Raw genomic sequence first — 144179 nt, 5'->3', positions numbered from 1 at the left:
GTGAACACCAGCTTTCAATTCTATTTAGGTCGCATTGGAGCTATTCCTGATCATTATTTTAAGTTATGGTGCGGTACAGGTCACAGTCATTTGCGAAAAGACGAATTGTCGATGAAATGTCGGAGGGAAGATCATTTATGAAGAAAAAAAATAAAAGTGTGCCGAGCAGCGAGCGTTGCGGGACACCAGAGAAGACTTTAGTTGTGGGAGAATGGTCTTTTTCGACGAGAGTGAATTGAGAGCGATCAGTTTGGAAGCGGCGAATCCAGTTTAATATCAGGGGATCAAGGCACAAGTATGAAAGATTGGCCATGTGAACACCAGCTTTCAATTCTATTTAGGTCGCATTGTAGCAATACCTGATCATTATTGGATGGTATGCGGTGGTACAGGTCACAGTCATCTGCTAAAAGACGAATTGTCGATGAATTTCGGAGGGAAGATCATTTATGAAGATGAAAAATAGAAGTGGGCCCAGCAGTGAGTCTTGCGGGACACCAGAGAAGACTTTTGTTTTGTTGTGGGAGAATGGTCATTTTCGATGACAGTGAATTGAGAGCGATCACTTAGGAAGCAGCGAATCATATTTAATATCAGGAGATCAAGGCACAAGTATGAAAGATTGGCCATGTGAACACCAGCTTTCAATTCTATTTATGTCGCATTGGAGCAATACCTGATCATTATTTTAGGTTATGCTGCGGTACAGGTCACAGTCATCTGCGAAAAGACGAATTGTCGATGAATTTCGGAGGGAAGATGATTTATGAAGATGAAAAAAAAAATGGGCCGAGCACTGAGCCCTGCGGGACACCAGAGAAGACTTTTGTTGTGGGGGAATGTTAGATTTCGATGACAGTGAATTGAGAGTGATCAGTTAGGAAGCAGCGAATCCAATTTAATATCAGGAGATCAAGGCACAAGTATGAAAGATTGGCCATGTGAACACCAGCTTTCAATTCTATTTATGTCGCATTGGAGCAATACCTGATCATTATTTTAGGTTATGCTGCGGTACAGGTCACAGTCATCTGCGAAAAGACGAATTGTCGATGAAAGGTCGGAGGGAAGATCATTTATGAAGATGAAAAATAGAAGTGGGCCCAGCAGTGAGTCTTGCGGGACACCAGAGAAGACTTTTTTTGTGGGAGAATGTTCATTTTCGATGACAGTGAGTTGAGAGCGATCAGTTAGGAAGCAGCGAATCCAGATTAATATCAGGGGATCAAGGTACAAGCATGAAAGTTTCGCCATGCGAACACCTGCTTTAAATTCTATTTAGGTCGCTTTGCAGCAATTCCTGATCATAATTGGAGGTTATGCGGCGGTACAGGACACAGTCATCTGCGAAAAGACGAATTGTCGATGAATTTCGGAGGGAAGATGATTTATGAAGATGAAAAAAAATGGGCCGAGCAGCGAGCCTCTCGGGACACCAGAGAAGACTTTTGTTGTGGGAGAATGGTCATTTTCCATGACAGTGAATTGAGAGCGATCAGTTAGGAAGCAGCGAATCCAATTTAATATCAGGAGATCAAGGCACAAGCATGAAAGTTTGGCCATGTGAACACCAGCTTTCAATTCTATTTAGGACGCATTGGAGCAATTCCTGATCATAATTATAGGTTATGCGGCGGTAAAGGACACAGTCATCTGCGAAAAGACGAATTGTCGATGAAATGTCGGAGGGAAGATCATTTATGAAGATGAAAAATAGAAGTGGGCCCAGCAGCGAGTCTTGCGGGACACCAGAGAAGACTTTTGTTGTGGGAGAATGGTCATTTTCGATGACAGTGTAATGAGAGCGATCAGTTAGGAAGCAGCGAATCCAGTTTATTATCAGGGGATCAAGGCACAAGCATGAAAGTTTTGCCTTGTGAACACCAGCTTTCAATTCTATTTAGGTCGCATTGGAGCAATTCCTGATCATTATTGGAAGGTATGCGGCGGTACAGGACACAGTCATCTGCGAAAAGACGAATTGTCGATGAAATGTCGGAGGGAAGATCATTTATGAAGAGGAAAAAAAGAAGTGGGCCCAGCAGTGAGTCTTGCGGGACACCAGAGAAGACTTTTGTTGTGGGAGAATGGTCATTTTCGATGACAGTGAAATGAGAGCGATCAGTTAGGAAGCAGCGAATCCAGTTTATTATCAGGGGATCAAGGCACAAGCATGAAAGTTTTGCCTTGTGAACACCAGCTTTCAAATCTATTTAGGTCGCATTGGAGCAATTCCTGATCATTATTGGAAGGTATGCGGCGGTACAGGACACAGTCATCTGCGAAAAGACGAATTGTCGATGAAATGTCGGAGGGAAGATCATTTATGAAGAGGAAAAAAAGAAGTGGGCTCAGCAGTGAGTCATGCGGGACACCAGAGAAGACTTTTGTTGTGGGAGAATGGTCATTTTCGATGACAGTGAAATGAGAGCGATCAGTTAGGAAGCAGCGAATCCAGTTTATTATCAGGGGATCAAGGCACAAGCATGAAAGTTTTGCCTTGTGAACACCAGCTTTCAATTCTATTTAGGTCGCATTGGAGCAATTCCTGATCATTATTGAAAGGTATGCGGCGGTACAGGACACAGTCATCTGCGAAAAGACGAATTGTCGATGAAATGTCGGAGGGAAGATCATTTATGAAGATGAAAAATAAAAGTAGGCTCAGCAGCGAGCCTCTCGGGACACCAGAGAAGAATTTTGTTGTGGGAGAATTGTCATTTTCGATGACAGTGAAATGAGAGCGATCAGTTAGGAAGCAGCGAATCCACTTTAATATCAGGGGATCAAGGCACTAGCATGAAAGTTTCGCCATGTGGACACCAGCTTTCAATTCTATTTAGGTAGCATTGGAGCAATTCCTGATCATTAGGTTGAAGGTTGAAGGTTTATTTCCGCAACTGGTGTTGCGAGGACAGCCAGGGAAAAAGCTGTATAAACAGCTTGAGAGCTCCTGGCTTCCTCTTACAGAGCAGCATTGACGGCGGCGGAGTACAATACATCAAACAAGATGTGAGGAAAAAAAAATCATCGTCGGCACAAAGAAAGAGACGTACTTTTAGTACGCAGTGCATTGTACTTGTACAGTACAATACTACATGAACATTTGGGGAATTCTTTCAAAGAAATATCGATTAAATCTATATTTTCGGAGCAGTACATCTGGTTCAGAAGGGTCGGTAAGGTATGCTGCAACATTTGTTTGCCATAGTTTGTGCGGCATTTCTTAACATGCCAAGGTTCTGCTGCGCGGGTGTCATATACAGTTATGCTTTGCTCTAACTCAGCAAGTGTAAGTAAGAAGTCATCCTTTTTCATTATGGCGAGTTTATATTTATAGCACAGCCTATAGTGATACATGGACTTCATTTGTATAACGTTGTGTTGATGGAAAAGGCTTGCAGTGTGGGAGAAATACGGCACTTTACATGCAATGCGTATAATGCGCTTTTGTAAGACAGTGAGTTTGTTAATATTTTCAGCTGTTGTTGTTGCCCACACCATACATCCGTAGTTGGCTATGGAAGAGAACAAAGAGTGGTAAAGTAACATGTTAACTGACGTAGGAAAATTAAAGCAATTTCGGCGCATGATACCAATTGTTCTGGAAAGTTTCTGAACTACGTAATTAATATGATCATTCCACGACATATCTGCTGCAAAGTAAACGCCGAGAGTTTTCACAGACTGCACAAATTCTATTCTGGTATTGTTTAATTCAATTAGAGGAGGTTCAAAATGTTTATGACGTGGGTGAAACATGACTGCTGCAGTTTTGCTAACGTTAATCCTTAAGTGATTATCAGCCGCCCAAGTATTTATTTCTTTTAAGGTTTTATTAGCTCGATTTGCGAGATCAGCTGTTGAAGTACCCGAAAAAAACAGGCTACTGTCATCTGCGTAAATTATGTACTCAGCAGTGCTGTCGATGTTGACAATATCATTAATATAAAGAACAAAAAGAAATGGACCCTAAATGCTCCCTTGCGGAACGCCAGAAGCTACCGCTTTCAACTGGGAGCATTCACCGGCAATACTAACAAACTGAGACCTATGTCGCAAGTATGAGGCAATCAGCATATGAGCTATGCCTCTGATGCCGTAGTGATCCAGTTTCTTAAGCAGAACAGAGTGATTAACAAGGTCAAACGCCTTTGAAAAATCTAAAAATAATCCAAGTACCATGTTTTTTGATTCAAAATTTTTTAGTATGAACTCTTTCTGAGCAAGGAGAGCTAACTCAGTCGATCTGTTTTTACGAAAGCCATATTGAGCGGTAGTGATAATGTTATATCTTTCAGTGAAGCAGGATAGCCGTTTAAGAGTGACTTTTTCGAGGCCTTTTGAAAACACAGGTAAGATTGATATCGGGCGATAGTTTGCCACTTCATTTTTGTATCCTTTTTTATATACTACTGTGACTTTTGCCCTTTGCATAAGACGCGGGAAAACGCCGGACACCAAAGATAGGTTGAAGATATGGGCAAGGCAAGGTGCAAGAATGTCGATAGTAAATTTTATGGGCTGTATCTGGAAACCTGACGCATCTGTAGCTTTACTATTATTAAGTGATAAAAATTCTGTAATGACTTCATTTACTGTAACCGGTGTTAGAAATATTGTTTCACTATTTCGGGCACTCATATTAGACAGATTTACGTCGCCGTTTGATGTATCAGCAAAGGAAAGAAAGTAGTCATTAAAGGAATCTGCTAGGTCGGCTCCCTTTAATTCAATCCCTTCATGAATAATTTTTGTGGTCGGTTCGGAAGAACTAGCGAAGATAGATTTTAAAACCTTCCAAACCTTATCAGATTGTCCACCGGTTGAATTAAATCTGTTATAAATATACTGCTTTTTAGCGACGCGAAGTTGCTTTGTGACCAAGTTCCTAAATTTTTTGAATGTTTTTAGCGCTTCAGGACACCTACTTTGTAAAAACTGTCTGTAAAGTTTATCTCGTTTTCTTATCAACTGCAACCTGTCTTTGTCGACCCATGGCTTTCTACTTCTCTTTGATTGGGAGAATTTCTTCAGTGGAAAGGAAGCATAATAAATGTCAGTAAATATCTCTAAAAATTTTGCGTACGCTTCATCAGGGTCACTTTCCTCAAAAACATGTTCCCAGTTAACAATAGATAAGCGTTCCTTGAACTCGCATAACGTGCGATCATTTATAACTCGATAAAATGACGTTTGGTGCGGTTGTCGTTGGGAATTCGAAGTGAGATTGACAGATATGAATGTTGGCATATGATCACTCAGAGCATAAGCGATAGTGCCAGATTTCAAGGTATCTGTTTTGAAGTTTGTTATGAAAAGATCTAAAAGTGTTGCTGATTCTGTTGTAATCCGTGTAGGTGACATGATGACATTTACACAGGAGTGAACGTTAAGTAAAGTATTAAACTCGATTGATGTGTTATTATTGGCCAGCATGTCAATGTTGAAATCGCCACCTAAAATTAACTGATATTGGTTCATGTTAGCAAATTCTAGGAATGAATCAAGAAATAAAAAGAGCTCAGCAGAACTGCTACCCGGGGGACGATAGCAGACACAAAATATCCTTGTGCCAGATTTGACTGCCAAGACTTCGTAATGGGGCGTGATGCAACAAAATTCAGGCAGCATTTCCGATTGCATAAGATTCGAAACTAACATTGAAACACCACCTCCCCTTCTTATGGATCGATTCATATAGAAACACTTGTACGTCGGTATAACATAAACGTCACCTTCACAAGTAAACCACGTTTCCGAAAACATAACAACATCGAAACGAGTTTCCACTTCGCTGAAAAAACAGTCAAGTTCTTCTTGCTTATTTCGGCCAGATCTGAGATTAACGTGAATACACGAGCAGCAATGAGGATTATCAAGCTTAATGGAACTACTGAGGTCACAAAGATCAACTAGATCAGTAAAAAAAGACATTGAAAAAAAGATTGCCGCGCATTACCGCCCATTACTGGCCTCACAACTGGTCTAAATCTGCTGCACAACGGATGACAATCGCAGAATCGTATTGTTTCCTTCTAACGAACACTTTTCCATTCCGGTGCCAAGCGTACTGGTACTCATTTTCACCTTCCCAAGCCTTTGCATAGCGCAACAGCTCACGGCTTTGACGAGTCATGTTTTCAGTGACTGAAACATCCGACTGAGCATCTCTTAAGGCTTCTGAAACCACATGTCCCGAGTTGAGAGCTTTGAAAACCGTACAATGATCCCTTCCCTGCCTTTGAAGGAAGTCTGTGCACAACATCGACGTCGTTCAAAGTGAGCTCTGGCAAATTCACAGATTTTGCTACATCATTTACCTTTTCCATCAATTCTCATCATTTGTCACCGGTATGCCATGCACCTCAAGATTCGGCTTTCTATTTCGCCACTCAAGGTCGTTCACAGTCATTTTCAACGACTCAACATCATCAGCGTCGACTCTGGTCTCAAGGGCACTAACACGTTTCTTTAAGGTACAGATTTCTCTATCATGTTTCACTTGTTGCTGAAGTATATCATCATATTTTTTTGACATTAGTTTAATGGACTTCTTCACTTCGTCGACTTGATCAGGCAGGCCAGCAAGAGCATCAAGTTTTTGACATATGCCGGCTAAACAGCTATCAAGGTCTAGCTGCGTACTGGGCGTGTCAGAGCTTCCTGCGTTTGTTTTACGACAGTCTGAACATCGCCACGCTTTGCGACCTTTCTCGCCTTTTCCCTTATAAGCTGACAAAGAGACACCAGAGCAATTGCCGAGATGGTAGGTGTACTCACATTCGGCGCACTTGATGGCGAATCCGTCACTTGGCAGACACTCTTTGCAGGAAGGGCATGTCTCCGGCATGTTAGCCTTAGTATAGCTTATGCAACATACAGGTTTAAAATGGGAAAATCCTTCTAACACTACAAATGAGAACACGGTAAAAAAACAAAACAAAAAGGAAGCAGCGAGCAACACGGCAGCAGCAGCGGTGGTGAAAGAAAAATGTCTATTAGAAAAGTAGGTTTTTTACCAACCTGTAAGACGAAAATAAAGCAGATAAGGGGGCGTCCGATCACCACCGTCGCTGCTGCTCGTGTGACCCGTTTACAGCTCGGCCGGCAGAAGCGCGGTGGCGCAAAAGTCTGTGACGTCACACTTAGAGCCGTCCTGAGGCCAGCGCAGCAGGGTTCGTCGTTGAAATCTGCAGAAGCAAGTAATTCACGGAAGCTGAGCGTCGGTAGGCACTGGAATGTACGCCTTCAGGACAGAGCAAGGCAGTGCAATATGGCAGCAGGCAGTCAGGGGTAACCAACCTGTAAGACGAAAATAAAGCAGATAAGGGGGCGTCCGATCACCACCGTCGCTGCTGCTCGTGTGACCCGTTTACAGCTCGGCCGGCAGAAGCGCGGTGGCGCAAAAGTCTGTGACGTCACACTTAGAGCCGTCCTGAGGCCAGCGCAGCAGGGTTCGTCGTTGAAATCTGTAAGACGAAAATAAAGCAGATAAGGGGGCGTCCGATCACCACCGTCGCTGCTGCTCGTGTTGGAAGTTATTGGAAGTTATGCGGCGGTACAGGACACAGTCATCTGCGAAAAAACGAATTGTCGATGAAATGTCGGAGGGAACATCATTTATGAAGATGAAAAATGAAAGTGGGCCGAGCAGTGAGCCTTGCGCGACACCAGAGAAGACTTTTGTTGTGGGAGAATTGTCATTTTCGATGACAGTGAATTGCGAGCGATCAGTTAGGAAGCAGCGAATCCAGTTTAATATCAGGGGATCAAGGCACGAGCATGAAAGTTTGGCCATGTGAACACCAGCTTTCAATTCTATTTAGGTCGTATTGGAGCAATTCCTGATCATTATTGGAAGTTATGCGGCGGTACAGGACACAGTCATCTGCGAAAAGACGAATTGTCGTTGAAATGTCGGAGCGAAGATCATTTATGAAGATGAAAAATAAAAGTGGGCTGAGCAGTGAGCCTTGCACGACACCAGAGAAGACTTTTGTTGTGGGAGAATTGTCATTTTCGATGACAGTGAATTGCGAGCGATCAGTTAGGAAGCAGCGAATCCAGTTTAATATCAGGGGATCAAGGCACGAGCATGAAAGTTTGGCCATGTGAACACCAGCTTTCAATTCTATTTAGGTCGTATTGGAGCAATTCCTGATCATTATTGGAAGTTATGCGGCGGTACAGGACACAGTCATCTGCGAAAAGACGAATTGTCGATGAAATGTCGGAGCGAAGATCATTTATGAAGATGAAAAATAAAAGTGGGCCGAGCAGTGAGCCTTGCGCGACACCAGAGAAGACTTTTGTTGTGGGAGAATTGTCATTTTCGATGACAGTGAATTGCGAGCGATCAGTTAGGAAGCAGCGAATCCAGTTTAATATCAGGGGATCAAGGCACGAGCATGAAAGTTTCGCTATGTGAACACCAGCTTTCAATTCTATTTAGGTCGTATTGGAGCAATTCCTGATCATTATTGGAAGTTATGCGGCGGTACAGGACACAGTCATCTGCGAAAAGACGAATTGTCGATGAAATGTCGGAGCGAAGATCATTTATGAAGATGAAAAATAAAAGTGGGCCGAGCAGTGAGCCTTGCGCGACACCAGAGAAGACTTTTGTTGTGGGAGAATTGTCATTTTCGATGACAGTGAATTGCGAGCGATCAGTTAGGAAGCAGCGAATCCAGTTTAATATCAGGGGATCAAGGCACGAGCATGAAAGTTTGGCCATGTGAACACCAGCTTTCAATTCTATTTAGGTCGTATTGGAGCAATTCCTGATCATTATTGGAAGTTATGCGGCGGTACAGGACACAGTCATCGGCGAAAAGACGAATTGTCGATGAAATGACGGAGGAAACATCATTTATGAAGATGTAAAATAAAAGTGGGCCGAGCACTGAGCCCTGCGGGACACCAGAGAATACTTTTGTTGTGGGGGAATGGTCATTTTCGATGAGAGTGAATTGAGAGTGATCAGTTAGGAAGCAGCGAATCCAGTTTAATATCAGGAGATCAAGGCACAAGCATGAAAGTTTGGCCATGTGAACACCAGCTTTCAATTCTATTTAGGTCGTATTGGAGCAATTCCTGATCATTATTGGAAGTTATGCTGTGGTACAGGACACAGTCATCTGCGAAAAGACGAATTGTCGATGAAATGTCGGAGGGAAGATCATTTATGAAGATGAAAAATAGAAGTGGGCCCATCAGTGAATCTTGCGGGACACCAGAGAAGACTTTTGTTGTGGGAGAATGGTCATTTTCGATGACAGTGAATTGAGAGCGATCAGTTAGGAAGCAGCGAATCCAGTTTAATATCAGGGGATCAAGGCAGAAGCATGAAAGTTTCGCCATGCGAACACCTGCTTTGAATTCTATTTAGGTGGCATTGGAGCAATTGCTGATCATAATTGGAAGTTATGCGGCGGTAAAGGACACAGTCATCTGCGAAAAGACGAATTGTCGATGAAATGACGGAGGAAATATCATTTATGAAGATGAAAAATAAAAGTGGGCCGAGCACTGAGCCCTGCGGGACACCAGAGAAGACTTTTGTTGTGGGGGAATGGTAGATTTCGATGACAGTGAATTGAGAGTGATCAGTTAGGAAGCAGCGAATCCAATTTAATATCAGGAGATCAAGGCACAAGTATGAAAGATTGGCCATGTGAACACCAGCTTTGAATTCTATTTAGGTCGCATTGGAGCAATTCCTGATCATTATTGGAAGTTATGCGGCGGTAAAGGACACAGTGCACTGAGCCCGAGCACTGAGCCCTGCGGGACACCAGAGAAGACTTTTGTTGTGGGGGAATGGTAGATTTCGTGGCAGGCATCGTAATTAGGCTTAATAAGCGGTATAAACTGAAGGTTGTACAGGCCTATGCACCTACATGTAGTTATGATGACCAGGCAGTTGAAAGCTTCTACGAAGATGTAGAATCGGCAATGCGAAAAGTAAAGACGCAATACACTGTACTAATGGGCGACTTCAATGCCAAGGTAGGGAAAAAGCAGGCAGGAGACAAGGCAGTCGGTGACTATGGCATTGGTTCTAGGAATAGCAGGGGGGAGTTCCTAGTTGAGTTTGCAGAGCGCAATAACTTACGAATCATGAATACCTTCTTCAGCAAACGAAAGAACCGGAAATGGACATGGAAAAGTCCGAACGGGGAGACTAAAAATGAAATCGACTTCATAATGTGTTCAACCCCCGCCATTATGCAAGATGTAGAGGTAATCGGGAAAGTAGAGATGCAGTGACCACAGGATGGTGAGGTCCCGAATTAGCCTAAATCTGAAGAAGGAACGCAACAGATTAGTAAGAAAGAAACCCATCAACGAATTAGCGGTGAGGGGGAGGGTAGAAGAGTTCAGGATCTCGCTACAGAATAGGTATTCAGCTCTAACTGAGGATGGCGACATTACCCTTGAGGCAAGGAACAATAGTTTCAGAAATATCATTACTGAGTGCGCGATAGAAGTAGGCGGTAGGACAGTTAGAGAGGATACCGGTAAGCTGTCTAAGGAGACGAAAGATTTGATTAAGAAACGCCAGAGTATGAAAGCTTCCACTCCAACAGACCGGATCGAATTGGCCGAGATATCAAAGCTAATAAATAAGCGCAAGGTGGCCGATATAAGGAAGTATAACATGGAGAAAATTGAGCATGCTGTAAAGAACGGGGGAAGGCTTAAAGCGGTAAAGAAGAAATTGGGCATAGGCAAAAACCAGATGTATGCGATAAGGGACAAGGCGGGCAACGTCATCACGAATATGGATAAGATAGTCAAAGTTGCCGAGGAATTCTATACAAATCTCTACAGTAGCCAAAGTAGTCAGGACCGTAATGAGATTGGCGGTAGGGAAAAACATTCAGACGTTCCACCAGTGACGAAGGACGAGGTCAAGAAAGCATTAGAAACTATGAAAAGGGGAAAATCAGCTGGAGAGGATCAGATAACTACGGATTTGCTGAAGGACGGGGGGGATATCGTGTTAGAAAAACTGGCCACCTTGTATACGCAGTGCCTGGTGTCATTGACGGTACCGGCACCATGGAAGAATGCAAACAATATCCTCATTCATAAGAAAGGGGACTCTAAGGACCTTAAAAATTACAGACCAATCAGCTTACTGTCTGTTAGGTATAAGGTATTTACTAAAGTAATCGCTAATAGAATCAGGACAACCTTAGACTTCAATCAAGCAAAGGATCAAGCAGGGTTTCGGAAACGGTACTCTACTATCGATCATATCCATACCATCAATCAGGTGATAGAAAAATGCTCGGAATATAACCAGCCCTTATACATAGCATTCATTGATTACGAAAAAGCCTTTGACTCAGTTGAAACCTCGGCGGTGATGCAGGCACTGCGAAATCAGGGGGTAGACGAGCCGTACGTGAAAGTGCTGGAAGATATATACAGTGGCTGCACAGCAACCATAGTTCTGCATAAAGAAAGTAACAAAATACCCATAAAGAAAGGTGTTAGGCAAGAAGACACAATCTCCCCAGTACTATTCACAACTTGCTTAGAGGAAGTATTCAGAGACTTGGAATGGGAGCAGTTAGGGATAAGGGTAGATGGAGAATACCTCAGTAATCTGCGATTTGCTGATGACATTGCCTTGCTAAGCAACTCGGGAGATGAACTACAAATAATGATTGATGACCTAGACAGGAAAAGTAGAAAGGTAGGCTTTAAAATCAATATGCAGAAGACTAAGGTAATGTTCAACAGCCTCGGGAAGGAACAGCAGTTTACATTAGGTAGCGAAGTACTGGGAGTAGTAAGCGAATATGTATACTTAGGACAGGTAGTAACCGCAGATCCGGACCATGAAAAGGAAATAACAAGAAGAATAAGATTGGGATGGAGCGCATTTTGCAGGCACTCGCAGATTATGTCTAGCAGCTTACCGGTATCGCTAAAGAGGAAAGTATATAACAGTTGCATCTTACCTGTACTCACCTATGGCGCTGAAACGTGGAGGCTAACCAAGAGAGTTCTACTTAAGTTGAGGACAACCCAGAGGGCTATGGAACGAAAAATGGTAGGGGTAACATTAAGAGATAGGAAGCGTGCAGAGTGGGTCAGAGAAATAACTCAAGTTACCGACATTCTAGTGGAAATTAAGAAGAAATGGACATGGGCAGGACATGTAGTGCGAAGAGAGGATAACCGATGGTCGCTTAGGGTAACAAACTGGATTCCAAGGGAAGGAAAGCGCCGCAGGGGGCGGCAGAAAGTTAGGTGGGCGGATGAAATTAAGAAGTTCGCAGGGGTCAAGTGGATGCAGCTAGCACAGAACCGGGTTAAGTGGAGAAATATGGGAGAGGCCTTCGCCCTGCAGTGGGTATAGTCAGGCTGATGATGATGATGATGAAAGGACACAGTCATCTGCGAAAAGACGAATTGTCGATGAAATGACGGAGGAAATATCATTTATGAAGATGAAAAATAAAAGTGGGCCGAGCACTGAGCCCTGCGGGACACCAGAGAAGACTTTTGTTGTGGGGGAATGGTAGATTTCGATGACAGTGAATTGAGAGTGATCAGTTAGGAAGCAGCGAATCCAATTTAATATCAGGAGATCAAGGCACAAGTATGAAAGATTGGCCATGTGAACACCAGCTTTGAATTCTATTTAGGTCGCATTGGAGCAATTCCTGATCATAATTGGAAGTTATGCGGCGGTAAAGGACACAGTCATCTGCGAAAAGACGAATTGTCGATGAAATGACGGAGGAAATATCATTTATGAAGATGAAAAATAAAAGTGGGCCGAGCACTGAGCCCTGCGGGACACCAGAGAAGACTTTTGTTGTGGGGGAATGGTAGATTTCGATGACAGTGAATTGAGAGTGATCAGTTAGGAAGCAGCGAATCCAATTTAATATCAGGAGGTCAAGGCACAAGTATGAAAGATTGGCCATGTGAACACCAGCTTTCAATTCTATTTAGGTCGCATTGGAGCAATTCCTGATCATTATTGGAAGGTATGCGGTGGTACAGGTCACAGTCACCTGCGAAAAGACGAATTGTCGATGAAATGTCGGAGGAAAGATCATTTATGAGATGAAAAAAAAATGGGCCGAGCAGCGAGCCTCTCGGGACACCAGAGAAGACTTTTATTGTGGGAGAATGGTCATTTTCCGTGACAGTGAATTGAGAGCGATCAGTTAGGAAGTAGCGAATCCAATTTAATATCAGGAGATCAAGGCACAAGTATGAAAGATTGGCCATGTGAACACCAGCTTTCAATTCTATTTAGGTCGTATTGGAGCAATTCCTGATCATAATTGGAGTTTTTGCGGCTGTAAAGGACACAGTCATCTGCGAAAAGACGAATTGTCGATGAAATGACGGAGGAAAGATCATTTATGAAGATGAAAAATAAAAGTGGGCCGACCAGTGAGTCTTGCGGGACACCAGAGAAGACTTTTGTTGCGGGAGAATGGTCATTTTCGATGACAGTGAATTGAGAGCGATCAGTTAGGAAGCAGCGAATCCAATTTAATATCAGGAGATCAAGGCACAAGTATGAAAGATTGGCCATGTGAACACCAGCTTTGAATTCTATTTAGGCCGCATTGGAGCAATTCCTGATCATAATTGGAGGTTATGCGGCGGTAAAGGACACAGTCATCTGCGAAAAGACGAATTGTCGATGAAATGACGGAGGAAAGATCATTTATGAAGATGAAAAATAAAAGTGGGCCGAGCACTGAGCCCTCCGGGACACCAGAGAAGACTTTTGTTCTGGGGGAATGGTAGATTTCGATGACAGTGAATTGAGAGTGATCAGTTAGGAAGCAGTGAATCCAATTTAATATCAGGAGATCAAGGCACAAGTATGAAAGATTGGCCATGTGAACACCAGCTTTGAATTCTATTTAGGTCGCATTGGAGCAATTCCTGATCATAATTGGAGGTTTTGCGGCTGTAAAGGACACAGTCATCTGCGAAAAGACGAATTGTCGATGAAATGACGGAGGAAAGATCATTTATGAAGATGAAAATTAAAAGTGGGCCGAGCAGTGAGTCTTGCGGGACACCAGAGAAGACTTTTGTTGTGGGAGAATGGTCATTTTCGATGACAGTGAATTGAGAGCGATCACATAGGAAGCAGCGAATCATATTTATTATCAGAGGATCAAGGAACAAGCATGAAAGATTCTCCATGTGAACACCAGCTTTCAATTCTATTTATTCGCATTGGAGCAATTCCTGATCATTGTTTTAAGTTATGCTGCGGTACAGTTCACAGTCATCTGCGAAAAGACGAATTGTCGATGAAATGACGGAGGGAAGATCATGTATGAAGATTAAAAATAAAAGTGGGGCGAGCAGCGAGCCTTGCGGTATACCAGACAAAACTTTTGTTGTGGGAGAATGGTCATTTTCGATGACAGTGAATTGAGAGCGATCACTTAGGAAGCAGCGAATCATATTTAATATCAGGGGATCAAGGAACAAGCATGAAAGATTCGTAATGTGAACACCAGCTTTCAATTCTATTTAGGTCGCATTGGAGCAATTCCTGATCATTATTTTAAGTTATGCTGCGGTACAGTTCACAGTCATCTGCGAAAAGACGAATTGTCGATGAAATGTCGGAGGGAAGATCATGTATGAAGATGAAAAATAAAAGTGGGGCGAGCAGCGAGCCTTGCGGTATACCAGACAAAACTTTTGTTGTGGGAGAATGGTCATTTTCGATGACAGTGAATTGAGAGCGATCACTTAGGAAGCAGCGAATTATATTTAATATCAGGGGATCAAGGAACAAGCATGAAAGATTCGCCATGTGAACACCAGCTTTCAATTCTATTTATTCGCATTGGAGCAATTCCTGATCATTATTTTAAGTTATGCTGCGGTACAGTTCACAGTCATCTGCGAAAAGACGAATTGTCGATGAAATGACGGAGGAAAGATCATTTATGAAGATGAAAAATAAAAGTGGGCCGAGCACTGAGCCCTCCGGGACACCAGAGAAGACATTTGTTGTGGGAGAATGGTAATTTTTGATGACAGTGAATTGAGAGCGATCACTTAGGAAGCAGCGAATTATATTTAATATCAGGGGATCAAGGAACAAGCATGAAAGATTCGCCATGTGAACACCAGCTTTCAATTCTATTTAGGTCGCATTGGAGCAATTCCTGATCATTATTTTAAGTTATGCTGCGGTACAGGTCACAGTCATCTGCGAAAAGACGAATTGTCGATGAAATGACGGAGGAAAGATCATTAATGAAGATGAAAAATAAAAGTGGGCCGAGCAGACAGCCTCTCGGGACACCAGATAAGACTTTTGTTGTGGGAGAATGCTCATTTTTGATGACAGTGAATTGAGAGCGATCCGTTAGGAAGCAGCGAATCCAATTTAATATCAGGAGATCAAGGCACAAGCATGAAAGTTTGGCCATGTGAACACCAGCTTTCAATTCTATTTAGGTCGCATTGGAGCAATTCCTGATCATTATTGGAAGTTATGCGGTGGTACAGGACACAGTCATCTGCGAAAAGACGAATTGTCGATGAAATGTCGGAGGGAAGATCATTTATGAAGATGAATAATAGAAGTGGGCCCAGCAGTGAATCTTGCGGGACACCAGAGAAGACTTTTGTTGTGGGAGAATGGTCATTTTCGATGACAGTGAATTGAGAGCGATCAGTTAGGAAGCAGCGAATCCAGTTTAATATCAGGGGATCAAGGCAGAAGCATGAAAGTTTCGCCATGCGAACACCTGCTTTGAATTCTATTTAGGTCGCATGGGAGCAATTCCTGATCATAATTGGAAGTTATGCGGCGGTAAAGGACACAGTCATCTGCGAAAAGACGAATTGTCGATGAAATGACGGAGGAAATATCATTTATGAAGATGAAAAATAAAAGTGGGCCGAGCACTGAGCCCTGCGGGACACCAGAGAAGACTTTTGTTGTGGGGGAATGGTAGATTTCGATGACAGTGAATTGAGAGTGATCAGTTAGGAAGCAGCGAATCCAATTTAATATCAGGAGATCAAGGCACAAGTATGAAAGATTGGCCATGTGAACACCAGCTTTGAATTCTATTTAGGTCGCATTGGAGCAATTCCTGATCATTATTGGAAGTTATGCGGCGGTAAAGGACACAGTCATCTGCGAAAAGACGAATTGTCGATGAAATGACGGTGGAAATATCATTTATGAAGATGAAAAATAAAAGTGGGCCGAGCACTGAGCCCTGCGGGACACCAGAGAAGTCTTTTGTTGTGGGGGAATGGTAGATTTCGATGACAGTGAATTGAGAGTGATCAGTTAGGAAGCAGCGAATCCAATTTAATATCAGGAGGTCAAGGCACAAGTATGAAAGATTGGCCATGTGAACACCAGCTTTCAATTCTATTTAGGTCGCATTGGAGCAATTCCTGATCATTATTGGAAGGTATGCGGTGGTACAGGTCACAGTCAACTGCGAAAAGACGAATTGTCGATGAAATGTCGGAGGGAAGATCATGTATGAAGATGAAAAATAAAAGTGGGGCAAGCAGCGAGCCTTGCGGTATACCAGACAAAACTTTTGTTGTGGGAGAATGGTCATTTTCGATGACAGTGAATTGAGAGCGATCATTTAGGAAGCAGCGAATCATATTTAATATCAGGGGGTCAAGGCACAAGCATGAAAGTTTCGCCATGCGAACGCCTGCTTTGAATTCTATTTAGGTCGCATTGGAGCAATTCCTGATACTAATTGGAGGTTATGCGGCGGTAAAGGACACAATCATCTGCGAAAAGACGAATTGTCGATGAAATGACGGAGGAAAGATCATTTATGAAGATTAAAAATAAAAGTTGGCCGAGCAGTGAGCCCTCCGGGACACCAGAGAAGACTTTTGTTGTGGGAGAATGGTAATTTTTGATGATAGTGAATTGAGAGCGATCACTTAGGAAGCAGCGAATCATATTTAATATCAGGGGATCAAGGAACAAGCATGAAAGATTCGCCATGTGAACACCAGCTTTCAATTCTATTTAGGTCGCATTGGAGCAATTCCTGATCATTATTTTAAGTTATGCTGCGGTACATGTCACAGTCATCTGCGAAAAGACGAATTGTCGATGAAATGTCGGAGGAAAGATTATTTATGAAGATGAAAAATAAAAGTGGGCTGAGCACTGAGCCCTGCGGGACACCAGAGAAGACTTTTGTTGCGGGGGAATGGTAGATTTCGATGACAGTGAATTGAGAGTGATCAGTTAGGAAGCAGCAAATCCAATTTAATATCAGGAGATCAAGGCACAAGTATGAAAGATTGGCCATGTGAACACCAGCTTTGAATCCTATTTAGGTCGCATTGGAGCAATTCCTGATCATTATTGGAAGTTATGCGGCGGTAAAGGACACAGTCATCTGCGAAAAGACGAATTGTCGATGACATGACGGAGGAAATATCATTTATGAAGATGAAAAATAAAAGTGGGCCGAGCACTGAGCCCTGCGGGACACCAGAGGAGACTTTTGTTGTGGGAGAATGGTCATTTTCGATGACAGTGAATTGAGAGTGATCAGTTAGGAAGCAGCGAATCCAGTTTAATATCAGGAGATCAAGGCACAAGCATGAAAGTTTCGCCTTGTGAACACCAGCTTTCAATTCTATTTAGGTCACATTGGAGCAATACCTGATCATAATTGGAGGTTATGCGGCGGTAAAGGACACAGTCATCTGCGAAAAGACGAATTGTCGATGAAATGACGGAGGAAAGATCATTTATGAAGATGAAAAATAAAAGTGGGCCGAGCACTGAGCCCTGCGGGACACCAGAGAAGACTTTTGTTGTGGGGGAATGGTAGATTTCGATGACAGTGAATTGAGAGTGATCAGTTAGGAAGCAGCGAATCCAATTTAATATCAGGAGATCAAGGCACAAGTATGAAAGATTGGCCATGTGAACACCAGCTTTGAATTCTATTTAGGTCGCATTGGAGCAATTCCTGATCATTATTGGAAGGTATGCGGTGGTACAGGTCACAGTCAACTGCGAAAAGACGAATTGTCGATGAAATGTCGGAGGGAAGATCATTTATGAGATGAAAAAAAATAAAATGGGCCGAGCAGCGAGCCTCTCGGGACACCAGAGAAGACTTTTATTGTGGGAGAATGGTCATTTTCCATGACAGTGAATTGAGAGCGATAAGTTAGGAATCAGCGAATCCAATTTAATATCAGGAGATCAAGGCACAAGTATGAAAGATTGGCCATGTGAACACAAGCTTTCAATTCTATTTAGGTCGCATTGGAGCAATACCTGATCATTATTTTAAGTTATGCTGCGGTACAGTTCACAGTCATCTGCGAAAAGACGAATTGTCGATGAAATGTCGGAGGGAAGATCATGTATGAAGATGAAAAATAAAAGTGGGGCGAGCAGCGAGCCTTGCGGTATACCAGACAAAACTTTTGTTGTGGGAGAATGGTCATTTTCGATGACAGTGAATTGAGAGCGATCACTTAGGAAGCAGCGAATCATATTTAATATCAGGGGGTCAAGGCACAAGCATGAAAGTTTCGCCATGCGAACACCTGCTTTGAATTCTATTTAGGTCGCATTGGAGCAATTCCTGATACTAATTGGAGGTTATGCGGCGGTAAAGGACACAATCATCTGCGAAAAGACGAATTGTCGATGAAATGACGGAGGAAAGATCATTTATGAAGATTAAAAATAAAAGTTGGCCGAGCAGTGAGCCCTCCGGGACACCAGAGAAGACTTTTGTTGTGGGAGAATGGTAATTTTTGATGACAGTGAATTGAGAGCGATCACTTAGGAAGCAGCGAATCATATTTAATATCAGGGGATCAAGGAACAAGCATGAAAGATTCGCCATGTGAACACCAGCTTTCAATTCTATTTAGGTCGCATTGGAGCAATTCCTGATCATTATTTTAAGTTATGCTGCGGTACATGTCACAGTCATCTGCGAAAAGACGAATTGTCGATGAAATGTCGGAGGAAAGATCATTTATGAAGATGAAAAATAAAAGTGGGCTGAGCACTGAGCCCTGCGGGACACCAGACAAGACTTTTGTTGCGGGGGAATGGTAGATTTCGATGACAGTGAATTGAGAGTGATCAGTTAGGAAGCAGCGAATCCAATTTAATATCAGGAGATCAAGGCACAAGTATGAAAGATTGGCTATGTGAACACCAGCTTTGAATTCTATTTAGGTCGCATTGGAGCAATTCCTGATCATTATTGGAAGTTATGCGGCGGTAAAGGACACAGTCATCTGCGAAAAGACGAATTGTCGATGAAATGACGGAGGAAATATCATTTATGAAGATGAATAATAGAAGTGGGCCCAGCAGTGAATCTTGCGGGACACCAGAGAAGACTTTTGTTGTGGGAGAATGGTCATTTTCGATGACAGTGAATTGAGAGCGATCAGTTAGGAAGCAGCGAATCCAGTTTAATATCAGGGGATCAAGGCAGAAGCATGAAAGTTTCGCCATGCGAACACCTGCTTTGAATTCTATTTAGGTCGCATGGGAGCAATTCCTGATCATAATTGGAAGTTATGCGGCGGTAAAGGACACAGTCATCTGCGAAAAGACGAATTGTCGATGAAATGACGGAGGAAATATCATTTATGAAGATGAAAAATAAAAGTGGGCCGAGCACTGAGCCCTGCGGGACACCAGAGAAGACTTTTGTTGTGGGGGAATGGTAGATTTCGATGACAGTGAATTGAGAGTGATCAGTTAGGAAGCAGCGAATCCAATTTAATATCAGGAGATCAAGGCACAAGTATGAAAGATTGGCCATGTGAACACCAGCTTTGAATTCTATTTAGGTCGCATTGGAGCAATTCCTGATCATTATTGGAAGTTATGCGGCGGTAAAGGACACAGTCATCTGCGAAAAGACGAATTGTCGATGACATGACGGAGGAAATATCATTTATGAAGATGAAAAATAAAAGTGGGCCGAGCACTGAGCCCTGCGGGACACCAGAGGAGACTTTTGTTGTGGGAGAATGGTCATTTTCGATGACAGTGAATTGAGAGTGATCAGTTAGGAAGCAGCGAATCCAGTTTAATATCAGGAGATCAAGGCACAAGCATGAAAGTTTCGCCTTGTGAACACCAGCTTTCAATTCTATTTAGGTCACATTGGAGCAATACCTGATCATAATTGGAGGTTATGCGGCGGTAAAGGACACAGTCATCTGCGAAAAGACGAATTGTCGATGAAATGACGGAGGAAAGATCATTTATGAAGATGAAAAATAAAAGTGGGCCGAGCACTGAGCCCTGCGGGACACCAGAGAAGACTTTTGTTGTGGGGGAATGGTAGATTTCGATGACAGTGAATTGAGAGTGATCAGTTAGGAAGCAGCGAATCCAATTTAATATCAGGAGATCAAGGCACAAGTATGAAAGATTGGCCATGTGAACACCAGCTTTGAATTCTATTTAGGTCGCATTGGAGCAATTCCTGATCATTATTGGAAGGTATGCGGTGGTACAGGTCACAGTCAACTGCGAAAAGACGAATTGTCGATGAAATGTCGGAGGGAAGATCATTTATGAGATGAAAAAAAATAAAATGGGCCGAGCAGCGAGCCTCTCGGGACACCAGAGAAGACTTTTATTGTGGGAGAATGGTCATTTTCCATGACAGTGAATTGAGAGCGATAAGTTAGGAATCAGCGAATCCAATTTAATATCAGGAGATCAAGGCACAAGTATGAAAGATTGGCCATGTGAACACAAGCTTTCAATTCTATTTAGGTCGCATTGGAGCAATACCTGATCATTATTTTAAGTTATGCTGCGGTACAGTTCACAGTCATCTGCGAAAAGACGAATTGTCGATGAAATGTCGGAGGGAAGATCATGTATGAAGATGAAAAATAAAAGTGGGGCGAGCAGCGAGCCTTGCGGTATACCAGACAAAACTTTTGTTGTGGGAGAATGGTCATTTTCGATGACAGTGAATTGAGAGCGATCACTTAGGAAGCAGCGAATCATATTTAATATCAGGGGGTCAAGGCACAAGCATGAAAGTTTCGCCATGCGAACACCTGCTTTGAATTCTATTTAGGTCGCATTGGAGCAATTCCTGATACTAATTGGAGGTTATGCGGCGGTAAAGGACACAATCATCTGCGAAAAGACGAATTGTCGATGAAATGACGGAGGAAAGATCATTTATGAAGATTAAAAATAAAAGTTGGCCGAGCAGTGAGCCCTCCGGGACACCAGAGAAGACTTTTGTTGTGGGAGAATGGTAATTTTTGATGACAGTGAATTGAGAGCGATCACTTAGGAAGCAGCGAATCATAATTAATATCAGGGGATCAAGGAACAAGCATGAAAGATTCGCCATGTGAACACCAGCTTTCAATTCTATTTAGGTCGCATTGGAGCAATTCCTGATCATTATTTTAAGTTATGCTGCGGTACATGTCACAGTCATCTGCGAAAAGACGAATTGTCGATGAAATGTCGGAGGAAAGATCATTTATGAAGATGAAAAATAAAAGTGGGCTGAGCACTGAGCCCTGCGGGACACCAGACAAGACTTTTGTTGCGGGGGAATGGTAGATTTCGATGACAGTGAATTGAGAGTGATCAGTTAGGAAGCAGCGAATCCAATTTAATATCAGGAGATCAAGGCACAAGTATGAAAGATTGGCTATGTGAACACCAGCTTTGAATTCTATTTAGGTCGCATTGGAGCAATTCCTGATCATTATTGGAAGTTATGCGGCGGTAAAGGACACAGTCATCTGCGAAAAGACGAATTGTCGATGAAATGACGGAGGAAATATCATTTATGAAGATGAATAATAGAAGTGGGCCCAGCAGTGAATCTTGCGGGACACCAGAGAAGACTTTTGTTGTGGGAGAATGGTCATTTTCGATGACAGTGAATTGAGAGCGATCAGTTAGGAAGCAGCGAATCCAGTTTAATATCAGGGGATCAAGGCAGAAGCATGAAAGTTTCGCCATGCGAACACCTGCTTTGAATTCTATTTAGGTCGCATGGGAGCAATTCCTGATCATAATTGGAAGTTATGCGGCGGTAAAGGACACAGTCATCTGCGAAAAGACGAATTGTCGATGAAATGACGGAGGAAATATCATTTATGAAGATGAAAAATAAAAGTGGGCCGAGCACTGAGCCCTGCGGGACACCAGAGAAGACTTTTGTTGTGGGGGAATGGTAGATTTCGATGACAGTGAATTGAGAGTGATCAGTTAGGAAGCAGCGAATCCAATTTAATATCAGGAGATCAAGGCACAAGTATGAAAGATTGGCCATGTGAACACCAGCTTTGAATTCTATTTAGGTCGCATTGGAGCAATTCCTGATCATTATTGGAAGTTATGCGGCGGTAAAGGACACAGTCATCTGCGAAAAGACGAATTGTCGATGAAATGACGGTGGAAATATCATTTATGAAGATGAAAAATAAAAGTGGGCCGAGCACTGAGCCCTGCGGGACACCAGAGAAGTCTTTTGTTGTGGGGGAATGGTAGATTTCGATGACAGTGAATTGAGAGTGATCAGTTAGGAAGCAGCGAATCCAATTTAATATCAGGAGGTCAAGGCACAAGTATGAAAGATTGGCCATGTGAACACCAGCTTTCAATTCTATTTAGGTCGCATTGGAGCAATTCCTGATCATTATTGGAAGGTATGCGGTGGTACAGGTCACAGTCAACTGCGAAAAGACGAATTGTCGATGAAATGTCGGAGGGAAGATCATGTATGAAGATGAAAAATAAAAGTGGGGCAAGCAGCGAGCCTTGCGGTATACCAGACAAAACTTTTGTTGTGGGAGAATGGTCATTTTCGATGACAGTGAATTGAGAGCGATCATTTAGGAAGCAGCGAATCATATTTAATATCAGGGGGTCAAGGCACAAGCATGAAAGTTTCGCCATGCGAACGCCTGCTTTGAATTCTATTTAGGTCGCATTGGAGCAATTCCTGATACTAATTGGAGGTTATGCGGCGGTAAAGGACACAATCATCTGCGAAAAGACGAATTGTCGATGAAATGACGGAGGAAAGATCATTTATGAAGATTAAAAATAAAAGTTGGCCGAGCAGTGAGCCCTCCGGGACACCAGAGAAGACTTTTGTTGTGGGAGAATGGTAATTTTTGATGATAGTGAATTGAGAGCGATCACTTAGGAAGCAGCGAATCATATTTAATATCAGGGGATCAAGGAACAAGCATGAAAGATTCGCCATGTGAACACCAGCTTTCAATTCTATTTAGGTCGCATTGGAGCAATTCCTGATCATTATTTTAAGTTATGCTGCGGTACATGTCACAGTCATCTGCGAAAAGACGAATTGTCGATGAAATGTCGGAGGAAAGATTATTTATGAAGATGAAAAATAAAAGTGGGCTGAGCACTGAGCCCTGCGGGACACCAGAGAAGACTTTTGTTGCGGGGGAATGGTAGATTTCGATGACAGTGAATTGAGAGTGATCAGTTAGGAAGCAGCAAATCCAATTTAATATCAGGAGATCAAGGCACAAGTATGAAAGATTGGCCATGTGAACACCAGCTTTGAATCCTATTTAGGTCGCATTGGAGCAATTCCTGATCATTATTGGAAGTTATGCGGCGGTAAAGGACACAGTCATCTGCGAAAAGACGAATTGTCGATGACATGACGGAGGAAATATCATTTATGAAGATGAAAAATAAAAGTGGGCCGAGCACTGAGCCCTGCGGGACACCAGAGGAGACTTTTGTTGTGGGAGAATGGTCATTTTCGATGACAGTGAATTGAGAGTGATCAGTTAGGAAGCAGCGAATCCAGTTTAATATCAGGAGATCAAGGCACAAGCATGAAAGTTTCGCCTTGTGAACACCAGCTTTCAATTCTATTTAGGTCACATTGGAGCAATACCTGATCATAATTGGAGGTTATGCGGCGGTAAAGGACACAGTCATCTGCGAAAAGACGAATTGTCGATGAAATGACGGAGGAAAGATCATTTATGAAGATGAAAAATAAAAGTGGGCCGAGCACTGAGCCCTGCGGGACACCAGAGAAGACTTTTGTTGTGGGGGAATGGTAGATTTCGATGACAGTGAATTGAGAGTGATCAGTTAGGAAGCAGCGAATCCAATTTAATATCAGGAGATCAAGGCACAAGTATGAAAGATTGGCCATGTGAACACCAGCTTTGAATTCTATTTAGGTCGCATTGGAGCAATTCCTGATCATTATTGGAAGGTATGCGGTGGTACAGGTCACAGTCAACTGCGAAAAGACGAATTGTCGATGAAATGTCGGAGGGAAGATCATTTATGAGATGAAAAAAAATAAAATGGGCCGAGCAGCGAGCCTCTCGGGACACCAGAGAAGACTTTTATTGTGGGAGAATGGTCATTTTCCATGACAGTGAATTGAGAGCGATAAGTTAGGAATCAGCGAATCCAATTTAATATCAGGAGATCAAGGCACAAGTATGAAAGATTGGCCATGTGAACACAAGCTTTCAATTCTATTTAGGTCGCATTGGAGCAATACCTGATCATTATTTTAAGTTATGCTGCGGTACAGTTCACAGTCATCTGCGAAAAGACGAATTGTCGATGAAATGTCGGAGGGAAGATCATGTATGAAGATGAAAAATAAAAGTGGGGCGAGCAGCGAGCCTTGCGGTATACCAGACAAAACTTTTGTTGTGGGAGAATGGTCATTTTCGATGACAGTGAATTGAGAGCGATCACTTAGGAAGCAGCGAATCATATTTAATATCAGGGGGTCAAGGCACAAGCATGAAAGTTTCGCCATGCGAACACCTGCTTTGAATTCTATTTAGGTCGCATTGGAGCAATTCCTGATACTAATTGGAGGTTATGCGGCGGTAAAGGACACAATCATCTGCGAAAAGACGAATTGTCGATGAAATGACGGAGGAAAGATCATTTATGAAGATTAAAAATAAAAGTTGGCCGAGCAGTGAGCCCTCCGGGACACCAGAGAAGACTTTTGTTGTGGGAGAATGGTAATTTTTGATGACAGTGAATTGAGAGCGATCACTTAGGAAGCAGCGAATCATATTTAATATCAGGGGATCAAGGAACAAGCATGAAAGATTCGCCATGTGAACACCAGCTTTCAATTCTATTTAGGTCGCATTGGAGCAATTCCTGATCATTATTTTAAGTTATGCTGCGGTACATGTCACAGTCATCTGCGAAAAGACGAATTGTCGATGAAATGTCGGAGGAAAGATCATTTATGAAGATGAAAAATAAAAGTGGGCTGAGCACTGAGCCCTGCGGGACACCAGACAAGACTTTTGTTGCGGGGGAATGGTAGATTTCGATGACAGTGAATTGAGAGTGATCAGTTAGGAAGCAGCGAATCCAATTTAATATCAGGAGATCAAGGCACAAGTATGAAAGATTGGCTATGTGAACACCAGCTTTGAATTCTATTTAGGTCGCATTGGAGCAATTCCTGATCATTATTGGAAGTTATGCGGCGGTAAAGGACACAGTCATCTGCGAAAAGACGAATTGTCGATGAAATGACGGAGGAAATATCATTTATGAAGATGAAAAATAAAAGCGGGCCGAGCACTGAGCCCTGCGGGACACCAGAGGAGACTTTTGTTGTGGGAGAATGGTCATTTTCGATGACAGTGAATTGAGAGTGATCAGTTAGGAAGCAGCGAATCCAGTTTAATATCAGGAGATCAAGGCACAAGCATGAAAGTTTCGCCTTGTGAACACCAGCTTTCAATTCTATTTAGGTCGCATTGGAGCAATGCCTGATCATAATTGCAGGTTATGCGGCGGTAAAGGACACAGTCATCTGCGAAAAGACGAATTGTCGATGAAATGACGGAGGAAAGATCATTTATGAAGATGAAAAATAAAAGTGGGCCGAGCACTGAGCCCTGCGGGACACCAGAGAAGACTTTTGTTGTGGGGGAATGGTAGATTTCGATGACAGTGAATTGAGAGTGATCAGTTAGGAAGCAGCGAATCCAATTTAATATCAGGAGATCAAGGCACAAGTATGAAAGATTGGCCATGTGAACACCAGCTTTGAATTCTATTTAGGTCGCATTGGAGCAATTCCTGATCATAATTGGAAGTTATGCGGCGGTAAAGGACACAGTCATCTGCGAAAAGACGAATTGTCGATGAAATGACGGAGGAAATATCATTTATGAAGATGAAAAATAAAAGTGGGCCGAGCACTGAGCCCTGCGGGACACCAGAGAAGACTTTTGTTGTGGGGGAATGGTAGATTTCGATGACAGTGAATTGAGAGTGATCAGTTAGGAAGCAGCGAATCCAATTTAATATCAGGAGGTCAAGGCACAAGTATGAAAGATTGGCCATGTGAACACCAGCTTTCAATTCTATTTAGGTCGCATTGGAGCAATTCCTGATCATTATTGGAAGGTATGCGGTGGTACAGGTCACAGTCATCTGCGAAAAGACGATGAAATGTCGGAGGGAAGATCATTTATGAGATGAAAAAAAAATGGGCCGAGCAGCGAGCCTCTCGGGACACCAGAGAAGACTTTTATTGTGGGAGAATGGTCATTTTCGATGACAGTGAATTGAGAGCGATCAGTTAGGAAGCAGCGAATCCAATTTAATATCAGGAGATCAAGGCACAAGTATGAAAGATTGGCCATGTGAACACCAGCTTTGAATTCTATTTAGGTCGCATTGGAGCAATTCCTGATCATAATTGGAGGTTTTGCGGCTGTAAAGGACACAGTCATCTGCGAAAAGACGAATTGTCGATGAAATGACGGAGGAAAGATCATTTATGAAGATGAAAAATAAAAGTGGGCCGAGCAGTGAGTCTTGCGGGACACCAGAGAAGACTTTTGTTGTGGGAGAATGGTCATTTTCGATGACAGTGAATTGAGAGCGATCACTTAGGAAGCAGCGAATCATATTTAATATCAGAGGATCAAGGAACAAGCATGAAAGATTCTCCATGTGAACACCAGCTTTCAATTCTATTTATTCGCATTGGAGCAATTCCTGATCATTATTTTAAGTTATGCTGCGGTACAGTTCACAGTCATCTGCGAAAAGACGAATTGTCGATGAAATGTCGGAGGGAAGATCATGTATGAAGATTAAAAATAAAAGTGGGGCGAGCAGCGAGCCTTGCGGTATACCAGACAAAACTTTTGTTGTGGGAGAATGGTCATTTTCGATGACAGTGAATTGAGAGCGATCACTTAGGAAGCAGCGAATCATATTTAATATCAGGGGATCAAGGAACAAGCATGAAAGATTCGTAATGTGAACACCAGCTTTCAATTCTATTTAGGTCGCATTGGAGCAATTCCTGATCATTATTTTAAGTTATGCTGCGGTACAGTTCACAGTCATCTGCGAAAAGACGAATTGTCGATGAAATGTCGGAGGGAAGATCATGTATGAAGATGAAAAATAAAAGTGGGGCGAGCAGCGAGCCTTGCGGTATACCAGACAAAACTTTTGTTGTGGGAGAATGGTCATTTTCGATGACAGTGAATTGAGAGCGATCACTTAGGAAGCAGCGAATCATATTTAATATCAGGGGATCAAGGAACAAGCATGAAAGATTCGCCATGTGAACACCAGCTTTGAATTCTATTTAGGTCGTATTGGAGCAATTCCTGATACTAATTGGAGGTTATGCGGCGGTAAAGGACACAATCATCTGCGAAAAGACGAATTGTCGATGAAATGACGGAGGAAAGATCATTTATGAAGATGAAAAATAAAAGTGGGCCGAGCACTGAGCCCTACGGGACACCAGAGAAGACTTTTGTTGTGGGAGAATGGTAATTTTTGATGACAGTGAATTGAGAGCGATCACTTAGGAAGCAGCGAATCATATTTAATATCAGGGGATCAAGGAACAAGTATGAAAGATTCGCCATGTGAACACCAGCTTTCAATTCTATTTAGGTCGCATTGGAGCAATTCCTGATACTAATTGGAGGTTATGCGGCGGTAAAGGACACAATCATCTGCGAAAATACGAATTGTCGATGAAATGACGGAGGAAAGATCATTTATGAAGATGAAAAATAAAAGTGGGCCGAGCACTGAGCCCTCCGGGACACCAGAGAAGACTTTTGTTGTGGGAGAATGGTCATTTTCGATGACAGTGAATTGAGAGCGATCACTTAGGAAGCAGCGAATCATATTTAATATCAGGGGATCAAGGAACAAGCATGAAAGATTCGCCATGTGAACACCAGCTTTCAATTCTATTTAGGTCGCATTGGAGCAATTCCTGATCATTATTTTAAGTTATGCTGCGGTACAGGTCACAGTCATCTGCGAAAAGACGAATTGTCGATGAAATGACGGAGGAAAGATCATTTATGAAGATGAAAAATAAAAGTGGGCTGAGCACTGAGCCCTGCGGGACACCAGAGAAGACTTTTGTTGTGGAGGAATGGTAGATTTCGATGACAGTGAATTGAGAGTGATCAGTTAGGAAGCAGCGAATCCAATTTAATATCAGGAGATCAAGGCACTAGTATGAAAGATTGGCCATGTGAACACCAGCTTTCAATTCTGTTTATGTCGCATTGGAGCAATACCTGATCATTATTTTAAGTTATGCTGCGGTACAGGTCACAGTCATCTGCGAAAAGACGAATTGTCGATGAAATGTCGGAGGGAAGATCATTTATGAAGATGAAAAAAAAAATGGGCCGAGCAGACAGCCTCTCGGGACACCAGATAAGACTTTTGTTGTGGGAGAATGCTCATTTTTGATGACAGTGAATTGAGAGCGATCCGTTAGGAAGCAGCGAATCCAATTTAATATCAGGAGATCAAGGCACAAGCATGAAAGTTTGGCCATGTGAACACCAGCTTTCAATTCTATTTAGGTCGCATTGGAGCAATTCCTGATCATTATTGGAAGTTATGCGGTGGTACAGGACACAGTCATCTGCGAAAAGACGAATTGTCGATGAAATGTCGGAGGGAAGATCATTTATGAAGATGAATAATAGAAGTGGGCCCAGCAGTGAATCTTGCGGGACACCAGAGAAGACTTTTGTTGTGGGAGAATGGTCATTTTCGATGACAGTGAATTGAGAGCGATCAGTTAGGAAGCAGCGAATCCAGTTTAATATCAGGGGATCAAGGCAGAAGCATGAAAGTTTCGCCATGCGAACACATGCTTTGAATTCTATTTAGGTCGCATTGGAGCAATTCCTGATCATAATTGGAAGTTATGCGGCGGTAAAGGACACAGTCATCTGCGAAAAGACGAATTGTCGATGAAATGACGGAGGAAATATCATTTATGAAGATGAAAACTAAAAGTGGGCCGAGCACTGAGCCCTGCGGGACACCAGAGAAGTCTTTTGTTGTGGGGGAATGGTAGATTTCGATGACAGTGAATTGAGAGTGATCAGTTAGGAACCAGCGAATCCAATTTAATATCAGGAGGTCAAGACACAAGTATGAAAGATTGGCCATGTGAACACCAGCTTTCAATTCTATTTAGGTCGCATTGGAGCAATTCCTGATCATTATTGGAAGTTATGCGGCGGTAAAGGACACAGTCATCTGCGAAAAGACGAATTGTCGATGAAATGACGGAGGAAATATCATTTATGAAGATGAAAAATAAAAGTGGGCCGAGCACTGAGCCCTGCGGGACACCAGAGAAGTCTTTTGTTGTGGGGGAATGGTAGATTTCAATGACAGTGAATTGAGAGTGATCAGTTAGGAAGCAGCGAATCCAATTTAATATCAGGAGGTCAAGGCACAAGTATGAAAGATTGGCCATGTGAACACCAGCTTTCAATTCTATTTAGGTCGCATTGGAGCAATTCCTGATCATTATTGGAAGGTATGCGGTGGTACAGGTCACAGTCAACTGTGAAAAGACGAATTGTCGATGAAATGTCGGAGGGAAGATCATTTATGAGATGAAAAAAAAATGGGCCGAGCAGCGAGCCTCTCGGGACACCAGAGAAGACTTTTATTGTGGGAGAATGGTCATTTTCCATGACAGTGAATTGAGAGCGATAAGTTAGGAATCAGCGAATCCAATTTAATATCAGGAGATCAAGGCACAAGTATGAAAGATTGGCCATGTGAACACAAGCTTTCAAATCTATTTAGGTCGCATTGGAGCAATACCTGATCATTATTTTAAGTTATGCTGCGGTACAGTTCACAGTCATCTGCGAAAAGACGAATTGTCGATGAAATGTCGGAGGGAAGATCATGTATGAAGATGAAAAATAAAAGTGGGGCGAGCAGCGAGCCTTGCGGTATACCAGACAAAACTTTTGTTGTGGGAGAATGGTCATTTTCGATGACAGTGAATTGAGAGCGATCACTTAGGAAGCAGCGAATCATATTTAATATCAGGGGGTCAAGGCACAAGCATGAAAGTTTCGCCATGCGAACACCTGCTTTGAATTCTATTTAGGTCGCATTGGAGCAATTCCTGATACTAATTGGAGGTTATGCGGCGGTAAAGGACACAATCATCTGCGAAAAGACGAATTGTCGATGAAATGACGGAGGAAAGATCATTTATGAAGATGAAAAATAAAAGTTGGCCGAGCAGTGAGCCCTCCGGGACACCAGAGAAGACTTTTGTTGTGGGAGAATGGTAATTTTTGATGACAGTGAATTGAGAGCGATCACTTAGGAAGCAGCGAATCATATTTAATATCAGGGGATCAAGGAACAAGCATGAAAGATTCGCCATGTGAACACCAGCTTTCAATTCTATTTAGGTCGCATTGGAGCAATTCCTGATCATTATTTTAAGTTATGCTGCGGTACATGTCACAGTCATCTGCGAAAAGACGAATTGTCGATGAAATGTCGGAGGAAAGATCATTTATGAAGATGAAAAATAAAAGTAGGCTGAGCACTGAGCCCTGCGGGACACCAGAGAAGACTTTTGTTGCGGGGGAATGGTAGATTTCGATGACAGTGAATTGAGAGTGATCAGTTAGGAAGCAGCGAATCCAATTTAATATCAGGAGATCAAGGCACAAGTATGAAAGATTGGCCATGTGAACACCAGCTTTGAATTCTATTTAGGTCGCATTGGAGCAATTCCTGATCATTATTGGAAGTTATGCGGCGGTAAAGGACACAGTCATCTGCGAAAAGACGAATTGTCGATGAAATGACGGAGGAAAGATCATTTATGAAGATGAAAAATAAAAGTGGGCCGAGCACTGAGCCCTGCGGGACACCAGAGAAGACTTTTGTTGTGGGGGAATGGTAGATTTCGATGACAGTGAATTGAGAGTGATCAGTTAGGAAGCAGCGAATCCAATTTAATATCAGGAGATCAAGGCACAAGTGTGAAAGATTGGCCATGTGAACACCAGCTTTCAATTCTATTTAGGTCGCATTGGAGCAGTTATTGATCTTTATTGGAAGGTATGCGGTGGTACAGGTCACAGTCATCTGCGAAAAGACGAATTGTCGATGAAATGCCGGAGGGAAGATCATTTATGAAGATGAAAAAAAAAAAATGGGCCGAGCAGCGAGCCTCTCGGGACACCAGAGAAGACTTTTGTTGTGGGAGAATGGTCATTTTCCATGACAGTGAATTGAGAGCGATCAGTTAGGAAGTAGCGAATCCAATTTAATATCAGGAGATCAAGGCACAAGCATGAAGTTTGGCCATGTGTACACCAGCTTTCAATTCTATTTTGGACGCATTGGAGCAATTCCTGTTCATAATTTGAGGTTATGCGGCAGTAAAGGACACAGTCATCTGCGAAAAGACGAATTGTCGATGAAATGTCGGAGGGAAGATCATTCATGAAGATGAAAAATAGAAGTGGGCCCAGCAGTGAGTCTTGCGGGACACCAGACGAGACTTTTGTTGTGGGAGAATGGTCATTTTCGATGACAGTGAATTGAGAGTGATCAGTTAGGAAGCAGCGAATCCAGTTTAATATCAGGAGATCAAGGCACAAGCATGAAAGTTTCGCCTTGTGAACACCAGCTTTCAATTCTATTTAGGTCGCATTGGAGCAATGCCTGATCATAATTGGAGGTTATGCGGCGGTAAAGGACACAGTCATCTGCGAAAAGACGAATTGTCGATGAAATGACGGAGGAAAGATCATTTATGAAGATGAAAAATAAAAGTGGGCCGAGCACTGAGCCCTGCGGGACACCAGAGAAGACTTTTGTTGTGGGGGAATGGTAGATTTCGATGACAGTGAATTGAGAGTGATCAGTTAGGAAGCAGCGAATCCAATTTAATATCAGGAGATCAAGGCACAAGTATGAAAGATTGGCCATGTGAACACAAACTTTCAATTCTATTTAGGTCGCATTGGAGCAATACCTGATCATTATTTTAAGTTATGCTGCGGTACAGGTCACAGTCATCTGCGAAAAGACGAATTGTCGATGAAATGTCGGAGGGAAGATCATTTATGAAGATGAAAAATAAAAGTGGGGCGAGCAGCGAGCCTTGCGGTACACCAGACAAAACTTTTGTTGTGGGAGAATGGTCATTTTCGATGACAGTGAATTGAGAGCGATCACTTAGGAAGCAGCGAATCATATTTAATATCAGGGGGTCAAGGCACAAGCATGAAAGTTTCGCCATGCGAACACCTGCTTTGAATTCTATTTAGGTCGCATTGGAGCAATGCCTGATCATAATTGGAGGTTATGCGGCGGTAAAGGACACAGTCATCTGCAAAAAGACGAATTGTCGATGAAATGACGAAGGAGAGATCATTTATGAAGATGAAAAATAAAAGTGGGCCGAGCACTGAGCCCTCCGGGACACCAGAGAAGACTTTTGTTGTGGGAGAATGGTCATTTTCGATGACAGTGAATTGAGAGCGATCACTTAGGAAGCAGCGAATCATAGTTAATATCAGGCGATCAAGGAACAAGCATGAAACATTCGCCATGTGAACACCAGCTTTCAATTCTATTTAGGTCGCATTGGAGCAATTCCTGATCATTATTTTAAGTTATGCTGCGGTACAGGTCACAGTCATCTGCGAAAAGACGAATTGTCGATGAAATGACGGAGGAAAGATCATTTATGAAGATGAAAAATAAAAGTGGGCCGAGCACTGAGCCCTCCGGGACACCAGAGAAGACTTTTGTTGTGGGAGAATGGTCATTTTCGATGACAGTGAATTGAGAGCGATCACTTAGGAAGCAGCGAATCATATTTAATATCAGGGGATCAAGGAACAAGCATGAAAGATTCGCCATGTGAACACCAGCTTTCAATTCTATTTAGGTCGCATTGGAGGAATTCCTGATCATTATTTTAAGTTATGCTGAGGTACAGGTCACAGTCATCTGCGAAAAGACGAATTGTCGATGAAATATCGGAGGGAAGATCATTTATGAAGATGAAAAAAAATGGGCCGAGCAGACAGCCTCTCGGGACACCAGATAAGACTTTTGTTGTGGGAGAATGCTCATTTTTGATGACAGTGAATTGAGAGCGATCCGTTAGGAAGCAGCGAATCCAATTAAATATCAGGGGATCAAGGCACAAGTTACTCACTGTGAACACCAGCTTTCAATTCTATTTAGGTCGCATTGGAGCAATTCCTGATCATTATTGGAAGGTATGCGGTGGTACAGGTCACAGTCATCTGCGAAAAGACGAATTGTCGATGAATTTCGGAGGGAAGATCATTTATGCAGATGAAAAAAAATGGGCCGAGCAGCGAGCCTCTCGTGACACCAGAGAAGACTTTTGTTGTGGGAGAATGGTCATTTTCCATGACAGTGAATTGAGAGCGATCAGTTAGAAAGCAGCGAATCCAATTTAATATCAGGAGATCAAGGCACAAGTGTGAAAGATTGGCCATGTGAACACCAGCTTTCAATTCTATTTAGGTCGCATTGGAGCAGTTATTGATCTTTATTAAAAGGTATGCGGTGGTACAGGTCACAGTCATCTGCGAAAAGACGAATTGTCGATGAAATGTCGGAGGGAAGATCATTTATGAAGATGAAAAATAAAAGTAGGCCCAGCAGCGAGCCTCTCGGGACACCAGAGAAGACTTTTGTTGTGGGAGAATGGTCATTTTCCATGACAGTGAATTGAGAGCGATCAGTTAGGAAGCAGCGAATCCAGTTTAATATCAGGGGATCAAGGCACAAGCATGAAAGTTTGGCCATGTGAACACCAGCTTTAAATTCTATTTAGGTAGCATTGGAGCAATTCCTGATCAATATTGGAAGTTATGCGGCGGTACCGGACACAGTCATCTGCGAAAAGACGAATTGTCGATGAAATGTCGGAGCGAAGATCATTTATGAAGATGAAAAATAAAAGTAGGCCCAGCAGCGAGCCTCTCGGGACACCAGAGAAGACTTTTGTTGTGGGAGAATGGTCATTTTCCATGACAGTGAATTGAGAGCGATCAGTTAGGAAGCAGCGAATCCAGTTTAATATCAGGGGATCAAGGCACTAGCATGAAAGTTTCGCCATGTGGACACCAGCTTTAAATTCTATTTAGGTAGCATTGGAGCAATTCCTGATCAATATTGGAAGTTATGCGGCGGTACCGGACACAGTCATCTGCGAAAAGACGAATTGTCGATGAAATGTCGGAGCGAAGATCATTTATGAAGATGAAAAATAAAAGTGGGCCGAGCAGCGAGCCTTGCGCGACACCAGAGAAGACTTTTGTTGTGGGAGAATGGTCATTTTCGATGATGTGAATTGAGAGTGATCAGTTAGGAAGCAGCGAATCCAGTTTAATATCACGGGATCAAGGCACAAGCATGAAAGTTTGGCCATGTGAACACCAGCTTTCAATTCTATTTAGGTCGCATTGGAGCAATTGCTGATCATTATTGGAAGTTATGCGGCGGTACAGGACACAGTCATCTGCGAAAATACGAATTGTCGATGAAACGTTGCAGGGAAGATCATTTATGAAGATGAAAAATAAAAGTGGGCCCAGCAGTGAGTCTTGTGGGAGACCAGAGAAGACTTTTGTTGTGGAAGAATGGTCATTTTCGATGACAGTGAATTGAGAGCGATCAGTTAGGAATCAGCGAATCCAGTTCAATATCAGGAGATCAAGGCACAAGCATGAAAGTTTGGCCATGTGAACACCAGCTTTCAATTCTATTTAGGTCGCATTGGAGCAATTCCTGATCATTATTGGAAGTTATGCGGTGGTACAGGACACAGTCATCTGCGAAAAGACGAATTGTCGATGAAATGTCGGAGGGAAGATCATTTATGAAGATGAAAAATAGAAGTGGGCCCAGCAGTGAGTCTTGCGGGACACCAGAGAAGACTTTTGTTGTGGGAGAATGGTCATTTTCGATGACAGTGAATTGAGAGCGATCATTTAGAAAGCAGCGAATCCAATTTAATATCAGGGGATCAAGGCACAAGTATGAAAGTTTGGCCATGTGAACACCAGCTTTCAATTCTATTTAGGTCGCATTGGAGCAATACCTGATCATTATTTTAAGTTATGCTGCGGTACAGGTCACAGTCATCTGCGAAAAGACGCATTGTCGATGAAATGACGGAGGAAAGATCATTTATGAAGATGAAAAATAAAAGTGGGCTGAGCACTGAGGCCTGCGGGACACCAGAGAAGACTTTTGTTGTGGGGGAATGGTAGATTTCGATGACAGTGAATTGAGAGTGATCAGTTAGGAAGCAGCGAATCCAATTTAATATCAAGAGATCAAGGCACTAGTATGAAAGATTGGCCATGTGAACACCAGCTTTCAATTCTATTTAGGTTGCATTGGAGCAATCATCATCATCATCATCATCATCAGCCTGATTATACCCACTGCAGGGCGAAGGCCTCTCCCATATCTCTCCACTTAACCCGGTTCTGTGCTAGCTGCATCCACTTGACCCCTGCGAACTTCTTAATCTCATCCGCCCACCTAACTTTCTGCCGCCCCCGAATTCTGCCCGAATTGGAGCAATACCTGATCATTATTTTAAGTTATGCTGCGGTACAGGTCACAGTCATCTGCGAAAAGACGAATTGTCGATGAAATATCGGAGGGAAGATCATTTATGAAGATGAAAAAAAAAAATGGGCCGAGCAGACAGCCTCTCGGGACACCAGATAAGACTTTTGTTGTGGGAGAATGCTCATTTTTGATGACACTGAATTGAGAGCGATCCGTTAGGAAGCAGCGAATCCAATTTAATATCAGGGGATCAAGGCACAAGTTACTCACTGTGAACACCAGCTTTCAATTCTATTTAGGTCGCATTGGAGCAATTCCTGATCATTATTGGAAGGTATGCGGTGGTACAGGTCACAGTCATCTGCGAAAAGACGAATTGTCGATGAATTTCGGAGGGAAGATCATTTATGCAGATGAAAAAAAAATGGGCCGAGCAGCGAGCCTCTCGTGACACCAAAGAAGACTTTTGTTGTGGGAGAATGGTCATTTTCCATGACAGTGAATTGAGAGCGATCAGTTAGAAAGCAGCGAATACAATTTAATATCAGGAGATCAAGGCACAAGTGTGAAAGATTGGCCATGTGAACACCAGCTTTCAATTCTATTTAGGTCGCATTGGAGCAGTTATTGATCTTTATTAAGAGGTATGCGGTGGTACAGGTCACAGTCATCTGCGAAACGACGAATTGTCGATGAAATGTCGGAGGGAAGATCATTTATGAAGATGAAAAATAAAAGTAGGCCCAGCAGCGAGCCTCTCGGGACACCAGAGAAGACTTTTGTTGTGGGAGAATGGTCATTTTCCATGACAGTGAATTGAGAGCGATCAGTTAGGAACCAGCGAATTCAGTTTAATATCAGGGGATCAAGGCACAAGCATGAAAGTTTGGCCATGTGAACACCAGCTTTAAATTCTATTTAGGTAGCATTGAAGCAATTCCTGATCAATATTGGAAGTTATGCGGCGGTACCGGACACAGTCATCTGCGAAAAGACGAATTGTCGATGAAATGTCGGAGCGAAGATCATTTATGAAGATGAAAAATAAAAGTAGGCCCAGCAGCGAGCCTATCGGGACACCAGAGAAGGCTTTTGTTGTGGGAGAATGGTCATTTTCCATGACAGTGAATTGAGAGCGATCAGTTAGGAAGCAGCGAATCCAGTTTAATATCAGGGGACCAAGGCACTAGCATGAAAGTTTCGCCATGTGGACACCAGCTTTAAATTCTATTTAGGTAGCATTGGAGCAATTCCTGATCAATATTGGAAGTTATGCGGCGGTACCGGACACAGTCATCTGCGAAAAGACGAATTGTCGATGAAATGTCGGAGCGAAGATCATTTATGAAGATGAAAAATAAAAGTGGGCCGAGCAGCGAGCCTTGCGCGACACCAGAGAAGACTTTTGTTGTGGGAGAATGGTCATTTTCGATGACAGTGAATTGAGAGTGATCAGTTAGGAAGCAGCGAATCCAGTTTAATATAACGGGATCAAGGCACAAGCATGAAAGTTTGGCCATGTGAACACCAGCTTTCAATTCTATTTAGGTCGCATTGGAGCAATTGCTGATCATTATTAGAAGTTATGCGGCGGTACAGGACACAGTGATCTGCGAAAATACGAATTGTCGATGAAACGTTGCAGGGAAGATCATTTATGAAGATGAAAAATAAAAGTGGGCCCAGCAGTGAGTCTTGTGGGAGACCAGAGAAGACTTTTGTTGTGGGAGAATGGTCATTTTCGATGACAGTGAATTGAGAGCGATCAGTTAGGAATCAGCGAATCCAGTTCAATATCAGGAGATCAAGGCACAAGCATGAAAGTTTGGCCATGTGAACACCAGCTTTCAATTCTATTTAGGTCGAATTGGAGCAATACCTGATCATTATTTTAAGTTATGCTGCGGTACAGGTCGCAGTCATCTGCGAAAAGACGAATTGTCGATGAAATATCGGAGGAAAGATCATTTATGAAGATGAAAAAAAAAATGGGCCGAGCAGCCAGCCTCTCGGGACACCAGATAAGACTTTTGTTGTGGAAGAATGGTCATTTTTGATGACAGTGAATTGAGAGCGATCCGTTAGGAAGCAGCGAATCCAATTTAATATCAGGGGATCAAGGCACAAGTTACTCAATGTGAACACCAGCTTTCAATTCTATTTAGGTCGCATTGGAGCAATTCCTGATCATTATTGGAAAATATGCGGTGGTACAGGTCACAGTCATCTGCGAAAAGACGAATTGTCGATGAAATGTCGGAGGGAAGATCATTTATGAAGATGAAAAAAAAAAAAAAATGGGCCGAGCAGCGAGCCTCTCGGGACACCAGAGAAGACTTTTGTTGTGGGAGAATGGTCATTTTCCACGACAGTGAATTGAGAGCGATCAGTTAGGAAGCAGCGAATCCAGTTCAATATCAGAGGATCAAGGCACAAGCATGAAAGTTTGGCCATGTGAACACCAGCTTTCAATTCTATTTAGGTCGTATTGGAGCAATTCCTGATCATTATTGGAAGTTATGCGGTGGTACAGGTCACAGTCATCTGCGTAAAGACGAATTGTCGATGAAATGTCGGAGGGAAGATCATTTATGAGATGAAAAAAAAATGGGCCGAGCAGCGAGCCTCTCGGGACACCAGAGAAGACTTTTGTTGTGGGAGAATGGTCATTTTCGATGACAGTGAATTGAGAGCGATCAGTTAGGAAGCAGCGAATCCAGATTAATATCAGGGGATCAAGGCACAAGCATGAAAGTTTCGCCATGCGAACAGCTGCTTTAAATTCTATTTAGGTCGCTTTGGAGCAATTCCTGATCATAATTATAGGTTATGCGGCGGTAAAGGACACAGTCATCTGCGAAAAGACGAATTGTCGATGAAATGACGTAGGAAAGATCATTTATGAAGATGAAAAATAAAAGTGGGCCGAGCACTGAGCCCTGCGGAACACCAGAGAAGACTTTTGTTGTGTGGGAATGGTAGATTTCGATGACTGTGAATTGAGAGTGATCAGTTAGGAAGCAGCGAATCCAATTTAATATCAGGAGATCAAGGCACAAGTATGAAAGATTGGCCATGTGAACACCAGCTTTCAATTCTATTTAGGTCGCATTGGAGCAATACCTGATCATTATTTTAAGTTATGCTGCGGTACAGGTCACAGTCATCTGCGAAAAGACGAATTGTCGATGAAATGTCGGAGGGAAGATGATTTATGAAGATGAAAAAAAAATGGGCCGAGCAGCCAGCCTCTCGGGACACAAGATAAGACTTTTGTTGTGGGAGAATGGTCATTTTTGATGACAGTGAATTGAGAGCGATCCGTTAGGAAGCAGCGAATCCAATTTAATATCAGGGGATCAAGGCACAAGTTTCGCAATGTGAACACCAGCTTTCAATTCTATTTAGCTCGCATTGGAGCAATTCCTGATCATTATTGGAAGGTATGCGGTGGTGCAGGTCACAGTCATCTGCGAAAAGACGAATTGTCGATGAAATGCCGGAGGGAAGATCATTTATGAAGATGAAAAAAAAAATGGGCCGAGCAGCGAGCCTCTCGGGACACCAGAGAAGACTTGTTGTGGGAGAATGGTCATTTTCCATGACAGTGAATTGAGAGCGATCAGTTAGGAAGTAGCGAATCCAGTTTAATATCAGGAGATCAAGGCACAAACATGAAAGTTTGGCCATTTGAACACCAACTTTCAATTCTTTTAGGTCGCATTGGAGCAATTCCTGATCATAATTGGAGGTTATGCGGCGGTAAAGGACACAGTCATCTGCGAAAAGACGAATTGTCGATGAAATGACGGAGGAGACATCATTTATGAAGATGAAAAATAAAAGTGGGCCGAGCACTGAGCCCTGCGGGACACCAGAGAATACTTTTGTTGTGGGGGAATGGTCATTTTCGATGAGAGTGAATTGAGAGTGATCAGTTAGGAAGCAGCGAATCCAGTTTAATATCAGGAGATCAAGGCACAAGCATGAAAGTTTGGCCATGTGAACATCAGCTTTCAATTCTATTTAGGTCGCATTGGAGCAATTCCTGATCATTATTGGAAGTTATGCGGTGGTACAGGACACAGTCATCTGCGAAAAGACGAATTGTCGATGAAATGTCGGAGGGAAGATCATTTATGAAGATGAAAAATAGAAGTGGGCCCAGCAGTGAATCTTGCGGGACACCAGAGAAGACTTTTGTTGTGGGGGAATGGTAGATTTCGATGACAGTGAATTGAGAGTGATCAGTTAGGAAGCAGCGAATCTAATTTAATATCAGGAGATCAAGGCACAAGTATGAAAGATTGGCCATGTGAACACCAGCTTTGAATTCTATTTAGGTCGCATTGGAGCAATTCCTGATCATTATTGGAAGTTATGCGGCGGTAAAGGACACAGTCATCTGCGAAAAGACGAATTGTCGATGAAATGTCGGAGGGAAGACCATTTGTGAGATGAAAAAAAAATTGGCCGAGCAGCGAGCCTCTCGGGACACCAGAGAAGACTTTTATTGTGGGAAATGGTCAATTTCCATGACAGTGAATTGAGAGCGATCAGTTAGGAAGCAGCGAATCCAATTTAATATCAGGAGATCAAGGCACAATTATGAAAGATTGGCCATGTGAACACCAGCTTTGAATTCTATTTAGGTCGCATTGGAGCAATTCCTGATCATAATTGGAAGTTATGCGGCGGTAAAGGACACAGTCATCTGCGAAAAGACGAATTGTCGATGAAATGACGGAGGAAATATCATTTATGAAGATGAAAAATAAAAGTGGGCTGAGCACTGAGCCCTGCGGGACACCAGAGAAGACTTTTGTTGTGGGAGAATGGTCATTTTCCATGACAGTGAATTGAGAGCGATCAGTTAGGAAGCAGCGAATCCAATTTAATATCAGGAGATCAAGGCACAAGTGTGAAAGATTGGTCATGTGAACACCAGCTTTCAATTCTATTTAGGTCGCATTGGAGCAGTTATTGATCTTTATTGGAAGGTATGCGGTGGTACAGGTCACAGTCATCTGTGAAAAGACGAATTGTCGATGAAATGCCGGAGGGAAGATCATTTATGAAGATAAAAAAAAAAATGGGCCGAGCAGCGAGCCTCTCGGGACACCAGAGAAGACTTTTGTTGTGGGAGAATGGTCATTTTCCATGACAGTGAATTGAGAGCGATCAGTTAGGAAGTAGCGAATCCAATTTAATATCAGGAGATCAAGGCACAAGCATGAAGTTTGGCCATGTGTACACCAGCTTTCAATTCTATTTAGGTCGCATTGGAGCAATTCCTGTTCATAATTGGAGGTTATGCGGCGGTAAAGGACACAGTCATCTGCGAAAAGACGAATTGTCGATGAAATGTCGGAGGGAAGATCATTTATGAAGATGAAAAATAGAAGTGGGCCCAGCAGTGAGTCTTGCGGGACACCAGAGGAGACTTTTGTTGTGGGAGAATGGTCATTTTCGATGACAGTGAATTGAGAGCGATCAGTTAGGAAGCAGCGAATCCAGTTTAATATCAGGGGATCAAGGCAAAAGTATGAAAGATTCGCCATTTGAACACCAGCTTTCAATTCTATTTAGGTCGCATTGGAGCAATGCCTGATCATAATTGGAGGTTATGCGGCGGTAAAGGACACAGTCATCTGCGAAAAGACGAATTGTCGATGAAATGACGGAGGAAAGATCATTTATGAAGATGAAAAATAAAAGTGGGCCGAGCACTGAGCCCTGCGGGACACCAGAGAAGACTTTTGTTGTGGGGGAATGGTAGATTTCGATGACAGTGAATTGAGAGTGATCAGTTAGGAAGCAGCGAATCCAATTTAATATCAGGAGATCAAGGCACAAGTATGAAAGATTGGCCATGTGAACACAAACTTTCAATTCTATTTAGGTCGCATTGGAGCAATACCTGATCATTATTTTAAGTTATGCTGCGGTACAGGTCACAGTCATCTGCGAAAAGACGAATTGTCGATGAAATGTCGGAGGGAAGATCATTGATGAAGATGAAAAATAAAAGTGGGGCGAGCAGCGAGCCTTGCGGTACACCAGACAAAACTTTTGTTGTGGGAGAATGGTCATTTTCGATGACAGTGAATTGAGAGCGATCACTTAGGAAGCAGCGAATCATATTTAATATCAGGGGGTCAAGGCACAAGCATGAAAGTTTCGCCATGCGAACACCTGCTTTGAATTCCATTTAGGTCGCATTGGAGCAATTCCTGATCATAATTGGAGGTTATGCGGCGGTAAAGGACACAGTCACCTGCGAAAAGACGAATTGTAGATGAAGTGACGGAGGAAAGATCATTTATGAAGATGAAAAATAAAAGTGGGCTGAGCACTGAGCCCTGCGGGACACCAGAGAAGACTTTTGTTGTGGGGGAATGGTAGATTTCGATGACAGTGAATTGAGAGTGATCAGTTAGGAAGCAGCGAATCCAATTTAATATCAGGAGATCAAGGCACTAGTATGAAAGATTAGCCATGTGAACACCAGCTTTCAATTCTATTTAGGTCGCATTGGAGCAATACCTGATCATTATTTTAAGTTATGCTGCGGTACAGGTCACAGTCATCTGCGAAAAGACGAATTGTCGATGAAATGTCGGAGGGAAGATCATTTATGAAGATGAAAAAAAAAATGGGCCGAGCAGACAGCCTCTCGGGACACCAGATAAGACTTTTGTTGTGGGAGAATGCTCATTTTTGATGACAGTGAATTGAGAGCGATCCGTTAGGAAGCAGCGAATCCAATTTAATATCAGGGGATCAAGGCACAAGTTACTCAATGTGAACACCAGCTTTCAATTCTATTTAGGTCGCATTGGAGCAATTCCTGATCATTATTGGAAGGTATGCGGTGGTACAGGTCACAGTCATCTGCGAAAAGACGAATTGTCGATGAATTTCGGAGGGAAGATCATTTATGAAGATGAAAAAAAAAATTGGCCGAGCAGCGAGCCTCTCGTGACACCAGAGAAGACTTTTGTTGTGGGAGAATTGTCATTTTCCATGACAGTGAATTGAGAGCGATCAGTTAGGAAGCAGCGAATCCAATTTAATATCAGGAGATCAAGGCACAAGTGTGAAAGATTGGCCATGTGAACGCCAGCTTTCAATTCTATTTAGGTCGCATTGGAGCAATTCCTGATACTAATTGGAGGTTATGCGGCGGTAAAGGACACAATCATCTGCGAAAAGACGAATTGTCGATGAAATGACGGAGGAAAGATCATTTATGAAGATGAAAAATAAAAGTTGGCCGAGCAGTGAGCCCTCCGGGACACCAGAGAAGACTTTTGTTGTGGGAGAATGGAAATTTTAATGACAGTGAATTGAGAGCGATCACTTAGGAAGCAGCGAATCATATTTAATATCAGGGGATCAAGGAACAAGCATGAAAGATTCGCCATGTGAACACCAGCTTTCAATTCTATTTAGGTCGCATTGGAGCAATTCCTGATCATTATTTTAAGTTATGCTGCGGTACATGTCACAGTCATCTGCGAAAAGACGAATTGTCGATGAAATGTCGGAGGAAAGATCATTTATGAAGATGAAAAATAAAAGTAGGCTGAGCACTGAGCCCTGCGGGACACCAGAGAAGACTTTTGTTGCGGGGGAATGGTAGATTTCGATGACAGTGAATTGAGAGTGATCAGTTAGGAAGCAGCGAATCCAATTTAATATCAGGAGATCAAGGCACAAGTATGAAAGATTGGCCATGTGAACACCAGCTTTGAATTCTATTTAGGTCGCATTGGAGCAATTCCTGATCATTATTGGAAGTTATGCGGCGGTAAAGGACACAGTCATCTGCGAAAAGACGAATTGTCGATGAAATGACGGAGGAAAGATCATTTATGAAGATGAAAAATAAAAGTGGGCCGAGCACTGAGCCCTGCGGGACACCAGAGAAGACTTTTGTTGTGGGGGAATGGTAGATTTCGATGACAGTGAATTGAGAGTGATCAGTTAGGAAGCAGCGAATCCAATTTAATATCAGGAGATCAAGGCACAAGTGTGAAAGATTGGCCATGTGAACACCAGCTTTCAATTCTATTTAGGTCGCATTGGAGCAGTTATTGATCTTTATTGGAAGGTATGCGGTGGTACAGGTCACAGTCATCTGCGAAAAGACGAATTGTCGATGAAATGCCGGAGGGAAGATCATTTATGAAGATGAAAAAAAAAAATGGGCCGAGCAGCGAGCCTCTCGGGACACCAGAGAAGACTTTTGTTGTGGGAGAATGGTCATTTTCCATGACAGTGAATTGAGAGCGATCAGTTAGGAAGTAGCGAATCCAATTTAATATCAGGAGATCAAGGCACAAGCATGAAGTTTGGCCATGTGTACACCAGCTTTCAATTCTATTTTGGACGCATTGGAGCAATTCCTGTTCATAATTTGAGGTTATGCGGCAGTAAAGGACACAGTCATCTGCGAAAAGACGAATTGTCGATGAAATGTCGGAGGGAAGATCATTCATGAAGATGAAAAATAGAAGTGGGCCCAGCAGTGAGTCTTGCGGGACACCAGAGGAGACTTTTGTTGTGGGAGAATGGTCATTTCCGATGACAGTGAATTGAGAGTGATCAGTTAGGAAGCAGCGAATCCAGTTTAATATCAGGAGATCAAGGCACAAGCATGAAAGTTTCGCCTTGTGAACACCAGCTTTCAATTCTATTTAGGTCGCATTGGAGCAATGCCTGATCATAATTGGAGGTTATGCGGCGGTAAAGGACACAGTCATCTGCGAAAAGACGAATTGTCGATGAAATGACGGAGGAAAGATCATTTATGAAGATGAAAAATAAAAGTGGGCCGAGCACTGAGAACTGCGGGACACCAGAGAAGACTTTTGTTGTGGGGGAATGGTAGATTTCGATGACAGTGAATTGAGAGTGATCAGTTAGGAAGCAGCGAATCCAATTTAATATCAGGAGATCAAGGCACAAGTATGAAAGATTGGCCATGTGAACACAAACTTTCAATTCTATTTAGGTCGCATTGGAGCAATACCTGATCATTATTTTAAGTTATGCTGCGGTACAGGTCACAGTCATCTGCGAAAAGACGAATTGTCGATGAAATGTCGGAGGGAAGATCATTTATGAAGATGAAAAATAAAAGTGGGGCGAGCAGCGAGCCTTGCGGTACACCAGACAAAACTTTTGTTGTGGGAGAATGGTCATTTTCGATGACAGTGAATTGAGAGCGATCACTTAGGAAGCAGCGAATCATATTTAATATCAGGGGGTCAAGGCACAAGCATGAAAGTTTCGCCATGCGAACACCTGCTTTGAATTCTATTTAGGTCGCATTGGAGCAATGCCTGATCATAATTGGAGGTTATGCGGCGGTAAAGGACACAGTCATCTGCAAAAAGACGAATTGTCGATGAAATGACGAAGGAGAGATCATTTATGAAGATGAAAAATAAAAGTGGGCCGAGCACTGAGCCCTCCGGGACACCAGAGAAGACTTTTGTTGTGGGAGAATGGTCATTTTCGATGACAGTGAATTGAGAGCGATCACTTAGGAAGCAGCGAATCATAGTTAATATCAGGCGATCAAGGAACAAGCATGAAAGATTCGCCATGTGAACACCAGCTTTCAATTCTATTTAGGTCGCATTGGAGCAATTCCTGATCATTATTTTAAGTTATGCTGCGGTACAGGTCACAGTCATCTGCGAAAAGACGAATTGTCGATGAAATGACGGAGGAAAGATCATTTATGAAGATGAAAAATAAAAGTGGGCCGAGCACTGAGCCCTCCGGGACACCAGAGAAGACTTTTGTTGTGGGAGAATGGTCATTTTCGATGACAGTGAATTGAGAGCGATCACTTAGGAAGCAGCGAATCATATTTAATATCAGGGGATCAAGGAACAAGCATGAAAGATTCGCCATGTGAACACCAGCTTTCAATTCTATTTAGGTCGCATTGGAGGAATTCCTGATCATTATTTTAAGTTATGCTGAGGTACAGGTCACAGTCATCTGCGAAAAGACGAATTGTCGATGAAATATCGGAGGGAAGATCATTTATGAAGATGAAAAAAAAAATGGGCCGAGCAGACAGCCTCTCGGGACACCAGATAAGACTTTTGTTGTGGGAGAATGCTCATTTTTGATGACAGTGAATTGAGAGCGATCCGTTAGGAAGCAGCGAATCCAATTAAATATCAGGGGATCAAGGCACAAGTTACTCACTGTGAACACCAGCTTTCAATTCTATTTAGGTCGCATTGGAGCAATTCCTGATCATTATTGGAAGGTATGCGGTGGTACAGGTCACAGTCATCTGCGAAAAGACGAATTGTCGATGAATTTCGGAGGGAAGATCATTTATGCAGATGAAAAAAAAATGGGCCGAGCAGCGAGCCTCTCGTGACACCAGAGAAGACTTTTGTTGTGGGAGAATGGTCATTTTCCATGACAGTGAATTGAGAGCGATCAGTTAGAAAGCAGCGAATCCAATTTAATATCAGGAGATCAAGGCACAAGTGTGAAAGATTGGCCATGTGAACACCAGCTTTCAATTCTATTTAGGTCGCATTGGAGCAGTTATTGATCTTTATTAAAAGGTATGCGGTGGTACAGGTCACAGTCATCTGCGAAAAGACGAATTGTCGATGAAATGTCGGAGGGAAGATCATTTATGAAGATGAAAAATAAAAGTAGGCCCAGCAGCGAGCCTCTCGGGACACCAGAGAAGACTTTTGTTGTGGGAGAATGGTCATTTTCCATGACAGTGAATTGAGAGCGATCAGTTAGGAAGCAGCGAATCCAGTTTAATATCAGGGGATCAAGGCACAAGCATGAAAGTTTGGCCATGTGAACACCAGCTTTAAATTCTATTTAGGTAGCATTGGAGCAATTCCTGATCAATATTGGAAGTTATGCGGCGGTACCGGACACAGTCATCTGCGAAAAGACGAATTGTCGATGAAATGTCGGAGCGAAGATCATTTATGAAGATGAAAAATAAAAGTAGGCCCAGCAGCGAGCCTCTCGAGACACCAGAGAAGACTTTTGTTGTGGGAGAATGGTCATTTTCCATGACAGTGAATTGAGAGCGATCAGTTAGGAAGCAGCGAATCCAGTTTAATATCAGGGGATCAAGGCACTAGCATGAAAGTTTCGCCATGTGGACACCAGCTTTAAATTCTATTTAGGTAGCATTGGAGCAATTCCTGATCAATATTGGAAGTTATGCGGCGGTACCGGACACAGTCATCTGCGAAAAGACGAATTGTCGATGAAATGTCGGAGCGAAGATCATTTATGAAGATGAAAAATAAAAGTGGGCCGAGCAGCGAGCCTTGCGCGACACCAGAGAAGACTTTTGTTGTGGGAGAATGGTCATTTTCGATGATGTGAATTGAGAGTGATCAGTTCGGAAGCAGCGAATCCAGTTTAATATCACGGGATCAAGGCACAAGCATGAAAGTTTGGCCATGTGAACACCAGCTTTCAATTCTATTTAGGTCGCATTGGAGCAATTGCTGATCATTATTGGAAGTTATGCGGCGGTACAGGACACAGTCATCTGCGAAAATACGAATTGTCGATGAAACGTTGCAGGGAAGATCATTTATGAAGATGAAAAATAAAAGTGGGCCCAGCAGTGAGTCTTGTGGGAGACCAGAGAAGACTTTTGTTGTGGAAGAATGGTCATTTTCGATGACAGTGAATTGAGAGCGATCAGTTAGGAATCAGCGAATCCAGTTCAATATCAGGAGATCAAGGCACAAGCATGAAAGTTTGGCCATGTGAACACCAGCTTTCAATTCTATTTAGGTCGCATTGGAGCAATTCCTGATCATTATTGGAAGTTATGCGGTGGTACAGGACACAGTCATCTGCGAAAAGACGAATTGTCGATGAAATGTCGGAGGGAAGATCATTTATGAAGATGAAAAATAGAAGTGGGCCCAGCAGTGAGTCTTGCGGGACACCAGAGAAGACTTTTGTTGTGGGAGAATGGTCATTTTCGATGACAGTGAATTGAGAGCGATCATTTAGAAAGCAGCGAATCCAATTTAATATCAGGAGATCAAGGCACAAGTATGAAAGTTTGGCCATGTGAACACCAGCTTTCAATTCTATTTAGGTCGCATTGGAGCAATACCTGATCATTATTTTAAGTTATGCTGCGGTACAGGTCACAGTCATCTGCGAAAAGACGCATTGTCGATGAAATGACGGAGGAAAGATCATTTATGAAGATGAAAAATAAAAGTGGGCTGAGCACTGAGCCCTGCGGGACACCAGAGAAGACTTTTGTTGTGGGGGAATGGTAGATTTCGATGACAGTGAATTGAGAGTGATCAGTTAGGAAGCAGCGAATCCAATTTAATATCAAGAGATCAAGGCACTAGTATGAAAGATTGGCCATGTGAACACCAGCTTTCAATTCTATTTAGGTTGCATTGGAGCAATACCTGATCATTATTTTAAGTTATGCTGCGGTACAGGTCACAGTCATCTGCGAAAAGACGAATTGTCGATGAAATATCGGAGGGAAGATCATTTATGAAGATGAAAAAAAAAATGGGCCGAGCAGACAGCCTCTCGGGACACCAGATAAGACTTTTGTTGTGGGAGAATGCTCATTTTTGATGACACTGAATTGAGAGCGATCCGTTAGGAAGCAGCGAATCCAATTTAATATCAGGGGATCAAGGCACAAGTTACTCACTGTGAACACCAGCTTTCAATTCTATTTAGGTCGCATTGGAGCAATTCCTGATCATTATTGGAAGGTATGCGGTGGTACAGGTCACAGTCATCTGCGAAAAGACGAATTGTCGATGAATTTCGGAGGGAAGATCATTTATGCAGATGAAAAAAAAATGGGCCGAGCAGCGAGCCTCTCGTGACACCAGAGAAGACTTTTGTTGTGGGAGAATGGTCATTTTCCATGACAGTGAATTGAGAGCGATCAGTTAGAAAGCAGCGAATACAATTTAATATCAGGAGATCAAGGCACAAGTGTGAAAGATTGGCCATGTGAACACCAGCTTTCAATTCTATTTAGGTCGCATTGGAGCAGTTATTGATCTTTATTAAGAGGTATGCGGTGGTACAGGTCACAGTCATCTGCGAAACGACGAATTGTCGATGAAATGTCGGAGGGAAGATCATTTATGAAGATGAAAAATAAAAGTAGGCCCAGCAGCGAGCCTCTCGGGACACCAGAGAAGACTTTTGTTGTGGGAGAATGGTCATTTTCCATGACAGTGAATTGAGAGCGATCAGTTAGGAAGCAGCGAATTCAGTTTAATATCAGGGGATCAAGGCACAAGCATGAAAGTTTGGCCATGTGAACACCAGCTTTAAATTCTATTTAGGTAGCATTGAAGCAATTCCTGATCAATATTGGAAGTTATGCGGCGGTACCGGACACAGTCATCTGCGAAAAGACGAATTGTCGATGAAATGTCGGAGCGAAGATCATTTATGAAGATGAAAAATAAAAGTAGGCCCAGCAGCGAGCCTATCGGGACACCAGAGAAGGCTTTTGTTGTGGGAGAATGGTCATTTTCCATGACAGTGAATTGAGAGCGATCAGTTAGGAAGCAGCGAATCCAGTTTAATATCAGGGGACCAAGGCACTAGCATGAAAGTTTCGCCATGTGGACACCAGCTTTAAATTCTATTTAGGTAGCATTGGAGCAATTCCTGATCAATATTGGAAGTTATGCGGCGGTACCGGACACAGTCATCTGCGAAAAGACGAATTGTCGATGAAATGTCGGAGCGAAGATCATTTATGAAGATGAAAAATAAAAGTGGGCCGAGCAGCGAGCCTTGCGCGACACCAGAGAAGACTTTTGTTGTGGGAGAATGGTCATTTTCGATGACAGTGAATTGAGAGTGATCAGTTAGGAAGCAGCGAATCCAGTTTAATATAACGGGATCAAGGCACAAGCATGAAAGTTTGGCCATGTGAACACCAGCTTTCAATTCTATTTAGGTCGCATTGGAGCAATTGCTGATCATTATTTGAAGTTATGCGGCGGTACAGGACACAGTGATCTGCGAAAATACGAATTGTCGATGAAACGTTGCAGGGAAGATCATTTATGAAGATGAAAAATAAAAGTGGGCCCAGCAGTGAGTCTTGTGGGAGACCAGAGAAGACTTTTGTTGTGGGAGAATGGTCATTTTCGATGACAGTGAATTGAGAGCGATCAGTTAGGAATCAGCGAATCCAGTTCAATATCAGGAGATCAAGGCACAAGCATGAAAGTTTGGCCATGTGAACACCAGCTTTCAATTCTATTTAGGTCGCATTGGAGCAATACCTGATCATTATTTTAAGTTATGCTGCGGTACAGGTCGCAGTCATCTGCGAAAAGACGAATTGTCGATGAAATATCGGAGGAAAGATCATTTATGAAGATGAAAAAAAAATGGGCCGAGCAGCCAGCCTCTCGGGACACCAGATAAGACTTTTGTTTTGGAAGAATGGCAATTTTTAATGACAGTGAATTGAGAGCGATCCGTTAGGAAGCAGCGAATCCAATTTAATATCAGGGGATCAAGGCACAAGTTACTCAATGTGAACACCAGCTTTCAATTCTATTTAGGTCGCATTGGAGCAATTCCTGATCATTATTGGAAAATATGCGGTGGAACAGGTCACAGTCATCTGCGAAAAGACGAATTGTCGATGAATTTCGGAGGGAAGATCATTTATGAAGATGAAAAAAAATGGGCAGAGCAGCGAGCCTCTCGGGACACCAGAGAAGACTTTTGTTGTGGGAGAATGGTCATTTTCCATGACAGTGAATTGAGAGCGATCAGTTAGGAAGCAGCGAATCCAATTTAATATCAGGAGATCAAGGCACAAGTGTGAAAGATTGGCCATGTGAACACCAGCTTTCAATTCTATTTAGGTCGCATTGGAGCAGTTATTGATCTTTATTGGAAAGTATGCGGTGGTACAGGTCACAGTCATCTGCGAAAAGACGAATTGTCGATGAAATGTCGGAGGGAAGATCATTTATGAAGATGAAAAAAAAAAAAAAATGGGCCGAGCAGCGAGCCTCTCGGGACACCAGAGAAGACTTTTGTTGTGGGAGAATGGTCATTTTCCACGACAGTGAATTGAGAGCGATCAGTTAGGAAGCAGCGAATCCAGTTCAATATCAGAGGATCAAGGCACAAGCATGAAAGTTTGGCCATGTGAACACCAGCTTTCAATTCTATTTAGGTCGTATTGGAGCAATTCCTGATCATTATTGGAAGTTATGCTGTGGTACAGGACACAGTCATCTGCGAAAAGACGAATTGTCGATGAAATGTCGGAGGGAAGATCATTTATGAAGATGAAAAATAGAAGTGGGCCCAGCAGTGAGTCTTGCGGGACACCAGAGAAGACTTTTGTTGTGGGAGAATGGTCATTTTCGATGACAGTGAATTGAGAGCGATCAGTTAGGAAGCAGCGAATCCAGATTAATATCAGGGGATCAAGGCACAAGCATGAAAGTTTCGCCATGCGAACAGCTGCTTTAAATTCTATTTAGGTCGCTTTGGAGCAATTCCTGATCATAATTATAGGTTATGCGGCGGTAAAGGACACAGTCATCTGCGAAAAGACGAATTGTCGATGAAATGGCGTAGGAAAGATCATTTATGAAGATGAAAAATAAAAGTGGGCCGAGCACTGAGCCCTGCGGAACACCAGAGAAGACTTTTGTTGTGTGGGAATGGTAGATTTCGATGACTGTGAATTGAGAGTGATCAGTTAGGAAGCAGCGAATCCAATTTAATATCAGGAGATCAAGGCACAAGTATGAAAGATTGGCCATGTGAACACCAGCTTTCAATTCTATTTAGGTCGCATTGGAGCAATACCTGATCATTATTTTAAGTTATGCTGCGGTACAGGTCACAGTCATCTGCGAAAAGACGAATTGTCGATGAAATGTCGGAGGGAAGATGATTTATGAAGATGAAAAAAAAATGGGCCGAGCAGCCAGCCTCTCGGGACACAAGATAAGACTTTTGTTGTGGGAGAATGGTCATTTTTGATGACAGTGAATTGAGAGCGATCCGTTAGGAAGCAGCGAATCCAATTTAATATCAGGGGATCAAGGCACAAGTTTCGCAATGTGAACACCAGCTTTCAATTCTATTTAGCTCGCATTGGAGCAATTCCTGATCATTATTGGAAGGTATGCGGTGGTGCAGGTCACAGTCATCTGCGAAAAGACGAATTGTCGATGAAATGCCGGAGGGAAGATCATTTATGAAGATGAAAAAAAAATGGGCCGAGCAGCGAGCCTCTCGGGACACCAGAGAAGACTTGTTGTGGGAGAATGGTCATTTTCCATGACAGTGAATTGAGAGCGATCAGTTAGGAAGTAGCGAATCCAGTTTAATATCAGGAGATCAAGGCACAAACATGAAAGTTTGGCCATTTGAACACCAACTTTCAATTCTTTTAGGTCGCATTGGAGCAATTCCTGATCATAATTGGAGGTTATGCGGCGGTAAAGGACACAGTCATCTGCGAAAAGACGAATTGTCGATGAAATGACGGAGGAAACATCATTTATGAAGATGAAAAATAAAAGTGGGCCGAGCACTGAGCCCTGCGGGACACCAGAGAATACTTTTGTTGTGGGGGAATGGTCATTTTCGATGAGAGTGAATTGAGAGTGATCAGTTAGGAAGCAGCGAATCCAGTTTAATATCAGGAGATCAAGGCACAAGCATGAAAGTTTGGCCATGTGAACACCAGCTTTGAATTCTATTTAGGTCGCATTGGAGCAATTCCTGATCATTATTGGAAGTTATGCGGCGGTAAAGGACACAGTCATCTGCGAAAAGACGAACTGTCGATGAAATGTCGGAGGGAAGACCATTTGTGAGATGAAAAAAAAATGGGCCGAGCAGCGAGCCTCTCGGGACACCAGAGAAGACTTTTATTGTGGGAAATGGTCAATTTCCATGACAGTGAATTGAGAGCGATCAGTTAGGAAGCAGCGAATCCAATTTAATATCAGGAGATCAAGGCACAATTATGAAAGATTGGCCATGTGAACACCAGCTTTGAATTCTATTTAGGTCGCATTGGAGCAATTCCTGATCATAATTGGAAGTTATGCGGCGGTAAAGGACACAGTCATCTGCGAAAAGACGAATTGTCGATGAAATGACGGAGGAAATATCATTTATGAAGATGAAAAATAAAAGTGGGCTGAGCACTGAGCCCTGCGGGACACCAGAGAAGACTTTTGTTGTGGGAGAATGGTCATTTTCCATGACAGTGAATTGAGAGTGATCAGTTAGGAAGCAGCGAATCCAATTTAATATCAGGAGATCAAGGCACAAGTGTGAAAGATTGGCCATGTGAACACCAGCTTTCAATTCTATTTAGGTCGCATTGGAGCAGTTATTGATCTTTATTGGAAGGTATGCGGTGGTACAGGTCACAGTCATCTGCGAAAAGACGAATTGTCGATGAAATGCCGGAGGGAAGATCATTTATGAAGATGAAAAAAAAAAATGGGCCGAGCAGCGAGCCTCTCGGGACACCAGAGAAGACTTTTGTTGTGGGAGAATGGTCATTTTCCATGACAGTGAATTGAGAGCGATCAGTTAGGAAGTAGCGAATCCAATTTAATATCAGGAGATCAAGGCACAAGCATGAAGTTTGGCCATGTGTACACCAGCTTTCAATTCTATTTTGGACGCATTGGAGCAATTCCTGTTCATAATTTGAGGTTATGCGGCAGTAAAGGACACAGTCATCTGCGAAAAGACGAATTGTCGATGAAATGTCGGAGGGAAGATCATTCATGAAGATGAAAAATAGAAGTGGGCCCAGCAGTGAGTCTTGCGGGACACCAGAGGAGACTTTTGTTGTGGGAGAATGGTCATTTTCGATGACAGTGAATTGAGAGTGATCAGTTAGGAAGCAGCGAATCCAGTTTAATATCAGGAGATCAAGGCACAAGCATGAAAGTTTCGCCTTGTGAACACCAGCTTTCAATTCTATTTAGGTCGCATTGGAGCAATGCCTGATCATAATTGGAGGTTATGCGGCGGTAAAGGACACAGTCATCTGCGAAAAGACGAATTGTCGATGAAATTACGGAGGAAAGATCATTTATGAAGATGAAAAATAAAAGTGGGCCGAGCACTGAGCCCTGCGGGACACCAGAGAAGACTTTTGTTGTGGGGGAATGGTAGATTTCGATGACAGTGAATTGAGAGTGATCAGTTAGGAAGCAGCGAATCCAATTTAATATCAGGAGATCAAGGCACAAGTATGAAAGATTGGCCATGTGAACACAAACTTTCAATTCTATTTAGGTCGCATTGGAGCAATACCTGATCATTATTTTAAGTTATGCTGCGGTACAGGTCACAGTCATCTGCGAAAAGACGAATTGTCGATGAAATGTCGGAGGGAAGATCATTTATGAAGATGAAAAATAAAAGTGGGGCGAGCAGCGAGCCTTGCGGTACACCAGACAAAACTTTTGTTGTGGGAGAATGGTCATTTTCGATGACAGTGAATTGAGAGCGATCACTTAGGAAGCAGCGAATCATATTTAATATCAGGGGGTCAAGGCACAAGCATGAAAGTTTCGCCATGCGAACACCTGCTTTGAATTCTATTTAGGTCGCATTGGAGCAATGCCTGATCATAATTGGAGGTTATGCGGCGGTAAAGGACACAGTCATCTGCAAAAAGACGAATTGTCGATGAAATGACGAAGGAGAGATCATTTATGAAGATGAAAAATAAAAGTGGGCCGAGCACTGAGCCCTCCGGGACACCAGAGAAGACTTTTGTTGTGGGAGAATGGTCATTTTCGATGACAGTGAATTGAGAGCGATCACTTAGGAAGCAGCGAATCATAGTTAATATCAGGCGATCAAGGAACAAGCATGAAAGATTCGCCATGTGAACACCAGCTTTCAATTCTATTTAGGTCGCATTGGAGCAATTCCTGATCATTATTTTAAGTTATGCTGCGGTACAGGTCACAGTCATCTGCGAAAAGACGAATTGTCGATGAAATGACGGAGGAAAGATCATTTATGAAGATGAAAAATAAAAGTGGGCCGAGCACTGAGCCCTCCAGGACACCAGAGAAGACTTTTGTTGTGGGAGAATGGTCATTTTCGATGACAGTGAATTGAGAGCGATCACTTAGGAAGCAGCGAATCATATTTAATATCAGGGGATCAAGGAACAAGCATGAAAGATTCGCCATGTGAACACCAGCTTTCAATTCTATTTAGGTCGCATTGGAGGAATTCCTGATCATTATTTTAAGTTATGCTGAGGTACAGGTCACAGTCATCTGCGAAAAGACGAATTGTCGATGAAATGTCGGAGCGAAGATCATTTATGAAGATGAAAAATAAAAGTGGGCCGAGCAGCGAGCCTTGCGCGACACCAGAGAAGACTTTTGTTGTGGGAGAATGGTCATTTTCGATGATGTGAATTGAGAGTGATCAGTTAGGAAGCAGCGAATCCAGTTTAATATCACGGGATCAAGGCACAAGCATGAAAGTTTGGCCATGTGAACACCAGCTTTCAATTCTATTTAGGTCGCATTGGAGCAATTGCTGATCATTATTGGAAGTTATGCGGCGGTACAGGACACAGTCATCTGCGAAAATACGAATTGTCGATGAAACGTTGCAGGGAAGATCATTTATGAAGATGAAAAATAAAAGTGGGCCCAGCAGTGAGTCTTGTGGGAGACCAGAGAAGACTTTTGTTGTGGAAGAATGGTCATTTTCGATGACAGTGAATTGAGAGCGATCAGTTAGGAATCAGCGAATCCAGTTCAATATCAGGAGATCAAGGCACAAGCATGAAAGTTTGGCCATGTGAACACCAGCTTTCAATTCTATTTAGGTCGCATTGGAGCAATTCCTGATCATTATTGGAAGTTATGCGGTGGTACAGGACACAGTCATCTGCGAAAAGACGAATTGTCGATGAAATGTCGGAGGGAAGATCATTTATGAAGATGAAAAATAGAAGTGGGCCCAGCAGTGAGTCTTGCGGGACACCAGAGAAGACTTTTGTTGTGGGAGAATGGTCAGTTTCGATGACAGTGAATTGAGAGCGATCATTTAGAAAGCAGCGAATCCAATTTAATATCAGGAGATCAAGGCACAAGTATGAAAGTTTGGCCATGTGAACACCAGCTTTCAATTCTATTTAGGTCGCATTGGAGCAATACCTGATCATTATTTTAAGTTATGCTGCGGTACAGGTCACAGTCATCTGCGAAAAGACGCATTGTCGATGAAATGACGGAGGAAAGATCATTTATGAAGATGAAAAATAAAAGTGGGCTGAGCACTGAGCCCTGCGGGACACCAGAGAAGACTTTTGTTGTGGGGGAATGGTAGATTTCGATGACAGTGAATTGAGAGTGATCAGTTAGGAAGCAGCGAATCCAATTTAATATCAAGAGATCAAGGCACTAGTATGAAAGATTGGCCATGTGAACACCAGCTTTCAATTCTATTTAGGTTGCATTGGAGCAATACCTGATCATTATTTTAAGTTATGCTGCGGTACAGGTCACAGTCATCTGCGAAAAGACGAATTGTCGATGAAATATCGGAGGGAAGATCATTTATGAAGATGAAAAAAAAAATGGGCCGAGCAGACAGCCTCTCGGGACACCAGATAAGACTTTTGTTGTGGGAGAATGCTCATTTTTGATGACACTGAATTGAGAGCGATCCGTTAGGAAGCAGCGAATCCAATTTAATATCAGGGGATCAAGGCACAAGTTACTCACTGTGAACACCAGCTTTCAATTCTATTTAGGTCGCATTGGAGCAATTCCTGATCATTATTGGAAGGTATGCGGTGGTACAGGTCACAGTCATCTGCGAAAAGACGAATTGTCGATGAATTTCGGAGGGAAGATCATTTATGCAGATGAAAAAAAAATGGGCCGAACAGCGAGCCTCTCGTGACACCAGAGAAGACTTTTGTTGTGGGAGAATGGTCATTTTCCATGACAGTGAATTGAGAGCGATCAGTTAGAAAGCAGCGAATACAATTTAATATCAGGAGATCAAGGCACAAGTGTGAAAGATTGGCCATGTGAACACCAGCTTTCAATTCTATTTAGGTCGCATTGGAGCAGTTATTGATCTTTATTAAGAGGTATGCGGTGGTACAGGTCACAGTCATCTGCGAAACGACGAATTGTCGATGAAATGTCGGAGGGAAGATCATTTATGAAGATGAAAAATAAAAGTAGGCCCAGCAGCGAGCCTCTCGGGACACCAGAGAAGACTTTTGTTGTGGGAGAATGGTCATTTTCCATGACAGTGAATTGAGAGCGATCAGTTAGGAAGCAGCGAATTCAGTTTAATATCAGGGGATCAAGGCACAAGCATGAAAGTTTGGCCATGTGAACACCAGCTTTAAATTCTATTTAGGTAGCATTGAAGCAATTCCTGATCAATATTGGAAGTTATGCGGCGGTACCGGACACAGTCATCTGCGAAAAGACGAATTGTCGATGAAATGTCGGAGCGAAGATCATTTATGAAGATGAAAAATAAAAGTAGGCCCAGCAGCGAGCCTATCGGGACACCAGAGAAGGATTTTGTTGTGGGAGAATGGTCATTTTCCATGACAGTGAATTGAGAGCGATCAGTTAGGAAGCAGCGAATCCAGTTTAATATCAGGGGACCAAGGCACTAGCATGAAAGTTTCGCCATGTGGACACCAGCTTTAAATTCTATTTAGGTAGCATTGGAGCAATTCCTGATCAATATTGGAAGTTATGCGGCGGTACCGGACACAGTCATCTGCGAAAAGACGAATTGTCGATGAAATGTCGGAGCGAAGATCATTTATGAAGATGAAAAATAAAAGTGGGCCGAGCAGCGAGCCTTGCGCGACACCAGAGAAGACTTTTGTTGTGGGAGAATGGTCATTTTCGATGACAGTGAATTGAGAGTGATCAGTTAGGAAGCAGCGAATCCAGTTTAATATAACGGGATCAAGGCACAAGCATGAAAGTTTGGCCATGTGAACACCAGCTTTCAATTCTATTTAGGTCGCATTGGAGCAATTGCTGATCATTATTAGAAGTTATGCGGCGGTACAGGACACAGTGATCTGCGAAAATACGAATTGTCGATGAAATGTCGGAGGGAAGATCATTTATGAAGATGAAAAATAAAAGTAGGCCCAGCAGCGAGCCTCTCGGGACACCAGAGAAGACTTTTGTTGTGGGAGAATGGTCATTTTCGATGACAGTGAATTGAGAGCGATCAGTTAGGAATCAGCGAATCCAGTTCAATATCAGGAGATCAAGGCACAAGCATGAAAGTTTGGCCATGTGAACACCAGCTTTCAATTCTATTTACGTCGCATTGGAGCAATACCTGATCATTATTTTAAGTTATGCTGCGGTACAGGTCGCAGTCATCTGCGAAAAGACGAATTGTCGATGAAATATCGGAGGAAAGATCATTTATGAAGATGAAAAAAAAAATGGGCCGAGCAGCCAGCCTCTCGGGACACCAGATAAGACTTTTGTTGTGGAAGAATGGTCATTTTTGATGACAGTGAATTGAGAGCGATCCGTTAGGAAGCAGCGAATCCAATTAAATATCAGGGGATCAAGGCACAAGTTACTCACTGTGAACACCAGCTTTCAATTCTATTTAGGTCGCATTGGAGAAATTCCTGATCATTATTGGAAGGTATGCGGTGGTACAGGTCACAGTCATCTGCGAAAAGACGAATTGTCGATGAATTTCGGAGGGAAGATCATTTATGCAGATGAAAAAAAAATGGGCCGAGCAGCGAGCCTCTCGTGACACCAGAGAAGACTTTTGTTGTGGGAGAATGGTCATTTTCCATGACAGTGAATTGAGAGCGATCAGTTAGAAAGCAGCGAATCCAATTTAATATCAGGAGATCAAGGCACAAGTGTGAAAGATTGGCCATGTGAACACCAGCTTTCAATTCTATTTAGGTCGCATTGGAGCAGTTATTGATCTTTATTAAAAGGTATGCGGTGGTACAGGTCACAGTCATCTGCGAAAAGACGAATTGTCGATGAAATGTCGGAGGGAAGATCATTTATGAAGATGAAAAATAAAAGTAGGCCCAGCAGCGAGCCTCTCGGGACACCAGAGAAGACTTTTGTTGTGGGAGAATGGTCATTTTCCATGACAGTGAATTGAGAGCGATCAGTTAGGAAGCAGCGAATCCAGTTTAATATCAGGGGATCAAGGCACAAGCATGAAAGTTTGGCCATGTGAACACCAGCTTTAAATTCTATTTAGGTAGCATTGGAGCAATTCCTGATCAATATTGGAAGTTATGCGGCGGTACCGGACACAGTCATCTGCGAAAAGACGAATTGTCGATGAAATGTCGGAGCGAAGATCATTTATGAAGATGAAAAATAAAAGTAGGCCCAGCAGCGAGCCTCTCGGGACACCAGAGAAGACTTTTGTTGTGGGAGAATGGTCATTTTCCATGACAGTGAATTGAGAGCGATCAGTTAGGAAGCAGCGAATCCAGTTTAATATCAGGGGATCAAGGCACTAGCATGAAAGTTTCGCCATGTGGACACCAGCTTTAAATTCTATTTAGGTAGCATTGGAGCAATTCCTGATCAATATTGGAAGTTATGCGGCGGTACCGGACACAGTCATCTGCGAAAAGACGAATTGTCGATGAAATGTCGGAGCGAAGATCATTTATGAAGATGAAAAATAAAAGTGGGCCGAGCAGCGAGCCTTGCGCGACACCAGAGAAGACTTTTGTTGTGGGAGAATGGTCATTTTCGATGATGTGAATTGAGAGTGATCAGTTAGGAAGCAGCGAATCCAGTTTAATATCACGGGATCAAGGCACAAGCATGAAAGTTTGGCCATGTGAACACCAGCTTTCAATTCTATTTAGGTCGCATTGGAGCAATTGCTGATCATTATTGGAAGTTATGCGGCGGTACAGGACACAGTCATCTGCGAAAATACGAATTGTCGATGAAACGTTGCAGGGAAGATCATTTATGAAGATGAAAAATAAAAGTGGGCCCAGCAGTGAGTCTTGTGGGAGACCAGAGAAGACTTTTGTTGTGGAAGAATGGTCATTTTCGATGACAGTGAATTGAGAGCGATCAGTTAGGAATCAGCGAATCCAGTTCAATATCAGGAGATCAAGGCACAAGCATGAAAGTTTGGCCATGTGAACACCAGCTTTCAATTCTATTTAGGTCGCATTGGAGCAATTCCTGATCATTATTGGAAGTTATGCGGTGGTACAGGACACAGTCATCTGCGAAAAGACGAATTGTCGATGAAATGTCGGAGGGAAGATCATTTATGAAGATGAAAAATAGAAGTGGGCCCAGCAGTGAGTCTTGCGGGACACCAGAGAAGACTTTTGTTGTGGGAGAATGGTCATTTTCGATGACAGTGAATTGAGAGCGATCATTTAGAAAGCAGCGAATCCAATTTAATATCAGGAGATCAAGGCACAAGTATGAAAGTTTGGCCATGTGAACACCAGCTTTCAATTCTATTTAGGTCGCATTGGAGCAATACCTGATCATTATTTTAAGTTATGCTGCGGTACAGGTCACAGTCATCTGCGAAAAGACGAATTGTCAATGAAATGTCGGAGGGAAGATGATTTATGAAGATGAAAAAAAAATGGGCCGAGCAGCCAGCCTCTCGGGACACAAGATAAGACTTTTGTTGTGGGAGAAAGGTCATTTTTGATGACAGTGAATTGAGAGCGATCCGTTAGGAAGCAGCGAATCCAATTTAATATCAGGGGATCAAGGCACAAGTTTCGCAATGTGAACACCAGCTTTCAATTCTATTTAGCTCGCATTGGAGCAATTCCTGATCATTATTGGAAGGTATGCGGTGGTGCAGGTCACAGTCATCTGCGAAAAGACGAATTGTCGATGAAATGCCGGAGGGAAGATCATTTATGAAGATGAAAAAAAAATGGGCCGAGCAGCGAGCCTCTCGGGACACCAGAGAAGACTTGTTGTGGGAGAATGGTCATTTTCCATGACAGTGAATTGAGAGCGATCAGTTAGGAAGTAGCGAATCCAGTTTAATATCAGGAGATCAAGGCACAAACATGAAAGTTTGGCCATTTGAACACCAACTTTCAATTCTTTTAGGTCGCATTGGAGCAATTCCTGATCATAATTGGAGGTTGTGCGGCGGTAAAGGACACAGTCATCTGCGAAAAGACGAATTGTCGATGAAATGACGGAGGAAACATCATTTATGAAGATGAAAAATAAAAGTGGGCCGAGCACTGAGCCCTGCGGGACACCAGAGAATACTTTTGTTGTGGGGGAATGGTCATTTTTGATGAGAGTGAATTGAGAGTGATCAGTTAGGAAGCAGCGAATCCAGTTTAATATCAGGAGATCAAGGCACAAGTATGAAAGATTGGCCATGTGAACACCAGCTTTCAATTCTATTTAGGTCGCATTGGAGCAATTCCTGATCATTATTTTAAGTTATGCTGAGGTACAGGTCACAGTCATCTGCGAAAAGACGAATTGTCGATGAAATATCGGAGGGAAGATCATTTATGAAGATGAAAAAAAAATGGGCCGAGCAGACAGCCTCTCGGGACACCAGATAAGACTTTTGTTGTGGGAGAATGCTCATTTTTGATGACAGTGAATTGAGAGCGATCCGTTAGGAAGCAGCGAATCCAATTAAATATCAGGGGATCAAGGCACAAGTTACTCACTGTGAACACCAGCTTTCAATTCTATTTAGGTCGCATTGGAGCAATTCCTGATCATTATTGGAAGGTATGCGGTGGTACAGGTCACAGTCATCTGCGAAAAGACGAATTGTCGATGAATTTCGGAGGGAAGATCATTTATGCAGATGAAAAAAAAATGGGCCGAGCAGCGAGCCTCTCGTGACACCAGAGAAGACTTTTGTTGTGGGAGAATGGTCATTTTCCATGACAGTGAATTGAGAGCGATCAGTTAGAAAGCAGCGAATCCAATTTAATATCAGGAGATCAAGGCACAAGTGTGAAAGATTGGCCATGTGAACACCAGCTTTCAATTCTATTTAGGTCGCATTGGAGCAGTTATTGATCTTTATTAAAAGGTATGCGGTGGTACAGGTCACAGTCATCTGCGAAAAGACGAATTGTCGATGAAATGTCGGAGGGAAGATCATTTATGAAGATGAAAAATAAAAGTAGGCCCAGCAGCGAGCCTCTCGGGACACCAGAGAAGACTTTTGTTGTGGGAGAATGGTCATTTTCCATGACAGTGAATTGAGAGCGATCAGTTAGGAAGCAGCGAATCCAGTTTAATATCAGGGGATCAAGGCACAAGCATGAAAGTTTGGCCATGTGAACACCAGCTTTAAATTCTATTTAGGTAGCATTGGAGCAATTCCTGATCAATATTGGAAGTTATGCGGCGGTACCGGACACAGTCATCTGCGAAAAGACGAATTGTCGATGAAATGTCGGAGCGAAGATCATTTATGAAGATGAAAAATAAAAGTAGGCCCAGCAGCGAGCCTCTCGGGACACCAGAGAAGACTTTTGTTGTGGGAGAATGGTCATTTTCCATGACAGTGAATTGAGAGCGATCAGTTAGGAAGCAGCGAATCCAGTTTAATATCAGGGGATCAAGGCACTAGCATGAAAGTTTCGCCATGTGGACACCAGCTTTAAATTCTATTTAGGTAGCATTGGAGCAATTCCTGATCAATATTGGAAGTTATGCGGCGGTACCGGACACAGTCATCTGCGAAAAGACGAATTGTCGATGAAATGTCGGAGCGAAGATCATTTATGAAGATGAAAAATAAAAGTGGGCCGAGCAGCGAGCCTTGCGCGACACCAGAGAAGACTTTTGTTGTGGGAGAATGGTCATTTTCGATGATGTGAATTGAGAGTGATCAGTTAGGAAGCAGCGAATCCAGTTTAATATCACGGGATCAAGGCACAAGCATGAAAGTTTGGCCATGTGAACACCAGCTTTCAATTCTATTTAGGTCGCATTGGAGCAATTGCTGATCATTATTGGAAGTTATGCGGCGGTACAGGACACAGTCATCTGCGAAAATACGAATTGTCGATGAAACGTTGCAGGGAAGATCATTTATGAAGATGAAAAATAAAAGTGGGCCCAGCAGTGAGTCTTGTGGGAGACCAGAGAAGACTTTTGTTGTGGAAGAATGGTCATTTTCGATGACAGTGAATTGAGAGCGATCAGTTAGGAATCAGCGAATCCAGTTCAATATCAGGAGATCAAGGCACAAGCATGAAAGTTTGGCCATGTGAACACCAGCTTTCAATTCTATTTAGGTCGCATTGGAGCAATTCCTGATCATTATTGGAAGTTATGCGGTGGTACAGGACACAGTCATCTGCGAAAAGACGAATTGTCGATGAAATGTCGGAGGGAAGATCATTTATGAAGATGAAAAATAGAAGTGGGCCCAGCAGTGAGTCTTGCGGGACACCAGAGAAGACTTTTGTTGTGGGAGAATGGTCATTTTCGATGACAGTGAATTGAGAGCGATCATTTAGAAAGCAGCGAATCCAATTTAATATCAGGAGATCAAGGCACAAGTATGAAAGTTTGGCCATGTGAACACCAGCTTTCAATTCTATTTAGGTCGCATTGGAGCAATACCTGATCATTATTTTAAGTTATGCTGCGGTACAGGTCACAGTCATCTGCGAAAAGACGCATTGTCGATGAAATGACGGAGGAAAGATCATTTATGAAGATGAAAAATAAAAGTGGGCTGAGCACTGAGCCCTGCGGGACACCAGAGAAGACTTTTGTTGTGGGGGAATGGTAGATTTCGATGACAGTGAATTGAGAGTGATCAGTTAGGAAGCAGCGAATCCAATTTAATATCAAGAGATCAAGGCACTAGTATGAAAGATTGGCCATGTGAACACCAGCTTTCAATTCTATTTAGGTTGCATTGGAGCAATACCTGATCATTATTTGAAGTTATGCTGCGGTACAGGTCACAGTCATCTGCGAAAAGACGAATTGTCGATGAAATATCGGAGGGAAGATCATTTATGAAGATGAAAAAAAAAATGGGCCGAGCAGACAGCCTCTCGGGACACCAGATAAGACTTTTGTTGTGGGAGAATGCTCATTTTTGATGACACTGAATTGAGAGCGATCCGTTAGGAAGCAGCGAATCCAATTTAATATCAGGGGATCAAGGCACAAGTTACTCACTGTGAACACCAGCTTTCAATTCTATTTAGGTCGCATTGGAGCAATTCCTGATCATTATTGGAAGGTATGCGGTGGTACAGGTCACAGTCATCTGCGAAAAGACGAATTGTCGATGAATTTCGGAGGGAAGATCATTTATGCAGATGAAAAAAAAATGGGCCGAACAGCGAGCCTCTCGTGACACCAGAGAAGACTTTTGTTGTGGGAGAATGGTCATTTTCCATGACAGTGAATTGAGAGCGATCAGTTAGAAAGCAGCGAATACAATTTAATATCAGGAGATCAAGGCACAAGTGTGAAAGATTGGCCATGTGAACACCAGCTTTCAATTCTATTTAGGTCGCATTGGAGCAGTTATTGATCTTTATTAAGAGGTATGCGGTGGTACTGGTCACAGTCATCTGCGAAACGACGAATTGTCGATGAAATGTCGGAGGGAAGATCATTTATGAAGATGAAAAATAAAAGTAGGCCCAGCAGCGAGCCTCTCGGGACACCAGAGAAGACTTTTGTTGTGGGAGAATGGTCATTTTCCATGACAGTGAATTGAGAGCGATCAGTTAGGAAGCAGCGAATTCAGTTTAATATCAGGGGATCAAGGCACAAGCATGAAAGTTTGGCCATGTGAACACCAGCTTTAAATTCTATTTAGGTAGCATTGAAGCAATTCCTGATCAATATTGGAAGTTATGCGGCGGTACCGGACACAGTCATCTGCGAAAAGACGAATTGTCGATGAAATGTCGGAGCGAAGATCATTTATGAAGATGAAAAATAAAAGTGGGCCGAGCAGCGAGCCTTGCGCGACACCAGAGAAGACTTTTGTTGTGGGAGAATGGTCATTTTCGATGACAGTGAATTGAGAGTGATCAGTTAGGAAGCAGCGAATCCAGTTTAATATAACGGGATCAAGGCACAAGCATGAAAGTTTGGCCATGTGAACACCAGCTTTCAATTCTATTTAGGTCGCATTGGAGCAATTGCTGATCATTATTAGAAGTTATGCGGCGGTACAGGACACAGTGATCTGCGAAAATACGAATTGTCGATGAAACGTTGCAGGGAAGATCATTTATGAAGATGAAAAATAAAAGTGGGCCCAGCAGTGAGTCTTGTGGGAGACCAGAGAAGACTTTTGTTGTGGGAGAATGGTCATTTTCGATGACAGTGAATTGAGAGCGATCAGTTAGGAATCAGCGAATCCAGTTCAATATCAGGAGATCAAGGCACAAGCATGAAAGTTTGGCCATGTGAACACCAGCTTTCAATTCTATTTAGGTCGCATTGGAGCAATACCTGATCATTATTTTAAGTTATGCTGCGGTACAGGTCGCAGTCATCTGCGAAAAGACGAATTGTCGATGAAATATCGGAGGAAAGATCATTTATGAAGATGAAAAAAAAATGGGCCGAGCAGCCAGCCTCTCGGGACACCAGATAAGACTTTTGTTGTGGAAGAATGGTCATTTTTGATGACAGTGAATTGAGAGCGATCCGTTAGGAAGCAGCGAATCCAATTTAATATAAGGAGATCAAGGCACAAGTTACTCAATGTGAACACCAGCTTTCAATTCTATTTAGGTCGCATTGGAGCAATTCCTGATCATTATTGGAAAATATGCGGTGGAACAGGTCACAGTCATCTGCGAAAAGACGAATTGTCGATGAATTTCGGAGGGAAGATCATTTATGAAGATGAAAAAAAATGGGCAGAGCAGCGAGCCTCTCGGGACGCCAGAGAAGACTTTTGTTGTGGGAGAATGGTCATTTTCCATGACAGTGAATTGAGAGCGATCAGTTAGGAAGCAGCGAATCCAATTTAATATCAGGAGATCAAGGCACAAGTGTGAAAGATTGGCCATGTGAACACCAGCTTTCAATTCTATTTAGGTCGCATTGGAGCAGTTATTGATCTTTATTGGAAAGTATGCGGTGGTACAGGTCACAGTCATCTGCGAAAAGACGAATTGTCGATGAAATGTCGGAGGGAAGATCATTTATGAAGATGAAAAAAAAAAAATGGGCCGAGCAGCGAGCCTCTCGGGACACCAGAGAAGACTTTTGTTGTGGGAGAATGGTCATTTTCCACGACAGTGAATTGAGAGCGATCAGTTAGGAAGCAGCGAATCCAGTTCAATATCAGAGGATCAAGGCACAAGCATGAAAGTTTGGCCATGTGAACACCAGCTTTCAATTCTATTTAGGTCGTATTGGAGCAATTCCTGATCATTATTGGAAGTTATGCTGTGGTACAGGACACAGTCATCTGCGAAAAGACGAATTGTCGATGAAATGTCGGAGGGAAGATCATTTATGAAGATGAAAAATAGAAGTGGGCCCAGCAGTGAGTCTTGCGGGACACCAGAGAAGACTTTTGTTGTGGGAGAATGGTCATTTTCGATGACAGTGAATTGAGAGCGATCAGTTAGGAAGCAGCGAATCCAGATTAATATCAGGGGATGAAGGCACAAGCATGAAAGTTTCGCCATGCGAACAGCTGCTTTAAATTCTATTTAGGTCGCTTTGGAGCAATTCCTGATCATATTTATAGGTTATGCGGCGGTAAAGGACACAGTCATCTGCGAAAAGACGAATTGTCGATGAAATGACGTAGGAAAGATCATTTATGAAGATGAAAAATAAAAGTGGGCCGAGCACTGAGCCCTGCGGAACACCAGAGAAGACTTTTGTTGTGTGGGAATGGTAGATTTCGATGACTGTGAATTGAGAGTGATCAGTTAGGAAGCAGCGAATCCAATTTAATATCAGGAGATCAAGGCACAAGTATGAAAGATTGGCCATGTGAACACCAGCTTTCAATTCTATTTAGGTCGCATTGGAGCAATACCTGATCATTATTTTAAGTTATGCTGCGGTACAGGTCACAGTCATCTGCGAAAAGACGAATTGTCGATGAAATGTCGGAGGGAAGATGATTTATGAAGATGAAAAAAAAATGGGCCGAGCAGCCAGCCTCTCGGGACACAAGATAAGACTTTTGTTGTGGGAGAAAGGTCATTTTTGATGACAGTGAATTGAGAGCGATCCGTTAGGAAGCAGCGAATCCAATTTAATATCAGGGGATCAAGGCACAAGTTTCGCAATGTGAACACCAGCTTTCAATTCTATTTAGCTCGCATTGGAGCAATTCCTGATCATTATTGGAAGGTATGCGGTGGTGCAGGTCACAGTCATCTGCGAAAAGACGAATTGTCGATGAAATGCCGGAGGGAAGATCATTTATGAAGATGAAAAAAAAATGGGCCGAGCAGCGAGCCTCTCGGGACACCAGAGAAGACTTGTTGTGGGAGAATGGTCATTTTCCATGACAGTGAATTGAGAGCGATCAGTTAGGAAGTAGCGAATCCAGTTTAATATCAGGAGATCAAGGCACAAACATGAAAGTTTGGCCATTTGAACACCAACTTTCAATTCTTTTAGGTCGCATTGGAGCAATTCCTGATCATAATTGGAGGTTATGCGGCGGTAAAGGACACAGTCATCTGCGAAAAGACGAATTGTCGATGAAATGACGGAGGAAACATCATTTATGAAGATGAAAAATAAAAGTGGGCCGAGCACTGAGCCCTGCGGGACACCAGAGAATACTTTTGTTGTGGGGGAATGGTCATTTTCGATGAGAGTGAATTGAGAGTGATCAGTTAGGAAGCAGCGAATCCAGTTTAATATCAGGAGATCAAGGCACAAGCATGAAAGTTTGGCCATGTGAACACCAGCTTTCAATTCTATTTAGGTCGCATTGGAGCAATTCCTGATCATTATTGGAAGTTATGCGGTGGTACAGGACACAGTCATCTGCGAAAAGACGAATTGTCGATGAAATGTCGGAGGGAAGATCATTTATGAAGATGAAAAATAGAAGTGGGCCCAGCAGTGAATCTTGCGGGACACCAGAGAAGACTTTTGTTGTGGGGGAATGGTAGATTTCGATGACAGTGAATTGAGAGTGATCAGTTAGGAAGCAGCGAATCTAATTTAATATCAGGAGATCAAGGCACAAGTATGAAAGATTGGCCATGTGAACACCAGCTTTGAATTCTATTTAGGTCGCATTGGAGCAATTCCTGATCATTATTGGAAGTTATGCGGCGGTAAAGGACACAGTCATCTGCGAAAAGACGAATTGTCGATGAAATGTCGGAGGGAAGACCATTTGTGAGATGAAAAAAAAATGGGCCGAGCAGCGAGCCTCTCGGGACACCAGAGAAGACTTTTATTGTGGGAAATGGTCAATTTCCATGACAGTGAATTGAGAGCGATCAGTTAGGAAGCAGCGAATCCAATTTAATATCAGGAGATCAAGGCACAATTATGAAAGATTGGCCATGTGAACACCAGCTTTGAATTCTATTTAGGTCGCATTGGAGCAATTCCTGATCATAATTGGAAGTTATGCGGCGGTAAAGGACACAGTCATCTGCGAAAAGACGAATTGTCGATGAAATGACGGAGGAAATATCATTTATGAAGATGAAAAATAAAAGTGGGCTGAGCACTGAGCCCTGCGGGACACCAGAGAAGACTTTTGTTGTGGGAGAATGGTCATTTTCCATGACAGTGAATTGAGAGCGATCAGTTAGGAAGCAGCGAATCCAATTTAATATCAGGAGATCAAGGCACAAGTGTGAAAGATTGGTCATGTGAACACCAGCTTTCAATTCTATTTAGGTCGCATTGGAGCAGTTATTGATCTTTATTGGAAGGTATGCGGTGGTACAGGTCACAGTCATCTGCGAAAAGACGAATTGTCGATGAAATGCCGGAGGGAAGATCATTTATGAAGATAAAAAAAAAAATGGGCCGAGCAGCGAGCCTCTCGGGACACCAGAGAAGACTTTTGTTGTGGGAGAATGGTCATTTTCCATGACAGTGAATTGAGAGCGATCAGTTAGGAAGTAGCGAATCCAATTTAATATCAGGAGATCAAGGCACAAGCATGAAGTTTGGCCATGTGTACACCAGCTTTCAATTCTATTTAGGTCGCATTGGAGCAATTCCTGTTCATAATTGGAGGTTATGCGGCGGTAAAGGACACAGTCATCTGCGAAAAGACGAATTGTCGATGAAATGTCGGAGGGAAGATCATTTATGAAGATGAAAAATAGAAGTGGGCCCAGCAGTGAGTCTTGCGGGACACCAGAGGAGACTTTTGTTGTGGGAGAATGGTCATTTTCGATGACAGTGAATTGAGAGCGATCAGTTAGGAAGCAGCGAATCCAGTTTAATATCAGGGGATCAAGGCAAAAGTATGAAAGATTCGCCATTTGAACACCAGCTTTCAATTCAATTTAGGTCGCATTGGAGCAATGCCTGATCATAATTGGAGGTTATGCGGCGGTAAAGGACACAGTCATCTGCGAAAAGACGAATTGTCGATGAAATGACGGAGGAAAGATCATTTATGAAGATGAAAAATAAAAGTGGGCCGAGCACTGAGCCCTGCGGGACACCAGAGAAGACTTTTGTTGTGGGGGAATGGTAGATTTCGATGACAGTGAATTGAGAGTGTTCAGTTAGGAAGCAGCGAATCCAATTTAATATCAGGAGATCAAGGCACAAGTATGAAAGATTGGCCATGTGAACACAAACTTTCAATTCTATTTAGGTCGCATTGGAGCAATACCTGATCATTATTTTAAGTTATGCTGCGGTACAGGTCACAGTCATCTGCGAAAAGACGAATTGTCGATGAAATGTCGGAGGGAAGATCATTGATGAAGATGAAAAATAAAAGTGGGGCGAGCAGCGAGCCTTGCGGTACACCAGACAAAACTTTTGTTGTGGGAGAATGGTCATTTTCGATGACAGTGAATTGAGAGCGATCACTTAGGAAGCAGCGAATCATATTTAATATCAGGGGGTCAAGGCACAAGCATGAAAGTTTCGCCATGCGAACACCTGCTTTGAATTCCATTTAGGTCGCATTGGAGCAATTCCTGATCATAATTGGAGGTTATGCGGCGGTAAAGGACACAGTCACCTGCGAAAAGACGAATTGTAGATGAAGTGACGGAGGAAAGATCATTTATGAAGATGAAAAATAAAAGTGGGCTGAGCACTGAGCCCTGCGGGACACCAGAGAAGACTTTTGTTGTGGGGGAATGGTAGATTTCGATGACAGTGAATTGAGAGTGATCAGTTAGGAAGCAGCGAATCCAATTTAATATCAGGAGATCAAGGCACTAGTATGAAAGATTAGCCATGTGAACACCAGCTTTCAATTCTATTTAGGTCGCATTGGAGCAATACCTGATCATTATTTTAAGTTATGCTGCGGTACAGGTCACAGTCATCTGCGAAAAGACGAATTGTCGATGAAATGTCGGAGGGAAGATCATTTATGAAGATGAAAAAAAAAATGGGCCGAGCAGACAGCCTCTCGGGACACCAGATAAGACTTTTGTTGTGGGAGAATGCTCATTTTTGATGACAGTGAATTGAGAGCGATCCGTTAGGTAGCAGCGAATCCAATTTAATATCAGGGGATCAAGGCACAAGTTACTCAATGTGAACACCAGCTTTCAATTCTATTTAGGTCGCATTGGAGCAATTCCTGATCATTATTGGAAGGTATGCGGTGGTACAGGTCACAGTCATCTGCGAAAAGACGAATTGTCGATGAATTTCGGAGGGAAGATCATTTATGAAGATGAAAAAAAAAAATTGGCCGAGCAGCGAGCCTCTCGTGACACCAGAGAAGACTTTTGTTGTGGGAGAATGGTCATTTTCCATGACAGTGAATTGAGAGCGATCAGTTAGGAAGCAGCGAATCCAATTTAATATCAGGAGATCAAGGCACAAGTGTGAAAGATTGGCCATGTGAACGCCAGCTTTCAATTCTATTTAGGTCGCATTGGAGCAATTCCTGATAATTATTGGAAGTTATGCGGTGGTACAGGACACAGTCATCTGCGAAAAGACGAATTGTCGATGAAATGTCGGAGCGAAGATCATTTATGAAGATGAAAAATAAAAGTGGGCCGAGCAGCGAGCCTTGCGCGACACCAGAGAAGACTTTTGCTGTGGGAGAATGGTCATTTTCGATGACAGTGAATTGAGAGTGATCAGTTAGGAAGCAGCGAATCCAGTTTAATATCACGGAATCAAGGCACAAGCATGAAAGTTTGGCCATGTGAACACCAGCTTTCAATTCTATTTAGGTCGCATTGGAGCAATTGCTGATCATTATTGGAAGTTATGCGGCGGTACAGGACGCAGTCATCTGCGAAAATACGAATTGTCGATGAAACGTTGCAGGGAAGATCATTTATGAAGATGAAAAATAAAAGTGGGCCCAGCAGTGAGTCTTGTGGGAGACCAGAGAAGACTTTTGTTGTGGGAGAATGGTCATTTTCGATGACAGTGAATTGAGAGCGATCAGTTAGGAATCAGCGAATCCAGTTCAATATCAGGAGATCAAGGCACAAGCATGAAAGTTTGGCCATGTGAACACCAGCTTTCAATTCTATTTAGGTCGCATTGGAGCAATTCCTGATCATTATTGGAAGTTATGCGGTGGTACAGGACACAGTCATCTGCGAAAAGACGAATTGTCGATGAAATGTCGGAGGGAAGATCATTTATGAAGATGAAAAATAGAAGTGGGCCCAGCAGTGAGTCTTGCGGGACACCAGAGAAGACTTTTGTTGTGGGAGAATGGTCATTTTCGATGACAGTGAATTGAGAGCGATCATTTAGGAAGCAGCGAATCCAATTTAATATCAGGAGATCAAGGCACAAGTTTGAAAGTTTGGCCATGTGAACACCAGCTTTCAATTCTATTTAGGTCGCATTGGAGCAATACCTGATCATTATTTTAAGTTATGCTGCGGTACAGGTCGCAGTCATCTGCGAAAAGACGAATTGTCGATGAAATATCGGAGGGAAGATCATTTATGAAGATGAAAAAAAAAATGGGCCGAGCAGCCAGCCTCTCGGGACACCAGATAAGACTTTTGTTGTGGAAGAATGGTCATTTTTGATGACAGTGAATTGAGAGCGATCCGTTAGGAAGCAGCGAATCCAATTTAATATCAGGGGATCAAGGCACAAGTTACTCAATGTGAACACCAGCTTTCAATTCTATTTAGGTCGCATTGGAGCAATTCCTGATCATTATTGGAAGGTATGCGGTGGAACAGGTCACAGTCATCTGCGAAAAGACGAATTGTCGATGAATTTCGGAGGGAAGATCATTTATGAAGATGAAAAAAAAATGGGCAGAGCAGCGAGCCTCTCGGGACACCAGAGAAGACTTTTGTTGTGGGAGAATGGTCATTTTCCATGACAGTGAATTGAGAGCGATCAGTTAGGAAGCAGCGAATCCAATTTAATATCAGGAGATCAAGGCACAAGTGTGAAAGATTGGCCATGTGAACACCAGCTTTCAATTCTATTTAGGTCGCATTGGAGCAGTTATTGATCTTTATTGGAAAGTATGCGGTGGTACAGGTCACAGTCATCTGCGAAAAGACGAATTGTCGATGAAATGTCGGAGGGAAGATCATTTATGAAGATGAAAAAAAAAAATGGGCCGAGCAGCGAGCCTCTCGGGACACCAGAGAAGAGTTTTGTTGTGGGAGAATGGTCATTTTCCATGACAGTGAATTGAGAGCGATCAGTTAGGAAGCAGCGAATCCAGTTCAATATCAGGGGATCAAGGCACAAGCATGAAAGTTTGGCCATGTGAACACCATCTTTCAATTCTATTTAGGTCGTATTGGAGCAATTCCTGATCATTATTGGAAGTTATGCTGTGGTACAGGACACAGTCATCTGCGAAAAGACGAATTGTCGATGAAATGTCGGAGGGAAGATCATTTATGAAGATGAAAAATAGAAGTGGGCCCAGCAGTGAGTCTTGCGGGACACCAGAGAAGACTTTTGTTGTGGGAGAATGGTCATTTTCGATGACAGTGAATTGAGAGCGATCAGTTAGGAAGCAGCGAATCCAGATTAATATCAGGGGATCAAGGCACAAGCATGAAAGTTTCGCCATGCGAACAGCTGCTTTAAATTCTATTTAGGTCGCTTTGGAGCAATTCCTGATCATAATTATAGGTTATGCGGCGGTAAAGGACACAGTCATCTGCGAAAAGACGAATTGTCGATGAAATGACGTAGGAAAGATCATTTATGAAGATGAAAAATAAAAGTGGGCCGAGCACTGAGCCCTGCGGAACACCAGAGAAGACTTTTGTTGTGGGGGAATGGTAGATTTCGATGACAGTGAATTGAGAGTGATCAGTTAGGAAGCAGCGAATCCAATTTAATATCAGGAGATCAAGGCACAAGTATGGAAGATTGGCCATGTGAACTCCAGCTTTCAATTCTATTTAGGTCGCATTGGAGCAATACCTGATCATTATTTTAAGTTATGCTGCGGTACAGGTCACAGTCATCTGCGAAAAGACGAATTGTCGATGAAATGTCGGAGGGAAGATGATTTATGAAGATGAAAAAAAAAATGGGCCGAGCAGCCAGGCTATCGGGACACAAGATAAGACTTTTGTTGTGGGAGAATGGTCATTTTTGATGACAGTGAATTGAGAGCGATCCGTTAGGAAGCAGCGAATCCAATTTAATATCAGGGGATCAAGGCACAAGTTTCGCAATGTGAACACCAGCTTTCAATTCTATTTAGCTCGCATTGGAGCAATTCCTGATCATTATTGGAAGGTATGCGGTGGTACAGGTCACAGTCATCTGCGAAAAGACGAATTGTCGATGAAATGCCGGAGGGAAGATCATTTATGAAGATGAAAAAAAAAACGGGCCGAGCAGCGAGCCTCTCGGGACACCAGAGAAGACTTGTTGTGGGAGAATGGTCATTTTCCATGACAGTGAATTGAGAGCGATCAGTTAGGAATTAGGGAATCAAGTTTAATATCAGGAGATCAAGGCACAAACATGAAAGTTTGGCCATTTGAACACCAGCTTTCAATTCTTTTAGGTCGCATTGGAGCAATTCCTGATCATAATTGGAGGTTATGCGGCGGTAAAGGACACAGTCATCTGCGAAAAGACGAATTGTCGATGAAATGACGGAGGAAACATCATTTATGAAGATGAAAAATAAAAGTGGGCCGAGCACTGAGCCCTGCGGGACACCAGAGAATACTTTTGTTGTGGGGGAATGGTCATTTTTGATGAGAGTGAATTGAGAGTGATCAGTTAGGAAGCAGCGAATCCAGTTTAATATCAGGAGATCAAGGCACAAGCATGAAAGTTTGGCCATGTGAACACATGCTTTCAATTCTATTTAGGTCGCATTGGAGCAATTCCTGATCATTATTGGAAGTTATGCGGCGGTAAAGGACACAGTCGTCTGCGAAAAGACGAATTGTCGATGAAATGTCGGAGGGAAGATCATTTATGAGATGAAAAAAAAATGGGCCGAGAGGCGAGCCTCTCGGGACACCAGAGAAGACTTTTATTGTGGGAGAATGGTCAATTTCCATGACAGTGAATTGAGAGCGATCAGTTAGGAAGCAGCGAATCCAATTTAATATCAGGAGATCAAGGCACAAGTATGAAAGATTGGCCATGTGAACACCAGCTTTGAATTCTATTTAGGTCGCATTGGAGCAATTCCTGATCATAATTGGAAGTTATGCGGCGGTAAAGGACACAGTCATCTGCGAAAAGACGAATTGTCGGTGAAATGACGGAGGAAATATCATTTATGAAGATGAAAAATAAAAGTGGGCTGAGCACTGAGCCCTGCGGGACACCAGAGAAGACTTTTGTTGTGGGAGAATGGTCATTTTCCATGACAGTGAATTGAGAGCGATCAGTTAGGAAGCAGCGAATCCAATTTAATATCAGGAGATCAAGGCACAAGTGTGAAAGATTGGCCATGTGAACACCAGCTTTCAATTCTATTTAGGTCGCATTGGAGCAGTTATTGATCTTTATTGGAAAGTATGCGGTGGTACAGGTCACAGTCATCTGCGAAAAGACGAATTGTCGATGAAATGTCGGAGGGAAGATCATTTATGAAGATGAAAAAAAAAAAATGGGCCGAGCAGCGAGCCTCTCGGGACACCAGAGAAGACTTTTGTTGTGGGAGAATGGTCATTTTCCACGACAGTGAATTGAGAGCGATCAGTTAGGAAGCAGCGAATCCAGTTCAATATCAGGGGATCAAGGCACAAGCATGAAAGTTTGGCCATGTGAACACCAGCTTTCAATTCTATTTAGGTCGTATTGGAGCAATTCCTGATCATTATTGGAAGTTATGCTGTGGTACAGGACACAGTCATCTGCGAAAAGACGAATTGTCGATGAAATGTCGGAGGGAAGATCATTTATGAAGATGAAAAATAAAAGTGGGCCGAGCACTGAGCCCTGCGGAACACCAGAGAAGACTTTTGTTGTGTGGGAATGGTAGATTTCGATGACTGTGAATTGAGAGTGATCAGTTAGGAAGCAGCGAATCCAATTTAATATCAGGAGATCAAGGCACAAGTATGAAAGATTGGCCATGTGAACACCAGCTTTCAATTCTATTTAGGTCGCATTGGAGCAATACCTGATCATTATTTTAAGTTATGCTGCGGTACAGGTCACAGTCATCTGCGAAAAGACGAATTGTCGATGAAATGTCGGAGGGAAGATGATTTATGAAGATGAAAAAAAAATGGGCCGAGCAGCCAGCCTCTCGGGACACAAGATAAGACTTTTGTTGTGGGAGAATGGTCATTTTCCATGACAGTGAATTGAGAGCGATCAGTTAGGAAGCAGCGAATCCAATTTAATATCAGGAGATCAAGGCACAAGTGTGAAAGATTGGCCATGTGAACGCCAGCTTTCAATTCTATTTAGGTCGCATTGGAGCAATTGCTGATCATTATTGGAAGTTATGCGGCGGTACAGGACACAGTCATCTGCGAAAATACGAATTGTCGATGAAACGTTGCAGGGAAGATCATTTATGAAGATGAAAAATAATAGTGGGCCCAGCAGTGAGTCTTGTGGGAGACCAGAGAAGACTTTTGTTGTGGGAGAATGGTCATTTTCGATGACAGTGAATTGAGAGCGATCAGTTAGGAATCAGCGAATCCAGTTCAATATCAGGAGATCAAGGCACAAGCATGAAAGTTTGGCCATGTGAACACCAGCTTTCAATTCTATTTAGGTCGCATTGGAGCAATTCCTGATCATTATTGGAAGTTATGCGGTGGTACAGGACACAGTCATCTGCGAAAAGACGAATTGTCGATGAAATGTCGGAGGGAAGATCATTTATGAAGATGAAAAATAGAAGTGGGCCCAGCAGTGAGTCTTGCGGGACACCAGAGAAGACTTTTGTTGTGGGAGAATGGTCATTTTCGATGACAGTGAATTGAGAGCGATCATTTAGGAAGCAGCGAATCCAATTTAATATCAGGAGATCAAGGCACAAGTTTGAAAGTTTGGCCATGTGAACACCAGCTTTCAATTCTATTTAGGTCGCATTGGAGCAATACCTGATCATTATTTTAAGTTATGCTGCGGTACAGGTCGCAGTCATCTGCGAAAAGACGAATTGTCGATGAAATATCGGAGGGAAGATCATTTATGAAGATGAAAAAAAAAAATGGGCCGAGCAGCCAGCCTCTCGGGACACCAGATAAGACTTTTGTTGTGAAAGAATGGTCATTTTTGATGACAGTGAATTGAGAGCGATCCGTTAGGAAGCAGCGAATCCAATTTAATATCAGGGGATCAAGGCACAAGTTACTCAATGTGAACACCAGCTTTCAATTCTATTTAGGTCGCATTGGAGCAATTCCTGATCATTATTGGAAGGTATGCGGTGGAACAGGTCACAGTCATCTGCGAAAAGACGAATTGTCGATGAATTTCGGAGGGAAGATCATTTATGAAGATGAAAAAAAAATGGGCAGAGCATCGAGCCTCTCGGGACACCAGAGAAGACTTTTGTTGTGGGAGAATGGTCATTTTCCATGACAGTGAATTGAGAGCGATCAGTTAGGAAGCAGCGAATCCAATTTAATATCAGGAGATCAAGGCACAAGTGTGAAAGATTGGCCATGTGAACACCAGCTTTCAATTCTATTTAGGTCGCATTGGAGCAGTTATTGATCTTTATTGGAAAGTATGCGGTGGTACAGGTCACAGTCATCTGCGAAAAGACGAATTGTCGATGAAATGTCGGAGGGAAGATCATTTATGAAGATGAAAAAAAAAATGGGCCGAGCAGCGAGCCTCTCGGGACACCAGAGAAGAGTTTTGTTGTGGGAGAATGGTCATTTTCCATGACAGTGAATTGAGAGCGATCAGTTAGGAAGCAGCGAATCCAGTTCAATATCAGGGGATCAAGGCACAAGCATGAAAGTTTCGCCATGCGAACAGCTGCTTTAAATTCTATTTAGGTCGCTTTGGAGCAATTCCTGATCATAATTATAGGTTATGCGGCGGTAAAGGACACAGTCATCTGCGAAAAGACGAATTGTCGATGAAATGACGTAGGAAAGATCATTTATGAAGATGAAAAATAAAAGTGGGCCGAGCACTGAGCCCTGCGGAACACCAGAGAAGACTTTTGTTGTGGGAGAATGGTCATTTTCCATGACAGTGAATTGAGAGCGATCAGTTAGGAAGCAGCGAATCCAATTTAATATCAGGAGATCAAGGCACAAGTATGAAAGATTGGCCATGTGAACACCAGCTTTCAATTCTATTTAGGTCGCATTGGAGCAATACCTGATCATTATTTTAAGTTATGCTGCGGTACAGGTCACAGTCATCTGCGAAAAGACGAATTGTCGATGAAATGTCGGAGGGAAGATGATTTATGAAGATGAAAAAAAAAATGGGCCGAGCAGCCAGCCTATCGGGACACAAGGTAAGACTTTTGTTGTGGGAGAATGGTCATTTTTGATGACAGTGAATTGAGAGCGATCCGTTAGGAAGCAGCGAATCCAATTTAATATCAGGGGATCAAGGCACAAGTTTCGCAATGTGAACACCAGCTTTCAATTCTATTTAGGTCGCATTGGAGCAATTCCTGATCATTATTGGAAGGTATGCGGTGGTACAGGTCACAGTCATCTGCGAAAAGACGAATTGTCGATGAAATGCCGGAGGGAAGATCATTTATGAAGATGAAAAAAAAAAAAACGGGCCGAGCAGCGAGCCTCTCGGGACACCAGAGAAGACTTGTTGTGGGAGAATGGTCATTTTCCATGACAGTGAATTGAGAGCGATCAGTTAGGAAGTAGCGAATCAAGTTTAATATCAGGAGATCAAGGCACAAACATGAAAGTTTGGCCATTTGAACACCAGCTTTCAATTCTTTTAGGTCGCATTGGAGCAATTCCTGATCATAATTGGAGGTTATGCGGCGGTAAAGGACACAGTCATCTGCGAAAAGACGAATTGTCGATGAAATTACGGAGGAAACATCATTTATGAAGATGAAAAATAAAAGTGGGCCGAGCACTGAGCCCTGCGGGACACCAGAGAATACTTTTGTTGTGGGAGAATGGTCATTTTCGATGAGAGTGAATTGAGAGTGATCAGTTAGGAAGCAGCGAATCCAGTTTAATATCAGGAGATCAAGGCACAAGCATGAAAGTTTGGCCATGTGAACACATGCTTTCAATTCTATTTAGGTCGCATTGGAGCAATTCCTGATCATTATTGGAAGTTATGCGGCGGTAAAGGACACAGTCGTCTGCGAAAAGACGAATTGTCGATGAAATGTCGGAGGGAAGATCATTTATGAGATGAAAAAAAAATGGGCCGAGCAGCGAGCCTCTCGGGACACCAGAGAAGACTTTTATTGTGGGAGAATGGTCAATTTCCATGACAGTGAATTGAGAGCGATAAGTTAGGAAGCAGCGAATCCAATTTAATATCAGGAGATCAAGGCACAAGTATGAAAGATTGGCCATGTGAACACCAGCTTTGAATTCTATTTAGGTCGCATTGGAGCAATTCCTGATCATAATTGGAAGTTATGCGGCGGTAAAGGACACAGTCATCTGCGAAAAGACGAATTGTCGATGAAATGACGGAGGAAATATCATTTATGAAGATGAAAAATAAAAGTGGGCTGAGCACTGAGCCCTGCGGGACACCAGAGAAGACTTTTGTTGTGGGAGAATGGTCATTTTCCATGACAGTGAATTGAGAGCGATCAGTTAGGAAGCAGCGAATCCAATTTAATATCAGGCACAAGTGTGAAAGATTGGCCATGTGAACACCAGCTTTCAATTCTATTTAGGTCGCATTGGAGCAGTTATTGATCTTTATTGGAAGGTATGCGGTGGTACAGGTCATAGTCATCTGCGAAAATACGAATTGTCGATGAAATGCCGGAGGGAAGATCATTTATGAAGATGAAAAAAAAAAATGGGCCGAGCAACGAGCATGTCGGGACACCAGAGAAGACATTTGTTGTGGGAGAATGGTCATTTTCCATGACAGTGAATTGAGAGCGATCAGTTAGGAAGTAAAGAATCCAATTTAATATCAGGAGATCAAGGCACAAGCATGAAGTTTGGCCATGTGTACACCAGCTTTCAATTCTATTTAGGTCGCATTGGAGCAATTCCTGTTCATAATTGGAGGTTATGCGGCGGTAAAGGACACAGTCATCTGCGAAAAGACGAATTGTCGATGAAATGTCGGAGGGAAGATCATTTATGAAGATGAAAAATAGAAGTGGGCCCAGCAGTGAGTCTTGCGGGACACCAGAGGAGACTTTTGTTGTGGGAGAATGGTCATTTTCGATGACAGTGAATTGAGAGCGATCAGTTAGGAAGCAGCGAATCCAGTTTCATATCAGGGGATCAAGGCACAAGCATGAAAGTTTCGCCTTGTGAACACCAGCTTTCAATTCTATTTAGGTCGGATTGGAGCAATTCCTGATAATTATTGGAAGGTATGCGGCGGTACAGGACACAGTCATCTGCGAAAAGACAAATTGTCGATGAAATGTCGGAGGGAAGATCATTTATGAGGATGAAAAATAAAAGTGGGCGGAGCAGCGAGCCTTGCGGGACACCAGAGAAGACTTTTGTTTTGGGAGAATGGTCATTTTCGATGAGAGTGAATTGAGAGCGATCAGTTAGAAAGCAGCGAATCCAGTTTAATATCAGGGGATCAAGGCAAAAGTATGAAAGATTCGCCATGTGAACACCTGCTTTGAATTCTATTTAGGTCGCATTGGAGCAATGCCTGATCATAATTGGAGGTTATGCGGCGGTAAAGGACACAGTCATCTGCGAAAAGACGAATTCTCGATGAAATGACGGAGGAACGATCATTTATGAAGATGAAAAATAAAAGTGGGCCGAGCACTGAGCCCTCCGGGACACCAGAGAAGACTTTTGTTGTGGGAGAATGGTCATTTTCGATGACAGTGAATTGAGACCGATCACTTAGGAAGCAACGAATCATATTTAATATCAGGAGATCAAGGCACTAGTATGAAAGATTGGCCATGTGAACACCAGCTTTCAATTCTATTTAGGTCGCATTGGAGCAATACCTTATCATTATTTTAAGTTATGCTGCGGTACAGGTCACAGTCATCTGCGAAAAGACGAATTGTCGATGAAATGTCGGAGGGAAGATCATTTATGAAGATGAAAAATAGAAGTGGGCCCAGCAGTGAGTCTTGCGGGACACCAGAGAAGACTTTTGTTGTGGGAGAATGGTCATTTTCGATGACAGTGAATTGAGAGCGATCAGTTAGGAATCAGCGAATCCAGTTCAATATCAGGAGATCAAGGCACAAGCATGAAAGTTTGGCCATGTGAACACCAGCTTTCAATTCTATTTAGGTAGCATTGGAGCAATTGCTGATCATTATTGGAAGTTAAGCGGCGGTACAGGACACAGTCATCTGCGAAAATACGAATTGTCGATGAAACTTTGGAGGGAAGATCATTTATGAAGATGAAAAATAGAAGTGGGCCCAGCAGTGAGTCTTGCGGGACACCAGAGAAGACTTTTGTTGTGGGAGAATGGTCATTTTCGATGACAGTGAATTGAGAGCGATCAGTTAGGAATCAGCGAATCCAGTTCAATATCAGGAGATCAAGGCACAAGCATGAAAGTTTCGCCATGTGGACACCAGCTTTAAATTCTATTTAGGTAGCATTGGAGCAATTCCTGATCAATATTGGAAGTTATGCGGCGGTACCGGACACAGTCATCTGCGAAAAGACGAATTGTCGATGAAATGTCGGAGCGAAGATCATTTATGAAGATGAAAAATAAAAGTGGGCCGAGCAGCGAGCCTTGCGCGACACCAGAGAAGACTTTTGTTGTGGGAGAATGGTCATTTTCCATGACAGTGAATTGAGAGCGATCAGTTAGGAAGCAGCGAATCCAGTTTAATATCAGGGGATCAAGCCACAAGCATGAAAGTTTCGCCATGTGGACACCAGGTTTAAATTCTATTTAGGTAGCATTGGAGCAATTCCTGATCAATATTGGAAGTTATGCGGCGGTACCGGACACAGTCACCTGCGAAAAGACGAATTGTCGATGAAATGTCGGAGCGAAGATCATTTATGAAGATGAAAAATAAAAGTGGGCCGAGCAGCGAGCCTCTCGGGACACCAGAGAAGACTTTTGTTGTGGGAGAATGGTCATTTTCTATGACAGTGAATTGAGAGCGATCAGTTAGGAAGCAGCGAATCCAGTTTAATATCACGGGATCAAGGCACAAGCATGAAAGTTTGGCCATGTGAACACCAGCTTTCAATTCTATTTAGGTCGCATTGGAGCAATTGCTGATTATTATTGGAAGTTATGCGGCGGTACAGGACACAGTCATCTGCGAAAATACGAATTGTCGATGAAACTTTGGAGGGAAGATCATTTATGAAGATGAAAAATAGAAGTGGGCCCAGCAGTGAGTCTTGCGGGACACCAGAGAAGGCTTTTGTTGTGGGAGAATGGTCATTTTCGATGACAGTGAATTGAGAGCGATCAGTTAGGAATCAGCGAATCCAGTTCAATATCAGGAGATCAAGGCACAAGCATGAAAGTTTCGCCATGTGGACACCAGCTTTAAATTCTATTTAGGTAGCATTGGAGCAATTCCTGATCAATATTGGAAGTTATGCGGCGGTACCGGACACAGTCATCTGCGAAAAGACGAATTGTCGATGAAATGTCGGAGCGAAGATCATTTATGAAGATGAAAAATAAAAGTGGGCCGAGCAGCGAGCCTTGCGCGACACCAGAGAAGACTTTTGTTGTGGGAGAATGGTCATTTTCCATGACAGTGAATTGAGAGCGATCAGTTAGGAAGCAGCGAATCCAGTTTAATATCAGGGGATCAAGGCACAAGCATGAAAGTTTGGCCATGTGAACACCAGCTTTCAATTCTATTTAGGTCGCATTGGAGCAATTCCTGATCATTATTGGAAGTTATGCGGTGGTACAGGACACAGTCATCTGCGAAAAGACGAATTGTCGATGAAATGTCGGAGGGAAGATCATTTATGAAGATGAAAAATAGAAGTGGGCCCAGCAGTGAGTCTTGCGGGACACCAGAGAAGACTTTTGTTGTGGGAGAATGGCCATTTTCGATGACAGTGAATTGAGAGCGATCATTTAGGAAGCAGCGAATCCAATTTAATATCAGGAGATCAAGGCACAAGTTTGAAAGTTTGGCCATGTGAACACCAGCTTTCAATTCTATTTAGGTCGCATTGGAGCAATACCTGATCATTATTTTAAGTTATGCTGCGGTACAGGTCGCAGTCATCTGCGAAAAGACGAATTGTCGATGAAATATCGGAGGGAAGATCATTTATGAAGATGAAAAAAAAAAATGGGCCGAGCAGCCAGCCTCTCGGGACACCAGATAAGACTTTTGTTGTGAAAGAATGGTCATTTTTGATGACAGTGAATTGAGAGCGATCCGTTAGGAAGCAGCGAATCCAATTTAATATCAGGGGATCAAGGCACAAGTTACTCAATGTGAACACCAGCTTTCAATTCTATTTAGGTCGCATTGGAGCAATTCCTGATCATTATTGGAAGGTATGCGGTGGAACAGGTCACAGTCATCTGCGAAAAGACGAATTGTCGATGAATTTCGGAGGGAAGATCATTTATGAAGATGAAAAAAAAATGGGCAGAGCATCGAGCCTCTCGGGACACCAGAGAAGACTTTTGTTGTGGGAGAATGGTCATTTTCCATGACAGTGAATTGAGAGCGATCAGTTAGGAAGCAGCGAATCCAATTTAATATCAGGAGATCAAGGCACAAGTGTGAAAGATTGGCCATGTGAACACCAGCTTTCAATTCTATTTAGGTCGCATTGGAGCAGTTATTGATCTTTATTGGAAAGTATGCGGTGGTACAGGTCACAGTCATCTGCGAAAAGACGAATTGTCGATGAAATGTCGGAGGGAAGATCATTTATGAAGATGAAAAAAAAATGGGCCGAGCAGCGAGCCTCTCGGGACACCAGAGAAGAGTTTTGTTGTGGGAGAATGGTCATTTTCCATGACAGTGAATTGAGAGCGATCAGTTAGGAAGCAGCGAATCCAGTTCAATATCAGGGGATCAAGGCACAAGCATGAAAGTTTGGCCATGTGAACACCATCTTTCAATTCTATTTAGGTCGTATTGGAGCAATTCCTGATCATTATTGGAAGTTATGCTGTGGTACAGGACACAGTCATCTGCGAAAAGACGAATTGTCGATGAAATGTCGGAGGGAAGATCATTTATGAAGATGAAAAATAGAAGTGGGCCCAGCAGTGAGTCTTGCGGGACACCAGAGAAGACTTTTGTTGTGGGAGAATGGTCATTTTCGATGACAGTGAATTGAGAGCGATCAGTTAGGAAGCAGCGAATCCAAATTAATATCAGGGGATCAAGGCACAAGCATGAAAGTTTCGCCATGCGAACAGCTGCTTTAAATTCTATTTAGGTCGCTTTGGAGCAATTCCTGATCATAATTATAGGTTATGCGGCGGTAAAGGACACAGTCATCTGCGAAAAGACGAATTGTCGATGAAATGACGTAGGAAAGATCATTTATGAAGATGAAAAATAAAAGTGGGCCGAGCACTGAGCCCTGCGGAACACCAGAGAAGACTTTTGTTGTGGGGGAATGGTAGATTTCGATGACAGTGAATTGAGAGTGATCAGTTAGGAAGCAGCGAATCCAATTTAATATCAGGAGATCAAGGCACAAGTATGAAAGATTGGCCATGTGAACACCAGCTTTCAATTCTATTTAGGTCGCATTGGAGCAATACCTGATCATTATTTTAAGTTATGCTGCGGTACAGGTCACAGTCATCTGCGAAAAGGCGAATTGTCGATGAAATGTCGGAGGGAAGATGATTTATGAAGATGAAAAAAAAAATGGGCCGAGCAGCCAGCCTATCGGGACACAAGGTAAGACTTTTGTTGTGGGAGAATGGTCATTTTTGATGACAGTGAATTGAGAGCGATCCGTTAGGAAGCAGCGAATCCAATTTAATATCAGGGGATCAAGGCACAAGTTTCGCAATGTGAACACCAGCTTTCAATTCTATTTAGGTCGCATTGGAGCAATTCCTGATCATTATTGGAAGGTATGCGGTGGTACAGGTCACAGTCATCTGCGAAAAGACGAATTGTCGATGAAATGCCGGAGGGAAGATCATTTATGAAGATGAAAAAAAAAAAAACGGGCCGAGCAGCGAGCCTCTCGGGACACCAGAGAAGACTTGTTGTGGGAGAATGGTCATTTTCCATGACAGTGAATTGAGAGCGATCAGTTAGGAAGTAGCGAATCAAGTTTAATATCAGGAGATCAAGGCACAAACATGAAAGTTTGGCCATTTGAACACCAGCTTTCAATTCTTTTAGGTCGCATTGGAGCAATTCCTGATCATAATTGGAGGTTATGCGGCGGTAAAGGACACAGTCATCTGCGAAAAGACGAATTGTCGATGAAATTACGGAGGAAACATCATTTATGAAGATGAAAAATAAAAGTGGGCCGAGCACTGAGCCCTGCGGGACACCAGAGAATACTTTTGTTGTGGGGGAATGGTCATTTTCGATGAGAGTGAATTGAGAGTGATCAGTTAGGAAGCAGCGAATCCAGTTTAATATCAGGAGATCAAGGCACAAGCATGAAAGTTTGGCCATGTGAACACATGCTTTCAATTCTATTTAGGTCGCATTGGAGCAATTCCTGATCATTATTGGAAGTTATGCGGCGGTAAAGGACACAGTCGTCTGCGAAAAGATGAATTGTCGATGAAATGTCGGAGGGAAGATCATTTATGAGATGAAAAAAAAATGGGCCGAGCAGCGAGCCTCTCGGGACACCAGAGAAGACTTTTATTGTGGGAGAATGGTCAATTTCCATGACAGTGAATTGAGAGCGATCAGTTAGGAAGCAGCGAATCCAATTTAATATCAGGAGATCAAGGCACAAGTATGAAAGATTGGCCATGTGAACACCAGCTTTGAATTCTATTTAGGTCGCATTGGAGCAATTCCTGATCATAATTGGAAGTTATGCGGCGGTAAAGGACACAGTCATCTGCGAAAAGACGAATTGTCGATGAAATGACGGAGGAAATATCATTTATGAAGATGAAAAATAAAAGTGGGCTGAGCACTGAGCCCTGCGGGACACCAGAGAAGACTTTTGTTGTGGGAGAATGGTCATTTTCCATGACAGTGAATTGAGAGCGATCAGTTAGGAAGCAGCGAATCCAATTTAATATCAGGCACAAGTGTGAAAGATTGGCCATGTGAACACCAGCTTTCAATTCTATTTAGGTCGCATTGGAGCAGTTATTGATCTTTATTGGAAGGTATGCGGTGGTACAGGTCATAGTCATCTGCGAAAATACGAATTGTCGATGAAATGCCGGAGGGAAGATCATTTATGAAGATGAAAAAAAAAAATGGGCCGAGCAACGAGCATGTCGGGACACCAGAGAAGACATTTGTTGTGGGAGAATGGTCATTTTCCATGACAGTGAATTGAGAGCGATCAGTTAGGAAGTAAAGAATCCAATTTAATATCAGGAGATCAAGGCACAAGCATGAAGTTTGGCCATGTGTACACCAGCTTTCAATTCTATTTAGGTCGCATTGGAGCAATTCCTGTTCATAATTGGAGGTTATGCGGCGGTAAAGGACACAGTCATCTGCGAAAAGACGAATTGTCGATGAAATGTCGGAGGGAAGATCATTTATGAAGATGAAAAATAGAAGTGGGCCCAGCAGTGAGTCTTGCGGGACACCAGAGGAGACTTTTGTTGTGGGAGAATGGTCATTTTCGATGACAGTGAATTGAGAGCGATCAGTTAGGAAGCAGCGAATCCAGTTTCATATCAGGGGATCAAGGCACAAGCATGAAAGTTTCGCCTTGTGAACACCAGCTTTCAATTCTATTTAGGTCGGATTGGAGCAATTCCTGATAATTATTGGAAGGTATGCGGCGGTACAGGACACAGTCATCTGCGAAAAGACAAATTGTCGATGAAATGTCGGAGGGAAGATCATTTATGAGGATGAAAAATAAAAGTGGGCGGAGCAGCGAGCCTTGCGGGACACCAGAGAAGACTTTTGTTTTGGGAGAATGGTCATTTTCGATGAGAGTGAATTGAGAGCGATCAGTTAGAAAGCAGCGAATCCAGTTTAATATCAGGGGATCAAGGCAAAAGTATGAAAGATTCGCCATGTGAACACCTGCTTTGAATTCTATTTAGGTCGCATTGGAGCAATGCCTGATCATAATTGGAGGTTATGCGGCAGTAAAGGACACAGTCATCTGCGAAAAGACGAATTCTCGATGAAATGACGGAGGAACGATCATTTATGAAGATGAAAAATAAAAGTGGGCCGAGCACTGAGCCCTCCGGGACACCAGAGAAGACTTTTGTTGTGGGAGAATGGTCATTTTCGATGACAGTGAATTGAGACCGATCACTTAGGAAGCAGCGAATCATATTTAATATCAGGAGATCAAGGCACTAGTATGAAAGATTGGCCATGTGAACACCAGCTTTCAATTCTATTTAGGTCGCATTGGAGCAATACCTTATCATTATTTTAAGTTATGCTGCGGTACAGGTCACAGTCATCTGCGAAAAGACGAATTGTCGATGAAATGTCGGAGGGAAGATCATTTATGAAGATGAAAAATAGAAGTGGGCCCAGCAGTGAGTCTTGCGGGACACCAGAGAAGACTTTTGTTGTGGGAGAATGGTCATTTTCGATGACAGTGAATTGAGAGCGATCAGTTAGGAATCAGCGAATCCAGTTCAATATCAGGAGATCAAGGCACAAGCATGAAAGTTTGGCCATGTGAACACCAGCTTTCAATTCTATTTAGGTAGCATTGGAGCAATTGCTGATCATTATTGGAAGTTAAGCGGCGGTACAGGACACAGTCATCTGCGAAAATACGAATTGTCGATGAAACTTTGGAGGGAAGATCATTTATGAAGATGAAAAATAGAAGTGGGCCCAGCAGTGAGTCTTGCGGGACACCAGAGAAGACTTTTGTTGTGGGAGAATGGTCATTTTCGATGACACTGAATTGAGAGCGATCAGTTAGGAATCAGCGAATCCAGTTCAATATCAGGAGATCAAGGCACAAGCATGAAAGTTTCGCCATGTGGACACCAGCTTTAAATTCTATTTAGGTAGCATTGGAGCAATTCCTGATCAATATTGTAAGTTATGCGGCGGTACCGGACACAGTCATCTGCGAAAAGACGAATTGTCGATGAAATGTCGGAGCGAAGATCATTTATGAAGATGAAAAATAAAAGTGGGCCGAGCAGCGAGCCTTGCGCGACACCAGAGAAGACTTTTGTTGTGGGAGAATGGTCATTTTCCATGACAGTGAATTGAGAGCGATCAGTTAGGAAGCAGCGAATCCAGTTTAATATCAGGGGATCAAGCCACAAGCATGAAAGTTTCGCCATGTGGACACCAGGTTTAAATTCTATTTAGGTAGCATTGGAGCAATTCCTGATCAATATTGGAAGTTATGCGGCGGTACCGGACACAGTCACCTGCGAAAAGACGAATTGTCGATGAAATGTCGGAGCGAAGATCATTTATGAAGATGAAAAATAAAAGTGGGCCGAGCAGCGAGCCTCTCGGGACACCAGAGAAGACTTTTGTTGTGGGAGAATGGTCATTTTCCATGACAGTGAATTGAGAGCGATCAGTTAGGAAGCAGCGAATCCAGTTTAATATCACGGGATCAAGGCACAAGCATGAAAGTTTGGCCATGTGAACACCAGCTTTCAATTCTATTTAGGTCGCATTGGAGCAATTGCTGATCATTATTGGAAGTTATGCGGCGGTACAGGACACAGTCATCTGCGAAAATACGAATTGTCGATGAAATGTCGGAGCGAAGATCATTTATGAAGATGAAAAATAAAAGCGGGCCGAGCAGCGAGCCTCTCGGGACACCAGAGAAGACTTTTGTTGTGGGAGAATGGTCATTTTCCATGACAGTGAATTGAGAGCGATCAGTTAGGAAGCAGCGAATCATATTTATTATCAGGGGATCAAGGAAAAAGCATGAAAGTTTCGCCATGTGAACACCAGCTTTCAATTCTATTTAGGTCGCATTGGAGCAATTCCTGATCATAATTATAGGTTATGCGGCGGTAAAAGACACAGTCATCTGCGAAAAGACGAATTGTCGATGAAATGATGGAGGAAAGATCATTTATGAAGATGAAAAATAAAAGTGGGCTGAGCACTGAGCCCTGCGGGAGACCAGAGAAGACTTTTGTTGTGGGAGAATGGTCATTTTCGATGACAGTGAATTGAGAGCGATCACTTAGGAAGCAGCGAATCATATTTATTATCAGGGGATCAAGGAACAAGCATGAAAGTTTCGCCATGCGAACACCTGCTTTGAATTCTATTTAGGTCGCATTGGAGCAATTCCTGATCATAACTGGAGGTTATGCGGCGGTATAGGGCACAGTCATCTGCGAAAAGACGAATTGTCGATGAAATGATGGAGGAAAGATCATTTATGAAGATGAAAAATAAAAGTGGGCTGAGCACTGAGCCCTGCGGGAGACCAGAGAAGACTTTTGTTGTGGGAGAATGGTCATTTTCGATGACAGTGAATTGAGAGCGATCACTTAGGAAGCAGCGAATCATATTTATTATCAGGGGATCAAGGAACAAGCATGAAAGTTTCGCCACGCGAACACCTGCTTTGAATTCTATTTAGGTCGCATTGGAGCAATGCCTGATCATAATTGGAGGTTATGCGGCGGTAAAAGACACAGTCATCTGCGAAAAGGCGAATTGTCGATGAAATGATGGAGGAAAGATCATTTATGAAGATTAAAAATAAAAGTGGGCCGAGCACTGAGCCCTGCGGGACACCAGAGAAGACTTTTGTTGTGGGGGAATGGTAGATTTCGATGACAGTGAATTGAGAGTGATCAGTTAGGAAGCAGCGAATCCAATTTAATATCAGGAGATCAAGGCACAAGTATGAAAGATTGGCCATATGAACACAAACTTTCAATTCTATTTAGGTCGCATTGGAGCAATACCTGATCATTATTTTAAGTTATGCTGCGGCACAGGTCACAGTCATCTGCGAAAAGACGAATTGTCGATGAAATGACGGAGGAAAGATCATTTATGAAGATGAAAAATAAAAGTTGGCCGAGCACTGAGCCCTCCGGGAGACCAGAGAAGACTTTTGTTGTGGGAGAATGGTCATTTTCGATGACAGTGAATTGAGAGCGATCTCTTAGGAAGCAGCGAATCATATTTATTATCAGGGGATCAAGGAACAAGCATGAAAGATTCGCCATGTGAACACCAGCTTTCAATTCTATTTAGGTCGCATTGGAGCGATTCCTGATCATTATTTTAAGTTATGCTGCGGTACAGGTCACAGTCATCTGCGAAAAGACGAATTGTCGATGAAATGACGGAGGAAAGATCATTTATGAAGATGAAAAATAAAAGTGGGCTGAGCACTGAGCCCTGCGGGACACCAGAGAAGACTTTTGTTGTGGGGGAATGGTAGATTTCGATGACAGTGAATTGAGAGTGATCAGTTAGGAAGCAGCGAATCCAATTTAATATCAGGAGATCAAGGCACTAGTATGAAAGATTGGCCATGTGAACACCAGCTTTCAATTCTATTTAGGTCGCATTGGAGCAATACCTGATCATTATTTTAAGTTATGCTGCGGTACAGGTCACAGTCATCTGCGAAAAGACGAACTGTCGATGAAATGTCGGAGGGAAGATCATTTATGAAGATGAAAAAAAAAATGGGCCGAGCAGCGAGCCTCTCGGGACACCAAAGAAGACTTTTGTTGTGGGAGAATGGTCATTTTCTATGACAGTGAATTGAGAGCGATCAGTTAGGAAGCAGCGAATCCAGTTTAATATCAGGGGATCAAGGCACAAGCATGAAAGTTTCGCCTTGTGAAAACCAGCTTTCAATTCTATTTAGGTCGCATTGGAGCAATTCCTGATAATTATTGGAAGGTATGCGGCGGTACAGGACACAGTCATCTGCGAAAAGACGAATTGTCGATGAAATGTCGGAGGGAAGATCATTTAGGAAGATGAAAAATAAAAGTAGGCCCAGCAGCGAGCCTTGCGGGACACCAGAGAAGAATTTTGTTGTGGGAAAATTGTCATTTTCGATGACAGTGAATTGCGAGCGATCTGTTAGGAAGCAGCGAATCCAGTTTAATATCAGGGGATCAAGGCACAAGCATGAAAGTTTCGCCATGTGGACACCAGCTTTAAATTCTATTTAGGTAGCATTGGAGCAATTCCTGATCAATATTGGAAGTTATGCGGCGGTACCGGACACAGTCATCTGCGAAAAGACGAATTGTCGATGAATTTCGGAGGGAAGATCATTTATGAAGATGAAAAAAAAAATGGGCCGAGCAGCGAGACTCTCGGGACACCAGAGAAGACTTTTGTTGTGGGAGAATGGTCATTTTCGATGACAGTGAATTGAGAGCGATCAGTTAGGAAGCAGCGAATCCAGTTTAATATCAGGGGATCAAGGCACAAGCATGAAAGTTTCGCCATGTGGACACCAGCTTTCAATTCTATTTAGGTAGCATTGGAGCAATTGCTGATCATTATTGGAAGTTAAGCGGCGGTACAGGACACAGTCATCTGCGAAAATACGAATTGTCGATGAAACTTTGGAGGGAAGATCATTTATGAAGATGAAAAATAGAAGTGGGCCCAGCAGTGAGTCTTGCGGGACACCAGAGAAGACTTTTGTTGTGGGAGAATGGTCATTTTCGATGACAGTGAATTGAGAGCGATCAGTTAGGAATCAGCGAATCCAGTTCAATATCAGGAGATCAAGGCACAAGCATGAAAGTTTCGCCATGTGGACACCAGCTTTAAATTCTATTTAGGTAGCATTGGAGCAATTCCTGATCAATATTGGAAGTTATGCGGCGGTACCGGACACAGTCATCTGCGAAAAGACGAATTGTCGATGAAATGTCGGAGCGAAGATCATTTATGAAGATGAAAAATAAAAGTGGGCCGAGCAGCGAGCCTTGCGCGACACCAGAGAAGACTTTTGTTGTGGGAGAATGGTCATTTTCCATGACAGTGAATTGAGAGCGATCAGTTAGGAAGCAGCGAATCCAGTTTAATATCAGGGGATCAAGCCACAAGCATGAAAGTTTCGCCATGTGGACACCAGCTTTAAATTCTATTTAGGTAGCATTGGAGCAATTCCTGATCAATATTGGAAGTTATGCGGCGGTACCGGACACAGTCACCTGCGAAAAGACGAATTGTCGATGAAATGTCGGAGCGAAGATCATTTATGAAGATGAAAAATAAAAGTGGGCCGAGCAGCGAGCCTCTCGGGACACCAGAGAAGACTTTTGTTGTGGGAGAATGGTCATTTTCCATGACAGTGAATTCAGAGCGATCAGTTAGGAAGCAGCGAATCCAGTTTAATATCACGGGATCAAGGCACAAGCATGAAAGTTTGGCCATGTGAACACCAGCTTTCAATTCTATTTAGGTCGCATTGGAGCAATTGCTGATCATTATTGGAAGTTATGCGGCGGTACAGGACACAGTCATCTGCGAAAATACGAATTGTCGATGAAATGTCGGAGCGAAGATCATTTATGAAGATGAAAAATAAAAGCGGGCCGAGCAGCGAGCCTCTCGGGACACCAGAGAAGACTTTTGTTGTGGGAGAATGGTCATTTTCCATGACAGTGAATTGAGATCGATCAGTTAGGAAGCAGCGAATCCAGTTTAATATCAGGGGATCAAGCCACAAGCATGAAAGTTTCGCCATGTGGACACCAGCTTTAAATTCTATTTAGGTAGCATTGGAGCAATTCCTGATCAATATTGGAAGTTATGCGGCGGTACCGGACACAGTCATCTGCGAAAAGACGAATTGTCGATGAAATGTGGGAGCGAAGATCATTTATGAAGATGAAAAATAAAAGTGGGCCGAGCAGTGAGCCTCTCGGGACACCAGAGAAGACTTTTGTTGTGGGAGAATGGTCATTTTCCATGACAGTGAATTGAGAGCGATCAGTTAGGAAGCAGCGAATCATATTTATTATCAGGGGATCAAGGAAAAAGCATGAAAGTTTCGCCATGTGAACACCAGCTTTCAATTCTATTTAGGTCGCATTGGAGCAATTCCTGATCATAATTATAGGTTATGCGGCGGTAAAAGACACAGTCATCTGCGAAAAGACGAATTGTCGATGAAATGATGGAGGAAAGATCATTTATGAAGATGAAAAATAAAAGTGGGCTGAGCACTGAGCCCTGCGGGAGACCAGAGAAGACTTTTGTTGTGGGAGAATGGTCATTTTCGATGACAGTGAATTGAGAGCGATCACTTAGGAAGCAGCGAATCATATTTATTATCAGGGGATCAAGGAACAAGCATGAAAGTTTCGCCATGCGAACACCTGCTTTGAATTCTATTTAGGTCGCATTGGAGCAATTCCTGATCATAATTGGAGGTTATGCGGCGGTATAGGGCACAGTCATCTGCGAAAAGACGAATTGTCGATGAAATGATGGAGGAAAGATTATTTATGAAGATGAAAAATAAAAGTGGGCTGAGCACTGAGCCCTGCGGGAGACCAGAGAAGACTTTTGTTGTGGGAGAATGGTCATTTTCGATGACAGTGAATTGAGAGCGATCACTTAGGAAGCAGCGAATCATATTTATTATCAGGGGATCAAGGAACAAGCATGAAAGTTTCGCCACGCGAACACCTGCTTTGAATTCTATTTAGGTCGCATTGGAGCAATGCCTGATCATAATTGGAGGTTATGCGGCGGTAAAAGACACAGTCATCTGCGAAAAGGCGAATTGTCGATGAAATGATGGAGGAAAGATCATTTATGAAGATTAAAAATAAAAGTGGGCCGAGCACTGAGCCCTGCGGGACACCAGAGAAGACTTTTGTTGTGGGGGAATGGTAGATTTCGATGACAGTGAATTGAGAGTGATCAGTTAGGAAGCAGCGAATCCAATTTAATATCAGGAGATCAAGGCACAAGTATGAAAGATTGGCCATATGAACACAAACTTTCAATTCTATTTAGGTCGCATTGGAGCAATACCTGATCATTATTTTAAGTTATGCTGCGGCACAGGTCACAGTCATCTGCGAAAAGACGAATTGTCGATGAAATGACGGAGGAAAGATCATTTATGAAGATGAAAAATAAAAGTTGGCCGAGCACTGAGCCCTCCGGGAGACCAGAGAAGACTTTTGTTGTGGGAGAATGGTCATTTTCGATGACAGTGAATTGAGAGCGATCTCTTAGGAAGCAGCGAATCATATTTATTATCAGGGGATCAAGGAACAAGCATGAAAGATTCGCCATGTGAACAACAGCTTTCAATTCTATTTAGGTCGCATTGGAGCGATTCCTGATCATTATTTTAAGTTATGCTGCGGTACAGGTCACAGTCATCTGCGAAAAGACGAATTGTCGATGAAATGACGGAGGAAAGATCATTTATGAAGATGAAAAATAAAAGTGGGCTGAGCACTGAGCCCTGCGGGACACCAGAGAAGACTTTTGTTGTGGGGGAATGGTAGATTTCGATGACAGTGAATTGAGAGTGATCAGTTAGGAAGCAGCGAATCCAATTTAATATCAGGAGATCAAGGCACTAGTATGAAAGATTGGCCATGTGAACACCAGCTTTCAATTCTATTTAGGTCGCATTGGAGCAATACCTGATCATTATTTTAAGTTATGCTGCGGTACAGGTCACAGTCATCTGCGAAAAGACGAACTGTCGATGAAATGTCGGAGGGAAGATCATTTATGAAGATGAAAAAAAAAATGGGCCGAGCAGCGAGCCTCTCGGGACACCAAAGAAGACTTTTGTTGTGGGAGAATGGTCATTTTCTATGACAGTGAATATAGAGCGATCAGTTAGGAAGCAGCGAATCCAGTTTAATATCAGGGGATCAAGGCACAAGCATGAAAGTTTCGCCTTCTGAAAACCAGCTTTCAATTCTATTTAGGTCGCATTGGAGCAATTCCTGATAATTATTGGAAGGTATGCGGCGGTACAGGACACAGTCATCTGCGAAAAGACGAATTGTCGATGAAATGTCGGAGGGAAGATCATTTATGAAGATGAAAAATAAAAGTAGGCCCAGCAGCGAGCCTTGCGGGACACCAGAGAAGAATTTTGTTGTGGGAAAATTGTCATTTTCGATGACAGTGAATTGCGAGCGATCAGTTAGGAAGCAGCGAATCCAGTTTAATATCAGGGGATCAAGCCACAAGCATGAAAGTTTCGCCATGTGGACACCAGCTTTAAATTCTATTTAGGTAGCATTGGAGCAATTCCTGATCAATATTGGAAGTTATGCGGCGGTACCGGACACAGTCATCTGCGAAAAGACGAATTGTCGATGAAATGTTGGAGCGAAGATCATTTATGAAGACGAAAAATAAAAGTGGGCCGAGCAGCGAGCCTTGCGCGACACCAGAGAAGACTTTTGTTGTGGGAGAATGGTCATTTTCCATGACAGTGAATTGAGAGCGATCAGTTAGGAAGCAGCGAATCCAGTTTAATATCAGGGGATCAAGGCACAAGCATGAAAGTTTCGCCTTGTGAACACCAGCTTTCAATTCTTCTAAGTCGCATTGGAGCAATTCCTGATCATTATTGGAAGGTATGCGGTGGTACAAGTCACTGTCATCTGCGAAAAGACGAATTGTCGATGAATTTCGGAGGGAAGATCATTTATGAAGATGAAAAAAAAAATGGGCCGAGCAGCGAGACTCTCGGGACACCAGAGAAGACTTTTGTTGTGGGAGAATGGTCATTTTCGATGACAGTGAATTGAGAGCGATCAGTTAGGAAGCAGCGAATCCAGTTTAATATCAGGGGATCAAGGCACAAGCATGAAAGTTTCGCCATGTGGACACCAGCTTTCAATTCTATTTAGGTAGCATTGGAGTAATTCCTGATCAATATTGGAAGTTATGCGGCGGTACCGGACACAGTCATCTGCGAAAAGACGAATTGTCGATGAAATGTCGAAGCGAAGATCATTTATGAAGATGAAAAATAAAAGTGGGCCGAGCAGCGAGCCTTGCGCGACACCAGAGAAGACTTTTGTTGTGGGAGAATGGTCATTTTCCATGACAGTGAATTGAGAGCAATCAGTTAGGAAGCAACGAATCCAGTTTAATATCAGGGGATCAAGCCACAGCATGAAAGTTTCGCCATGTGGACACCAGCTTTAAATTCTATTTAGGTAGCATTGGAGCAATTCCTGATCAATATTGGAAGTTATGCGGCGGTACCGGACACAGTCATCTGCGAAAAGACGAATTGTCGATGAAATGTCGGAGCGAAGATCATTTATGAAGATGAAAAATAAAAGTGGGCCGAGCAGCGAGCCTTGCGCGACACCAGAGAAGACTTTTGTTGTGGGAGAATGGTCATTTTCCATGACAGTGAATTGAGAGCGATCAGTTAGGAAGCAGCGAATCCAGTTTAATATCAGGGGATCAAGCCACAAGCATGAAAGTTTCGCCATGTGGACACCAGCTTTAAATTCTATTTAGGTAGCATCGGAGCAATTCCTGATCAATATTGGAAGTTATGCGGCGGTACCGGACACAGTCATCTGCGAAAAGACGAATTGTCGATGAATTTCGGAGGGAAGATCATTTATGAAGATGAAAAAAAAAAAAAATGGGCCGAGCAGCGAGCCTCTCGGGACACCAGAGAAGACTTTTGTTGTGGGAGAATGGTCATTTTCCATGACAGTGAATTGAGAGCGATCAGTTAGGAAGCAGCGAATCCAGTTTAATATCAGGGGATCAAGCCACAAGCATGAAAGTTTCGCCATGTGGACACCAGCTTTAAATTCTATTTAGGTAGCATTGGAGCAATTCCTGATCAATATTGGAAGTTATGCGGCGGTACCGGACACAGTCATCTGCGAAAAGACGAATTGTCGATGAAATGTCGGAGCGAATATCATTTATGAAGATGAAAAATAAAAGTGGGCCGAGGAGCGAGCCTCTCGGGACACCAGAGAAGACTTTTGTTGTGGGAGAATGGTCATTTTCCATGACAGTGAATTGAGAGCGATCAGTTAGGAAGCAGCGAATCCAGTTTAATATCACGGGATCAAGGCACAAGCATGAAAGTTTGGCCATGTGAACACCAGCTTTCAATTCTATTTAGGTCGCATTGGAGCAATTGCTGATCATTATTGGAAGTTATGCGGCGGTACAGGACACAGTCATCTGCGAAAATACGAATTGTCGATGAAATGTCGGAGCGAAGATTATTTATGAAGATGAAAAATAAAAGTGGGCCGAGCAGCGAGCCTCTCGGGACACCAGAGAAGACTTTTGTTGTGGGAGAATGGTCATTTTCCATGACAGTGATTTGAGAGCGATCAGTTAGGAAGCAGCGAATCCAGTTTAATATCAGGGGATCAAGGCACTAGCATGAAAGTTTGGCCATGTGAACACCAGCTTTCAATTCTATTTAGGTCGCATTGGAGCAATTGCTGATCATTATTGGAAGTTATGCGGCGGTACAGGACACAGTCATCTGCGAAAATACGAATTGTCGATGAAATGACGGAGCGAAGATCATTTATGAAGATGAAAAATAAAAGTGGGCCGAGCAGCGAGCCTCTCGGGACACCAGATAAGACTTGTTGTGGGAGAATGGTCATTTTCCATGACAGTGAATTGAGAGCGATCAGTTAGGAAGTAGCGAATCCAATTTAATATCAGGGGATCAAGCCACAAGCATGAAAGTTTCGCCATGTGGACACCAGCTTTAAATTCTATTTAGGTAGCTTTGGAGCAATTCCTGATCAATATTGTAAGTTATGCGGCGGTACCGGACACAGTCATCTGCGAAAAGACGAATTGTCGATGAAATGTCGGAGCGAAGATCATTTATGAAGATGAAAAATAAAAGTGGGCCGAGCAGCGAGCCTTGAGCGACACCAGAGAAGACTTTTGTTGTGGGAGAATGGTCATTTTCCATGACAGTGAATTGAGAGCGATCAGTTAGGAAGCAGCGAATCCAGTTTAATATCAGGAGATCAAGGCACAAGCATGAAAGTTTCGCCATGTGGACACCAGCTTTAAATTCTATTTAGGTAGCATTGGAGCAATTCCTGATCATTATTGGAAGGTATGCGGTGGTACAAGTCACAGTCATCTGGGAAAAGACGAATTGTCGATGAATTTCGGAGGGAAGATCATTTATGAAGATGAAAAAAAAATGGGCCGAGCAGCGAGCCTCTCGGGACACCAGAGAAGACTTTTGTTGTGGGAGAATGGTCATTTTCCATGACAGTGAATTGAGAGCGATCAGTTAGGAATCAGCGAATCCAGTTCAATATCAGGAGATCAAGGCACAAGCATGAAAGTTTGGCCATGTGAACACCAGCTTTCAATTCTATTTAGGTCGCATTGGAGCAATTCCTGATCATTATTGGAAGGTATGCGGTGGTACAAGTCACAGTCATCTGCGAAAAGACGAATTGTCGATGAATTTCGGAGGGAAGATCATTTATGAAGATGAAAAAAAAATGGGCCGAGCAGCGAGCCTCTCGGGACACCAGAGAAGACTTTTGTTGTGGGAGAATGGTCATTTTCCATGACAGTGAATTGAGAGCGATCAGTTAGGAATCAGCGAATCCAGTTCAATATCAGGAGATCAAGGCACAAGCATGAAAGTTTGGCCATGTGAACACCAGCTTTCAATTCTATTTAGGTCGCATTGGAGCAATTCCTGATCATTATTGGAAGTTATGCGGTGGTACAGGACACAGGAATCTGCGAAAAGACGAATTGTCGATGAAATGTCGGAGGGAAGATCATTTATGAAGATGAAAAATAGAAGTGGGCCCAGCAGTGAGTCTTGCGGGACGCCAGAGAAGACTTTTGTTGTGGGAGAATGGTCATTTTCGATGACAGTGAATTGAGAGCGATCAGTTAGGAAGCAGCGAATCCAATTTAATATCAGGAGATCAAGGCAGAAGTATGAAAGATTGGCCATGTGAACACCAGCTTTCAATTCTATTTAGGTCGCATTGGAGCAATACCTGATCATTATTTTAAGTTAGGCTGCGGTACAGGTCGCAGTCATCGGCGAAAAGACGAATTGTCGATGAAATATCGGAGGGAAGATCATTTATGAAGATGAAAAAAAAATGGGCCAAGCAGCCAGCCTCTCGGGACACCAAAGAAGACTTTTGTTGTGGGAGAATGGTCATTTTCTATGACAGTGAATTGAGAGCGATCAGTTAGGAAGCAGCGAATCCAGTTTAATATCAGGGGATCAAGCCACAAGCATGAAAGTTTCGCCATGTGGACACCAGCTTTAAATTCTATTTAGGTAGCATTGGAGCAATTCCTGATCAATATTGGAAGTTATGCGGCGGTACCGGACACAGTCATCTGCGAAAAGACGAATTGTCGATGAAATGTCGGAGCGAATATCATTTATGAAGATGAAAAATAAAAGTGGGCCGAGGAGCGAGCCTCTCGGGACACCAGAGAAGACTTTTGTTGTGGGAGAATGGTCATTTTCCATGACAGTGAATTGAGAGCGATCAGTTAGGAAGCAGCGTATCCAGTTTAATATCACGGGATCAAGGCACAAGCATGAAAGTTTGGCCATGTGAACACCAGCTTTCAATTCTATTTAGGTCGCATTGGAGCAATTGCTGATCATTATTGGAAGTTATGCGGCGGTACAGGACACAGTCATCTGCGAAAATACGAATTGTCGATGAAATGTCGGAGCGAAGATTATTTATGAAGATGAAAAATAAAAGTGGGCCGAGCAGCGAGCCTCTCGGGACACCAGAGAAGACTTTTGTTGTGGGAGAATGGTCATTTTCCATGACAGTGATTTGAGAGCGATCAGTTAGGAAGCAGCGAATCCAGTTTAATATCAGGGGATCAAGGCACTAGCATGAAAGTTTGGCCATGTGAACACCAGCTTTCAATTCTATTTAGGTCGCATTGGAGCAATTGCTGATCATTATTGGAAGTTATGCGGCGGTACAGGACACAGTCATCTGCGAAAATACGAATTGTCGATGAAATGACGGAGCGAAGATCATTTATGAAGATGAAAAATAAAAGTGGGCCGAGCAGCGAGCCTCTCGGGACACCAGATAAGACTTGTTGTGGGAGAATGGTCATTTTCCATGACAGTGAATTGAGAGCGATCAGTTAGGAAGTAGCGAATCCAATTTAATATCAGGGGATCAAGCCACAAGCATGAAAGTTTCGCCATGTGGACACCAGCTTTAAATTCTATTTAGATAGCATTGGAGCAATTCCTGATCAATATTGTAAGTTATGCGGCGGTACCGGACACAGTCATCTGCGAAAAGACGAATTGTCGATGAAATGTCGGAGCGAAGATCATTTATGAAGATGAAAAATAAAAGTGGGCCGAGCAGCGAGCCTTGAGCGACACCAGAGAAGACTTTTGTTGTGGGAGAATGGTCATTTTCCATGACAGTGAATTGAGAGCGATCAGTTAGGAAGCAGCGAATCCAGTTTAATATCAGGAGATCAAGGCACAAGCATGAAAGTTTCGCCATGTGGACACCAGCTTTAAATTCTAATTAGGTAGCATTGGAGCAATTCCTGATCATTATTGGAAGGTATGCGGTGGTACAAGTCACAGTCATCTGGGAAAAGACGAATTGTCGATGAATTTCGGAGGGAAGATCATTTATGAAGATGAAAAAAAAAAATGGGCCGAGCAGCGAGCCTCTCGGGACACCAGAGAAGACTTTTGTTGTGGGAGAATGGTCATTTTCCATGACAGTGAATTGAGAGCGATCAGTTAGGAATCAGCGAATCCAGTTCAATATCAGGAGATCAAGGCACAAGCATGAAAGTTTGGCCATGTGAACACCAGCTTTCAATTCTATTTAGGTCGCATTGGAGCAATTCCTGATCATTATTGGAAGGTATGCGGTGGTACAAGTCACAGTCATCTGCGAAAAGACGAATTGTCGATGAATTTCGGAGGGAAGATCATTTATGAAGATGAAAAAAAAATGGGCCGAGCAGCGAGCCTCTCGGGACACCAGAGAAGACTTTTGTTGTGGGAGAATGGTCATTTTCCATGACAGTGAATTGAGAGCGATCAGTTAGGAATCAGCGAATCCAGTTCAATATCAGGAGATCAAGGCACAAGCATGAAAGTTTGGCCATGTGAACACCAGCTTTCAATTCTATTTAGGTCGCATTGGAGCAATTCCTGATCATTATTGGAAGGTATGCGGTGGTACAAGTCACAGTCATCTGCGAAAAGACGAATTGTCGATGAATTTCGGAGGGAAGATCATTTATGAAGATGAAAAAAAAATGGGCCGAGCAGCGAGCCTCTCGGGACACCAGAGAAGACTTTTGTTGTGGGAGAATGGTCATTTTCCATGACAGTGAATTGAGAGCGATCAGTTAGGAATCAGCGAATCCAGTTCAATATCAGGAGATCAAGGCACAAGCATGAAAGTTTGGCCATGTGAACACCAGCTTTCAATTCTATTTAGGTCGCATTGGAGCAATTGCTGATCATTATTGGAAGTTATGCGGCGGTACAGGACACAGTCATCTGCGAAAATACGAATTGTCGATGAAATGACGGAGCGAAGATCATTTATGAAGATGAAAAATAAAAGTGGGCCGAGCAGCGAGCCTCTCGGGACACCAGATAAGACTTGTTGTGGGAGAATGGTCATTTTCCATGACAGTGAATTGAGAGCGATCAGTTAGGAAGTAGCGAATCCAATTTAATATCAGGGGATCAAGCCACAAGCATGAAAGTTTCGCCATGTGGACACCAGCTTTAAATTCTATTTAGATAGCATTGGAGCAATTCCTGATCAATATTGTAAGTTATGCGGCGGTACCGGACACAGTCATCTGCGAAAAGACGAATTGTCGATGAAATGTCGGAGCGAAGATCATTTATGAAGATGAAAAATAAAAGTGGGCCGAGCAGCGAGCCTTGAGCGACACCAGAGAAGACTTTTGTTGTGGGAGAATGGTCATTTTCCATGACAGTGAATTGAGAGCGATCAGTTAGGAAGCAGCGAATCCAGTTTAATATCAGGAGATCAAGGCACAAGCATGAAAGTTTCGCCATGTGGACACCAGCTTTAAATTCTAATTAGGTAGCATTGGAGCAATTCCTGATCATTATTGGAAGGTATGCGGTGGTACAAGTCACAGTCATCTGGGAAAAGACGAATTGTCGATGAATTTCGGAGGGAAGATCATTTATGAAGATGAAAAAAAAAAATGGGCCGAGCAGCGAGCCTCTCGGGACACCAGAGAAGACTTTTGTTGTGGGAGAATGGTCATTTTCCATGACAGTGAATTGAGAGCGATCAGTTAGGAATCAGCGAATCCAGTTCAATATCAGGAGATCAAGGCACAAGCATGAAAGTTTGGCCATGTGAACACCAGCTTTCAATTCTATTTAGGTCGCATTGGAGCAATTCCTGATCATTATTGGAAGGTATGCGGTGGTACAAGTCACAGTCATCTGCGAAAAGACGAATTGTCGATGAATTTCGGAGGGAAGATCATTTATGAAGATGAAAAAAAAATGGGCCGAGCAGCGAGCCTCTCGGGACACCAGAGAAGACTTTTGTTGTGGGAGAATGGTCATTTTCCATGACAGTGAATTGAGAGCGATCAGTTAGGAATCAGCGAATCCAGTTCAATATCAGGAGATCAAGGCACAAGCATGAAAGTTTGGCCATGTGAACACCAGCTTTCAATTCTATTTAGGTCGCATTGGAGCAATTCCTGATCATTATTGGAAGGTATGCGGTGGTACAAGTCACAGTCATCTGCGAAAAGACGAATTGTCGATGAATTTCGGAGGGAAGATCATTTATGAAGATGAAAAAAAAATGGGCCGAGCAGCGAGCCTCTCGGGACACCAGAGAAGACTTTTGTTGTGGGAGAATGGTCATTTTCCATGACAGTGAATTGAGAGCGATCAGTTAGGAATCAGCGAATCCAGTTCAATATCAGGAGATCAAGGCACAAGCATGAAAGTTTGGCCATGTGAACACCAGCTTTCAATTCTATTTAGGTCGCATTGGAGCAATTCCTGATCATTATTGGAAGTTATGCGGTGGTACAGGACACAGTAATCTGCGAAAAGACGAATTGTCGATGAAATGTCGGAGGGAAGATCATTTATGAAGATGAAAAATAGAAGTGGGCCCAGCAGTGAGTCTTGCGGGACGCCAGAGAAGACTTTTGTTGTGGGAGAATGGTCATTTTCGATGACAGTGAATTGAGAGCGATCAGTTAGGAAGCAGCGAATCCAGTTTAATATCAGGGGATCAAGGCACAAGCATGAAAGTTTCGCCATGTGGACACCAGCTTTCAATTCTATTTAGGTAGCATTGGAGCAATTCCTGATCAATATTGGAAGTTATGCGGCGGTACCGGACACAGTCATCTGCGAAAAGACGAATTGTCGATGAAATGTCGAAGCGAAGATCATTTATGAAGATGAAAAATAAAAGTGGGCCGAGCAGCGAGCCTTGCGCGACACCAGAGAAGACTTTTGTTGTGGGAGAATGGTTATTTTCCATGACAGTGAATTGAGAGCGATCAGTTAGGAAGCAACGAATCCAGTTTAATATCAGGGGATCAAGCCACAAGCATGAAAGTTTCGCCATGTGGACACCAGCTTTAAATTCTATTTAGGTAGCATTGGAGCAATTCCTGATCATAATTGGAGGTTATGCGGCGGTATAGGGCACAGTCATTTGCGAAAAGACGAATTGTCGATGAAATGATGGAGGAAAGATCATTTATGAAGATGAAAAATAAAAGTGGGCTGAGCACTGAGCCCTGCGGGAGACCAGAGAAGACTTTTGTTGTGGGAGAATGGTCATTTTCGATGACAGTGAATTGAGAGCGATCACTTAGGAAGCAGCGAATCATATTTATTATCAGGGGATCAAGGAACAAGCATGAAAGTTTCGCCACGCGAACACCTGCTTTGAATTCTATTTAGGTCGCATTGGAGCAATGCCTGATCATAATTGGAGGTTATGCGGCGGTAAAAGACACAGTCATCTGCGAAAAGGCGAATTGTCGATGAAATGATTGAGGAAAGATCATTTATGAAGATTAAAAATAAAAGTGGGCCGAGCACTGAGCCCTGCTGGACACCAGAGAAGACTTTTGTTGTGGGGGAATGGTAGATTTCGATGACAGTGAATTGAGAGTGATCAGTTAGGAAGCAGCGAATCCAATTTAATATCAGGAGATCAAGGCACAAGTATGAAAGATTGGCCATATGAACACAAACTTTCAATTCTATTTAGGTCGCATTGGAGCAATACCTGATCATTATTTTAAGTTATGCTGCGGCACAGGTCACAGTCATCTGCGAAAAGACGAATTGTCGATGAAATGACGGAGGAAAGATCATTTATGAAGATGAAAAATAAAAGTTGGCCGAGCACTGAGCCCTCCGGGAGACCAGAGAAGACTTTTGTTGTGGGAGAATGGTCATTTTCGATGACAGTGAATTGAGAGCGATCTCTTAGGAAGCAGCGAATCATATTTATTATCAGGGGATCAAGGAACAAGCATGAAAGATTCGCCATGTGAACACCAGCTTTCAATTCTATTTAGGTCGCATTGGAGCGATTCCTGATCATTATTTTAAGTTACGCTGCGGTACAGGTCACAGTCATCTGCGAAAAGACGAATTGTCGATGAAATGACGGAGGAAAGATCATTTATGAAGATGAAAGATAAAAGTGGGCTGAGCACTGAGCCCTGCGGGACACCAGAGAAGACTTTTGTTGTGGGGGAATGGTAGATTTCGATGACAGTGAATTGAGAGTGATCAGTTAGGAAGCAGCGAATCCAATTTAATATCAGGAGATCAAGGCACTAGTATGAAAGATTGGCCATGTGAACACCAGCTTTCAATTCTATTTAGGTCGCATTGGAGCAATACCTGATCATTATTTTAAGTTATGCTGCGGTACAGGTCACAGTCATCTGCGAAAAGATGAACTGTCGATGAAATGTCGGAGGGAAGATCATTTATGAAGATGAAAAAAAAAATGGGCCGAGCAGCGAGCCTCTCGGGACACCAAAGAAGACTTTTGTTGTGGGAGAATGGTCATTTTCGATGACAGTGAATTGAGAGCGATCTCTTAGGAAGCAGCGAATCATATTTATTATCAGGGGATCAAGGAACAAGCATGAAAGATTCGCCATGTGAACACCAGCTTTCAATTCTATTTAGGTCGCATTGGAGCGATTCCTGATCATTATTTTAAGTTATGCTGCGGTACAGGTCACAGTCATCTGCGAAAAGACGAATTGTCGATGAAATGACGGAGGAAAGATCATTTATGAAGATGAAAGATAAAAGTGGGCTGAGCACTGAGCCCTGCGGGACACCAGAGAAGACTTTTGTTGTGGGGGAATGGTAGATTTCGATGACAGTGAATTGAGAGTGATCAGTTAGGAAGCAGCGAATCCAATTTAATATCAGGAGATCAAGGCACTAGTATGAAAGATTGGCCATGTGAACACCAGCTTTCAATTCTATTTAGGTCGCATTGGAGCAATACCTGATCATTATTTTAAGTTATGCTGCGGTACAGGTCACAGTCATCTGCGAAAAGACGAATTGTCGATGAAATGACGGAGGAAAGATCATTTATGAAGATGAAAAATAAAAGTTGGCCGAGCACTGAGCCCTCCGGGAGACCAGAGAAGACTTTTGTTGTGGGAGAATGGTCATTTTCGATGACAGTGAATTGAGAGCGATCTCTTAGGAAGCAGCGAATCATATTTATTATCAGGGGATCAAGGAACAAGCATGAAAGATTCGCCATGTGAACACCAGCTTTCAATTCTATTTAGGTCGCATTGGAGCGATTCCTGATCATTATTTTAAGTTATGCTGCGGTACAGGTCACAGTCATCTGCGAAAAGACGAATTGTCGATGAAATGACGGAGGAAAGATCATTTATGAAGATGAAAGATAAAAGTGGGCTGAGCACTGAGCCCTGCGGGACACCAGAGAAGACTTTTGTTGTGGGGGAATGGTAGATTTCGATGACAGTGAATTGAGAGTGATCAGTTAGGAAGCAGCGAATCCAATTTAATATCAGGAGATCAAGGCACTAGTATGAAAGATTGGCCATGTGAACACCAGCTTTCAATTCTATTTAGGTCGCATTGGAGCAATACCTGATCATTATTTTAAGTTATGCTGCGGTACAGGTCACAGTCATCTGCGAAAAGATGAACTGTCGATGAAATGTCGGAGGGAAGATCATTTATGAAGATGAAAAAAAAAATGGGCCGAGCAGCGAGCCTCTCGGGACACCAAAGAAGACTTTTGTTGTGGGAGAATGGTCATTTTCTATGACAGTGAATTGAGAGCGATCAGTTAGGAAGCAGCGAATCCAGTTTAATATCAGGGGATCAAGGCACAAGCATGAAAGTTTCGCCTTGTGGACACCAGCTTTAAATTCTATTTAGGTAGCATTGGAGCAATTCCTGATCATAATTGGAGGTTATGCTGCGGCACAGGTCACAGTCATCTGCGAAAAGACGAATTGTCGATGAAATGACGGAGGAAAGATCATTTATGAAGATGAAAAATAAAAGTTGGCCGAGCACTGAGCCCTCCGGGAGACCAGAGAAGACTTTTGTTGTGGGAGAATGGTCATTTTCGATGACAGTGAATTGAGAGCGATCTCTTAGGAAGCAGCGAATCATATTTATTATCAGGGGATCAAGGAACAAGCATGAAAGATTCGCCATGTGAACACCAGCTTTCAATTCTATTTAGGTCGCATTGGAGCGATTCCTGATCATTATTTTAAGTTATGCTGCGGTACAGGTCACAGTCATCTGCGAAAAGACGAATTGTCGATGAAATGACGGAGGAAAGATCATTTATGAAGATGAAAAATAAAAGTGGGCTGAGCACTGAGCCCTGCGGGACACCAGAGAAGACTTTTGTTGTGGGGGAATGGTAGATTTCGATGACAGTGAATTGAGAGTGATCAGTTAGGAAGCAGCGAATCCAATTTAATATCAGGAGATCAAGGCACTAGTATGAAAGATTGGCCATGTGAACACCAGCTTTCAATTCTATTTAGGTCGCATTGGAGCAATACCTGATCATTATTTTAAGTTATGCTGCGGTACAGGTCACAGTCATCTGCGAAAAGATGAACTGTCGATGAAATGTCGGAGGGAAGATCATTTATGAAGATGAAAAAAAAAATGGGCCGAGCAGCGAGCCTCTCGGGACACCAAAGAAGACTTTTGTTGTGGGAGAATGGTCATTTTCTATGACAGTGAATTGAGAGCGATCAGTTAGGAAGCAGCGAATCCAGATTAATATCAGGGGATCAAGGCACAAGCATGAAAGTTTCGCCTTGTGAAAACCAGCTTTCAATTCTATTTAGGTCGCATTGGAGCAATTCCTGATAATTATTGGAAGGTATGCGGCGGTACAGGACACAGTCATCTGCGAAAAGACGAATTGTCGATGAAATGTCGGAGGGAAGATCATTTATGAAGATGAAAAATAAAAGTAGGCCCAGCAGCGAGCCTTGCGGGACACGAGAGAAGAATTTTGTTGTGGGAAAATTGTCATTTTCGATGACAGTGAATTGCGAGCGATCAGTTAGGAAGCAGCGAATCCAGTTTAATATCAGGGGATCAAGGCACAAGCATGAAAGTTTCGCCATGTGGACACCAGCTTTAAATTCTATTTAGGTAGCATTGGAGCAATTCCTGATCAATATTGGAAGTTATGCGGCGGTACCGGACACAGTCATCTGCGAAAAGACGAATTGTCGATGAAATGTCGGAGCGAAGATCATTTATGAAGACGAAAAATAAAAGTGGGCCGAGCAGCGAGCCTTGCGCGACACCAGAGAAGACTTTTGTTGTGGGAGAATGGTGATTTTCCATGACAGTGAATTGAGAGCGATCAGTTAGGAAGCAGCGAATCCAGTTTAATATCAGGGGATCAAGGCACAAGCATGAAAGTTTCGCCTTGTGAACACCAGCTTTCAATTCTATTAAGTCGCATTGGAGCAATACCTGATCATTATTTTAAGTTAGGCTGCGGTACAGGTCGCAGTCATCGGCGAAAAGACGAATTGTCGATGAAATATCGGAGGGAAGATCATTTATGAAGATGAAAAAAAATGGGCCAAGCAGCCAGCCTCTCGGGACACCAAAGAAGACTTTTGTTGTGGGAGAATGGTCATTTTCTATGACAGTGAATTGAGAGCGATCAGTTAGGAAGCAGCGAATCAAGTTTAATATCAGGGGATCAAGCCACAAGCATGAAAGTTTCGCCATGTGGACACCAGCTTTAAATTCTATTTAGGTAGCATTGGAGCAATTCCTGATCAATATTGGAAGTTATGCGGCGGTACCGGACACAGTCATCTGCGAAAAGACGAATTGTCGATGAAATGTCGGAGAGAATATCATTTATGAAGATGAAAAATAAAAGTGGGCCGAGGAGCGAGCCTCTCGGGACACCAGAGAAGACTTTTGTTGTGGGAGAATGGTCATTTTCCATGACAGTGAATTGAGAGCGATCAGTTAGGAAGCAGCGAATCCAGTTTAATATCACGGGATCAAGGCACAAGCATGAAAGTTTGGCCATGTGAACACCAGCTTTCAATTCTATTTAGGTCGCATTGGAGCAATTGCTGATCATTATTGGAAGTTATACGGCGGTACAGGACACAGTCATCTGCGAAAATACGAATTGTCGATGAAATGTCGGAGCGAAGATTATTTATGAAGATGAAAAATAAAAGTGGGCCGAGCAGCGAGCCTCTCGGGACACCAGAGAAGACTTTTGTTGTGGGAGAATGGTCATTTTCCATGACAGTGATTTGAGAGCGATCAGTTAGGAAGCAGCGAATCCAGTTTAATATCAGGGGATCAAGGCACTAGCATGAAAGTTTGGCCATGTGAACACCAGCTTTCAATTCTATTTAGGTCGCATTGGAGCAATTGCTGATCATTATTGGAAGTTATGCGGCGGTACAGGACACAGTCATCTGCGAAAATACGAATTGTCGATGAAATGACGGAGCGAAGATCATTTATGAAGATGAAAAATAAAAGTGGGCCGAGCAGCGAGCCTCTCGGGACACCAGATAAGACTTGTTGTGGGAGAATGGTCATTTTCCATGACAGTGAATTGAGAGCGATCAGTTAGGAAGTAGCGAATCCAATTTAATATCAGGGGATCAAGCCACAAGCATGAAAGTTTCACCATGTGGACACCAGCTTTAAATTCTATTTAGATAGCATTGGAGCAATTCCTGATCAATATTGTAAGTTATGCGGCAGTACCGGACACAGTCATCTGCGAAAAGACGAATTGTCGATGAAATGTCGGAGCGAAGATCATTTATGAAGATGAAAAATAAAAGTGGGCCGAGCAGCGAGCCTTGAGCGACACCAGAGAAGACTTTTGTTGTGGGAGAATGGTCATTTTCCATGACAGTGAATTGAGAGCGATCAGTTAGGAAGCAGCGAATCCAGTTTAATATCAGGAGATCAAGGCACGAGCATGAAAGTTTCGCCATGTGGACACCAGCTTTAAATTCTATTTAGGTAGCATTGGAGCAATTCCTGATCATTATTTGAAGGTATGCGGTGGTACAAGTCACAGTCATCTGGGAAAAGACGAATTGTCGATGAATTTCGGAGGGAAGATCATTTATGAAGATGAAAAAAAAATGGGCCGAGCAGCGAGCCTCTCGGGACACCAGAGAAGACTTTTGTTGTGGGAGAATGGTCATTTTCCATGACAGTGAATTGAGAGCGATCAGTTAGGAATCAGCGAATCCAGTTCAATATCAGGAGATCAAGGCACAAGCATGAAAGTTTGGCCATGTGAACACCAGCTTTCAATTCTATTTAGGTCGCATTGGAGCAATTCCTGATCATTATTGGAAGGTATGCGGTGGTACAAGTCACAGTCATCTGCGAAAAGACGAATTGTCGATGAATTTCGGAGGGAAGATCATTTATGAAGATGAAAAAAAATGGGCCGAGCAGCGAGCCTCTCGGGACACCAGAGAAGACTTTTGTTGTGGGAGAATGGTCATTTTCCATGACAGTGAATTGGGAGCGATCAGTTAGGAATCAGCGAATCCAGTTCAATATCAGGAGATCAAGGCACAAGCATGAAAGTTTGGCCATGTGAACACCAGCTTTCAATTCTATTTAGGTCGCATTGGAGCAATTCCTGATCATTATTGGAAGGTATGCGGTGGTACAAGTCACAGTCATCTGCGAAAAGACGAATTGTCGATGAATTTCGGAGGGAAGATCATTTATGAAGATGAAAAAAAAAATAGGCCGAGCAGCGAGCCTCTCGGGACACTAGAGAAGACTTTTGTTGTGGGAGAATGGTCATTTTCCATGACAGTGAATTGAGAGCGATCAGTTAGGAATCAGCGAATCCAGTTCAATATCAGGAGATCAAGGCACAAGCATGAAAGTTTGGCCATGTGAACACCAGCTTTCAATTCTATTTAGGTCGCATTGGAGCAATTCCTGATCATTATTGGAAGTTATGCGGTGGTACAGGACACAGGAATCTGCGAAAAGACGAATTGTCGATGAAATGTCGGAGGGAAGATCATTTATGAAGATGAAAAATAGAAGTGGGCCCAGCAGTGAGTCTTGCGGGACGCCAGAGAAGACTTTTGTTGTGGGAGAATGGTCATTTTCGATGACAGTGAATTGAGAGCGATCAGTTAGGAAGCAGCGAATCCAATTTAATATCAGGAGATCAAGGCAGAAGTATGAAAGATTGGCCATGTGAACACCAGCTTTCAATTCTATTTAGGTCGCATTGGAGCAATACCTGATCATTATTTTAAGTTAGGCTGCGGTACAGGTCGCAGTCATCGGCGAAAAGACGAATTGTCGATGAAATATCGGAGGGAAGATCATTTATGAAGATGAAAAAAAAATGGGCCAAGCAGCCAGCCTCTCGGGACACCAAAGAAGACTTTTGTTGTGGGAGAATGGTCATTTTCTATGACAGTGAATTGAGAGCGATCAGTTAGGAAGCAGCGAATCCAGTTTAATATCAGGGGATCAAGCCACAAGCATGAAAGTTTCGCCATGTGGACACCAGCTTTAAATTCTATTTAGGTAGCATTGGAGCAATTCCTGATCAATATTGGAAGTTATGCGGCGGTACCGGACACAGTCATCTGCGAAAAGACGAATTGTCGATGAAATGTCGGAGCGAATATCATTTATGAAGATGAAAAATAAAAGTGGGCCGAGGAGCGAGCCTCTCGGGACACCAGAGAAGACTTTTGTTGTGGGAGAATGGTCATTTTCCATGACAGTGAATTGAGAGCGATCAGTTAGGAAGCAGCGAATCCAGTTTAATATCACGGGATCAAGGCACAAGCATGAAAGTTTGGCCATGTGAACACCAGCTTTCAATTCTATTTAGGTCGCATTGGAGCAATTGCTGATCATTATTGGAAGTTATGCGGCGGTACAGGACACAGTCATCTGCGAAAATACGAATTGTCGATGAAATGTCGGAGCGAAGATTATTTATGAAGATGAAAAATAAAAGTGGGCCGAGCAGCGAGCCTCTCGGGACACCAGAGAAGACTTTTGTTGTGGGAGAATGGTCATTTTCCATGACAGTGATTTGAGAGCGATCAGTTAGGAAGCAGCGAATCCAGTTTAATATCAGGGGATCAAGGCACTAGCATGAAAGTTTGGCCATGTGAACACCAGCTTTCAATTCTATTTAGGTCGCATTGGAGCAATTGCTGATCATTATTGGAAGTTATGCGGCGGTACAGGACACAGTCATCTGCGAAAATAGGAATTGTCGATGAAATGACGGAGCGAAGATCATTTATGAAGATGAAAAATAAAAGTGGGCCGAGCAGCGAGCCTCTCGGGACACCAGATAAGACTTGTTGTGGGAGAATGGTCATTTTCCATGACAGTGAATTGAGAGCGATCAGTTAGGAAGTAGCGAATCCAATTTAATATCAGGGGATCAAGCCACAAGCATGAAAGTTTCGCCATGTGGACACCAGCTTTAAATTCTATTTAGATAGCATTGGAGCAATTCCTGATCAATATTGTAAGTTATGCGGCGGTACCGGACACAGTCATCTGCGAAAAGACGAATTGTCGATGAAATGTCGGAGCGAAGATCATTTATGAAGATGAAAAATAAAAGTGGGCCGAGCAGCGAGCCTTGAGCGACACCAGAGAAGACTTTTGTTGTGGGAGAATGGTCATTTTCCATGACAGTGAATTGAGAGCGATCAGTTAGGAAGCAGCGAATCCAGTTTAATATCAGGAGATCAAGGCACAAGCATGAAAGTTTCGCCATGTGGACACCAGCTTTAAATTCTAATTAGGTAGCATTGGAGCAATTCCTGATCATTATTGGAAGGTATGCGGTGGTACAAGTCACAGTCATCTGGGAAAAGACGAATTGTCGATGAATTTCGGAGGGAAGATCATTTATGAAGATGAAAAAAAAAAATGGGCCGAGCAGCGAGCCTCTCGGGACACCAGAGAAGACTTTTGTTGTGGGAGAATGGTCATTTTCCATGACAGTGAATTGAGAGCGATCAGTTAGGAATCAGCGAATCCAGTTCAATATCAGGAGATCAAGGCACAAGCATGAAAGTTTTGCCATGTGAACACCAGCTTTCAATTCTATTTAGGTCGCATTGGAGCAATTCCTGATCATTATTGGAAGGTATGCGGTGGTACAAGTCACAGTCATCTGCGAAAAGACGAATTGTCGATGAATTTCGGAGGGAAGATCATTTATGAAGATGAAAAAAAAAATGGGCCGAGCAGCGAGCCTCTCGGGACACCAGAGAAGACTTTTGTTGTGGGAGAATGGTCATTTTCCATGACAGTGAATTGAGAGCGATCAGTTAGGAATCAGCGAATCCAGTTCAATATCAGGAGATCAAGGCACAAGCATGAAAGTTTGGCCATGTGAACACCAGCTTTCAATTCTATTTAGGTCGCATTGGAGCAATTCCTGATCATTATTGGAAGGTATGCGGTGGTACAAGTCACAGTCATCTGCGAAAAGACGAATTGTCGATGAATTTCGGAGGGAAGATCATTTATGAAGATGAAAAAAAAATGGGCCGAGCAGCGAGCCTCTCGGGACACCAGAGAAGACTTTTGTTGTGGGAGAATGGTCATTTTCCATGACAGTGAATTGAGAGCGATCAGTTAGGAATCAGCGAATCCAGTTCAATATCAGGAGATCAAGGCACAAGCATGAAAGTTTGGCCATGTGAACACCAGCTTTCAATTCTATTTAGGTCGCATTGGAGCAATTCCTGATCATTATTGGAAGTTATGCGGTGGTACAGGACACAGTAATCTGCGAAAAGACGAATTGTCGATGAAATGTCGGAGGGAAGATCATTTATGAAGATGAAAAATAGAAGTGGGCCCAGCAGTGAGTCTTGCGGGACGCCAGAGAAGACTTTTGTTGTGGGAGAATGGTCATTTTCGATGACAGTGAATTGAGAGCGATCAGTTAGGAAGCAGCGAATCCAGTTTAATATCAGGGGATCAAGGCACAAGCATGAAAGTTTCGCCATGTGGACACCAGCTTTCAATTCTATTTAGGTAGCATTGGAGCAATTCCTGATCAATATTGGAAGTTATGCGGCGGTACCGGACACAGTCATCTGCGAAAAGACGAATTGTCGATGAAATGTCGAAGCGAAGATCATTTATGAAGATGAAAAATAAAAGTGGGCCGAGCAGCGAGCCTTGCGCGACACCAGAGAAGACTTTTGTTGTGGGAGAATGGTCATTTTCCATGACAGTGAATTGAGAGCGATCAGTTAGGAAGCAACGAATCCAGTTTAATATCAGGGGATCAAGCCACAAGCATGAAAGTTTCGCCATGTGGACACCAGCTTTAAATTCTATTTAGGTAGCATTGGAGCAATTCCTGATCATAATTGGAGGTTATGCGGCGGTATAGGGCACAGTCATTTGCGAAAAGACGAATTGTCGATGAAATGATGGAGGAAAGATCATTTATGAAGATGAAAAATAAAAGTGGGCTGAGCACTGAGCCCTGCGGGAGACCAGAGAAGACTTTTGTTGTGGGAGAATGGTCATTTTCGATGACAGTGAATTGAGAGCGATCACTTAGGAAGCAGCGAATCATATTTATTATCAGGGGATCAAGGAACAAGCATGAAAGTTTGGCCATGTGAACACCAGCTTTCAATTCTATTTAGGTCGCATTGGAGCAATTCCTGATCATTATTGGAAGGTATGCGGTGGTACAAGTCACAGTCATCTGCGAAAAGACGAATTGTCGATGAATTTCGGAGGGAAGATCATTTATGAAGATGAAAAAAAAATGGGCCGAGCAGCGAGCCTCTCGGGACACCAGAGAAGACTTTTGTTGTGGGAGAATGGTCATTTTCCATGACAGTGAATTGGGAGCGATCAGTTAGGAATCAGCGAATCCAGTTCAATATCAGGAGATCAAGGCACAAGCATGAAAGTTTGGCCATGTGAACACCAGCTTTCAATTCTATTTAGGTCGCATTGGAGCAATTCCTGATCATTATTGGAAGGTATGCGGTGGTACAAGTCACAGTCATCTGCGAAAAGACGAATTGTCGATGAATTTCGGAGGGAAGATCATTTATGAAGATGAAAAAAAAAATGGGCCGAGCAGCGAGCCTCTCGGGACACCAGAGAAGACTTTTGTTGTGGGAGAATGGTCATTTTCCATGACAGTGAATTGAGAGCGATCAGTTAGGAATCAGCGAATCCAGTTCAATATCAGGAGATCAAGGCACAAGCATGAAAGTTTGGCCATGTGAACACCAGCTTTCAATTCTATTTAGGTCGCATTGGAGCAATTCCTGATCATTATTGGAAGTTATGCGGTGGTACAGGACACAGGAATCTGCGAAAAGACGAATTGTCGATGAAATGTCGGAGGGAAGATCATTTATGAAGATGAAAAATAGAAGTGGGCCCAGCAGTGAGTCTTGCGGGACGCCAGAGAAGACTTTTGTTGTGGGAGAATGGTCATTTTCGATGACAGTGAATTGAGAGCGATCAGTTAGGAAGCAGCGAATCCAATTTAATATCAGGAGATCAAGGCAGAAGTATGAAAGATTGGCCATGTGAACACCAGCTTTCAATTCTATTTAGGTCGCATTGGAGCAATACCTGATCATTATTTTAAGTTAGGCTGCGGTACAGGTCGCAGTCATCGGCGAAAAGACGAATTGTCGATGAAATATCGGAGGGAAGATCATTTATGAAGATGAAAAAAAAATGGGCCAAGCAGCCAGCCTCTCGGGACACCAAAGAAGACTTTTGTTGTGGGAGAATGGTCATTTTCTATGACAGTGAATTGAGAGCGATCAGTTAGGAAGCAGCGAATCCAGTTTAATATCAGGGGATCAAGCCACAAGCATGAAAGTTTCGCCATGTGGACACCAGCTTTAAATTCTATTTAGGTAGCATTGGAGCAATTCCTGATCAATATTGGAAGTTATGCGGCGGTACCGGACACAGTCATCTGCGAAAAGACGAATTGTCGATGAAATGTCGGAGCGAATATCATTTATGAAGATGAAAAATAAAAGTGGGCCGAGGAGCGAGCCTCTCGGGACACCAGAGAAGACTTTTGTTGTGGGAGAATGGTCATTTTCCATGACAGTGAATTGAGAGCGATCAGTTAGGAAGCAGCGAATCCAGTTTAATATCACGGGATCAAGGCACAAGCATGAAAGTTTGGCCATGTGAACACCAGCTTTCAATTCTATTTAGGTCGCATTGGAGCAATTGCTGATCATTATTGGAAGTTATGCGGCGGTACAGGACACAGTCATCTGCGAAAATACGAATTGTCGATGAAATGTCGGAGCGAAGATTATTTATGAAGATGAAAAATAAAAGTGGGCCGAGCAGCGAGCCTCTCGGGACACCAGAGAAGACTTTTGTTGTGGGAGAATGGTCATTTTCCATGACAGTGATTTGAGAGCGATCAGTTAGGAAGCAGCGAATCCAGTTTAATATCAGGGGATCAAGGCACTAGCATGAAAGTTTGGCCATGTGAACACCAGCTTTCAATTCTATTTAGGTCGCATTGGAGCAATTGCTGATCATTATTGGAAGTTATGCGGCGGTACAGGACACAGTCATCTGCGAAAATAGGAATTGTCGATGAAATGACGGAGCGAAGATCATTTATGAAGATGAAAAATAAAAGTGGGCCGAGCAGCGAGCCTCTCGGGACACCAGATAAGACTTGTTGTGGGAGAATGGTCATTTTCCATGACAGTGAATTGAGAGCGATCAGTTAGGAAGTAGCGAATCCAATTTAATATCAGGGGATCAAGCCACAAGCATGAAAGTTTCGCCATGTGGACACCAGCTTTAAATTCTATTTAGATAGCATTGGAGCAATTCCTGATCAATATTGTAAGTTATGCGGCGGTACCGGACACAGTCATCTGCGAAAAGACGAATTGTCGATGAAATGTCGGAGCGAAGATCATTTATGAAGATGAAAAATAAAAGTGGGCCGAGCAGCGAGCCTTGAGCGACACCAGAGAAGACTTTTGTTGTGGGAGAATGGTCATTTTCCATGACAGTGAATTGAGAGCGATCAGTTAGGAAGCAGCGAATCCAGTTTAATATCAGGAGATCAAGGCACAAGCATGAAAGTTTCGCCATGTGGACACCAGCTTTAAATTCTAATTAGGTAGCATTGGAGCAATTCCTGATCATTATTGGAAGGTATGCGGTGGTACAAGTCACAGTCATCTGGGAAAAGACGAATTGTCGATGAATTTCGGAGGGAAGATCATTTATGAAGATGAAAAAAAAAAATGGGCCGAGCAGCGAGCCTCTCGGGACACCAGAGAAGACTTTTGTTGTGGGAGAATGGTCATTTTCCATGACAGTGAATTGAGAGCGATCAGTTAGGAATCAGCGAATCCAGTTCAATATCAGGAGATCAAGGCACAAGCATGAAAGTTTTGCCATGTGAACACCAGCTTTCAATTCTATTTAGGTCGCATTGGAGCAATTCCTGATCATTATTGGAAGGTATGCGGTGGTACAAGTCACAGTCATCTGCGAAAAGACGAATTGTCGATGAATTTCGGAGGGAAGATCATTTATGAAGATGAAAAAAAAATGGGCCGAGCAGCGAGCCTCTCGGGACACCAGAGAAGACTTTTGTTGTGGGAGAATGGTCATTTTCCATGACAGTGAATTGAGAGCGATCAGTTAGGAATCAGCGAATCCAGTTCAATATCAGGAGATCAAGGCACAAGCATGAAAGTTTGGCCATGTGAACACCAGCTTTCAATTCTATTTAGGTCGCATTGGAGCAATTCCTGATCATTATTGGAAGGTATGCGGTGGTACAAGTCACAGTCATCTGCGAAAAGACGAATTGTCGATGAATTTCGGAGGGAAGATCATTTATGAAGATGAAAAAAAAATGGGCCGAGCAGCGAGCCTCTCGGGACACCAGAGAAGACTTTTGTTGTGGGAGAATGGTCATTTTCCATGACAGTGAATTGAGAGCGATCAGTTAGGAATCAGCGAATCCAGTTCAATATCAGGAGATCAAGACACAAGCATGAAAGTTTGGCCATGTGAACACCAGCTTTCAATTCTATTTAGGTCGCATTGGAGCAATTCCTGATCATTATTGGAAGTTATGCGGTGGTACAGGACACAGTAATCTGCGAAAAGACGAATTGTCGATGAAATGTCGGAGGGAAGATCATTTATGAAGATGAAAAATAGAAGTGGGCCCAGCAGTGAGTCTTGCGGGACGCCAGAGAAGACTTTTGTTGTGGGAGAATGGTCATTTTCGATGACAGTGAATTGAGAGCGATCAGTTAGGAAGCAGCGAATCCAGTTTAATATCAGGGGATCAAGGCACAAGCATGAAAGTTTCGCCATGTGGACACCAGCTTTCAATTCTATTTAGGTAGCATTGGAGCAATTCCTGATCAATATTGGAAGTTATGCGGCGGTACCGGACACAGTCATCTGCGAAAAGACGAATTGTCGATGAAATGTCGAAGCGAAGATCATTTATGAAGATGAAAAATAAAAGTGGGCCGAGCAGCGAGCCTTGCGCGACACCAGAGAAGACTTTTGTTGTGGGAGAATGGTCATTTTCCATGACAGTGAATTGAGAGCGATCAGTTAGGAAGCAACGAATCCAGTTTAATATCAGGGGATCAAGCCACAAGCATGAAAGTTTCGCCATGTGGACACCAGCTTTAAATTCTATTTAGGTAGCATTGGAGCAATTCCTGATCATAATTGGAGGTTATGCGGCGGTATAGGGCACAGTCATTTGCGAAAAGACGAATTGTCGATGAAATGATGGAGGAAAGATCATTTATGAAGATGAAAAATAAAAGTGGGCTGAGCACTGAGCCCTGCGGGAGACCAGAGAAGACTTTTGTTGTGGGAGAATGGTCATTTTCGATGACAGTGAATTGAGAGCGATCACTTAGGAAGCAGCGAATCATATTTATTATCAGGGGATCAAGGAACAAGCATGAAAGTTTCGCCACGCGAACACCTGCTTTGAATTCTATTTAGGTCGCATTGGAGCAATGCCTGATCATAATTGGAGGTTATGCGGCGGTAAAAGACACAGTCATCTGCGAAAAGGCGAATTGTCGATGAAATGATTGAGGAAAGATCATTTATGAAGATTAAAAATAAAAGTGGGCCGAGCACTGAGCCCTGCTGGACACCAGAGAAGACTTTTGTTGTGGGGGAATGGTAGATTTCGATGACAGTGAATTGAGAGTGATCAGTTAGGAAGCAGCGAATCCAATTTAATATCAGGAGATCAAGGCACAAGTATGAAAGATTGGCCATATGAACACAAACTTTCAATTCTATTTAGGTCGCATTGGAGCAATACCTGATCATTATTTTAAGTTATGCTGCGGCACAGGTCACAGTCATCTGCGAAAAGACGAATTGTCGATGAAATGACGGAGGAAAGATCATTTATGAAGATGAAAAATAAAAGTTGGCCGAGCACTGAGCCCTCCGGGAGACCAGAGAAGACTTTTGTTGTGGGAGAATGGTCATTTTCGATGACAGTGAATTGAGAGCGATCTCTTAGGAAGCAGCGAATCATATTTATTATCAGGGGATCAAGGAACAAGCATGAAAGATTCGCCATGTGAACACCAGCTTTCAATTCTATTTAGGTCGCATTGGAGCGATTCCTGATCATTATTTTAAGTTATGCTGCGGTACAGGTCACAGTCATCTGCGAAAAGACGAATTGTCGATGAAATGACGGAGGAAAGATCATTTATGAAGATGAAAGATAAAAGTGGGCTGAGCACTGAGCCCTGCGGGACACCAGAGAAGACTTTTGTTGTGGGGGAATGGTAGATTTCGATGACAGTGAATTGAGAGTGATCAGTTAGGAAGCAGCGAATCCAATTTAATATCAGGAGATCAAGGCACTAGTATGAAAGATTGGCCATGTGAACACCAGCTTTCAATTCTATTTAGGTCGCATTGGAGCAATACCTGATCATTATTTTAAGTTATGCTGCGGTACAGGTCACAGTCATCTGCGAAAAGATGAACTGTCGATGAAATGTCGGAGGGAAGATCATTTATGAAGATGAAAAAAAAAATGGGCCGAGCAGCGAGCCTCTCGGGACACCAAAGAAGACTTTTGTTGTGGGAGAATGGTCATTTTCTATGACAGTGAATTGAGAGCGATCAGTTAGGAAGCAGCGAATCCAGTTTAATATCAGGGGATCAAGGCACAAGCATGAAAGTTTCGCCTTGTGAAAACCAGCTTTCAATTCTATTTAGGTCGCATTGGAGCAATTCCTGATAATTATTGGAAGGTATGCGGCGGTACAGGACACAGTCATCTGCGAAAAGACGAATTGTCGATGAAATGTCGGAGGGAAGATCATTTATGAAGATGAAAAATAAAAGTAGGCCCAGCAGCGAGCCTTGCGGGACACGAGAGAAGAATTTTGTTGTGGGAAAATTGTCATTTTCGATGACAGTGAATTGCGAGCGATCAGTTAGGAAGCAGCGAATCCAGTTTAATATCAGGGGATCAAGGCACAAGCATGAAAGTTTCGCCATGTGGACACCAGCTTTAAATTCTATTTAGGTAGCATTGGAGCAATTCCTGATCAATATTGGAAGTTATGCGGCGGTACCGGACACAGTCATCTGCGAAAAGACGAATTGTCGATGAAATGTCGGAGCGAAGATCATTTATGAAGACGAAAAATAAAAGTGGGCCGAGCAGCGAGCCTTGCGCGACACCAGAGAAGACTTTTGTTGTGGGAGAATGGTCATTTTCCATGACAGTGAATTGAGAGCGATCAGTTAGGAAGCAGCGAATCCAGTTTAATATCAGGGGATCAAGGCACAAGCATGAAAGTTTCGCCTTGTGAACACCAGCTTTCAATTCTATTAAGTCGCATTGGAGCAATACCTGATCATTATTTTAAGTTAGGCTGCGGTACAGGTCGCAGTCATCGGCGAAAAGACGAATTGTCGATGAAATATCGGAGGGAAGATCATTTATGAAGATGAAAAAAAATGGGCCAAGCAGCCAGCCTCTCGGGACACCAAAGAAGACTTTTGTTGTGGGAGAATGGTCATTTTCTATGACAGTGAATTGAGAGCGATCAGTTAGGAAGCAGCGAATCAAGTTTAATATCAGGGGATCAAGCCACAAGCATGAAAGTTTCGCCATGTGGACACCAGCTTTAAATTCTATTTAGGTAGCATTGGAGCAATTCCTGATCAATATTGGAAGTTATGCGGCGGTACCGGACACAGTCATCTGCGAAAAGACGAATTGTCGATGAAATGTCGGAGAGAATATCATTTATGAAGATGAAAAATAAAAGTGGGCCGAGGAGCGAGCCTCTCGGGACACCAGAGAAGACTTTTGTTGTGGGAGAATGGTCATTTTCCATGACAGTGAATTGAGAGCGATCAGTTAGGAAGCAGCGAATCCAGTTTAATATCACGGGATCAAGGCACAAGCATGAAAGTTTGGCCATGTGAACACCAGCTTTCAATTCTATTTAGGTCGCATTGGAGCAATTGCTGATCATTATTGGAAGTTATGCGGCGGTACAGGACACAGTCATCTGCGAAAATACGAATTGTCGATGAAATGTCGGAGCGAAGATTATTTATGAAGATGAAAAATAAAAGTGGGCCGAGCAGCGAGCCTCTCGGGACACCAGAGAAGACTTTTGTTGTGGGAGAATGGTCATTTTCCATGACAGTGATTTGAGAGCGATCAGTTAGGAAGCAGCGAATCCAGTTTAATATCAGGGGATCAAGGCACTAGCATGAAAGTTTGGCCATGTGAACACCAGCTTTCAATTCTATTTAGGTCGCATTGGAGCAATTGCTGATCATTATTGGAAGTTATGCGGCGGTACAGGACACAGTCATCTGCGAAAATACGAATTGTCGATGAAATGACGGAGAGAAGATCATTTATGAAGATGAAAAATAAAAGTGGGCCGAGCAGCGAGCCTCTCGGGACACCAGATAAGACTTGTTGTGGGAGAATGGTCATTTTCCATGACAGTGAATTGAGAGCGATCAGTTAGGAAGTAGCGAATCCAATTTAATATCAGGGGATCAAGCCACAAGCATGAAAGTTTCACCATTTGGACACCAGCTTTAAATTCTATTTAGATAGCATTGGAGCAATTCCTGATCAATATTGTAAGTTATGCGGCAGTACCGGACACAGTCATCTGCGAAAAGACGAATTGTCGATGAAATGTCGGAGCGAAGATCATTTATGAAGATGAAAAATAAAAGTGGGCCGAGCAGCGAGCCTTGAGCGACACCAGAGAAGACTTTTGTTGTGGGAGAATGGTCATTTTCCATGACAGTGAATTGAGAGCGATCAGTTAGGAAGCAGCGAATCCAGTTTAATATCAGGAGATCAAGGCACGAGCATGAAAGTTTCGCCATGTGGACACCAGCTTTAAATTCTATTTAGGTAGCATTGGAGCAATTCCTGATCATTATTTGAAGGTATGCGGTGGTACAAGTCACAGTCATCTGGGAAAAGACGAATTGTCGATGAATTTCGGAGGGAAGATCATTTATGAAGATGAAAAAAAAATGGGCCGAGCAGCGAGCCTCTCGGGACACCAGAGAAGACTTTTGTTGTGGGAGAATGGTCATTTTCCATGACAGTGAATTGAGAGCGATCAGTTAGGAATCAGCGAATCCAGTTCAATATCAGGAGATCAAGGCACAAGCATGAAAGTTTGGCCATGTGAACACCAGCTTTCAATTCTATTTAGGTCGCATTGGAGCAATTCCTGATCATTATTGGAAGGTATGCGGTGGTACAAGTCACAGTCATCTGCGAAAAGACGAATTGTCGATGAATTTCGGAGGGAAGATCATTTATGAAGATGAAAAAAAAATGGGCCGAGCAGCGAGCCTCTCGGGACACCAGAGAAGACTTTTGTTGTGGGAGAATGGTCATTTTCCATGACAGTGAATTGAGAGCGATCAGTTAGGAATCAGCGAATCCAGTTCAATATCAGGAGATCAAGGCACAAGCATGAAAGTTTGGCCATGTGAACACCAGCTTTCAATTCTATTTAGGTCGCATTGGAGCAATTCCTGATCATTATTGGAAGGTATGCGGTGGTACAAGTCACAGTCATCTGCGAAAAGACGAATTGTCGATGAATTTCGGAGGGAAGATCATTTATGAAGATGAAAAAAAAATGGGCCGAGCAGCGAGCCTCTCGGGACACCAGAGAAGACTTTTGTTGTGGGAGAATGGTCATTTTCCATGACAGTGAATTGAGAGCGATCAGTTAGGAATCAGCGAATCCAGTTCAATATCAGGAGATCAAGGCACAAGCATGAAAGTTTGGCCATGTGAACACCAGCTTTCAATTCTATTTAGGTCGCATTGGAGCAATTCCTGATCATTATTGGAAGTTATGCGGTGGTACAGGACACAGTAATCTGCGAAAAGACGAATTGTCGATGAAATGTCGGAGGGAAGATCATTTATGAAGATGTAAAATAGAAGTGGGCCCAGCAGTGAGTCTTGCGGGACGCCAGAGAAGACTTTTGTTGTGGGAGAATGGTCATTTTCGATGACAGTGAATTGAGAGCGATCAGTTAGGAAACAGCGAATCCAGTTTAATATCAGGGGATCAAGGCACAAGCATGAAAGTTTCGCCATGTGGACACCAGCTTTCAATTCTATTTAGGTAGCATTGGAGCAATTCCTGATCAATATTGGAAGTTATGCGGCGGTACCGGACACAGTCATCTGCGAAAAGACGAATTGTCGATGAAATGTCGAAGCGAAGATCATTTATGAAGATGAAAAATAAAAGTGGGCCGAGCAGCGAGCCTTGCGCGACACCAGAGAAGACTTTTGTTGTGGGAGAATGGTCATTTTCCATGACAGTGAATTGAGAGCGATCAGTTAGGAAGCAACGAATCCAGTTTAATATCAGGGGATCAAGCCACAAGCATGAAAGTTTCGCCATGTGGACACCAGCTTTAAATTCTATTTAGGTAGCATTGGAGCAATTCCTGATCATAATTGGAGGTTATGCGGCGGTATAGGGCACAGTCATCTGCGAAAAGACGAATTGTCGATGAAATGATGGAGGAAAGATCATTTATGAAGATGAAAAATAAAAGTGGGCTGAGCACTGAGCCCTGCGGGAGACCAGAGAAGACTTTTGTTGTGGGAGAATGGTCATTTTCGATGACAGTGAATTGAGAGCGATCACTTAGGAAGCAGCGAATCATATTTATTATCAGGGGATCAAGGAACAAGCATGAAAGTTTCGCCACGCGAACACCTGCTTTGAATTCTATTTAGGTCGCATTGGAGCAATGCCTGATCATAACTGGAGGTTATGCGGCGGTAAAAGACACAGTCATCTGCGAAAAGGCGAATTGTCGATGAAATGATGGAGGAAAGATCATTTATGAAGATTAAAAATAAAAGTGGGCCGAGCACTGAGCCCTGCGGGACACCAGAGAAGACTTTTGTTGTGGGGGAATGGTAGATTTCGATGACAGTGAATTGAGAGTGATCAGTTAGGAAGCAGCGAATCCAATTTAATATCAGGAGATCAAGGCACAAGTATGAAAGATTGGCCATATGAACACAAACTTTCAATTCTATTTAGGTCGCATTGGAGCAATACCTGATCATTATTTTAAGTTATGCTGCGGCACAGGTCACAGTCATCTGCGAAAAGACGAATTGTCGATGAAATGACGGAGGAAAGATCATTTATGAAGATGAAAAATAAAAGTTGGCCGAGCACTGAGCCCTCCGGGAGACCAGAGAAGACTTTTGTTGTGGGAGAATGGTCATTTTCGATGACAGTGAATTGAGAGCGATCTCTTAGGAAGCAGCGAATCATATTTATTATCAGGGGATCAAGGAACAAGCATGAAAGATTCGCCATGTGAACACCAGCTTTCAATTCTATTTAGGTCGCATTGGAGCGATTCCTGATCATTATTTTAAGTTATGCTGCGGTACAGGTCACAGTCATCTGCGAAAAGACGAATTGTCGATGAAATGACGGAGGAAAGATCATTTATGAAGATGAAAAATAAAAGTGGGCTGAGCACTGAGCCCTGCGGGACACCAGAGAAGACTTTTGTTGTGGGGGAATGGTAGATTTCGATGACAGTGAATTGAGAGTGATCAGTTAGGAAGCAGCGAATCCAATTTAATATCAGGAGATCAAGGCACTAGTATGAAAGATTGGCCATGTGAACACCAGCTTTCAATTCTATTTAGGTCGCATTGGAGCAATACCTGATCATTATTTTAAGTTATGCTGCGGTACAGGTCACAGTGATCTGCGAAAAGACGAACTGTCGATGAAATGTCGGAGGGAAGATCATTTATGAAGATGAAAAAAAAAATGGGCCGAGCAGCGAGCCTCTCGGGACACCAAAGAAGACTTTTGTTGTGGGAGAATGGTCATTTTCTATGACAGTGAATTGAGAGCGATCAGTTAGGAAGCAGCGAATCCAGTTTAATATCAGGGGATCAAGGCACAAGCATGAAAGTTTCGCCTTGTGAAAACCAGCTTTCAATTCTATTTAGGTCGCATTGGAGCAATTCCTGATAATTATTGGAAGGTATGCGGCGGTACAGGACACAGTCATCTGCGAAAAGACGAATTGTCGATGAAATGTCGGAGGGAAGATCATTTATGAAGATGAAAAATAAAAGTAGGCCCAGCAGCGAGCCTTGCGGGACACGAGAGAAGAATTTTGTTGTGGGAAAATTGTCATTTTCGATGACAGTGAATTGCGAGCGATCAGTTAGGAAGCAGCGAATCCAGTTTAATATCAGGGGATCAAGGCACAAGCATGAAAGTTTCGCCATGTGGACACCAGCTTTAAATTCTATTTAGGTAGCATTGGAGCAATTCCTGATCAATATTGGAAGTTATGCGGCGGTACCGGACACAGTCATCTGCGAAAAGACGAATTGTCGATGAAATGTCGGAGCGAAGATCATTTATGAAGACGAAAAATAAAAGTGGGCCGAGCAGCGAGCCTTGCGCGACACCAGAGAAGACTTTTGTTGTGGGAGAATGGTCATTTTCCATGACAGTGAATTGAGAGCGATCAGTTAGGAAGCAGCGAATCCAGTTTAATATCAGGGGATCAAGGCACAAGCATGAAAGTTTCGCCTTGTGAACACCAGCTTTCAATTCTATTAAGTCGCATTGGAGCAATTCCTGATCATTATTGGAAGGTATGCGGTGGTACAAGTCACTGTCATCTGCGAAAAGACGAATTGTCGATGAATTTCGGAGGGAAGATCATTTATAAAGATGAAAAAAAAAAATGGGCCGAGCAGCGAGACTCTCGGGACACCAGAGAAGACTTTTGTTGTGGGAGAATGGTCATTTTCGATGACAGTGAATTGAGAGCGATCAGTTAGGAAGCAGCGAATCCAGTTTATTATCAGGGGATCAAGGCACAAGCATGAAAGTTTCGCCATGTGGACACCAGCTTTCAATTCTATTTAGGTAGCATTGGAGCAATTCCTGATCAATATTGGAAGTTATGCGGCGGTACCGGACACAGTCATCTGCGAAAAGACGAATTGTCGATGAAATGTCGGAGCGAAGATCATTTATGAAGATGAAAAATAAAAGTGGGCCGAGCAGCGAGCCTTGCGCGACACCAGAGAAGACTTTTGTTGTGGGAGAATGGTCATTTTCCATGACAGTGAATTGAGAGCGATCAGTTAGGAAGCAGCGAATCCAGTTTAATATCAGGGAATCAAGCCACAAGCATGAAAGTTTCGCCATGTGGACACCAGCTTTAAATTCTATTGAGGTAGCATTGGAGCAATTCCTGATCAATATTGGAAGTTATGCGGCGGTACCGGACACAGTCATCTGCGAAAAGACGAATTGTCGATGAATTTCGGAGGGAAGATCATTTATGAAGATGAAAAAAAAAAAATGGGCCGAGCAGCGAGCCTCTCGGGACACCAGAGAAGACTTTTGTTGTGGGAGAATGGTCATTTTCCATGACAGTGAATTGAGAGCGATCAGTTAGGAAGCAGCGAATCCAGTTTAATATCAGGGGATCAAGCCACAAGCATGAAAGTTTCGCCATGTGGACACCAGCTTTAAATTCTATTTAGGTAGCATTGGAGCAATTCCTGATCAATATTGGAAGTTATGCGGCGGTACCGGACACAGTCATCTGCGAAAAGACGAATTGTCGATGAAATGTCGGAGCGAAGATCATTTATGAAGATGAAAAATAAAAGTGGGCCGAGCAGCGAGCCTTGCGCGACACCAGAGAAGACTTTTGTTGTGTGAGAATGGTCATTTTCCATGACAGTGAATTGAGAGCGATCAGTTAGGAAGCAGCGAATCCAGTTTAATATCAGGAGATCAAGGCACAAGCATGAAAGTTTCGCCATGTGGACACCAGCTTTAAATTCTATTTAGGTAGCATTGGAGCAATTCCTGATCATTATTGGAAGGTATGCGGTGGTACAAGTCACAGTCATCTGGGAAAAGACGAATTGTCGATGAATTTCGGAGGGAAGATCATTTATGAAGATGAAAAAAAAATGGGCCGAGCAGCGAGACTCTCGGGACACCAGAGAAGACTTTTGTTGTGGGAGAATGGTCATTTTCGATGACAGTGAATTGAGAGCGATCAGTTAGGAAGCAGCGAATCCAGTTTATTATCAGGGGATCAAGGCACAAGCATGAAAGTTTCGCCATGTGGACACCAGCTTTAAATTCTATTTAGGTAGCATTGGAGCAATTCCTGATCAATATTGGAAGTTATGCGGCGGTACCGGACACAGTCATCTGCGAAAAGACGAATTGTCGATGAAATGTCGGAGCGAAGATCATTTATGAAGACGAAAAATAAAAGTGGGCCGAGCAGCGAGCCTTGCGCGACACCAGAGAAGACTTTTGTTGTGGGAGAATGGTCATTTTCCATGACAGTGAATTGAGAGCGATCAGTTAGGAAGCAGCGAATCCAGTTTAATATCAGGGGATCAAGGCACAAGCATGAAAGTTTCGCCTTGTGAACACCAGCTTTCAATTCTATTAAGTCGCATTGGAGCAATTCCTGATCATTATTGGAAGGTATGCGGTGGTACAAGTCACTGTCATCTGCGAAAAGACGAATTGTCGATGAATTTCGGAGGGAAGATCATTTATAAAGATGAAAAAAAAAAATGGGCCGAGCAGCGAGACTCTCGGGACACCAGAGAAGACTTTTGTTGTGGGAGAATGGTCATTTTCGATGACAGTGAATTGAGAGCGATCAGTTAGGAAGCAGCGAATCCAGTTTATTATCAGGGGATCAAGGCACAAGCATGAAAGTTTCGCCATGTGGACACCAGCTTTCAATTCTATTTAGGTAGCATTGGAGCAATTCCTGATCAATATTGGAAGTTATGCGGCGGTACCGGACACAGTCATCTGCGAAAAGACGAATTGTCGATGAAATGTCGGAGCGAAGATCATTTATGAAGATGAAAAATAAAAGTGGGCCGAGCAGCGAGCCTTGCGCGACACCAGAGAAGACTTTTGTTGTGGGAGAATGGTCATTTTCCATGACAGTGAATTGAGAGCGATCAGTTAGGAAGCAGCGAATCCAGTTTAATATCAGGGGATCAAGCCACAAGCATGAAAGTTTCGCCATGTGGACACCAGCTTTAAATTCTATTGAGGTAGCATTGGAGCAATTCCTGATCAATATTGGAAGTTATGCGGCGGTACCGGACACAGTCATCTGCGAAAAGACGAATTGTCGATGAATTTCGGAGGGAAGATCATTTATGAAGATGAAAAAAAAAATGGGCCGAGCAGCGAGCCTCTCGGGACACCAGAGAAGACTTTTGTTGTGGGAGAATGGTCATTTTCCATGACAGTGAATTGAGAGCGATCAGTTAGGAAGCAGCGAATCCAGTTTAATATCAGGGGATCAAGCCACAAGCATGAAAGTTTCGCCATGTGGACACCAGCTTTAAATTCTATTTAGGTAGCATTGGAGCAATTCCTGATCAATATTGGAAGTTATGCGGCGGTACCGGACACAGTCATCTGCGAAAAGACGAATTGTCGATGAAATGTCGGAGCGAAGATCATTTATGAAGATGAAAAATAAAAGTGGGCCGAGCAGCGAGCCTTGCGCGACACCAGAGAAGACTTTTGTTGTGTGAGAATGGTCATTTTCCATGACAGTGAATTGAGAGCGATCAGTTAGGAAGCAGCGAATCCAGTTTAATATCAGGAGATCAAGGCACAAGCATGAAAGTTTCGCCATGTGGACACCAGCTTTAAATTCTATTTAGGTAGCATTGGAGCAATTCCTGATCATTATTGGAAGGTATGCGGTGGTACAAGTCACAGTCATCTGGGAAAAGACGAATTGTCGATGAATTTCGGAGGGAAGATCATTTATGAAGATGAAAAAAAAATGGGCCGAGCAGCGAGCCTCTCGGGACACCAGAGAAGACTTTTGTTGTGGGAGAATGGTCATTTTCCATGACAGTGAATTGAGAGCGATCAGTTAGGAATCAGCGAATCCAGTTCAATATCAGGAGATCAAGGCACAAGCATGAAAGTTTGGCCATGTGAACACCAGCTTTCAATTCTATTTAGGTCGCATTGGAGCAATTCCTGATCATTATTGGAAGGTATGCGGTGGTACAAGTCACAGTCATCTGCGAAAAGACGAATTGTCGATGAATTTCGGAGGGAAGATCATTTATGAAGATGAAAAAAAAATGGGCCGAGCAGCGAGCCTCTCGGGACACCAGAGAAGACTTTTGTTGTGGGAGAATGGTCATTTTCCATGACAGTGAATTGAGAGCGATCAGTTAGGAATCAGCGAATCCAGTTCAATATCAGGAGATCAAGGCACAAGCATGAAAGTTTGGCCATGTGAACACCAGCTTTCAATTCTATTTAGGTCGCATTGGAGCAATTCCTGATCATTATTGGAAGGTATGCGGTGGTACAAGTCACAGTCATCTGCGAAAAGACGAATTGTCGATGAATTTCGGAGGGAAGATCATTTATGAAGATGAAAAAAAAAATGGGCCGAGCAGCGAGCCTCTCGGGACACCAGAGAAGACTTTTGTTGTGGGAGAATGGTCATTTTCCATGACAGTGAATTGAGAGCGATCAGTTAGGAATCAGCGAATCCAGTTCAATATCAGGAGATCAAGGCACAAGCATGAAAGTTTGGCCATGTGAACACCAGCTTTCAATTCTATTTAGGTCGCATTGGAGCAATTCCTGATCATTATTGGAAGTTATGCGGTGGTACAGGACACAGTAATCTGCGAAAAGACGAATTGTCGATGAAATGTCGGAGGGAAGATCATTTATGAAGATGAAAAATAGAAGTGGGCCCAGCAGTGAGTCTTGCGGGACGCCAGAGAAGACTTTTGTTGTGGGAGAATGGTCATTTTCGATGACAGTGAATTGAGAGCGATCAGTTAGGAAGCAGCGAATCCAGTTTAATATCAGGGGATCAAGGCACAAGCATGAAAGCTTCGCCATGTGGACACCAGCTTTCAATTCTATTTAGGTAGCATTGGAGCAATTCCTGATCAATATTGGAAGTTATGCGGCGGTACCGGACACAGTCATCTGCGAAAAGACGAATTGTCGATGAAATGTCGAAGCGAAGATCATTTATGAAGATGAAAAATAAAAGTGGGCCGAGCAGCGAGCCTTGCGCGACACCAGAGAAGACTTTTGTTGTGGGAGAATGGTCATTTTCCATGACAGTGAATTGAGAGCGATCAGTTAGGAAGCAACGAATCCAGTTTAATATCAGGGGATCAAGCCACAAGCATGAAAGTTTCGCCATGTGGACACCAGCTTTAAATTCTATTTAGGTAGCATTGGAGCAATTCCTGATCATAATTGGAGGTTATGCGGCGGTATAGGGCACAGTCATCTGCGAAAAGACGAATTGTCGATGAAATGATGGAGGAAAGATCATTTATGAAGATGAAAAATAAAAGTGGGCTGAGCACTGAGCCCTGCGGGAGACCAGAGAAGACTTTTGTTGTGGGAGAATGGTCATTTTCGATGACAGTGAATTGAGAGCGATCACTTAGGAAGCAGCGAATCATATTTATTATCAGGGGATCAAGGAACAAGCATGAAAGTTTCGCCACGCGAACACCTGCTTTGAATTCTATTTAGGTCGCATTGGAGCAATGCCTGATCATAATTGGAGGTTATGCGGCGGTAAAAGACACAGTCATCTGCGAAAAGGCGAATTGTCGATGAAATGATGGAGGAAAGATCATTTATGAAGATTAAAAATAAAAGTGGGCCGAGCACTGAGCCCTGCGGGACACCAGAGAAGACTTTTGTTGTGGGGGAATGGTAGATTTCGATGACAGTGAATTGAGAGTGATCAGTTAGGAAGCAGCGAATCCAATTTAATATCAGGAGATCAAGGCACAAGTATGAAAGATTGGCCATATGAACACAAACTTTCAATTCTATTTAGGTCGCATTGGAGCAATACCTGATCATTATTTTAAGTTATGCTGCGGCACAGGTCACAGTCATCTGCGAAAAGACGAATTGTCGATGAAATGACGGAGGAAAGATCATTTATGAAGATGAAAAATAAAAGTTGGCTGAGCACTGAGCCCTCCGGGAGACCAGAGAAGACTTTTGTTGTGGGAGAATGGTCATTTTCGATGACAGTGAATTGAGAGCGATCTCTTAGGAAGCAGCGAATCATATTTATTATCAGGGGATCAAGGAACAAGCATGAAAGATTCGCCATGTGAACACCAGCTTTCAATTCTATTTAGGTCGCATTGGAGCGATTCCTGATCATTATTTTAAGTTATGCTGCGGTACAGGTCACAGTCATCTGCGAAAAGACGAATTGTCGATGAAATGACGGAGGAAAGATCATTTATGAAGATGAAAAATAAAAGTGGGCTGAGCACTGAGCCCTGCGGGACACCAGAGAAGACTTTTGTTGTGGGGGAATGGTAGATTTCGATGACAGTGAATTGAGAGTGATCAGTTAGGAAGCAGCGAATCCAATTTAATATCAGGAGATCAAGGCACTAGTATGAAAGATTGGCCATGTGAACACCAGCTTTCAATTCTATTTAGGTCGCATTGGAGCAATACCTGATCATTATTTTAAGTTATGCTGCGGTACAGGTCACAGTCATCTGCGAAAAGACGAACTGTCGATGAAATGTCGGAGGGAAGATCATTTATGAAGATGAAAAAAAAAATGGGCCGAGCAGCGAGCCTCTCGGGACACCAAAGAAGACTTTTGTTGTGGGAGAATGGTCATTTTCTATGACAGTGAATTGAGAGCGATCAGTTAGGAAGCAGCGAATCCAGTTTAATATCAGGGGATCAAGGCACAAGCATGAAAGTTTCGCCTTGTGAAAACCAGCTTTCAATTCTATTTAGGTCGCATTGGAGCAATTCCTGATAATTATTGGAAGGTATGCGGCGGTACAGGACACAGTCATCTGCGAAAAGACGAATCGTCGATGAAATGTCGGAGGGAAGATCATTTATGAAGATGAAAAATAAAAGTAGGCCCAGCAGCGAGCCTTGCGGGACACCAGAGAAGAATTTTGTTGTGGGAAAATTGTCATTTTCGATGACAGTGAATTGCGAGCGATCAGTTAGGAAGCAGCGAATCCAGTTTAATATCAGGGGATCAAGGCACAAGCATGAAAGTTTCGCCATGTGGACACCAGCTTTAAATTCTATTTAGGTAGCATTGGAGCAATTCCTGATCAATATTGGAAGTTATGCGGCGGTACCGGACACAGTCATCTGCGAAAAGACGAATTGTCGATGAAATGTCGGAGCGAAGATCATTTATGAAGACGAAAAATAAAAGTGGGCCGAGCAGCGAGCCTTGCGCGACACCAGAGAAGACTTTTGTTGTGGGAGAATGGTCATTTTCCATGACAGTGAATTGAGAGCGATCAGTTAGGAAGCAGCGAATCCAGTTTAATATCAGGGGATCAAGGCACAAGCATGAAAGTTTCGCCTTGTGAACACCAGCTTTCAATTCTATTAAGTCGCATTGGAGCAATTCCTGATCATTATTGGAAGGTATGCGGTGGTACAAGTCACTGTCATCTGCGAAAAGACGAATTGTCGATGAATTTCGGAGGGAAGATCATTTATAAAGATGAAAAAAAAAAAATGGGCCGAGCAGCGAGACTCTCGGGACACCAGAGAAGACTTTTGTTGTGGGAGAATGGTCATTTTCGATGACAGTGAATTGAGAGCGATCAGTTAGGAAGCAGCAAATCCAGTTTAATATCAGGGGATCAAGGCACAAGCATGAAAGTTTCGCCATGTGGACACCAGCTTTCAATTCTATTTAGGTAGCATTGGAGCAATTCCTGATCAATATTGGAAGTTATGCGGCGGTACCGGACACAGTCATCTGCGAAAAGACGAATTGTCGATGAAATGTCGAAGCGAAGATCATTTATGAAGATGAAAAATAAAAGTGGGCCGAGCAGCGAGCCTTGCGCGACACCAGAGAAGACTTTTGTTGTGGGAGAATGGTCATTTTCCATGACAGTGAATTGAGAGCGATCAGTTAGGAAGCAACGAATCCAGTTTAATATCAGGGGATCAAGCCACAAGCATGAAAGTTTCGCCATGTGGACACCAGCTTTAAATTCTATTTATATAGCATTGGAGCAATTCCTGATCAATATTGGAAGTTATGCGGCGGTACCGGACACAGTCATCTGCGAAAAGACGAATTGTCGATGAAATGTCGGAGCGAAGATCATTTATGAAGATGAAAAATAAAAGTGGGCCGAGCAGCGAGCCTTGCGCGACACCAGAGAAGACTTTTGTTGTGGGAGAATGGTCATTTTCCATGACAGTGAATTGAGAGCGATCAGTTAGGAAGCAGCGAATCCAGTTTAATATCAGGGGATCAAGCCACAAGCATGAAAGTTTCGCCATGTGGACACCAGCTTTAAATTCTATTTAGGTAGCATTGGAGCAATTCCTGATCAATATTGGAAGTTATGCGGCGGTACCGGACACAGTCATCTGCGAAAAGACGAATTGTCGATGAATTTCGGAGGGAAGATCATTTATGAAGATGAAAAAAAAAATGGGCCGAGCAGCGAGCCTCTCGGGACACCAGAGAAGACTTTTGTTGTGGGAGAATGGTCATTTTCCATGACAGTGAATTGAGAGCGATCAGTTAGGAAGCAGCGAATCCAGTTTATTATCAGGGGATCAAGCCACAAGCATGAAAGTTTCGCCATGTGGACACCAGCTTTAAATTCTATTTAGGTAGCATTGGAGCAATTCCTGATCAATATTGGAAGTTATGCGGCGGTACCGGACACAGTCATCTGCGAAAAGACGAATTGTCGATGAAATGTCGGAGCAAAGATCATTTATGAAGATGAAAAATAAAAGTGGGCCGAGCAGCGAGCCTCTCGGGACACCAGAGAAGACTTTTGTTGTGGGAGAATGGTCATTTTCCATGACAGTGATTTGAGAGCGATCAGTTAGGAAGCAGCGAATCCAGTTTAATATCAGGGGATCAAGGCACTAGCATGAAAGTTTGGCCATGTGAACACCAGCTTTCAATTCTATTTAGGTCGCATTGGAGCAATTGCTGATCATTATTGGAAGTTATGCGGCGGTACAGGACACAGTCATCTGCGAAAATACGAATTGTCGATGAAATGACGGAGCGAAGATCATTTATGAAGATGAAAAATAAAAGTGGGCCGAGCAGCGAGCCTTGCGCGACACTAGAGAAGACTTTTGTTGTGGGAGAATGGTCATTTTCGATGACAGTGAATTGAGAGTGATCAGTTAGGAAGCAGCGAATCCAGTTTAATATCAGGGGATCAAGGCACTAGCATGAAAGTTTGGCCATGTGAACACCAGCTTTCAATTCTATTTAGGTCGCATTGGAGCAATTGCTGATCATTATTGGAAGTTATGCGGCGGTGCAGGACACAGTCATCTGCGAAAAGACGAATTGTCGATGAATTTCGGAGGGAAGATCATTTATGATGATGAAAAAAAAATGGGCCGAGCAGCGAGCCTCTCGGGACACCAGAGAAGACTTTTGTTGTGGGAGAATGGTCATTTTCCATGACAGTGAATTGAGAGCGATCAGTTAGGAAGCAGCGAATCCAGTTTAATATCAGGGGATCAAGGCACAAGCATGAAAGTTTCGCCATGTGGACACCAGCTTTAAATTCTATTTAGGTAGCATTGGAGCAATTCCTGATCATTATTGGAAGGTATGCGGTGGTACAAGTCACAGTCATCTGCGAAAAGACGAATTGTCGATGAATTTCGGAGGGAAGATCATTTATGAAGATGAAAAAAAAATGGGCCTAGCAGCGAGCCTCTCGGGACACCAGAGAAGACTTTTGTTGTGGGAGAATGGTCATTTTCCATGACAGTGAATTGAGAGCGATCAGTTAGGAAGCAGCGAATCCAGTTTAATATCAGGGGATCAAGGCACTAGCATGAAAGTTTCGCCATGTGGACACCAGCTTTAAATTCTATTTAGGTAGCATGGGAGCAATTGCTGATCATTATTGGAAGTTATGCGGCGGTACAGGACACAGTCATCTGTGAAAATACGAATTGTCGATGAAATGTCGGAGCGAAGATCATTTATGAAGATGAAAAATAAAAGTGGGCCGAGCAGCGAGCCTTGCGCGACACCAGAGAAGACTTTTGTTGTGGGAGAATGGTCATTTTCGACGACAGTGAATTGAGAGTGATCAGTTAGGAAGCAGCGAATCCAGTTTAATATCACGGGATCAAGGCACTAGCATGAAAGTTTGGCCATGTGAACACCAGCTTTCAATTCTATTTAGGTCGCATTGGAGCAATTGCTGATCATTATTGGAAGTTATGCGGCGGTGCAGGACACAGTCATCTGCGAAAAGACGAATTGTCGATGAATTTCGGAGGGAAGATCATTTATGATGATGAAAAAAAAATGGGCCGAGCAGCGAGCCTCTCGGGACACCAGAGAAGACTTTTGTTGTGGGAGAATGGTCATTTTCCATGACAGTGAATTGAGAGCGATCAGTTAGGAAGCAGCGAATCCAGTTTAATATCAGGGGATCAAGGCACAAGCATGAAAGTTTGGCCATGTGAACACCAGCTTTCAATTCTATTTAGGTCGCATTGGAGCAATACCTGATCATTATTTTAAGTTAGGCTGCGGTACAGGTCGCGGTCATCGGCGAAAAGACGAATTGTCGATGAAATATCGGAGGGAAGATCATTTAAGAAGATGAAAAAAAAAAAATGGGCCAAGCAGCCAGCCTCTCGGGACACCAGATAAGACTTGTTGTGGGAGAATGGTCATTTTCGATGACAGTGAATTGAGAGCGATCAGTTAGGAAGCAGCAAATCCAGTTTAATATCAGGGGATCAAGGCACAAGCATGAAAGTTTCGCCATGTGGACACCAGCTTTCAATTCTATTTAGGTAGCATTGGAGCAATTCCTGATCAATATTGGAAGTTATGCGGCGGTACCGGACACAGTCATCTGCGAAAAGACGAATTGTCGATGAAATGTCGAAGCGAAGATCATTTATGAAGATGAAAAATAAAAGTGGGCCGAGCAGCGAGCCTTGCGCGACACCAGAGAAGACTTTTGTTGTGGGAGAATGGTCATTTTCCATGACAGTGAATTGAGAGCGATCAGTTAGGAAGCAACGAATCCAGTTTAATATCAGGGGATCAAGCCACAAGCATGAAAGTTTCGCCATGTGGACACCAGCTTTAAATTCTATTTATATAGCATTGGAGCAATTCCTGATCAATATTGGAAGTTATGCGGCGGTACCGGACACAGTCATCTGCGAAAAGACGAATTGTCGATGAAATGTCGGAGCGAAGATCATTTATGAAGATGAAAAATAAAAGTGGGCCGAGCAGCGAGCCTTGCGCGACACCAGAGAAGACTTTTGTTGTGGGAGAATGGTCATTTTCCATGACAGTGAATTGAGAGCGATCAGTTAGGAAGCAGCGAATCCAGTTTAATATCAGGGGATCAAGCCACAAGCATGAAAGTTTCGCCATGTGGACACCAGCTTTAAATTCTATTTAGGTAGCATTGGAGCAATTCCTGATCAATATTGGAAGTTATGCGGCGGTACCGGACACAGTCATCTGCGAAAAGACGAATTGTCGATGAATTTCGGAGGGAAGATCATTTATGAAGATGAAAAAAAAAAAATGGGCCGAGCAGCGAGCCTCTCGGGACACCAGAGAAGACTTTTGTTGTGGGAGAATGGTCATTTTCCATGACAGTGAATTGAGAGCGATCAGTTAGGAAGCAGCGAATCCAGTTTATTATCAGGGGATCAAGCCACAAGCATGAAAGTTTCGCCATGTGGACACCAGCTTTAAATTCTATTTAGGTAGCATTGGAGCAATTCCTGATCAATATTGGAAGTTATGCGGCGGTACCGGACACAGTCATCTGCGAAAAGACGAATTGTCGATGAAATGTCGGAGCAAAGATCATTTATGAAGATGAAAAATAAAAGTGGGCCGAGCAGCGAGCCTCTCGGGACACCAGAGAAGACTTTTGTTGTGGGAGAATGGTCATTTTCCATGACAGTGATTTGAGAGCGATCAGTTAGGAAGCAGCGAATCCAGTTTAATATCAGGGGATCAAGGCACTAGCATGAAAGTTTGGCCATGTGAACACCAGCTTTCAATTCTATTTAGGTCGCATTGGAGCAATTGCTGATCATTATTGGAAGTTATGCGGCGGTACAGGACACAGTCATCTGCGAAAATACGAATTGTCGATGAAATGACGGAGCGAAGATCATTTATGAAGATGAAAAATAAAAGTGGGCCGAGCAGCGAGCCTTGCGCGACACTAGAGAAGACTTTTGTTGTGGGAGAATGGTCATTTTCGATGACAGTGAATTGAGAGTGATCAGTTAGGAAGCAGCGAATCCAGTTTAATATCAGGGGATCAAGGCACTAGCATGAAAGTTTGGCCATGTGAACACCAGCTTTCAATTCTATTTAGGTCGCATTGGAGCAATTGCTGATCATTATTGGAAGTTATGCGGCGGTGCAGGACACAGTCATCTGCGAAAAGACGAATTGTCGATGAATTTCGGAGGGAAGATCATTTATGATGATGAAAAAAAAATGGGCCGAGCAGCGAGCCTCTCGGGACACCAGAGAAGACTTTTGTTGTGGGAGAATGGTCATTTTCCATGACAGTGAATTGAGAGCGATCAGTTAGGAAGCAGCGAATCCAGTTTAATATCAGGGGATCAAGGCACAAGCATGAAAGTTTCGCCATGTGGACACCAGCTTTAAATTCTATTTAGGTAGCATTGGAGCAATTCCTGATCATTATTGGAAGGTATGCGGTGGTACAAGTCACAGTCATCTGCGAAAAGACGAATTGTCGATGAATTTCGGAGGGAAGATCATTTATGAAGATGAAAAAAAAATGGGCCTAGCAGCGAGCCTCTCGGGACACCAGAGAAGACTTTTGTTGTGGGAGAATGGTCATTTTCCATGACAGTGAATTGAGAGCGATCAGTTAGGAAGCAGCGAATCCAGTTTAATATCAGGGGATCAAGGCACTAGCATGAAAGTTTCGCCATGTGGACACCAGCTTTAAATTCTATTTAGGTAGCATGGGAGCAATTGCTGATCATTATTGGAAGTTATGCGGCGGTACAGGACACAGTCATCTGTGAAAATACGAATTGTCGATGAAATGTCGGAGCGAAGATCATTTATGAAGATGAAAAATAAAAGTGGGCCGAGCAGCGAGCCTTGCGCGACACCAGAGAAGACTTTTGTTGTGGGAGAATGGTCATTTTCGACGACAGTGAATTGAGAGTGATCAGTTAGGAAGCAGCGAATCCAGTTTAATATCACGGGATCAAGGCACTAGCATGAAAGTTTGGCCATGTGAACACCAGCTTTCAATTCTATTTAGGTCGCATTGGAGCAATTGCTGATCATTATTGGAAGTTATGCGGCGGTGCAGGACACAGTCATCTGCGAAAAGACGAATTGTCGATGAATTTCGGAGGGAAGATCATTTATGATGATGAAAAAAAAATGGGCCGAGCAGCGAGCCTCTCGGGACACCAGAGAAGACTTTTGTTGTGGGAGAATGGTCATTTTCCATGACAGTGAATTGAGAGCGATCAGTTAGGAAGCAGCGAATCCAGTTTAATATCAGGGGATCAAGGCACAAGCATGAAAGTTTGGCCATGTGAACACCAGCTTTCAATTCTATTTAGGTCGCATTGGAGCAATACCTGATCATTATTTTAAGTTAGGCTGCGGTACAGGTCGCGGTCATCGGCGAAAAGACGAATTGTCGATGAAATATCGGAGGGAAGATCATTTAAGAAGATGAAAAAAAAAAAAAATGGGCCAAGCAGCCAGCCTCTCGGGACACCAGATAAGACTTGTTGTGGGAGAATGGTCATTTTCGATGACAGTGAATTGAGAGCGATCAGTTAGGAAGCAGCAAATCCAGTTTAATATCAGGGGATCAAGGCACAAGCATGAAAGTTTCGCCATGTGGACACCAGCTTTCAATTCTATTTAGGTAGCATTGGAGCAATTCCTGATCAATATTGGAAGTTATGCGGCGGTACCGGACACAGTCATCTGCGAAAAGACGAATTGTCGATGAAATGTCGAAGCGAAGATCATTTATGAAGATGAAAAATAAAAGTGGGCCGAGCAGCGAGCCTTGCGCGACACCAGAGAAGACTTTTGTTGTGGGAGAATGGTCATTTTCCATGACAGTGAATTGAGAGCGATCAGTTAGGAAGCAACGAATCCAGTTTAATATCAGGGGATCAAGCCACAAGCATGAAAGTTTCGCCATGTGGACACCAGCTTTAAATTCTATTTATATAGCATTGGAGCAATTCCTGATCAATATTGGAAGTTATGCGGCGGTACCGGACACAGTCATCTGCGAAAAGACGAATTGTCGATGAAATGTCGGAGCGAAGATCATTTATGAAGATGAAAAATAAAAGTGGGCCGAGCAGCGAGCCTTGCGCGACACCAGAGAAGACTTTTGTTGTGGGAGAATGGTCATTTTCCATGACAGTGAATTGAGAGCGATCAGTTAGGAAGCAGCGAATCCAGTTTAATATCAGGGGATCAAGCCACAAGCATGAAAGTTTCGCCATGTGGACACCAGCTTTAAATTCTATTTAGGTAGCATTGGAGCAATTCCTGATCAATATTGGAAGTTATGCGGCGGTACCGGACACAGTCATCTGCGAAAAGACGAATTGTCGATGAATTTCGGAGGGAAGATCATTTATGAAGATGAAAAAAAAAAAATGGGCCGAGCAGCGAGCCTCTCGGGACACCAGAGAAGACTTTTGTTGTGGGAGAATGGTCATTTTCCATGACAGTGAATTGAGAGCGATCAGTTAGGAAGCAGCGAATCCAGTTTATTATCAGGGGATCAAGCCACAAGCATGAAAGTTTCGCCATGTGGACACCAGCTTTAAATTCTATTTAGGTAGCATTGGAGCAATTCCTGATCAATATTGGAAGTTATGCGGCGGTACCGGACACAGTCATCTGCGAAAAGACGAATTGTCGATGAAATGTCGGAGCAAAGATCATTTATGAAGATGAAAAATAAAAGTGGGCCGAGCAGCGAGCCTCTCGGGACACCAGAGAAGACTTTTGTTGTGGGAGAATGGTCATTTTCCATGACAGTGATTTGAGAGCGATCAGTTAGGAAGCAGCGAATCCAGTTTAATATCAGGGGATCAAGGCACTAGCATGAAAGTTTGGCCATGTGAACACCAGCTTTCAATTCTATTTAGGTCGCATTGGAGCAATTGCTGATCATTATTGGAAGTTATGCGGCGGTGCAGGACACAGTCATCTGCGAAAAGACGAATTGTCGATGAATTTCGGAGGGAAGATCATTTATGAAGATGAAAAATAAAAGTGGGCCGAGCAGCGAGCCTTGCGCGACACTAGAGAAGACTTTTGTTGTGGGAGAATGGTCATTTTCGATGACAGTGAATTGAGAGTGATCAGTTAGGAAGCAGCGAATCCAGTTTAATATCAGGGGATCAAGGCACTAGCATGAAAGTTTGGCCATGTGAACACCAGCTTTCAATTCTATTTAGGTCGCATTGGAGCAATTGCTGATCATTATTGGAAGTTATGCGGCGGTGCAGGACACAGTCATCTGCGAAAAGACGAATTGTCGATGAATTTCGGAGGGAAGATCATTTATGATGATGAAAAAAAAATGGGCCGAGCAGCGAGCCTCTCGGGACACCAGAGAAGACTTTTGTTGTGGGAGAATGGTCATTTTCCATGACAGTGAATTGAGAGCGATCAGTTAGGAAGCAGCGAATCCAGTTTAATATCAGGGGATCAAGGCACAAGCATGAAAGTTTCGCCATGTGGACACCAGCTTTAAATTCTATTTAGGTAGCATTGGAGCAATTCCTGATCATTATTGGAAGGTATGCGGTGGTACAAGTCACAGTCATCTGCGAAAAGACGAATTGTCGATGAATTTCGGAGGGAAGATCATTTATGAAGATGAAAAAAAAATGGGCCTAGCAGCGAGCCTCTCGGGACACCAGAGAAGACTTTTGTTGTGGGAGAATGGTCATTTTCCATGACAGTGAATTGAGAGCGATCAGTTAGGAAGCAGCGAATCCAGTTTAATATCAGGGGATCAAGGCACTAGCATGAAAGTTTCGCCATGTGGACACCAGCTTTAAATTCTATTTAGGTAGCATGGGAGCAATTGCTGATCATTATTGGAAGTTATGCGGCGGTACAGGACACAGTCATCTGTGAAAATACGAATTGTCGATGAAATGTCGGAGCGAAGATCATTTATGAAGATGAAAAATAAAAGTGGGCCGAGCAGCGAGCCTTGCGCGACACCAGAGAAGACTTTTGTTGTGGGAGAATGGTCATTTTCGACGACAGTGAATTGAGAGTGATCAGTTAGGAAGCAGCGAATCCAGTTTAATATCACGGGATCAAGGCACTAGCATGAAAGTTTGGCCATGTGAACACCAGCTTTCAATTCTATTTAGGTCGCATTGGAGCAATTGCTGATCATTATTGGAAGTTATGCGGCGGTGCAGGACACAGTCATCTGCGAAAAGACGAATTGTCGATGAATTTCGGAGGGAAGATCATTTATGATGATGAAAAAAAAATGGGCCGAGCAGCGAGCCTCTCGGGACACCAGAGAAGACTTTTGTTGTGGGAGAATGGTCATTTTCCATGACAGTGAATTGAGAGCGATCAGTTAGGAAGCAGCGAATCCAGTTTAATATCAGGGGATCAAGGCACAAGCATGAAAGTTTGGCCATGTGAACACCAGCTTTCAATTCTATTTAGGTCGCATTGGAGCAATACCTGATCATTATTTTAAGTTAGGCTGCGGTACAGGTCGCGGTCATCGGCGAAAAGACGAATTGTCGATGAAATATCGGAGGGAAGATCATTTAAGAAGATGAAAAAAAAAAAAATGGGCCAAGCAGCCAGCCTCTCGGGACACCAGATAAGACTTGTTGTGGGAGAATGGTCATTTTCCATGACAGTGAATTGAGAGCGATCAGTTAGGAAGTAGCGAATCCAATTTAATATCAGGGGATCAAGCCACAAGCATGAAAGTTTCGCCATGTGGACACCAGCTTTAAATTCTATTTAGGTAGCATTGGAGCAATTCCTGATCAATATTGTAAGTTATGCGGCGGTACCGGACACAGTCATCTGCGAAAAGACGAATTGTCGATGAAATGTCGGAGCGAAGATCATTTATGAAGATGAAAAATAAAAGTGGGCCGAGCAGCGAGCCTTGAGCGACACCAGAGAAGACTTTTGTTGTGGGAGAATGGTCATTTTCCATGACAGTGAATTGAGAGCGATCAGTTAGGAAGCAGCGAATCCAGTTTAATATCAGGAGATCAAGGCACAAGCATGAAAGTTTCGCCATGTGGACACCAGCTTTAAATTCTATTTAGGTAGCATTGGAGCAATTCCTGATCATTATTGGAAGGTATGCGGTGGTACAAGTCACAGTCATCTGCGAAAAGACGAATTGTCGATGAATTTCGGAGGGAAGATCATTTATGAAGATGAAAAAAAATGGGCCGAGCAGCGAGCCTCTCGGGACACCAGAGAAGACTTTTGTTGTGGGAGAATGGTCATTTTCCATGACAGTGAATTGAGAGCGATCAGTTAGGAATCAGCGAATCCAGTTCAATATCAGGAGATCAAGGCACAAGCATGAAAGTTTGGCCATGTGAACACCAGCTTTCAATTCTATTTAGGTCGCATTGGAGCAATTCCTGATCATTATTGGAAGGTATGCGGTGGTACAAGTCACAGTCATCTGCGAAAAGACGAATTGTCGATGAATTTCGGAGGGAAGATCATTTATGAAGATGAAAAAAAAATGGGCCGAGCAGCGAGCCTCTCGGGACACCAGAGAAGACTTTTGTTGTGGGAGAATGGTCATTTTCCATGACAGTGAATTGAGAGCGATCAGTTAGGAATCAGCGAATCCAGTTCAATATCAGGAGATCAAGGCACTAGCATGAAAGTTTGGCCATGTGAACACCAGCTTTCAATTCTATTTAGGTCGCATTGGAGCAATTCCTGATCATTATTGGAAGTTATGCGGTGGTACAGGACACAGTAATCTGCGAAAAGACGAATTGTCGATGAAATGTCGGAGGGAAGATCATTTATGAAGATGAAAAATAGAAGTGGGCCCAGAAGTGAGTCTTGCGGGACGCCAGAGAAGACTTTTGTTGTTGGAGAATGGTGATTTTCGATGACAGTGAATTGAGAGCGATCAGTTAGGAAGCAGCGAATCCAATTTAATATCAGGAGATCAAGGCACAAGTACGAAAGATTGGCCACGTGAACACCAGCTTTCAATTCTATTTAGGTCGCATTGGAGCAATACCTGATCATTATTTTAAGTTAGGCTGCGGTACAGGTCGCAGTCATCGGCGAAAAGACGAATTGTCGATGAAATATCGGAGGGAAGATCATTTATGAAGATGAAAAAAAAAATGGGCCAAGCAGCCAGCCTCTCGGGACACCAGATAAGACTTGTTGTGGGAGAATGGTCATTTTCCATGACAGTGAATTGAGAGCGATCAGTTAGGAAGTAGCGAATCCAATTTAATATCAGGGGGTCAAGGCACAAGCATGAAAGTTTGGCCATGTGAACACCTGCTTTGAATTCTATTTAGGTCGCATTGGAGCAATTCCTGATCATAATTGGAGGTTATGCGGCGGTAAAGGACACAGTCATCTGCGAAAAGACGAATTGTCGATGAAATGACGGAGGAAAGATCATTTATGAAGATGAAAAATAAAAGTGGGCTGAGCACTGAGCCCTGCGGGGCACCAGAGAAGACTTTTGTTGTGGGGGAATGGTAGATTTCGATGACAGTGAATTGAGAGTGATCAGTTAGGAAGCAGCGAATCGAATTTATTATCAGGAGATCAAGGCACTATATGAAAGATTGGCCATGTGAGCACCAGCTTTCAATTCTATTTAGGTCGCATTTGAGCAATACCTGATCATTATTTTAAGTTAGGCTGCGGTACAGGTCGCAGTCA

This window comes from Amblyomma maculatum, chromosome 3, assembly GCF_055883805.1.
Source record: "Amblyomma maculatum isolate TAMU_Amacu chromosome 3, ASM5588380v1, whole genome shotgun sequence".
NCBI classification, from domain to species: domain Eukaryota; kingdom Metazoa; phylum Arthropoda; class Arachnida; order Ixodida; family Ixodidae; genus Amblyomma; species Amblyomma maculatum.
The sequence above is the reverse complement of the archived record's forward strand: the minus strand, read 5'-3'. Positions refer to the sequence as shown.